This window comes from Schistocerca serialis, chromosome 7 (assembly GCF_023864345.2).
Source record: "Schistocerca serialis cubense isolate TAMUIC-IGC-003099 chromosome 7, iqSchSeri2.2, whole genome shotgun sequence".
Classification (NCBI taxonomy): domain Eukaryota; kingdom Metazoa; phylum Arthropoda; class Insecta; order Orthoptera; family Acrididae; genus Schistocerca; species Schistocerca serialis.
Window position 1 is genome coordinate 486,887,950 of NC_064644.1, and position 144,179 is coordinate 487,032,128.

Genomic DNA, 144,179 nt, shown 5'->3' on the forward strand with positions numbered 1-144,179 from the left:
AGCCTGAACAGCCGCCTGAATCTGTGATTGATATCGATTATCATGTATGTGAATTTCACCGTTATAGTGCAACATATTTGTTTTTTTGCTATTTCCAAAGCTCCCCTTTCATACCACTGTTGCTATCCAGGAGCGTGATAAGCCTGTCTTTGGTTTGTTGACAGGGTAAGATTTGGAGGTCTTTCTTCACTCACGTCAACTATCTGATTGTGTCTGGAGTGTTGCGGTTACCAACCTAGAGGTGGTTAAAATAATAGACAGGCCGATCTGGGTTTTGATTCCTATCCTGTATGGGTGGTGATCGATGGTGAAAGTTAGGCTGCCACTGACGTCCAGTGTCAGGAGATGTCCAATATTCCTGCGGTGATCCTTTCCTACTTGTTTTATACTCCGAGTGGTATCGATTGTGATTATTCTTATTCAGTCGGAAAAACCGAACTATTTCGACTGGTAGATTTGCTGTCTACGTTTCCATGTCCACGTGGAGGTGGGAAGCAGTTGCCGCAAGTGACGTGACAGCGGCTATTGTTAGGACAATTTGCGGCACACTGATTCGTCGCACCAGCTTTGTCAATAAAATGTTTGGCGCGCTCCTGAATTATGTCAGGTAAATCAACGACGGAGACTATATTTTCCACAGTGTTTCCTGGTGTATGAAATAATTTTTGACGAGTACTGATACGCAGCGTGCCCTTCAGTCTTCCAATCACATCTCTGTGTGCTATAGGGTTGTCGCAGTAGCATGTGCTTCTTAAATACGTCTCCACACTTCCTAAGACTATCCTAGGAATTTCCCCGACTAGCACTTCACAAGAAAAGTCTGTTCGAATTGACCGCAAGCTGAACATATTAAGGAGGTTGCCACAGCCCACAGCGAGGATTCCACTTGCATGGATCATACTGCAATCTCTGCATTTTGTCGCTCACTCCATGTTTTAGAGAGGATCCCAGAAACGTCAGATGAAAGTGGGGGGATGTGGATACTTTTTTGAGGCGTGAAAAATTGACACTCCCGGTGATTGGAAAAAAAAGCTCAAATGGCTCTGAGCACTATGAGACTTAACTTCTGAGGTCATCAGTCCCCTAGAACTTAGAACTACTAAAACCTAACTAACCTAAGGACATCACACACATCCATGCCCGAGGCAGGATTCGAACCTGCGACCGTAGCAGTCGCGCGTTTCCGGACTGAAGCGCCTAGAACCGCTTGGCCACCGCGGCTGGCTGCTTGGGAAAAAGCATGACTGCTAACGTGGATATTGCCCATATCGTATCACATGAATATTCTGCACAAAGGCTGCTTTGGGCCTGATGGCACCTGAAGGACTGGTAATAGTCCGCGGGTTCCGGTAAAGGCATTGTCTCAAGGGGTCAGTTTTTATCATCTCGGCTTCTGCTTTAGGTCAGGGGCCTGTGTATTAAATTTTGACGCAATTCACATGTCAATATCCGTTTTATCTGACAGACGTCGGCTTGTATTGGTTCACATGAGTCCTCAGTATAGACAAGATTTCCGTACCAACGGACTGCACCGCTGCACAAATTTCCTTTTCACCTTCTTCTAATGTATCAGTGTCTCTCTCAGAAATTCACTCATTAAATGATTTGGTAAATCGTTCTCTATAACAGCGAAGTTTTGGTTTACTTTCTCATCCTGATCAAGTTTCAAATCGTTGCTGAATTTTGACATATCAGTTTCGTATGTAGTTTTAACACTGTCAAGCAGTTGGTTGACAATACACGATATGTCAAGATGTATCTCGGTAAGACTCAATATCTCGGTTTTTACCGTATCTAAAGTCGTGCTTATTAATTTTTTATATTTTAACTACTTCATCGACCTTTATGTCCGGCCTAAAGGATTGTTCTGTCACAATGAAGAAAAAGTTTTCTTTCATTCTATTGTTGTAATCCATCCAATAGTGGATCCTATATCTTCCAATTTCTCTCCAAAGTTAGCTAATGAATAGGTGCCAGAAAAATACAACTTTTAATTACAAAAAAAAAAAAAGGTTCAAATGGCTCTGAGCACTATGCGACTTAACTCCTGAGGTCATCAGTCGCCTAGAACTTATAACTAATTAAACCTAACTAACTTAAGGACATCACACACATCCATGCCCGAGGCAGGATTCGAACCTACGACCGTATCGGTCGCTCGGCTCCAGACTGCAGCGCCTAGAACTGCACGGTCACTCCAGCCGGCCTTTCTATTGGACTGTTCTTTTAATGCATTATTTATTTTACAACGTTGTCACTTCCCAGTGCGAGAAGTTTTTTTTCTTTTACTTTTCGTTAGTTGGTATATTGTGGAGCTAATTCTTTCTTTAATTCAGCATCCTGAGAAAACATTTCAACAAATTTTTCAAATAAATCATCGAACTTCCTCGGTATTTGGCGGTTGTAAGACAGTCTCCTCAAAAACATCACTTACATTAGTAATTTGGGCGCTAAAGCATTTTCACCAGATTCCACCTTTTCTTTTGTTCGAACGGCATTGTCGCTGGCATCGACACGAATTTGAATTTCACTCTCTGAATTCATCTCCATCATTGTCAATTTACAGATTTTTGCATGATGCAATTTACAGAACATCATAGAATTTAAATGCTAGTCGCAGTGGCTCATTTGATAGTTGCACTAACTAACCGCTCCAGTAGTTACTACATATAACAGACGAACAAGGTGAAAGTTGGTGAAACAAAACTTTAGACGGGCTAGCATTACATACTGCCGGCGTTCAGCGTAAAAGAGGCAAAGTATGACAGTTTTAACAATGTGCAGAACTATTTCACGATTCATTAAATTTTCTATTCAAAATGTAAAATTCATCATGAATTATCAAACTAAATACTTGAGAAAGTTGTCGAACATGTAAAGCAAGCGAGTAACGTTGGTATCCCTCACCTTTTCTTCATAATGCTTCGTTGCAATCAAAATTCTATTTTCCTCCGGTAATGTAGTTCTGTCTTTTACAGGATTTACAGCTGCCTGATATTCTCCTTCGTTTTTTCAGGATTTTTACTCTAAAAGATAGTTCAAATAAAGAACATGAAACAGAGAAAGACGAACATATAATACATGTAAAAATATTTTTGTTGGGCCCACGTTGCGAGCCAAACAATTATGCGCCACCACTTTTTACTTTATTTGCCTTTACTTCATGAGAGGATAACACTTCATTTTAAGACGATGGACAATTTAATTATTATAACTGTGGCCAGCGTATGACATGGGCAAACACCGAAAGCATCATTGTTCGATTCATTCGTAACATCACAAATTAAATGCAAGATACATTAAGACCATCAGCATCTAATCTCAGGTCTGCTGATTGCTATGAACAATGACAAATCATTGACTGATCGCAATAAACTGTGGTTGATTAATACGCCTCTACACAATTATCTGCCGACTTCGTTGGTTCCCATCTGGACCATATTACACATTAGCAAAACTCATGTAAGGCCGGCCGGGGTGGCCGAGCGGTTCTAGGCGCTACAGTTTGGAACCGCGCGACCGCTACGGTCGCAGGTTCGAATCCTGCCTCGGGTATGGATGTGTGTGATGTCCTTAGGTTAGTTAGGTTTAAGTACTAAGTTCTAGGGGACTGATGACCTCAGAAGTTAAGTCCCATAGTGCTCAGAGCCATTTGAACCATTTTTTGAAAACTCATGTAATTACCCACACTAGGAGTCAGTAATTTAAAATAATTGTAATAGTTCTAAACAGATACCGCATTTCTTTACTTCAAGCAAGTAAACAATGAAATTTAAACCAAACTTACAAGGTATATCTATTCGCTGACACACACTAGCGAAGAAAGACAAAACAAGTGTGAGGGAAGGCGCAATCTCACAAAAAAAGAGAATTTTTTTTATACGTTCGTCTGTTTTAGCTGTAGATCATTTCAACATCGGTGACAATGGATGTATTTCCACTACGGAGTCAGAGAACACATTTGTTATTACGTTACACTGGACAACTACGAAGTGACTCTAAACGAAAAGTAAAGACACAGGAGACAGGCTCTTTACAATCATTAACGAAAATACATTCTTCCTACAAAAAGAAAAACTTCAAAGAGATGTGTATAAGTAAATAACGTCATTGCGTATTCCGCAAACTGGTTGTGAATAATAACGTAAGGTAATAAGTTAATGGTGGATTTCGCGATTAGCGAGTGACGGATTTTCAAATGGCGATATGTAGACTGTGCCGCTGGCGGTGTAGTCGATGACAATATTCCCCCCAGGTTTTAATGTAGCACATCTGTGTGGCATTTACCAGAATCAGAATAGCTTATGAAAGCTGTATGCAGATAGAATATAATTGACTGTTAACCTGTACGACAGTAGACAAACAGCAGAAATGTTATAATAACGTAGACTTTCGCGGCCGGTGTCATAATGATTAAAATTCTTCTGGGTATTATGGCCGCGTCATTGCTAAAAACTAACAACAATATTAAACTAAAATCGACGTTTCGGCCGAATCGCAACGGCCTTCCTCAGGGCACGATTGGTTTTGCATGAGGATATGTGCTTCTGTTTATTACATACTATCGATGTCTGACGTCTGCACAAACAGCTGTAGAGCAACTGTCAGTCCACTTCTGCGCACACCAGGACGAAAACTTGCCGACCTGAAGCCGAGCGCTGATTGGTGGACAGCTACCAATCGTTGACGACATGGACATCCACGAATAGCCTCTTTCCTTCCATCTTCCCTTATGTCATGACTAGCCAATCATTTTAGAGGGCCAATTAAAAGTTCTACAACAGTGACGTTTGACATCGATAGTCTGTAATAAATAGAAGCACCTGTCCCCATGCAAAACCAGTCGTGCCCTGAGGAAGGCCGTTGCAATTCGGCCGAAACGTTGGTTTTAGTTTATTATTGTTGTTAGTTCTCAGCAATGACGCGGCATAATACCCAGAAGAATTTTAATCAGCAGAAATGTTATTGAACACAACACAACGGCTGCTGCGTGTGTTATGGAAGAAACTGGAAAGGAAAGAGCGCCGCAGGTCGTAAATACTGTTCGATAATGTTTAATACATTTACGGAGTTCTGCATAGGATCAAAACACGTGATCCATATTGTTCAGAGCTACATGAGTCTATTGTACCCTTTATCTGCATTTTGATTTCTGTTTTATCCTTACCTGCCTACGACCCGTCAGTGAAGTTTTGGTGATAACAGATAACAACCATTTGCAGGACTCAAAACTGATGGAGTAACAGATTGCTCCATACGTCTACTTGTTGCTACAAAACTGTAGCATTACACCTCACATAAAAGTGAGTACATGCTATTGTAAATTCCGCCCGGCCAGTGTGGCCGTGTGGTTCTAGGCGCTTCAGTTTGGAACCGCGTGACCGCTACGGTCGCAAGTTCGAATCCTGCCTCGGGCATGGATGTGTGTGATGTCCTTAGGTTAGTTAGTTTTAAGTAGTTCTAAGTTCTAGGGGACTGATGACCACAGATGTTAAGTCCCATGGTGCTCAGAGCCATTTGAACCATTTTGTAAATTCCGGCGTAGACAGTTTGCTTCCGTAGTTCTATAAAGTTCCTTAGATAGGGCGTAATGTTTACTTTACATCTCGGATGTAAAGACACAACTAAGGTTATACCTTAGTAATTATCTGGACCTTCTTTATGCTGTAGCTACTACTTATTTGTGCGAGAATATGAAACATGGGGTTTGGTCCTGTTTTGTAGTGTTTACAGTCAATACATCGATTAGATTCTTGTCTACGCTATATACTCCACTCCCAGGGACGTTTCCGGGGGGGGGGGGGGGGGGGGGGTGAGGGGGTGAGGGTCAAATCAAAATGGCTCTGAGCACTATGGGACTTAACATCTGAGGTCATCATCAGTCCCCTAAAACTGAGAACTACTTAAAGCTAACTAAGCTAAGGACATCACACACATCCATGCCCGAGGCAGGATTCGAACCTCCGACCGTAGCGGTCGCGCGATTCCAAACTGAAGCGCCTAGAACCGCTCGGCCACACCGGCCGGCTGGGGAGTGGGGGTGTGGGGAGGGTCCGGTTAGTCCACAGTCTCCCTACCACCCCTACCACCTAAACGAAATTACAAACGATCGAACTGGCATTTAGTGGAACTGAAAGACATACGGTGCGATCAGAAAATTTCCGTTTGCCGTTTGAGGGCGTTGCTGCAGATAATATGCAACGTAGTCCGATTTCGAAGGGGGAATATAAGCGACAACATGTAGGCAAGGGATTGGCGTGGCGTTCGTACCTTTCCTGCGTGAGTACAGCAAATGCGAAAACATGAACTACGGCGACCTTATTAGCAAATGCGTCCGTACAGCCCCAACATGATGTTGTTTTCTTGTCATCCACCGGAGAATGAAGATTTAGGATCTGTCTAAAACTACCATTGTCGAATGGAGTTACAACGAATGCCGATAATTCATGATAACACATGTCCCAGTATCCCATACGTCGTATCGCAGAAGTTGCGCGAACTCAAGTGGGAGACACCGGAGCACCCACACTGTACTTCCGATCTCTCCCCATGCGATTGTCCCGCCTTTGGTCTCTTAAATAAGGGCTTAAAAGTCGACGATTCCCGTTAGAAGATGATGCGTAGCAGGCAGTTACGCAATTCTTCACGTAGCGGGACATTCTGTTTTACCAAACGGGTATCTCCAACCTGTTGCGTCATTGGGGTCATAACGTCAGTGCCTAGGTGCCCGAATGGATTACTAATTCTGGACTGTATGGCTTCGAAAGGAAACTTTTTTTATCATCCGTTTACTTTGATTCGTACGACGAAAAAAAAGAAACGCACTATCGATAGTTTCAGGGCCATCGATAGACAAATTGTCGATATATAGAAAGCACTACCAGTTGTCGCGTCTCTGCCTGTTGAGGCGCTAAGCTTCCGGTCCCTAGATTCAGGAGGAGAGGTGGTTCGAATACATCTGCCGGCAATCTTGAAAATGTTTTTCTGTCGTTTCCCATTTTCAGATTAGACAAATGCCAGGGATGGTCCCTTAGTATAGGCCACAGTCTATTCCTTCCGAATTCCTGTCTTTCCTGCTAGATTTCATTAACTTTAAAGGTGTAGCCTCTCTGCTCAAAGGAAAATAGCTGCAGTGAAAGCAAGTCGAACGTCTCTACGGGGACTCTCGGCCCATATTTACAGTGAAAGGTGGGTAACAATCGTCATTTTCGACTGTGTATCTGCACGCAAGGATAACTCACTTGTGAAATTGTGATAAGTCATGTCTTCAATGAAATGTCTTATTCGTAATATCCTTGGAAAAGTTAGTCCAACTGTCCCAACTCCAACGTAAGTGTAAATTAACGTTCTATAAACGACAAGGCATATTGTACATCATAGAGGATTTTATTAACCTCAAACACTGTGTTACTGCATTATCATGGACAAACAGAAACTGATTTATGACGTTTCATACATTACAGTCCAGTTGCAATTAACATATGAATCAACTTTAAGATCCTAAAAATATAGTTCATGGTATCTGTGAGTTCGATTTTCTTTTGTAAATAAATATAGTTGCTAGAGTTTCATGTTAGCTGTTGAAATAATAATGTAAAGGAATTTCTTGATCAGTAAGGAAATTGAAGCATTTTAAGAAAATGAAAGATATTTAATAAAATTTGAGATTAAACTGAGGAACGTAAGATGCTTTGATGTGTTGAAAAAGTTCTGACCTGGTTGCGGATAAGTTGCAAATTGAAACTGAAGATTGTATTAGGATTAGGAGAAAGACAGCTATTGTCAAATGAGATCTGAATCCGATTAATTACATATGTAGAGTTCAGAATATCTGTTATGACGTTATTCTTTTTAATGAAACAAGAACACAGAATAAGTAAATGAGTTTTAGAATAAATGAAATCTGACTTCCATCCCTTTTGATAAAGTCCTGGCTACGTCCCTGATAGTTCTCTTTTCGTTTCTTGACTTTGTTTTCGTATGTATAATATATTAGCCGTGCTTAGAGGCCTGTTACTACTGTGTACGAACTGGAAAATGCGATACACAGATTAGCATATTTCTGTGCTCAGAGAGGCTACCCGTTGGAATATGACAGCAAGCTGCCATGGAGCCCAGTTCTCTTTCTCATAAGTAGTTTTTGTAAACCGATGACATAATTTGGTTGCGCTGCCCCTCCAAATACTGACAGTCACCCTCTATCCCATACTTAATGTCACGGAGTAAAGTCAAGCGCCGACACACCCGTCACAAACCATAGAACAGACAGGGCGTTGAAGAAGTAGTCAGCCAATTCCCCGCTGACCGACCCCTCTCCAGGAAGACAACGCGATGGCAGCGGCATCTATGCGAAGAGGACATAAGCGCCACGCCGGTCCAGTTCTACAGCAGCATCGAGATTATGCATTTCAAAACGAGAGACTTAAGAATTGTAAATACTGGAGAACATTGTTTATTTTGTCTGTTGCCTTTTGCTTGCGACACATCTGTTTAACACAAAGTTATGTATTGACATGTACGTTTCTTAATAAAACTTCAGTTGTTGTCTAGCGATCCGATAAGCTGGTTTCCTAGACACCCCATGTTTGACAACTAGGCAGGATTCAACACTTAGAATTTCTGTAAACGGTAGATCCTGCTTATAACGATTATTGATGGACCAACATGCAGACATGATCTTATTTGTAGAGTAATACGCCTGCTGCAATTAGGCCACTGTCTACATGCACCTTAGACGTATGGCTCTTGACTGTCCAAAACGTCTAACATATTGGTTGTTGGTATTTCATAGCCAAATTCTTCGTAGGACTTTAACATACCACCAATCATATATAGGGTGGATTGCACTTCTGTGTCTCGTGATTAGCCGGCGATAAGTGAATTCAAACACGTTTACTACTGTTAGAAAAAAGTATATGTTCCCTAAACCTTAAGTACAACTTTCCAGTCTTTGGACAACGATACTTCTGAGTCCGTTTCCACAACGCCAAAAGTTGTGTAACTGTTACGGTAAAAATGTGTTTTTCGATTACTCCATACATCGTTTTTTTAGAATGAAATTCTAGTATAGCAACATTCACTATAATGACAGCATAGTACGATGAATTGGGGTGTAAACAGTTTGCTCCGGTAGTTCTATGGTTATAGTTTCGTAAGAGGGGCGCAATGTTTGCTGAGAGGTGACATCTCGCATATAAGACACACCTGTGCAAGGCTGCAGAAAACGGTTAGTACCATAGTTTTCTAGTGTTTAGAGACAACGAATTGGCTGGAGTCTTGTCTGAGCTAAACACATCAAAAAATGTTTTCAATCACTTCGGTGCCGAGAGTTCCGGAACCTGTACAGAAAATTGGAGTAGAGATCAACATAAACATATTTCTGCCCTTTTTATTTCTCATGAAAACCACACATTGCATGTTGTACCACCATACAGTGAGACCTTCAGAGGTGGTGCTCCAGATCGCTGTACATATCGATACCTCTAATACCCAATAGCACGTCCTCTTGCATTCCATGCTTCTATTCGTCGTGGCATACTATCCACAAGTTCACGAAGTCACTGTTGGTCCAGACTGATCCACTCCTCAACGACGATTCGGCGTAGATCCCTCAGAGTGGTTCGTGGGTCACGTCGTCCATAAACAGACATTTTCAACCTATCCCAGGCATGTTCGATATGTTCATGTCTGGAGGACCTGCTGGCCACTCTAGTCGACCGATGTCTTTATCCTGGAGGAAGTCATTCACAAGATGTGCACGATTGAGGCGCAAATTGTCGTCCATGAAGACGAATGCCTAGCTAATATGCTGCCGATATGGTTGCACTATCGGTCGGAGGAGGCATTCATGTATCGTACATCCAATACGGCGCCTTCCATGGCTACCAGTGGCGTACGTCGACGCCACATAATACCACCCTAAAACAGCAGGGAACCTCCACCTTGCTTCACTCACTGGACAGTGTGTCTAGTTCAGCCTGACCATGTTGCCTCAAAACACGTCTCCGGCGATTGTCTGGTTGGAGGCATATGCGACACTCGTCGGTGAAGAGAATGTGATGCCAATCCTGAGCTGTCAATTCGGCATGTTTTTTGGGCCCTGCATGGTGTCGTGGTTGCAAAGGTGTATCTCGCGATGGACATCGGAAATGAAGTTGCCCATCATGCAGCGCATTGTGCACAGTTTGAGTCGTAACACGACGTCCTGTGGCGGCACGAAAAGCATTATTCAACATGGTGGCGTTGCTGTCACGGTTTCTGGGAGCCATGATCCGTAGGTAGCGGCCATCCACTGCAGTAGTAGCCCTTGAGCGGCCTGAGCGAGGAATGTCATCGACGGTTCCTGTCTATCTGTATCTCCTCCTTGTCTGAACAACATCGCTTTGGTTCACTCCGAGACGCATGGACACTTCCCTTCTTGAGAGCCCTTTCTGGGACGAAGTAACAACGCGGACGCGATTGTACCGTGGTACTGACCGTCATGGTTGAACTACAGACAAGATGAGCTGTGTATCTTCTTCCTGGTGGAATGACTGGAACTGATCGTCTGTCGGACCCGTCTGTCTAATAGGCGCTGCTCATCCATGATTGTTTACATCAGTGACATCTCTGAACAGTCAAAGGAACTGTGCCTATGATACAACATCCACAGTCAACGTCTATCTTCAGTTTTGGGAACCAGGGTGATGCAAAACTTTTTATGATGTACGTATATGATCCAGTTTTAGTTTCTTGACTTCACGGTCTTATAATCCTGGTAGCTTTCCTTTCGTATACATCAAAAATTAGGTGTGCTTAGGCTCATTACTCCAGTATATGAAATGCAGAATACCACTGACAGATTGGCATTTCATTTTTCTGTATGCAGAGAGCCTTTCCTCCCACTCCCCACCCACTTAATCGCTTATAACAACAGGAGCCGGTTGTTATGGAACACTGCAGAAATATCGTGATGCAAAACTTTTTATGATGTACATATATGATCCAGTTTTAGTTTCTTGACTTCACGGTCTTATAATCCTGGTAGCTTTCCTTTCGTATACATCAAAAATTAGGTGTGCTTAGGCTCATTACTCCAGTATATGAAATGCAGAATACCACTGACAGATTGGCATTTTTCTGTATGCAGAGAGCCTTTCCTCCCACTCCCCACCAACTTAATCGCTTATAACAACAGGAGCCGGTTGTTATGGAACACTGCAGAAATATCGTTACAAGCTGTTATTCCATCCGTGTTATGATGGCGCCACCAGACCTTTACTTGCAGTTCGCTTATATTGGAATAGAATGCCACAACATTCTGAATCCAAAGAGAGGTACGACAGAATCTCATGTCTGAGAAGAAAATGGACTTTGTGTCTTGATACTGTACAAGACTTATTTAGTGTCTTAAACACAATGAAACATTATTCACGTTGCGCTCCTCTCTACTTCAACGAACAACTTACAGAACAACCGTAGTGTAGCGTTCAACTACGTTTCTGCTGTCCGCATACTTGGATACAGGGAAACCATTAAGTATATTCTATCTGCATATAGCTTCGACGAACTAATTACAGGACAACTGTAGTGTAGTTTAGTTATTTTTACATTTTTTTCCAATGTTGTGGTAAGGTAAGGTATCCACTGAACAAAGCATATAACACTGCATACACAAAGACTTTTCGTATTCTCCTCATTTGTGCAAATGATATACATTTCAATGTTCTGCATCATCTGGTTTCATAGAAAGTATTCCATGTATTAGCTTATGTTTTAGGATGAAATGTATGACATTAAGTACTTCAATAGTAGTGAAGACTCATTTGAAATACCTATGATAGCGTAAAGAAACTACAAACACGGTGGTCACACAGGTGAACTACCTCTACTGCTGAAAGGAATGAAGTAATAAGCTGAAAGATGTTTCTTTTCTTCATAACAAACGTTTTATCTTATGTAACATAAAAAATGTCAAAATCCAATTGTCCAAAAGTCTATAATCGTTATCGTAATAGAGTTTCAGAGTTGACAGCTGCTATTTCAGCAGAATGGAGGTTTCTGTTGAATGTAAAAGCCATCTGCAGCTTAATTTACTGAGATTAATACAATTAGGAAGTGAGGCACACATAGTCAGCTGTTTCATTTGATAGACTTTTCTAGAAATCCTTTTCAGTAATACGAAGATACTGTATTTTCATTTCTGGAGACCATAACACAAAGAAATGTATTTCTGGTACCGCGCCGCGGAATTTGAATCCGCGCCAGACATCATGGACGTCGACGACCTATAGAGGTCTCTGCACCATCGCGCCGTAAGCTGTGGCGCCGCGCGCCTCCTGGCCTGCTTTTAGTGTGAGGGCGCCACAGTGGAACACGTGGTCCCAGCGGCCAATAGCGGCGCCCCCGATAGCGTACTTAAGCGCCTGCCTCGCGCTCAGCAGTTTCCCCACCTATCCTCTCCCTGCCCCCCTTCTCTCCCCCGAGTCCTTTTGCTTTTCCCTCCTCTGCCTTTTCCCGTTCCCTCTCGCGTCTGCCCTGCCCTTCCCCCCGTACCCCCTCATGAGTCCTCTCCCTCCTTCTGTCCCCCCCCCCTTTCGTTTTTCCTCTCCTCCCTCCTTGTTTTCCCCCCTCATTTGTCCAGATCCAACCCCCCCCCCCCCCCCATCTGCCCTAGTCTATGGTGTGTCCTCTTTGTGCCGACATTTTAGTGCAGTGTTTACAGTGAGTGTTCAGTGTTGTGTGTCTTTTCCAAAGTCTTGTGAATGGCCATCATACTGTCACTGGGTGTGATTTTATATCTCTTGCGAACAGAAACCAGACTGTCACCATGTTTTTTAATTGCCTGTCTACTATGTTACCTGTCTGCTTCCTGTGTATTTTATTCGCTTTGCCAACCCTTTGCTTTATGTTTTAACTTTCCACTATTTTCCGCCGTTTTACAGTTTAAGTCCCGGTTTTATCGCTTGTTTTTATTGTTTCTCAACTTCTTATCACGTTTTAAAAAGTCTGTAGGCTGCAGAGCAGCGTAATAAGCTGCTGCCAGCCCGCCCCCTTCGGGGAGAATCGAAATACAATAAAGGAAAAAAAAATCTCAGCCAGTCAGTCTAATCTCGCTTACATCTGTTGACTCCCCGCCTCGCGTTAAACAGCTTACTTCCTTGTTCTGCGTACGAATGAGCGTGTTTCTTTCCTTGTGACTCCGTTGTTCGGTCTTGTCGTACTCGTTCTGCCCTTCGTTGGTCGTTTCCGTCCTCTCCCGTTGTGTTGTTGTTGGCGGGCCTCTCCGTGGGTCCCGCCGCGCTTTCCGTCATTGCTACCCCGCAACCGTCCCGGTCGCAGTTACGACAGTGTGGGCTAGGAATAATTCTTTAAAGTACATATGTATCGCTCCTTCTCTTTCTCATTATGATAAACTTCAAGCACGACACTATTATTTTGTTGATACCAATCTTTTACTTTTTAATGGACTTTCAGAATGTTCGGAAATTAAATGTTAGAGATCTGTATGGAATTTTCATAAGGTTTCCTCTGATCCATGGTATCTATGACTAAAGCAACAAGAAATTCATGAAGTACTGCGGTTTCAGTCTGCCAAACACTTTGACAAAATCACTGCTGCACATTTTCATAAGATCAGTGTTATAAACAGTGTTTGCCTCTTTTATTAACCGATATTCAGAAAAAGTTAGCCTATGGCTAACAATTTAATAGGCCTCTGCCATAAAAAGAACAAACATCGAATAAGTTATAAGACTGACCTCTACATTGCTATACAGGGTGTTCACATCTCAACGACCGTACAGTGTGCCTGTTTGCGCTTAAAATAACTTACTAATAAATATACTTTCTTGTCTGTGGTCACTTATATGTGATGGATAAGTACTGGTCACTTATTGACAGAAGGCGAGCGACAATCTGCTGCTAGTGCGCTGGGAGCATCATGAGGTGGAGATGCTGCAACAGTTCTGCAGATACTTCGCAAACAACGCGTTTGTAGATGTGACGCTTTGGTGTCAGGGCCGCAGCTTCAAGGCTCATCGGATCCTGCTGTCTGCATGCAGTGAATATCTAGAGGTGAGTGTAACGTCCATGTCTCCGGTCTGCAGATGTGAAAGGAATTAAAGGAGATGTCATAGGGCAAAGGCCTTGCCACAGTGGGTACACCGGTTCCCGTCAGATCACCGAAGTGAAGCGCTTTCGGGCGTGGCCGGCATTTGGATGGGACCACCTGGGCCGCCATGCGCTGTTGCCATTTTTCGTGATGCACTCAGCCTCGTGATGCCAATGGAGGAGCTACTCGACCGAATAGTAGCGGCTCCGGTCAAAGAAAACCATCATAACGACTGGGAGAGGGGTGTGCTGACCATATGCCCCTCCTATCCGTATCCTCAACTGAGGATGATACGACGGTCGGATGGTCCCGATGGGCCACTTGTGGCCTGAAGACGGAGTGCTCACCTGTAAACATAACTTTACGCAAAAGATCACTGTTTTCTCAGATGTCGAAAAATGATTTAGAAAATACATTATTGACCATATTACGAATACGATAATGAATAGAAAACTGAAGGAATATGTATGTCTTCCGTAAATCAACTAAGGAGGTAGTTGCGACACCACGCAAGGAGAAATATGTTATCGGAAGGAACAAGTAGTAGAGAGGGACCGAGCGGATGACGCCTCTGGACGTTGTCGGAAATTGTCTGGAAGCGATCTTGGCGCTAAGAAAACATGATTATTCAGTAAATCGTTGATTGTGACAACTTTACGAAGGGTGGTGCACTGTTGACAGTAGTTGCCTCCGACCCTGTCACGGATGGGCCCTCAGTGTCGGACGCTGCGTCTGTCCTTGTACTTGTACCTGTGTTCTAGCGAGACGTCGTTCCACCTGCGCCGATACGGATGCGTAGCCCAGCCTGGTATAGCATGGATAGCTGATACTGGTTGAGAGAGTTAACTCGATCTTACTCCGTGCCTCTTCTTCCATGGACTGCTCCTTGCATGGTACGGTCTAGGCGGCAGGCGTTGTACCCTGTACTGCCGGCCTGGTCGTCGTATTCCGTCCCACGCCTGGTGCTTCACTGTTGCTGGTAGTGCTTCAGCTCTCCCATCAGTAGAGGGTGGTGTGATACAGTATGATGTTCGTCAGTGGAGTTCAGCTCTACTGGACTCCATGACTGGTTGGTACTGCGCTGGTTGATCTGAGGAAAGGCTTACTAACGCAACATGATCATGGAACGGAATGTCGTCGATACGTACTCCATCGTTCCCATTGACCCTTACCGTTCTCTCTACTTGGAGCTGTGGCTCTGGTATTTAAAGAGCTTCCGTAGTTCTGTGACGAGCGGTTAACTAGCGACGACCAAATGTGACCTCATTATTCTGATACCTTCTCTCTTATCACCTAGTTAAATTTGTCTGTGAGTGTTTTCACTAGTCGTGGCTATTGCTTCTTGCGGCATTCCTCCGCGTGAACGAGCTTGTGTGTTATTTTGTTTAGTCCTCGTCCTTTTCCGTTTTCCCGCTGCGTGTGCTCTCTCTCACTCAGCTACTGCAGAGGTGCGGACTGTGCTGACAGTCTGTCTTGCATCACCGTGCTTCCTGGTCCGTGGCGTAACCAGCCTGTCTTACGTCAAGGTGGTTGAACTCCGTTAAAAATTTTATAACTTGGAACCTTGTATTACTCTGCGCCGTAATACATGCCTCCCGTTTGTTAAAATTCGTCCTGAATTTTCAGGTTCACTTGATCTTAGTTAGCCTATATTTTCTTAAATATTAATTTAGATTTCTCCGTGTGCTAAGTTACAATGGAATGTTGAATCTTAGTTGCTTCTGCTAAGCTTATCTAGTGACAGTATTGTGTTTTCTGCTTCCGTCTTATAACTACGTTGTATCCATTTCACTGGGATTAGGTGGTTTGCTATTTCACTTGAGTGTACCATCTTACGTCGCAGACAGAAGTAGATTGCACAAATAAATATCAGCACCAAGATTACGCTCGTGTTTGACCAACTGTAAATAATTGTCTTCTGCCTATGCTTCCCATAACACCGTTTAACATGCAGCAGTATTTGGTTTACTGAAATTTGTCGGTTTTCGGAATTTATCAGGTTGTTTATCAACTGTAATTAAGTTGAATCCAACGAGTTGTTGACAAATGTTAGGTTTAGGTGGGACAGAATAGGTGTGTGTGTGGGGGGGTGGGGGGGGGGGTGGAGGGGGGGTGTCTGGCCAATACGTTAATTAGTGTTGTACCCGTAATGATAGCTGGAAGTTGAAATTGTCTTCGTGCTACCTCACAACTAGTCCAATTTATTAACAATTCGTTACCCTGTAATTCTAATCGCATAATTCCCGTAGGTTTTCCATTATCGTAACAAGTAATGGTTATCGTTTGTGACGTGACCATATAATGAAGTCAGTGGCCTCCGACTTTCTGGAGTTACGTTTGTGGCACTAAAACCTTTTTCTCACAGTCTCCCGCTTTAGCTTCCCTGAAAACAATTGCATTTCACATGACTTTTGGTTGGTTTCTATCGCCCTTGCTGGACAAATAATAATTCTTTCCTGAACGCTATCGTTGAAATCCGCAACGAACTTGACAACGTGAGCATCTCTCTTCTTAAAAACTAATAATATTTCTAGTGTTTGTAATTGTACGTATTTCTGAACTGTACTCCACTCTATTGGACATGGATGTGCTGTGCATTCATTCCTACGACTGGAAATACAACTCTAACATGTGGCCTAGCTTGAACAGTGGTTACTTCTACAGTAAACATACAATAAAATAAAAATAAGCTATTGGTAAGATATGCCGCTACCTTTCGGAGAAGTCTCTTTGTGCTTGTTGTAAAATGAAAATGTCGTGTGGCTAGGGCCTCCCGTCGGGTAGACCGTTCGCCTGGTGCAGATCTTTCGATTTGACACCACTTCGGCGACCGATGGGGATGAAATGATGATGATTAGGACAACACAACACCCAGTCCCTGAGCGGACAAAATTTGCGACCCAGCCAGGAATCGAACCTGGGCTCTTAGGATTGACAGTCTGTCACGCTGTCCACTCAGCTACCGGTAATGCTACGAGAATTTACTGTGGGCTTACTACTGTTGAACTCAACTGCCCATTAGTAGCATGGTGCATTGCCTCACGTAATGTCTCTACCTCTACTATGAGGTCTGACGTGTTCACTAGAGTGCTTGTTGAACGGCTACTAGCATTTTATCATCTAAACTACTCAAATTAGTTTGAATCTTCTCTAAATCAATATTCAAATCATTTCTGGTTCCACGTGCATGGTGCTCTAATTCTGCTTTTAAATTTCTTACTTTTTTAGTCACATTGAGTATTCCTTGCTCCATATTCCCTACTTGTGTCGTGTGCCATTTCACTTTTGTTCTCGTATCCTCCTCTAATTCTTGTAGACTCAGAATCTTACTGTGGATGTTCTCAATATCCTCATTATCTGCTGTCTCAAATAGCTTTCCTCGTGCATCTAATCAACCTCGCTTCTTTTGTACTGATGCTCGCGGTAAATTTCGGTTATCTGTTGCAACTGAGTTCTCAGTTTTTCATACGAGAGTTTCAACTCCTCGTACTCACTTTTCATATCCTCCAACAGTCCTCCTCCATCCACCTCTTTCTGTAATGCTACAAAACTGTCTCGTAGTCTTCTTACTTCATTTCTCGCTTCCCAAGTATCAAATGCAAACTCATTTACCAATTGTGGCTTTTTAGTAGGACATCTGCTTTCTAACGAACAGGATAGCACTGTGCAGTGGTTGATTCTGCGTTATATCTCCCTTGCAACAATATAGCAGTGCTACACACGGAATATTATTTCTGGCCAGCATCTCGGCACGTAACCTGAGAGAAATGTAAGCATCACCACTTCCCTCCCTCCTTTAGAGAACTAACTTAAGACAAAACAGTATAATAGAAGAAGGGGTACCCGTGGTCTAGGGGTAGCGTCTTTGATTCATAATCAAAACGTCTTCGGTCCCGGGTTCGATCCCCGCCACTGCCTAAATTTTGATAAATAATCAGCATTGGCGGCCGAAGACTTCCGGCATAAGAAGTCAGCCTCATTCTGCCAACGGCCTTGTCAAAAGAGGGAGGAGAAACGGATAGAGGTTCAGGGCACTCTCTTGTCCTAGGGGTGGGAAATTGCCCCTAAAGGCGGAAGAATCAGCAATGATCAACGACATGAGGATGCAGAAGGCAATGGAAAGACACGTAACGTGTATCCACAGGACATGTGGTCTGTAATTGAAGAAGTGTCATTATGATCTCTCCATTGGCAAAAGATTCCGGAATAGTCCCCCATTCGGATCTCCGGGAGGGGACTGCCAAGGGGGAGGTTACCATGAGAAAAAGAGTGAATAATCAACGAAAGGATAACGTTCTACGAGTCAGGGCGTGGAATGTCAGAAGCTTGAACGTGGTAGGGAAATTAGAAAGTCTGAAAAGGGAAATGCAAAGGTTCAATCTAGATATAGTTTGGGTTAGTGAAGTGAAGTGGAAGGAAGACAAGGATTTCTGGTCAGATGAGTATCGGGTAATATCAACAGCAGCAGAAAATCTTTTGGGAATCTTTTGGGATTCGTTGAAGAGATTTGTGGCAATGTGTCAACTACACCCTTCAAATAGTTTTACGTTGACCAGTGAAGTCATTTCAACAACTTGGTATTGTCTTTGATACTTGGTCAATTGTTAAAGTTTTTCCTATCAGAGTATAAGTTAACACTATCCATTGTCCTATTCTCTACTGTGGTAGTTTACTTACTCTTTGCCCAATACACTCTTGTTTTTCTAACGCTTTTATGTCGACGTGTTTCACTATTTTCCTAAATTCTTTTAACTTTTTTGCGTATTATTTCACTGCTTCACCTTGAAGACCCAATTACATTGGAGCACATCGAAAGGTGATGGGATTTTCCTACCATATACAACTTCGTATAGCGAGAGACCCTTTCCAGAATGAACTTCCGCATTGTAGTCACAGACGAGTAGGTTCAGACAGACATCTCAGTTTAAGCACTGTGAGTAAATGTAGTTTCTCAGCATCTTAGATAACGTAAGGTGAACTCGTTCAATTCGCCCGTTTGCTTGAGGATGAAACGGACTGGTACGTAACTTCTTAATTTTTAATAACTAACGTAGTTGTTACAGTAGTTCAGGTAAAATATTTTTCCCTGGTCTGTAATAATAGTTTCAGTTATACTGTACTTCAGCAGCCAGTTGTTCACCATTGCTTGTGCTACTGTATTAGCCTTCTGTACAGGAATAGCTACCATAACCAAATAATGGTCCAGAATTGTTAAAACATATTTGTTCCCAGCAGGTGTTTTGTTAAAAAGTCCCAGTAGGTCTAGTCCTAAAAACAAAATGGTTATCTGCTTCAGATAGTTGTTGTAACTCAATCTTTTGATGAATTAAATCCGATCGTTGCACACACGGAACACAGTTATTTCATACTGCACATCATCATTACGATGTGTCTTATACCAGAGTCTTTCAACTTCTCGTCGATCTGTTGTACGTTTAGGCTACCTCCGTGACCTGATAAAACATGGTCATGAGCTTGACATAAATCTTCCTGTCTCAGCACTGCAGGAACGACAACGCGTGACACTATGTAGTCCTGCATAGCAAAAAGCACTCCACCTTCAGGCCACAAGTGGCCCATCGGGACCATCCTACCACCGTGTCATCCTCAGCTGAGGATGCGGATAGAAAGAGCGTGTGATCAGCACACCGCTCTCCCTGTCATTATGATGGATTTCTTTGACCGGAGCCGCTACTATTTGCTCGAGTAGCTGCTCAACTGGCATCACGAGGTTGAGTGCACTCCGAAAAATGGCAACAGCGCATGGCGGCCCGGTTGGTCACCCATCCAAGTGCCGGCAACCCCCCGACAGCGCTTAACTTTGATGATCTAACGGGAACTCTGCATAGCAAGCCTTCTTGTATTTCAAATTGTGGCTGCATGCGAAACAATGAGCACTCTCTGTGAGCTAGTTGTGCCTTTATCCAGTCCATCCAGTCAAAACCTATGACTTGTAAAGCTGCAGCCTTTCTGCTTAATGCGTCAGCATTTTCATTTGAAGGTCCAGATTTATGAATAACTTCATAATTCTGTTCACTTAATTTCAGTTCCCATCTCTCCAACCGGCTTGATGGATCCTTTAACCCTAGTAACTGAGAGAGGCATGGTCCGTGACGACTTTGAATTTCCGACCATACGAATATCAACGAAAGTATGAAATTCGGTATATGACGGCTAGCATTTCCTTCTCTGTTGTGGAATAATTTCTTTGTTTTGTTAAACTCCTGGGGAAGCAAACGCCACTGGATGTTCCGTTTCATCTGTATTTTGACTTAATACACAATTCAACGTGATATTAGATGCGCTAGACGCCAATATGAATTCACACTGAAATTCAGGAAACACTGATACAGGATCTGACGCTAAAATTTTCTTATGTTTCTTGAATGCCTCTTGACGCTGTGGTGACCACTGGAAACCAACTGCTTTCGTAAGCAACCTGGTTAATGGTCATGTGATTTTAGCAAAACCTTTTTATAAATTTACGGTAGTAATTACATAAACCAAGATAAAATTGCCACTGCTTAGTGGCTTCTGGCGCTGGAAAATTATGTACGGCTGATGTAAGTATAGGATCCGTTTTGATAAGTTACTTGTGCTTGCACAAAAAGACATTTCTGTACACTTAAATTAAGACGGGCTGCTCCTAACCTACTAAACACTTCATTTAAACTTTTAATGTGTTTTCATTGTTTCTGAATGTACTAATAGGTCATCCAGGTAGACCAAAAAAATTTTGGGTTTTAAATCACGAAGGACACCATCTAGTAACCTTTGAAAAGTAGCAGGAGAGTTCTTCAAACCAAACTACACTCTCTGATATTGGTAATGTCAAGAATTCGCTAGTGAATGCAGTCTTATGTCTATCATATGGAAACACATCTACTTGGTGGTAACCGCTTCGAAGGTCTATCGTTGAAAAATACTAACTTATCTGTAATGTTTGAAATTGGATATGCACCCGTTGTAGTTCGTGAATTTAAAAACCGATAGTCGCAATAAAATCTATATTTTTTTCTACCATCAACTGATTTTTTGGGGACGACTATTTTGCTGGAAAAAGCACTATCGCAATGTTCTACGATACCTTCATGCCACTGTTGGCCAATGAACTCGTCTACTAGTGGTTGTAGGTGCTTTGCAGTCTTATATGGCTTCTTATGCACTGGCGAATTATCCGCTGTTGGTACACGATGCTGTGTGATCGGTGTTGTTGGTAGTGAACCATTCGAATCAGGTTGACCTATATACTGCAACAATAAAGCTTCCATGCCTTCCCGTTGTGCATCCTTCAAGTGACTAACCTTGTTCCACAGTACATTTGCATTAACGGATTGCCTGTTGCCACGATCACCTGGTGATCCGTCGATATCCTCTTCGTCGAGTACTTATAAGCTAGCTACAAGTAAGCCCTTGGGGAGATCCACTTCATGTCCCCCGAAATTATCCACGCTAAACGGAAACTTCAGTTCCCCATTAATATCTGACATGCGCGCAAGACTCCTCCTTATATAACAATGCATTTAATCCCATGTATCATTGTTCTGCAGTGGCTCAACCAAACACAATCTTTCCTGTGGAACATCGGTGTCTACCGCTACCCAAACTAACTTCCCTGTACCAGCAGGTACTTTGTCATGCATAACTATCCTTAATGAATGTGTACGCAGTTCATTTGGTAACACCTTAGCTCACGGTACACCTTTCGACCTTGTAACATTTACAGCTGTCGTGTCCATTGGAAACAAGTTTTCGCCAAGTTCCACTGTGCGCTGCGAAAAATTAATTACAGAATGACGACTATCCAGGAAGTAAAGTCCAAGAATCAGAGAATAACCTTGTCCCACAGACGGTAATACTTCCATTTGCTCACAGAATTCAGTATTTCCGATATGAAAAACGAGTCATGTTGTCCTTAATGGCACCACGTGGTTGTCTCCTACTCTTCGTAAATTATACCTTGGAGACGCCCATGAGGTCTAGATTAGCCACAGAAATATTTGTCCCTGTATCGACCAAAAACTTATACTTCTTAATAGGAATTGCGCGACTGCTACGGTCGCAGGTTCGAATCCTGCCTCGGGCATGGATGTGTGTGATGTCCTTAGGTTAGTTAGGTTTAAGTAGTTCTAAATTCTAGGGGACTGATGACCAGAGATGTTAAGTCCCATAGTGCTCAGAGCCATTTGAACCATTTTTACTTCTTAATAGTTATAATGCCCATGAAACAACAATCCGTCTCTGCCTTAAATTCTACAATATTCTGATTTACTGGGAATGCTTTCCGACGGACAAAACCTTCCCGGTGCGGTTTAACATGTCCTGCCGTTTGCTTCCGCAATTCCGCTTTCTACTCCTACATTATCGCTTATTGGCCAAAATGGCAACACCCGTAGCGTTGTACCTCGTTGCATTGTGCTCTGACATGTCCCTTGTTTCTACAACGATAGCAAGTTTTCGCTGTAACAAACAACCGTTTCTCTGTGCGTCCTCGCGTTGCACTATCTACTGCCTGCAAATGCGTGGTAATACGCAATGCTGCAACTGAATCATCCGGATCTCCCATCCTAACTCGTCATGAAAACTCCGCAGGAATTCTCCTCATCAGCACTTCTGAAGTTATGTTCTCAGGTTCGCACAGGGTAACACATTCGGAGGCTGCTCGTGTTCGTGCCATATCTCATTTGACATCCCGTATTTACTGTACTACCACCTCGTTATGTTTATTTCAATTACTGGTGTCACTGAGTCGGCGCCTTGCCTGTCCATGAGCGGCAGCAGAGGCGTTTATCGATATAAGCCCTGGTGTATTATCTTTCCTGACTGCTATTACTTCCCGGTTGTCGTGTGTTCGGAGTTAGTTCGGATCTGCCAGTGATGTGGGAGGCACTAGCAGTGCAGTTCGGACCTATCAGTGTTTGACTTAGGACGTGGCAGAAGTTCGGTCGGGGAGCGGCATTGATCAGCCAGGAAATCTCCCCACGGCGCAGTGGGCTGGGACCGCTGGCGGTCTCTAGGCAGTGTCTAAGTGTGTGGGAGCTGTTCCGATTGCTACGAGGTTCGTGGCTCACCGACGCACAACATCAAAGTTGGCTGGTGATTTAATTACCGAAGCCAGTCTGTTCACAATGTGCTGTTGGTATTCATGGTTGGCTGTTGGGAGTATTCCCGTGAACAACAGCGAGTGTTCGAGTTGGCGAAAGTTAACTGTAATTTGATTATTTGAAGTCCTAGTGTACCAGCGGAATTTTCTGCCTTGTGGTCGTTAGAGTTCCGGTTACCTGCCTTGGCCGCTGACGTGAAGTTCAAGCAGTGTCCTTTCCTCACCGTGTTGTCTCTGTCCAACACGTGTGTGAAGTTTCGACAGCTTATGCACACTTGGTTGTGGGCGGCTACGCCTTTTACCTTTTGGCTTTGGATTTCCTTGTGTACTGGTCATGTGGAAAGCAAGTTGTCAGTGGGTCCGTTGACTGTCTCTTGGTTGGGTTGCCGGGGGTTGGGTTGCTTTGGAGGGAAGAGACCAAACAGCGAGGTCATCGGTCTCATCGGATTAGGGAAGGATGGGAAGGACGTCGGCCGTGCCCTTTCAAAGGAACCATCCCGGTATTTGCCTGGAGCGATTTAGCGAAATCACGGAAAACCTAAATGAGGATGCCCGGACGCGGGATTGAACCGTCGTCCTCCCGAATGCGAATCCATTGTGCTAAGGTTGCCGGCGGATCGGATATAGTTGGGCCGACTACCTGTCTCCCCTAAGCGAACGTTAATATTTTAAGTGGCGGCCGACCCCCGGAAACTTCTGAGCTTCGCTGGCTGTACTGCCTTTTATTATTGGTGTTTGATTGTGTCTTTTAATGGCTCATAGCCGATGGTTTGAATTTGTGTGCTTGGGTTTTAAATAATGGGCCTTCAGCCGTCTCAAAATTTAAGTTCCATACTTGTTAAATCTTAGATAGTTTGGGCCTTCAGCCTCATTTTAAAAAAATAATCAAAGATAAAGCCTTGGGCTTTCTGCCTTGTAAAAATTTGATGTATTTTTGTTTTAAATCATGGGCCTTCAGCCGTTTTAAAAATTAAAGGGGTTGAGCCCTTAAGTCATAAATTTGTGTGATATATTCAGTCCATAGTTAGGCTCGGAATTTGCGCTGTAATGATTGGGCAACTAAATAAAGTTGTATGTGTTCGAGTGTCACTGACAGTCGCTCATTTTTGGCCCCTTTCCACAATTATAACTACCCGTTCTGTCATGCTGATTTAACCAGGCGTTTCACATGTGTCTGAGCGTTCACCCTACGTATTCGGTTCGAAAAAGTTTCTACTGTTTCATTTGCTTTCTGAGTTAACTCACTCAATTGTTCTCTAAAGAACGTGGCACTATTCTGTTTACGGTACCTCTGCCGCAAACCTTCAGCTAATTGCTTAAATGAAGTTGCTTTACCAAATCTTTCATGATGTTCGTCTTCGCTTCACCCACAACTCGTACATTAGCCTTCCATAACATAACCTCACGTCACCAATTACACATTCTCGCTGTAGCCAAGACATCGCTAATAAATACCGTGACATCCTCAGTTGTCTTCCCAGAGAAAGGTGTAATCAAGTGAGCTACTGCAAAGTGACACTGCCCTACTGAAGATTTTGTTTCATCCGAAGCTGGCTGTGAATTTTGTGCAGCTAGCAAAGTCTCTAATTGTGCCATTAATTCATCATGACGCCCTCTCTGCTGTGCATTTTATTCTAGCAAATGTGATACTTGATCTGTTAATTTGTCTATTGCCTCACTGACAGAAACCGACCTTGAGTCTGGCATTCTTGTGCCGGCCGAAGTGGCCGTGCGGTTAAAGGCGCTGCAGTCTGGAACCGCAAGACCGCTACGGTCGCAGGTTCGAATCCTGCCTCGGGCATGGATGTTTGTGATGTCCTTAGGTTAGTTAGGTTTAACTAGTTCTAAGTTCTAGGGGACTAATGACCTCAGCAGTTAAGTCCCATAGTGCTCAGAGCCATTTGAACCTTTTTTTTTTTTCTGGCATTCTTGTGAAATTTACTACTATCTTCTCAGCCACAATATGTAACAGAAACGTGTGAGAGTAGACCAGAGCAGACAACAAAACTCAATGCTATAATACGTGAGTGACAATGAATTACGGTGCACCCTACCCTTTAACCACACTAGACCAAATTCCTTGCACACCTTAACGCTAACACATACAAGTGATCCAGTCACTGACAAAACAACTCATATGGCTTAAACCAGCTTGACACGTGCTAATGAAAACTACTTACAAGTACTATACGTAGAATTACTATTTCCTCCATCCCACATAAAAATACACTACTGGCCATTAAAATTGCTACACCACGAAGATGACGCGAAGTTTAACCGACAGGAAGAAGATGCTGTGATGTGCAAACGATAAGCTTTTCAGAGCATTCACACAAGGTTGGCGCTGGTGGCGACACCTAGAACGTGCTGACATGAGGAAAGTTTCCAGCCGATTTCTCATAGACGAACAGCATTTGACCAGCGTTGCCTGGTGAAACGTTGTTGTGATCCCTCGTGTAAGGAGGAGAAATGCGTACCATCACGTTTCCGACTTTGATAAAGGTCGGATTGTAGCCTATCGCGATTGCGGTTTATCGTATCGCGACATTGCTGCTCGCGTTGGTCGAGATCCAAAGACTGTTAGCCGAATATAGGATCGGTGGGTTCAGGAGGGTAATACGGAATGCCGTGCTGGATCCCAACGGCCTCGTATCACTAGCAGTCGAGATAACAGGAATCTTATCCGCATGGCTGTAACGGACCGTGGAGCCACGTCTCGATCCCTGAGTCAACGGATGGGGACGTTTGCAAGACAACAACCATCTGCACGAACAGTCCTACGATGTTTGGAGCAACATGGACTATCAGCTCGGAGACCATGGCTACGGTTACCCTTGACGCTGCATCACAAACAGGAGCGCCTGCGATGGTATACTCAACGACAAACCTGGGTGCACGAATGGCAAAACGTCATTTATTCGGATGAATCGAGGTTCTGTTTTCAGCACCATGATGGTCGCATCCGTGTTTGGCGACATCGCGGTGAACGCACATTGGAAGCGTGTATTCGTCATTGCCATACTGGCGTATCACCCAGCGTGATGGTAGGGGGTACCATTGGTTACACGTCTCGGTCACTTCTTGTTCGCATTGGCGGCACTTTGATCAGTGGACGTTACATTTCAAATGTGTTACGACCCGTGGCTCTACCCTTCATTCGATCCCTGCGAAACCCTACATTTGAGCAGGGTAATGGCTCTGAGCACTATGGGACTTAACATCTATGGTCATCAGTCCCCTAGAACTTAGAACTACTTAAACCTAACTAATCAGCAGGATAATGCACGAGCGAATGTTGCAGGTCCTGTAGGGGCCTTTCAGGATACAGAAAATGTTCGACTGCTGCCCTGGCCAGCACATTCACCAGATCTCTTACCAATTGAAAACATCTGGTCAATGGTGGCCGAGCAACTGGCTCGTTACAATACGCAAGTTACTACTCTTGACGAACTGTGGTGTCGTGTTGAAGCTGCATGGGCAACTGAACCCGTACAAACCATCCAAGCTCTGTTTGACTCAATGCCCAGGCGTATCAAGGCCGTTATTACGGCCAGAGGTGGTTGTTCTGGGTACAGATTTCTCAGGATCTATGCACCCAAACTGCGTGAAAATGTAATCACATGTCAGTTATAGTATAATATATTTGTCCAATGAATACCCGTTTACCATCTGCATTTCTTCTTAGTGTAGCAATATTAATGGCCAGTAGTGTGTTACTAAAATAATGACAACATATGTCTTCCATAAAATAAACCCGAGACATAGACACCACAACAGGAAAAGTATTTCTATGATGCTCACCCCGTTACAGTTGCTGTCGCGAAGTCTGGATTATCGCTACAGTGATCTAGTGCAAGCGCTGAGGACGATCACCTCCGAAGCCCAACCTCCAGATGAAAATAGCCGAGCCGACACTTTTGCACCAATTCACAGAGGAACCGAGTGTATGACGCCTCTGTACGATATTAGGAATCGTCTGTAAGCGCTAGTGGCGCTAAGAAAACATGATTATTCAGTGAATCGTTTACTGTGACAACTTTACGAATGGTGGTGCGCTGGTGGCCGTAGTTGCCTCCTGCCCTGGTCACGGACAGACTCTCGCTGTACGACACTGCGCCGGTCCTTACGCTTGCATCCTAGCGAGACATCGTTCCTCTTGCGTCGATACGGATGCTTAGCCGAGCCGGGTACAGCAGGACCACCCCGTCAGCGATGTGGTGTAGGCGGCAGGCGTTGAACCAAGTACTGCCGACCTGATCGTCGTATTCCGTCCCAAACTCAGTGAGTACAGCACCTGGTACTGCACTGCTGCTGGTGGTGCACCAGCTCTCCCATAAGTAGTGGTTGGTGTGACACAGCATGAAGTTCGTCAGTGGAGTTCAGCTCTGCGCCACTCCACGACTGGTTGGTACTGCGCTGTTTGATCTGAGGCATGACTTACTAAAGCGATATGGTCATGGAACGGAATGTCGTCGATACGGACTCCATCGTTCCCATTGATCCGAACCGTTCTCTCTACTTGGAGCTGAGGCTCCGGTATTTAAAAGAGCTCTCCGTACTGTGGCGTGCCTTTTACTAGCGATGACTGAATGTGCCCTCATTCTGCTATCCTCGCTTTTATTCTCTCTTAGCAGCTAGTTAAATTGATCTATGACTTCCCTACCCGTGGCCATTGCTTCTTGCGACATTCCGCTGCGAGAACGAGTTTGCGTGTTATTTTGCAGTCTTTGCTGCCCCTCTGTCTTGCATCACTGCACTAATAGTGGCGTAACCAGCCTATCTTACATCAAGGTGGTTGAAAAATGGTTCAAATGGCATTGAGCACTATGGGACTTAACATCTGAGGTCATCAGTCTCCTAGAACTTAGAAGTACTTAAACCTAACTAACCTAAAGACATCACACATATCCATGCCTGAGGCAGGATTCGAACCTGCGACCGTAGCAGTCGCTCGGTTCCGGACTGAAGCGCCTAGAACCGCTCGGCCACCACGGCCGGCGGTGGTTGAACTCCGTTAAAAATTTTTAAAGTTGGAACCCTTATTACTCTGTGCCGTTACAGTAGTGTAATAATGTGCATCTCACAGAGCTATGCGGGGATGAACTACACAGGTATAGTGGAACATGTAGAATAGATTATTCAGGACATTTAGTGTAGTAGGTACCATGAGTACAAAATGCTGCTTGAAAATTGGAAGTAATTGAAGAACATCAGTTAAATCAGTTCAAAATTTGGAGGACAATATGCAAACAACCATTATCCACGAAGCCTTTGTAGTAGAAATTCTAGGAATGAAATCAGTCACACTTTGACAGAGATTAGCGTCCACTTCGTTATACGCCTAACCAACTGAAACAACTACTATAGATTAAAATACATGCCACCTGGGTCCGGTCTTTAATACATAACTCTTGGGAAATGTCCATTTTTAAAAAATGCAATAAACTGAAATGAAAATGTTGGATTGTAATAAAACTTTGAAGAAACTAAAAACGATAGCAGTAACCTCTTGTTAAATAGCTGGTAACAAAATACCCCAATAAAGTGATGTTTAATAGTGTAATATCTATTAATATGATCCATCACCTATATTTACTTCATGAAGATATTTTATAAATTAAAAACTTAATGTTACAGTGAACTCTGCCATCCTATGATTTAAGTGATGTTGGATCGATGTGACATGGATGTATGTAAATATTTACGGTCGATTCCTTACTTATTGTAAGTCTCAAACATTAATCAAGACTGTATGTAGCTACGTCTTACAGTGAGCACTCACGGAAATCATATCATTGTTAGATTGAATATATGTTTAGTCTGAGACAGCGAGAAACAGAGACATGAAACTCCTGTAAACATTGAACTTCTCATGACTTCTATTGTATTTAAAATCCGGGAATAATCCAAACAAACGATTAAATTCGCAGCTAAGACATGCTTACGATTGAGATTGGCAGTACCTTAGTTCTAAAAACAGGGCTATTGAAACTTAACAGCAGGGTATTTTCCTAACCTGGAGGAAAAGAGGGAAAATTAAATCGACGTGAATGAATTCAATTCGATAAGCTGCGAAAAACATGGTCTACAAGACTTGTGAGTTGTGAGTTGTCATGTTCATCTACTTGTAAAAACACTCGAACTGGAGACTGAAATTAGAGGTTTTAGAAATTTGGTCTAAAATTACCGGTTTATCGAACAAAACATCTTCAAGTTACACATACTAGTCTACTGTACTAAGAGACTTGTGAAAATCACAAGTAGAGTTTGAATAACGTTTGAAATAAACAATAAATACATTAGGAATAATATACTTGTCACAGTAATTAAATAAATACGAGGGCGTGGTCAGAAGTAACGCCTCCAAATTCTTTCTCTGACTACTCTTTAAGCTATTTAAATGAAAGAACATTATTACCTCTTCACCTTTATTCTTCGTGTCTACATACAGAGTGACAATTATTAGACTATATGAAATAAAATCATCACAACTTCTGACACAGTTCGCGTTAGGATGTTCAAAATGCATGGTTGGCTGTGCACCATGATGGAAATTAGTATGCGCTGCACGATTTGGTTTATCGACGAACCCCCTTTCATTTGGATGGGTTTGTCATCAAGCAAAACTGGCGCATTTGGGGAACTGAGAATCCGCGTTTCGCCATCGAGATGTCTTTTTACGCTCGATGGGTGATTGTGTGATGTGAAGTGTCCAGTCATGGAATAATCAGTGCGATATTCCTTGATGGCACGGTGACTACAGATGGGTGGGTCTGTATTAATTGCTAAAAGTTCCTGAGGTTCATCACAATTCAAAAGTTTACTAGACGCTTTTGCCATGATTTAGGAATTCTCCTTGTCATTATGTGCCATTTTTCCATCTTCCCTTTTCAGCATTAACTTAGGAGGGGCAAATTTTGTATTTGTCTTCCAAATATTTTGTAAACGTCTGTGGAGTTAGTTTTATGGTAATTTTCTACTGTTGAGTCGATTAGATCTTTATGTGATTGTTTCTTGGTTTGCCTGATAATTTGTGTGAACCTTTCCCTGCTATTTTTGAGGTTGGCTGCATCTTCTCCTGTTCAAAATTCGTCATGAATTTTGTCACTTTGTGAGTTCCAGCAGACATGTCCTTTACGTGGGTGCCATGGCGCTAAATTTTCTGCTTGTTGCCTGAGAATTTGAACCAGTTCTTCTAAATTATGTCAGTTTTATGTTTTGTGTGACTTCTCTATATTTATCATTCCTAATTAATTTACTTGGTTTATTGTTTGGTCAAGGAGATCCCAAAACTTTTCCACTTCTTTCCTAGTCTTTGTTAGAAAATTCTTTTCATTAGTAGGGGATGGGCGTTAATCATGGTATAAATTTTGTTGGATGTTTTTAAACTCAAATTTTGAATTCTATGGGAGATGGCTTGAAAATCGAGAATCGAATCTATTGTTTTCACATGGTCTATAAATCCAGTTCCAAATTGGGGACATTCTTCCATAACCCACATTCCAAGTTTCCCATTGTAAATTCTGTAGCCTTGTGATTCGAATGGTTCTTCTGCAGTATTTATCATTTCCTGGAGTCGTGCTGCTAAAATTTTCTGTTTGTCTAATTCATCCAACAAATTCCTTAGTTTTCCTGCTTTAAGTAAAGAATTAATATTATGAGTTGCAATGTAGTTGATCTGGTCTTGTTTGATCCTGTTCTTATGAACTGGCATAAGCATGGGTGATTGTCAGTGCTCCGACTCATTGATGCCTTCTAGGTGGCTACCGACCGAATCCGATGTAGCCTTTTCCTGCATTCTTGGACAGGATGGTGGAAATTTTTTCCTAAAAGACCTTTCCATGATTGACTTTCGGAGGTAGTTAACCTTGGGTGGACCAGGCTCCGATTTACAACCATGGTTGTTAACTGCAGAGGCCCAACTCTAGATTTCGGGGTTTTGTATTTAAGAATCTTTCTGAATTTTCAAGTTAAGAAATTCGAAGGCCTTACTTTTCGGTACTTCCTTCTAGATAATTCCAGTGAACTGACAGATCGAGGTTTTAATGTAAGTCTTTTCAGTAATGGTTGTGTAAGATAATCCATTTCAGACTGATAGGGTTTAGGTAAGAAAGGGTTGTGGCAAAGGAAACACTTGTAAGTGAACCAATATAGATACTTATGAATATAACATGGTAACAAAACAGATTTGCAACATTATAGATGGGATGCAGTACGGATCAGTCATTGCAAAGCTCCATATGCAGTGACTATGTTGGGTGTTAAGGCAGCCTACGCATGGTGCGCTAATTTGCTACTCCACCTGTTGCTGATCACTGACCAATAGTAGGGGACGACACAGAATGCACCAGGGACTCAAATGCTGCTCTTGGATGACAGTTTCTGATGTGAAGCAGTTACGATGTGCCTGGTGCACATTGTGTGTGAACTCCCTCGTGGTTGTCTCACTTCGTTTGCTGGAACGACCAGTACACCTGCCCTCACGTTCCTGTTCAGTGCAACATCGGACGACCGTCACATCCCCCTTCCCCATAGATAATATCCCTTGGATATTAGACGATGCTTGTTCTGTTGTTTCACAAGAGTGCACGTAATCTCCATGTCCTTCAGTTATCATCCAACATCGGATACTGTCCAAGCCCCAGATATAGCCTATGAAGTCTGGTAACATCACGCAACACAAAAGAGCTCCAATGCACTCAGGTGGCTACTCTACATGTTGCAGAGAATTGCAGTTCTAATGATTTATGCATTCGGCAGAGGCGTGTATATGTATTACTAATTATGCTACATTGCCTCATGGGTGCTACACGCTGTTAGGCAGTATCTATGTGAGATATAGATGGGGCAGTGTTAATAAAAAAATTTCCGTTTACAAGCACTATCAGTCTGAACAAAACAGCGGTTTCTGCCATCGCCATCTGGGATTATAATCACTGACTGTCGATATTGGCACTGTGATCCCTTTATGTAGGTGTGACATCACTGTCAGTAACCTTCCAGAGAGGCCTCTAGTGACAAGCACAGCCCGTAGTAGCTCCTGCCCGCCGTAGTAACGAATGATGTCAGGCGGCGTGAAGAGCCAGCGCCACGTTTTAAACAGTTGATCTTGTCTCCCTAGAATCCACAAGCATCCAACTTTCCTTTCCGCTCGATATCCAGAGCCAGCCACCACGACCTACATAGTGTGTACCCTGTTAAAATTGTTGCTGTGATTTCGGACGCTTCCTTTATAACAGAATTTCAGTATTGTGATGGATGATCCAATATTCTCGTCTTTTCACATAGTCTTTTATACCCGTATTCTAAGCAATGTTCAGCCATGCATTGTGTGTGCTTAACCCTACACTCTTAATAGTGTGAATACCTTGTCTTATGTAAATGCTACCCCATTCACAGGGGACACCATACAGGCCAGGAAATCAGCTCCTCATCAACTAGTAAACCACATTCATGGTAAGACAAAGTAACCTATCCGACTACAGACCTACTCTGCCCAATGGACCACAACGAAAAATTTGCTGTGCAAGAGACATTAACAGCAGAAAATAAGAAAAAAAAAATAATCCGCTTCTTATCAGTTCATCGCAACTCTTAATCAGTAAGCCATATACACTCCCATCATCTTCACATTGGGAGAATGAATAAAAATACAAACAACTTTTACAAAAGTATACACTGACCTGAAAAAAGGCATGGGATACGTCTTAACATCGTATGGGATCTACGTTTGCTTTGCGTACTGCAGCATCTCGACGTGGGATGGACTCACGTCGGAGGCCCCTGCCGAAATACTGAATCATGCTGCCGCTTCAGCTGTCCAGAACTGTGAAAGTGCAGGATGTTGTGCACGAACTGACCTCTCTACTCTGTTATTTAAATATTAGTTGGAATTTGTGTCGGGCTATCTGGGTGACCAGATCATTCCCTCGAAATGTCCAGAATTTTCTTCCAATCAATTCCTAACAGTTGTGGCTCAGTGATATTGCACTTTGACATCTATCAAAACACCATCGGTGATTGGCTGGAAATTGTCTGCAGGTATCCGAGCATAACCACTTCTGTCAATGGTCGAATAAGTTGTAGCAGAGGCCCCAGTCCATTCCCTGTAAACACCAGCTTGCTCAGTGCCTTCTTAACAGCTTGGGTCCATGTTTTTATGTGGCCTGAGCCACACTCGAACCATACCATCAAGTCTTACCAACTGCATTCGGGCCTAATGTGACCAGTCGTCTAGGGTCAAACCGATATAATGACGAGCCCAGGAGAGGCGCTGCAGGCCATGTCTAGCTGTTAGCAAAGGCAGTCGCGTTGGTTGTCCGCTGCCAACGCCCATTAGCGCCGTTGTTGAGTGGTACTTAAGTAAATAAATTAATGAAATCAAAGTGAAGTATATATTAGAATATAAATGAAAAACTTGGTTTAGTTTAGAGAGTTACATACTGGTAAACAGCGGACAGAACAGAAGAGACAATGACCATGAAGTCAGCAAGTTCCACATAAGCGGGCGCTGTCGATTCAGCCGTCAGGGCACCGCCCGAACGGCTCACGTGTTTCTCAGTTGTCGCATGTGAGCCGTCTCGCCCAGCTGAGACTGCTGCTTGCTATTCCATTACAGCGGCGGACTTGGTGCGTCTGTCCATGATGTAGTCTCTTCTTGCATGACGGTCTTCAGCACCGAAACTGACTGAAAACAACTGCTACTCTTCTCTTCTTCCTTCTTTGTCTCTCGTCTTCGTCTCTGTCCCCGTCTGTCGGGCCCACCGCGTCTCGCGTATTTATTTACTTCAGTTCACTGGAGGTGAACGACTTCACGGCCATTGCCTCTTCTGTCACGTTGAAAAGCTTCTCGAAGAATCTTCTTAACGTCGGTCATTGGCTCTTGGGATGTAGGCGAGGGCCTTTGCTCACATGTGACAACTGAGAAACACGTGAGCCGGTCATTGCCTCTTCTGTCACGTTGAAAAGCTTCTCGAAGAATCTTCTTAACGTCGGTCATTGGCTCTTGGGATGTAGGCGAGGGCCTTTGCTCACATGCGACAACTGAGAAACACGTGAGCCGTTCGGGCGATGCCCTGACGACTGAATCGACAGCGCCCGCTTATGTGGAACTTGCTGACTTCATGGTCATTGTCTCTTCTGTTCTGTCCGCTGTTTGCCAGTATGTAACTCTCTAAACTAAACCAAGTTTTTCATTTATATTCTAATTTATACTTCACTTTGATTTCACTAATTTATTTACTTAAGTACCACTCAACACCGTATTTTGGGGCACTGTCCTAATGGATACGTTCGCCGATCGTCTCACATTGATTTCTGCGGTTATTTCACCCACTTCTGCTTGTCTATTAGCACTGAAAGCTCTATGCAAACGCCACAGCACTCTGTCTGTAAGTGAAGGCTGTCGGACACTGCGTTCTCCGCTGTGAGAGGTAATACCTGAAATTTGGTATTATCGGAGACACTCTTGACACTGTGGATCTCGGAATATTGAATTCCTTAACGATATCCGAAACAATGTCCCATGTGTCTAGCTCAACTAACATTCCACGTTTAAGTCTGTTAACTTCCGTCGTGCGGACATAATCACGTCAGAAATATTTTCATATGAAACACCTGAGTACAAACGACACCTCCGAAAATGCACAGTCCTTTTTTAACGTGTGTACGTGATACTACCGCAATCTGCACATGTGCATAACGCTCTCCCATGACTAGTGTACTAGATGATTGTTTACTAAAATGCCTCCTCGAACTGCTAAGACCACTTTGTTAATAATGTTGGAAGAGCCATTCAACTGCACTGATCAGCCAGAACACGACCACCGACCTACTATCGATATAAATCCCTCGAGACGATTGCAGCGTCACCTGTCGGGGAATGACTGCTGGTCTGCCACACCTACGGTGGATGTGGTACCAGTGAGCGTGCTGTCCATCTGTACAATGAGAAAGGATCGCATTCTATCTGAATTTGAACGAGGACAGATTATGATGGCCCCGCTGGATTAGCCGAGCGGTCTGTGGCGCTGCAGTCATGGACTGTGCGGCTGGTCCCGGTGGAGGTTCGAGTCCTCTCTCGGGCATGGGTTTGTTTGCCCTTAGGATAATTTAGGTCAAGTAGTGTGTAAGCTTAGGATGACCTTAGCAGTTGAGTCCCACAAGATTTCACACACATTTGAACATTGATATTATGATGGCCAGAGGCTCGGCACGTGCGGTTTGGAAACGGCATGACTTGGTGGATATTCGACGGGTGCTGTGGTTAGTATCTTCAACACTTGGCAAAACCATGATGAAACCCCGTCCATATGTCGTGGAATCAGGCGGGCAACCCTCATTACAGATTTCGGACGTCGTAGCTGAGCATACTGGTGAAACAGGACATATGGCGAACTGTGGATTTACTAACATCAGATTTTAGTGCTGGGCTGAGTGAAACTGTGTCTGAACACGCAGTGCATACAACACTCCTAATGGTGGGACTCGTCAGCCGACAACGCATTTTTGCGCCAATGGTAACACAGGGCTCTCTGGACTTTGGTGCTATGGCAGAGCGTTGGATGGTCTGATGAATTCCGGTACCTTTTTTCTCATGGCGGAGAGAGGGCACGATTCAGACGTCTTATACGGAATTGCTCCTTAGCACCTGTACTGCATGACGGAGACAAGCTGGCGGCGGCTTCATTATGCTCTGGAGAACATTCATGTGCGCATCCATGGGTGCAGTGGAGATCGTGCAAGGCACCATGACGGACAAGGAGTATCGTACATTAGTTACAAACCACGTACACCCATGCATAACGATCAAGTTTCCCTCCAGCAATGACACTTTTCAACAAGATAATGCGCCTTGTCACAAAACCAGAGCGATATCGACTGGTTCGAGGAACAAAGGCGCGAGTTCATATTCATGTAATGGCCCCCCTACTCGCCAGATCTGAACATTTCGAACGGATCTGCAACTTGACTGAACTTGGCGTCAAAGCTCATCGCCCAGTCCCCGGAATTTTAGGGGAATTAGGTGACGTGCGTGCATACGTAATGCCAACGCCTTCCAGCGGACTACCAAAACCTTATTGCTTTCATGACACTACGCGTCACGACTGTTATCCGTGCCAGAAGGTGCACATACTGGCTATTAAGTAGGTCGTCAGAATATTTTTGTTGATCAGTGTACACATCTCTGAGGGTAACACTAGTCAAAAATATTGTGTGCGTGGTGCAAAACGTCAGAGTTAACAATGGCATTCTTCGTTACATAAATTTTTTCGCGGTCACTGGTCCACACCCACAGTGCATTTTTCTTGCATAAACTTAATAGAATGGTTCTATTTGAAAGATGAGTACGCACAAAGTTTCGAAAAAATGAACACAAGCCGATACACTGTTATAGCTGATTTTTCATACTAAGATAAAGAAAATACTTTATTTAATTAATTCTGTTCATATCTGGTGTGACACCTGTAGACCAATTTATGTGTTCAAAAAACTTAATGCAGTCCCTTACAAATTTCGACATATTCAGGATTCCATTAGCCCCTCGCTCTGAGAATTTACGTAGCGTTGTTTCTAAGATCTACATGTTCTACTGAGGTGTTGCTGGCTATTAATAAATCACTGTATAAGGCAGCTGGGTCTCACAGTTTTTGGCGTAGTACATTATGTAAGGCAGTAATAAACATCCGTGAATTCACAATTAAACCAAACGGTAGCATCCAGTATCGGTAACTATATCCTCTGAATAAAAAGGCAGTATATTTTCTAGATACCTTACAGAGATGCATGAGCTAATATAAACTTCTCAAAACTAAGCTAGTGACGTACTTAATTCTATGGAACTATTCAAGTTCACATGTCAAGTTCTTACTGGAAAAATTATTAATTGCTCTCACCTCCAAAACAGAATGAACACTTCCATCTTGTTTCTCCACAGATAAGAGTGCACTACAATAAGGTGACATTGAGGGCTCAGTTATTCCCAGTGAAGCATCTCATTTGTGACAGTTACCCTCTTGGTCCCTGGGAAACATGTTGTGACAATATATCTCATTTGGGCGAACTTCCATTCAATATTTTCAATCTGACCACAATATGAGGGTCTGCTTCTGACGCATGTTGTTCTTGACTTAAGTAACTTTACCTTTAATCCCTAGTATTATTTACCAATCTCTAATTTTCTCTTTATTAAATCTGCTACAGTTTTCTGCAGTTTACATTTACTTGACGAGTACACAATTATTGTACATTTCTCTCTGAGGAAACCAATGCATTCTACTAAAAGTCCATTTGTAACTAAGAACAGATATTATGCCTTTCCATTTTCTATCTCAATCTACTCCTGAATGTACATATTGACAATAGCTCTGAAACGTTTACAGCTTTTTATAATATATGTGTGTACTTTTGTGGCTTCGTTAATCTTATTGAACAAACTGGACAATGGAATACTCACCTTAGAATCCATGTTCATTACAAACATGATGGATATCTTTTCAACTACAGAATGTACTGTGGTATGTAGAATCACTTCACTGTGAACATGGCATTTAAATAGTCTAAACGTAGATGTTGTATGATGTCCTCAGCATCATTATAGCATAATAGATTTACACTATTATCTTTTTTACCCTCAATCCACACCAAGATCAACATTTGAGGGTGTAATGTGGCCAGACTTAGTTGGTTGACCCCGTATTATTGGGTTGTGACACTTTCACCACATCAGTGACGTTTGCAGCAGGTTCTGAGGCCACCAATCAGTTTCAACTGTTGGATTTTGTAACGTAATATCATGCATGGGCAGATGGTTCTGATTTCCCCACAGGAACTTTCACCTATAGTTGTTGTAGTTGTTTTTGAGTGGCCTAGTGCCAATTACTATTACCATAATAACATGGATAATATCGTTTGTCATTTCACCTTTTTTCATGTGGGATCAGTGTACCGCGATCTGTCTGTTGTGGATTTTGCATGGGAGGTGGACACAGGGGCGTGAGATAATTTACACGAATCTGTCTTGTCCTACTAAGGGTGTATCACAAGTGTGTGGCCGAGAGGACAGTACCGTACTGTTAATGTTGTAACTACTCCTCCTGCATGAGGTGAAATGAGCCCAGTGCGGATGTTAAAGATCAATGTCGTTTTCAGGCACAAGCAACAACTTGTTCATGATATCCAGTGGCAGTTTAGCCTTTAATATCATAACAACTTGCCGATTAGATATGGTCTCGCCCCATTATCTTGCAGTATAGTGTTTTATGCAAACGAAAACATCGTGTAATATTTCAGTAACTCAATGAAGATGCATTTAAGCAAGACAAAACAAGTCTGTGTGCACACGTTTAATAAAAAGGACTTAATGTGCAGAATGCAGGAGGCGTTTTCCTTCTGAAGGAGTGCAGGAGCTAAGCATTTACCGGCGTCCCACAGTTTTCAAAGACTAGGGGCTTTCTTTTCATTTGCTCGACAGCAACCTCGGGTGTCTGTCACAAAGGTTTTCTCTACGTGCAGCAGTCAAAAGCGTTTTCTGCTAAGGTCATTCCTCACTCCCTCTCATAAAACGTTTTCTCAAGTGGTTCCTACAAGAAGCCCCCCCCCCCCCCCCCTCCCTGTCGCGAGTTCGGCCTATGGCCCCGCAGCCCCGTGCCGGCTCTTAGCCATTGTGTGAGCGCCTTACATCGGTTTTCTTTCTAGGAAGCATAGTGGAGTGCCTGCCCATCCTGGAATACAGTTCACTGACCATATCATCCAATTTGCTTCCAAATGTTTCCTTCCTTCCTAATAGCACGGACGTCCATTTTTATCCTATTGCAAGTAACAATCACTCGTACATAGATTTTAGACGCAATATGCAGGCTAGGTGGTGTGCCTGTTGTCAAAGCGCTTAGTGTCAGCGAGTGACATGGCCAGCATGCAGCACGTGCTTGTTTCAGCTGCATCCTGTCCTCCAGTGGCAGCAAAAGCGGTTGTGGGCAGACCATGGCTTGATGGTGGTCTGTTGCGCCCTACACCAAACCGTCGTTAACATGGCGGCGGATACATGCCACCGGATCCTGCCTGGTCCACTCCCGAACCATGTGTCCTCCATTTCCGTGTTCTCCAAAGCCCGTCCAGTGAATTACTTCCTCTGCGAGTTCTCTCGTGTTTTCTGGCCCTCGAGTGGCTGGTGCAACCACGGAAAGCTCAGTATTAATTGGTTACACGACTTATACAGGACAATTATATGTTATTAATGTCATCCAACAGTGTACAGCTCGCATACCAATTTCTGTGTTTCAAATTCTTTATAGAACTATCTCGTTGAATTCCCTGTTTCTTTCTTACAAGATTTCTGTACAACAAAATGAAACTACACAAATTCAAAGAATTTACTCAGAGAAATCAAAAAAATGGTTCAAGTGCCTCTGAGCACTATGGGACGTAACTTCTGAGGTCATCAGTTCCCTAGAACTTAGAACTACTTAAACCTAACTAACCTAAGGACATCACCTACATCCATGCCCGACGTAGGATTCGAACCTGCGACGGTAGCGGTCGCGCGGCTCCAGACTGTAGCGCCTAGAACCGCTCGGCCACCGCAGCCGGCTCAGAGAAATCCTTGTGTCTTGCTTTTAAGTTACTCTTTAATAAAATGAACTGCTTCATTTCACTTACATTTACGTTTCTTGTTTCAGAATTACCTTTTATAAACCCAAAATGCTCATCTCGTAAATTAAAAGTTATCACGAAGTTGGGCTAAATCGTTTAAATTTCATTACTTACTGGTTTCATGTTCATTCTTCTACTTTACATTCATTTCATTTCTTGTGGAATTCAGTTGGTGTGGAAGTGGGATAAGAGTGAGTTTCTTTTTAGTTTATATGCACTACGTTAGACCTGCAAATCCACCGACAGTTCTTGATTCCCTTCCTATCACCCGTGCCAACTGCAATTACATCACCTCTAGAAGAGTCCCGAAATCTGCATATCATCAGTTTCCTAACCTGTATGGTATACGGAACAGCAGACAAATTCTCAATTGCTATTACACAACATGTAACAGCTTTGTATTACTGAATGGTTTACAACATCACAGAAAACTGGAAAATGACCACGTGTAGAAACTGTAGTCCCAATAAATAACCGTTTAACAGCTTAAAACGAAATGATTTCATTCACACATTTCACTAAGGCTGAGGAAATCATGAAACTTCTACTTTTCTTCTCCTGTCTCAGCTAATAATAACTTCCTGATATCCGCAAAATCTACAGTACCGGCGATTAAAATTGCTACACCAAGAAGAAATACAGATGATAAACGGGTATTCATTGGAGATATATATTATACTAGAACTGACATGTGATTACATTTTCACGCAATTTGGGGCATAGATTCTGAGAAATCAGTACCCAGAACAACCACCTCTGGCCGTAATAACGGCCTTGATACGCCTGGGCATTGAGTCAAACATAGCTTGGATGGCATGTACAGGTACAGCTGCCCATTCAGCTTCAACACGATAGCACAGTTCATCAAGAGTAGTGACTGCCGTATTGTGACGAGCCAGTTGCTCGGCCACCACTGACCAGACATTTCCAATTGGTGAGAGATCTGGAGAATGTGCTGGCCAGGGCAGCAGTCGAACATTTTCTGTATCCAGAAAGGCCCGTACAAGACCTGCAACATGCGGTCGTGCATTATCCTGCTGACATGTAGGGTTTGGCAGGGATCGAATTAAGGGTAGAGCCACGGGTCGTAACACATCTGAAATGTAACGTCCACTGTTCAAAGTGCCGTCAGTGCGAATAAGAGGTGACCGAGACGTGTAACCAATGGCACCCCATACCGTAACGCCGGGTAATAAGCCAGTATGGGGATGACGAATACACGCTTGCAATGTGCGTTCACCGCGATGTCGCCAAACACGGATGCGACCATCATGATGCTGTAAGCAGAACCTGGATTCATCCGAAAAAATTACGTTTTGCCATTCGTCCACCCAGGTTCGTCGTTGAGTACACCTTCTCAGGCGTTCCTGTCTGTGATGCAGCGTCAAGTGTAACCGCAGCCATGGTCTCCGAGCTGATAGTCCATGCTGCTGCAAACGTCGTCGAACTGTTCGTACAGATGGTTGTTCTCTTGCAAACGTCCCCATCTGTTGACTCAGGGATCGAGACGTGGCTGCGCGATCCGTTACAGCCATGCGGATAAGATGCCTGTCATCTCGACTGCTAGTGAAACGAGACCGTTGGGATCCAGCACAGCGTTCCGTATTACCCTCCTGAACCCACCGATTCCATATTCTGGTAACAGTCGTTGGATCTCGACCAACGCGAGCAGCAATGTCGCGATACGATAAACCTCAATCGCGATAGGCTACAATCCGACCTTTATCAAAGTCGGAAACGTGATGGTACGCATTTCTCCTCCCTACACGAGGCATCACAACAACGTTTCACCAGGCAACGCCGGCCAACTGCTGTTTGTGTATGAGAAATCGGTTGGAAACTTTCGGCATCTTCGCACGTTGTACGTGTCACCACTGGCGCCAACCTTGTGTGAATGCTCTGAAAAGCTAATCATTTGCATATCACAGCATCTTCTTCCTGTCGGTTAAATTTCACGTATGTAGTACGTCATCTTCGTGGTGTAGCAATTTTAATGGCCAATAGTGTATACACTCATGGAAATGGAAAAAAGAACACATTGACACCGGTGTGTCAGACCCACCATACTTGCTCCGGACACTGCGAGAGGGCTGTACAAGCAATGATCACACGCACGGCACAGCGGACACACCAGGAACCGCGGTGTTGGCCGTCGAATGGCGCTAGCTGCGCAGCATTTGTGCACCGCCGCCGTCAGTGTCAGCCAGTTTGCCGTGGCATACGGAGCTCCATCGCAGTCTTTAACACTGGTAGCATGCCGCGACAGCGTGGACGTGAACCGTATGTGCAGTTGACGGACTTTGAGCGAGGGCGTATAGTGGGCATGCGGGCGGCCGGGTGGACGTACCGCCGAATTGCTCAACACGTGGGGCGTGAGGTCTCCACAGTACATCGATGTTGTCGCCAGTGGTCGGCGGAAGGTGCACGTGCCCGTCGACCTGGGACCGGACCGCAGCGACGCACGGATGCACGCCAAGACTGTAGGATCCTACGCAGTGCCGTAGGGGACCGCACCGCCAGTTCCCAGCAAATTAGGGACACTGTTGCTCCTGGGGAATCGGCGAGGACCATTCGCAACCGTCTCCATGAAGCTGGGCTACGGTCCCGCACACCGTTAGGCCGTCTTCCGCTCACACCCCAACATCGTGCAGCCCGCCTCCAGTGGTGTCGCGACAGGCGTGAATGGAGGGACGAATGGAGACGTGTCGTCTTCAGCGATGAGAGTCGCTTCTGCCTTGGTGCCAATGATGGTCGTATGCGTGTTTGGCGCCGTGCAGGTGAGCGCCACAATCAGGACTGCATACGACCGAGGCACACAGGGCCAACACCCGGCATCATGGTGTGGGGAGCGATCTCCTACACTGGCCGTACACCACTGGTGATCGTCGAGGGGACACTGAATAGTGGACGGTACATCCAAACCGTCATCGAACCCATCGTTCTACCATTCCTAGACCGGCAAGGGAACTTGCTGTTCCAACAGGACAAAGCACGTCCGCATGTATCCCGTGCCACCCAACGTGCTCCAGAAGGTGTAAGTCAACTACCCTGGCCAACAATATCTCCGGATCTGTCCCCCATTGAGCATGTTTGGGACTGGATGAAGCGTCGTCTCACGCGGTCTGCACGTCCAGCACGAACGCTGGTCCAACTGAGGCGCCAGGTGGAAATGGCATGGCTAGCCGTTCCACAGGACTACATGCAGCATCTCTACGATCGTCTCCATGGGAGAATAGCAGCCTGCATTGCTGCGAAAGGTGGATATACACTGTACTAGTGCCGACATTGTGCGTGCTCTGTTGCCTGTGTCTATGTGCCTGTGGTTCTGTCAGTGTGATCATGTGATGTATGTGACCCCAGGAATGTGTCAATAAAGTTTCCCCTTCCTGGGACAATGAATTCACGGTGTTCTTATTTCAATTTCCAGGAGTGTAGTTGGTACCGTCCTTCACTTCGCGGCTCATCAATCCTTGGGCTGTGCCGCGAGTCAGGCCCTCTGTCTTCAATTATTTCGGCCTGTCCTGCCGGTCTTGTTTCTCCAGGCGCCTCTGTTGGCTACGTTTCCTCTTCCTTCCTTTCTACCAATGTCCCGTTGGTCAAGTGCCCTATCGTTTCTCCGATAATCATATGTTCTGTTAGGCCTCCTATCATCCCGTCGGTCGTTCGTCTCTAGCGTCGGTAGTCGTTTTTCGTCGCCCACCCGTTCCCTTGCCTCTGTGGCGACCGTCTCACTCCAAGTGTTTCCTTGCAGCTGCACAGGTTGGAAACTAGTTTGTTCAGCGGGTACCGGTGCACTGACTTCACCGCTCCTGCCGTACTCCAGAACTCGTAATAATTTATTGAATCTTTTAGTGTCATGTAGATGTCTATCGGCGATCTGTAACTGTTTAATCGGATTCGGTAATCTGCTTATGCAAATCCGTATTAGTTCGGGAGGAGGATACGGCACATCTGAAATATTATTTCTCTCTGTCGTGTATCTGAAATGTTGCAATGGGTCGGGCCGGCATGATCCAATATACCATGCTGTAAAAAAATAAAAATAGTACATCTGGAAAATTGTCCGCCCCCGGTAGGTGAGTGGTCAGCGCGACGGAATGTCGCCGGCACGATAGCTCAGCGTGTAAGGGGAGAGGGTTAGCTGCCGTCTGTAATAAAAAAAAGCTGAGTTAATCGATCAACGACGAACTGAAATGGGTGTCTTGCGACGTCCGCCCCGAGCACATACAACAAACAGAAACGAACAAGACGAGATTTTAAAAAAAAGTCAATCCTAAGGGCCCGAGTTCGATTCCCGGCTGGGTCGGAGATTTTCTTCGCTCAGGGAATGGGCGTTGTGATGTCCTCATCATCATTATTTCATCCCCATCGACGCGCAAGTAGCCGAAGTGGCGTCAAATCGAAAGACTTGCACCCGTCGAACGGTCTACCCGACGGGAGGCCCTAGTTACACGACATTATTTTTTTATCTGGATAGATGACGTCGATTTCAATCCTATATGCCACCTGGGGACAGTAGATGTATTGATAATAGTTTCAACGTCGTCCGTCAACAGCGTAGTGGTACAGCTACCACAGCGCCATCTGTGCCCACAGGCAGAAGGCACCGTTTGGCGCAACGTGTAAAGCAACCAGGCAATCATGGCACGGACACACACCCGTGTTGCCTATAGCCAACTCAGCGAGTTTGAAAGGGGTTAAATTGTGGCCTTCTGAGTGGCGGGGATGTCCTTTCGGAGAATTTCCGCACAAGGTGGACGTTCTCTGTTACTTGTACAACGATACTGATATCAAGTATCTCTCACGCTCGCACGCACCGTTCTGGACGTCCACGTGGCATGGACGTCTGGCGGAACCGATGTAAAGAGAGCAGCAGTGGTAAATGGTACAGATAAGCGGGCTTGTGAGTCCAGACGCTTCAACACGGTTGCGAACCGATTATCAGCAGTGGGACTAGAGCACGTAAACGTCTAGTCCATCTTCCACCCATGTCACAAGGTTAACTTGCACAGCTCGAATGGTGCCGTCAGAGGATCACTTGGAAGATGGAATGACGTTCCGTAGTGTTCAGCGATGAAAGCAAATTCTGCCTGCAAGCAAGTGGTGGTCGTTTGCTTGTTCGACGTAGACTTGGTGAGTGATGTCTCGTATAATGTAGTCCTCTGCCTCCAACCCAGGCTTCATGGTCTGGGGGTGCGATAAGCTGTAACTCTCGTTCACCTTTGGTGTTCTAGGAGGGACGCTAACCAGAGCTCAATACATGCAGAATGTTATTAGAACCGTTCCTTTGCCTCTCTTGCAACAGGAAGGCAATGTGTAGTTCCAACAGGATTGTGCTCGCCCACACACTACCAGTGAAACTCAATGAGCTCTGCCAAAAACGCAACAACTTCTCTGAATAGCGCGATCTCCGGACTTGAATCCAATTGAGCACATGTGGGATATGACAGGACGGGAATTACATGAAAGGATCGAGCAGACATGGCATAACGTATCCCAGGACAGTATTAGCCATCCTTACGATCCACTTGATGCCAGACTCAGTGCCTTCATTGCCCTCCGTGGATGCTACACCACATATTAACATGGGTATCTCAGCATGAGCCGATACGCTTGCGCTACTGCTTGTAAGTGTAATTGTTTCATGTACTCAATATGCACTGTTGCAACAATAAATCTGTAGCGACTTGGATACCTCTAAAATGGTGTACCAATTTTTTCCCGGCAATGTAGTTTTAGGTCATTTTCAGTTATTGCTATGCCTATTATCACTTCTTTCTGTTTTTCCCTTGACTAGTACGCTTTCAGTAAGGAGCACGTAAACTCTTCAAACGTTCTGCACTATTTCGCGATTGCTCTGATGCTCGTGGCGGCTTCTCTGCAGAAATGTCTGCACACGGAATTAATTTTTATGTTATGTGATTAAGTTGTCCGCTCGTTTGACGAAGGTCTTCTATACATCAATTGGGTCGTAAATGATTCTTTGTACTGGAGCAGTGGAAATTACTGAATCGTCATAAGCTTGGGCCTAAGCGCATCCTCGTCTGTATCACATGACGTGGTGTCCGTTGGTATACAATTAATTTTTGACAGATCTTAACGTGGCGGTTCTCCTCTAATTCGGCACAATCTTTCCTCTAGTTCACGAAATTCTTGATGTGGACTTTTCTCTGTTCTTTTCTGTTATTTGTAGAATTTCGGCCACTCTTTTTCTTCTACTATCGAGTCCGACGTTTCCCTGCTCCTGCAATTGATCATTTCTTTTCTCTTCAAAAATTTCGCTACATCTTAGATCTCCACGTGTTCGCTAATGTCGGTCGGTACTACCCGGTCTGATACGGTCTCGTAATTATTTTCTAATTGTTCCACGGTGATGTTCAATACTACTTCTTGATATACAATCTTTTCCACGGTCTTCGAGATCCTGTCTACCTTTATGAATTTGCGTGCTCTTCGTTACCGTAGGTAACTTCTTTCGCCTCTCCGCATTCCGTAAAGTGGTCACTGTGTGTCTTGTTCACGATTCCTATCTGATCACCCACCTTACTATCCAAGTGGTCAAACTGTGCTTTGAGTTTTTGCGTTTTTCCCTTTTTTTCAGCAGATCCTCGGTTTTTTCTTCAGTACGCTTAAACGTTGCAGCTTTCGTCTCCTAACCTTTCTTAAATAAATCTTCGCTATGTTTACGTAACTTTCTTGTGATGGCCAGAATTAGACGATGTATAAGGTTCCAATTTTATTATAAAAACTTCAATGAACAGTTTTAAATCTATAACCTGTATGTGCACACTATAACCTACACTCCTGGAAATTGAAATAAGAACACCGTGAATTCATTGTCCCAGGAAGGGGAAACTTTATTGACACATTCCTGGGGTCAGATACATCACATGATCACACTGACAGAACCACAGGCACATAGACACAGGCAACAGAGCATGCACAATGTCGGCACTAGTACAGTGTATATCCACCTTTCGCAGCAATGCAGGCTGCTATTCTCCCATGGAGACGATCGTAGAGATGCTGGATGTAGTCCTGTGGAATGGCTTGCCATGCCATTTCCACCTGGCGCCTCAGTTGGACCAGCGTTCGTGCTGGACGTGCAGACCGCGTGAGACGACGCTTCATCCAGTCCCAAACATGCTCAATGGGGGACAGATCCGGAGATCTTGCTGGCCAGGGTAGTTTACTTACACCTTCTAGAGCACGTTGGGTGGCACGGGATACATGCGGACGTGCTTTGTCCTGTTGGAACAGCAAGTTCCCTTGCCGGTCTAGGAATGGTAGAACGATGGGTTCGATGACGGTTTGGATGTACCGTCCACTATTCAGTGTCCCCTCGACGATCACCAGTGGTGTACGGCCAGTGTAGGAGATCGCTCCCCACACCATGATGCCGGGTGTTGGCCCTGTGTGCCTCGGTCGTATGCAGTCCTGATTGTGGCGCTCACCTGCACGGCGCCAAACACGCATACGACCATCATTGGCACCAAGGCAGAAGCGACTCTCATCGCTGAAGACGACACGTCTCCATTCGTCCCTCCATTCACGCCTGTCGCGACACCACTGGAGGCGGGCTGCACGATGTTGGGGCGTGAGCGGAAGACGGCCTAACGGTGTGCGGGACCGTAGCCCAGCTTCATGGAGACGGTTGCGAATGGTCCTCGCCGATACCCCAGGAGCAACAGTGTCCCTAATTTGCTGGGAAGTGGCGGTGCGGTCCCCTACGGCACTGCGTAGGATCCTACGGTCTTGGCGTGCATCCTTGCGTCGCTGCGGTCCGGTCCCAGGTCGACGGGCACGTGCACCTTCCGCCGACCACTGGCGACAACATCGATGTACTGTGGAGACCTCACGCCCCACGCGTTGAGCAATTCGGCGGTACGTCCACCTGGCCTCCCGCATGCCCACTATACGCCCTCGCTCAAAGTCCGTCAACTGCACATACGGTTCACGTCCACGCTGTCGCGGCATGCTACCAGTGTTAAAGACTCCGATGGAGCTCCGTATACCACGGCAAACTAGCTGACACTGACGGCGGCGGTGCACAAATGCTGCGCAGCTAGCGCCATTCGACGGCCAACACGGCGGTTCCTGGTGTGTCCGCTGTGCCGTGCGTGTGATCATTGCTTGTACAGCCCTCTCGCAGTGTCCGGAGCAAGTATGGTGGGTCTGACACACCGGTGTCAATGTGTTCTTTTTTCCATTTCCAGGAGTGTATTTGCGCAAACGAAAAAATGGTTTAGTACTGGGTGGTTATAATTAAACTTTCCCTATTTAACACATTATAAGATGGAAACTAATTATCGTACGAGTACTAAACTCGGTAGCATTAATGTCAAGGGCATGGAGAAGAGACATAATGCAATATCAATTCAGTTTAAACAATGTGTCGCTGCGGCACATCATACCATTACATACACGTACCATTAATATTACAAGTGGGGTTCAATATGGTGCTCATCAGTATCCAGAAGAGGCTGAAAGAGCAGGACTGCACTCTGCACAGCAGAAGGAAGCATGTCCGTAAGTATGCTGACTATCTCAGGTATGCTGCGCTTCAGATCAGCATATGAGTGAATGTTCCCTTGTAAATCATGTCCTTCAGATAGCCCCTCAACCATAAATCACAGGGGTTGAGTTCAGCTGATAATTCGATCGTTTCCAAATGTGTTTCGGAGAATCAGGTGAAGAGAAGCAGGTGAACTTCAAGAACGATTTGCGGTGGGACCTCATCTTGGATGGAAACTGTTGAGTTCAATGCGTGTCACTCCAATATGGCGAGTATGAATGCTATCGAGGCATCTCACAGTAACGCTGGCCGTTCACACTGCAGGTCTTTGATCTATAGGTGCCAACCTGTTCAAAAAAAAGTGGGCCAATGATAAATGTAGCCGTGAAGCCACACCATACGGTGACACGTTCACTATACAGAGGAACTTCATGCACAATGACTGAAGGTGAAGATCCCCACATTCGGCAATTCTGTATGTTCACAGCACCCGACAGAGAAAAATGTGCTTCGTCTGTTCGTAGGATGGTCGGTGACCAGTCCTCGTGAACTTCAGGTCTTTCTGAAACTGGAGAACAAAGTCAACACGTCGTTTTGCGTAGTGTGGTGCAATCTGCTGTTCGATATGGATCTTGTACGGATACCATTTGAGAAAGGTTCGAAGCACCTTCCGTACAGCAGACCACGGGATTAACTATTATGACACAGCACGCACACTGCCTGATGGTCGGGAATTGCGCGCAGCGTTGTCTGCCACAGCCACAGCGATCTCATCACCACCCGTGGTGCAACCGGTCGTCGGTCTCTCCCTAGAGCGACGCCCAGTTCTCCAGCTGATTAGAACTACTTCATCATGCTCCGAACACTTACGTTTCTTGTTTCAAAATTACCTTTTATAAACCCAAAATGCTCATCTCGTAAATTAAAAATTATCACGAAGTTGGGCTAAACCATTTAAATTTTATTACTTACTGGTTTCATGTTCATTCTTCTACTTTACATTCGTTTAACGTCTTGTGGAATTCACTTAGTGTGGAAATGGAATAACAGTGAGTTTCTTTTTCGTTTATATGCACTACGTTAGACCTGAATATTCCACCGACAGTGACTGGTTCCCTTCCTATCACCCGTGCCAACTGCAATTACATCACCTCTAGAAGAATCCTGAAATTTGCGTATCATCAGTTTTCTAACCTGTATGGCATACGGAACAGCAGACAATTCCGCAATTGCTATTACTCAGATTTGTATTACTGAATGGTTTACAACATCACACAAAACTGGAAAATAATGCCGCCACCGCATTCCTGTCTACAAACATATTATCAGTCTCGAGAATAAACCTGGAGGAAATGGAACAGCCCAAGCAGTTATACTGAATAGTCCTATATTCTTCCGTGGCTGCTGGGTTAATTTTACCCTGGATGTCGCTACTGGCAATTCTGGTAGTGGTTGGTTTACACTCGCCATGGTTCGTTGTGAAAATGCTTCGCTTCCTGGACTTGAATCATTCGCCGGCCGAGATGTCATCGCTTACAAAACATGGCATTGTGGTGTCGACCCGAAGACCCAAGTAGACCTAGTTATGTGTATAGTAATATGCCATTTACATTGTATACACGCTCTTGTAGAAAAGTTAGTAATGATGAGAAAATTCATGTATGGATGAAAGGACTTGGTGTATTTGCTGAAAATGTAACTGCAACTGGAAATATTACTTTGTACTATAATTATTAATAAAGTGTTGCCGAGTTGACGCTGGACTGAATTATCAAAAGTATTGGTCAATGACTTTTACTCTCTGTGCCGCAAGTACGACTGGGAGCTACAGAAGATACTAGTAACACTGTTGCACTAATTGCAAGCTGAAAATCATAAATCAAAAGCCGTTACAGTTGTCATTGTATGAAAATATAGCGTGGTAAAACAGTTAAAAAGAATCTGCTCACCAAGACGTGGCAATGTTACACATATATAAAGGTATTAAAATTTACAAGCTTTCGTACTCAGTGGGACCTTCTGCCGCCAGACGGACTGAAGAGGAAGGAAGAGGTGTGAAGGAAAATACGGGTGAGGTATAGAAAATGGGGAGAGTTCTGACAAGCTCTCCCAGGTCAGGAGAGGCTTATTGGGCAGGATGAAAAGGAAGAAAATGTTCAATGAATTATTGGTGTTTGTCTTTAAGTGTACTGCTAACTGTAAACTAATCCACCACACGTCATTCATTTCTTTTTTATGTTCTGTGATGTGTATAGTGTATATATTGTGCGTATTTAACACATAGACTTAAGAATGTACCTCTTCAGAACACTGTCATTGGCGTTACCCCAATACAGAGGAACGCAAATGAGAAGACAGAGCATTTGCAAAACGAGGACATCCTCAGCGAAATTACGTAAGTTGCTAGTAATATGAACCCTGAGACCAGTGAAATGAACCGTACAAAGAAACTGTGTTCCATTACCTAAATCAAGCTGCAAAGGCATCAAGAAATTAAAACGGAGTGTCGAAAGGAGCACAATACGCCAACAGTACTGTCTGTAACATTTCATTCTACAGTTAAACTGTCATTCAGCTTCTAACAGTCAGAAGAACAAAAGTTACTCCTACCTATAATGTTTCCAAACAATCATTGCTGATGCTTAATAAATAGCTAAAATTTTCTGACGAGTAAGCTCTTCTATTTGCAGGTACGGTCGTGACAGACGGATAGCTGTAGCGGTAAGGGTTCATCCAGCTGAGCGTGGGGCACATTTACAAAGCAATGCCTTATAGCCAGTGGAGTTTTTTCTTAATTTGTCGGTTGATGGTTTCATATTAAAAGTTTATCTAGCCTATGAGAATATTTAATGAGAAAAGCGATGAATAAGTGTTTCGAACAGACCGCTGCTTTGTGTGACGAATTGCTAAATAGGATAGCGCTCATTGTTTTATATCAACTTTTGAAGCGTTCAGCATGTTTCGAAACTGTCATGAAAGCCTTATATTACTGTATGGTCTTACGAATGTGTTCAAGACAGCTTTTGAGCACATTTACTTGCCTACAGATATTACTGCTCATTAAACGTTTATAAACTGAAAAGTTTGGATAGGCCACTAGTACAAAACCAGAAGACATAAAAACTAAAGCACTCCAGGCGAGACAGCCATCGAGAAACATGAGACATTTGGTAATCGAAAAATGAAACAGAAGAATAAATTGCTTGACTCTCAATTAGCATCCTTCGATATCACCAGGAATTTCAACAAAACAGAAAAGAGAAACAAATTTCCATGGTTTATTCCCACGTTAACGAGCCTATTTCCGACCATTCACCCCCATTGTTAGCTGTTTGCTCTATAAGGCTGTCTTCGCTTAGTTACACTATTACGTAAATTGGAGTGCGGGAGAAAGGAAATTAAAGAGACTAATGGCAGCTACGTCCGACGTCTTGCGGAATTGGCGACAACGAGTGAAATTTTATGCAGAACCGGGGCTCGAACATGGGTTGGTTCAAATGGCTCTGAGCACTATAGGACTTAATTCATCAGTCCCCTAGAACTTAGAACTACTTAAATCTAACTAACCTAAGGACATCACACACATCCATGCCCGAAGCAGGATTCGAACCTGCTATCGTAGCGGTCGAGCGGTTCCAGACTGTAGCGCCTAGAACCGCTCGGCCATCGAACATGGGATCTCTTGCTTACCAGGCAGCTGCGTTTATCATTGTGCCACCAGGAAAAAGTGTTTGTCGCAAATGTGCGGACTGTCTCTCACGCTCCCCGGCCGACTGCCATCACCACCCAGCATCACCTATCCGCTAGCGGTCGAGCGGTTCCAGACTGTAGCGCCTAGAACCGCTCGGCCATCAAACATGGGATCTCTTGCTTACCAGGCAGCTGCGTTTATCATTGTGCCACCAGGAAAAAGTGTTTGTCGCAAATGTGCGGACTGTCTCTCACGCTCCCCGGCCGACTGCCATCACCACCCAGCATCACCTATCCGCAGCCCCAGTCCATGTTGTGTAGAGTTAGATTCCCGCTGGGGTAGTCGAAAATAAATGTGATTTTCCATCGAAGGTTGTGGATTCATTCCCGCCGAGGTGAATCAATTATATGAATGCATGGTGCTTGCTTTTTTGGACATGTGCGGAAGAAGAGCTGCGGATTCCGCGTAATGTCTTCTTACGGACATGATCGAAAGAACAGACACCACTGAGCTGTGTTACTGATCAAGTTCTGTGCTAGAGAAACCGAAATTGCAATTAAAGCACAGCTCCTCAAAGCAGGTAGGAAGCTAGGTATCTTTGCTGACGGAAAACTTGTGGTTAGTACATACGGGAGTGAGTCAAATGAAAACCTTAATTATTTTTTTAAATAAGCAATCGACGTCGCTTTGATTTGATTGCAGGCCGCAGATGATTTTTTAGGAGATCTGTGTATGATGCACTATTGACAGTGGTCCCTCTAGGTATGTAATGATCCAAAATGACGCCTTTTTCGTCCCAAAAGAGTCAGCCTAACCTTCCCTGCCGATGGTTCTGTTCGAAACTTCTTTGGTTTTGGTGATGAGGAATGGCGCCATTCCTTGCTCGCTATCTTCGTTTTCGGTTGGTGGAAGTGATCCCAGGTTTCGTCCCCAGTAACGATTCTTGCAAGGATGCCATCACCTTCTCGTTCAAGTTCTTCACAAGCATCAACATGTCGTTCTTTCATTTCAGGAATCAGCTACCGTGGCACCAATCTTGCACACACTTTGTGAAACTGGAGCACAAAATGAACAATGTGGTGTGCTGACCTTTGACTAATCTATAAACATGCTGCAATGTCATTCAGTGTCACTCGACGGTTTTCCTTCACTATGGCTTCAACTGCTGCAATGTTCTGTGGAGTCACAACTCGTTGTGCCTTACCTGGACGAGGAGCATCTTCCACTGAAGTCACACCATTTGTGAACTTCCTACTCCATACGCAGACTGGCTGCTATGACGAACATGCATCACTGTACTGAACCTTCATTCGTCGATGAATTTCAATAGGTTTCAGACCTTCACTACGCAAAAACCGAATAACAGAACGCTGTTCTTCACTGGTGCAAGTCGCAAGTGGGGCTGCCTCTTTATACTGATACTGCGACGGTATGTGTGCATCTCCACTATGCTGCCACCTACAGGTCATTCTGCACGCTGTTTGTAGCACGCTTACCAACTTACAGGATAACGGCGCGAAATTTCGATTTGTTATTACAAATTTAAGGTTTTTATTTGATTCACCCTCGTAACTTTATTTTCAACTGATGAACAAATTTCATTATTACAGAATTACAGAATCAGAATAACAATATAAAAATTTAGTTCGGACCTTTGTCCTCTTGAGAAAATATACAACTGACCTTAACCGTCTACCCCCTTTAAAAAAATACAGATGGAATTACCAAAGATCAAGTCTTTAAATTTCGGACACTTGTCCTTCACCAACCTTAGAAAAACTATGTGATTGGAAGATGAATTAATATAACAAACAGTATTTTAAAGATAATAATTAGATCAGATTGCAAAAGATCTCGTCCGTACCGGCAGACAGACCGGATATTTAAAGCATAGGAGCACGGTGTATACACGGTGGTACTCCGAACAAACGAATAGAAAGCAACCGCGAAGAAATTTGAAAGATGAGCAGGCTGCAAGCCAGGGCAGAAAACACTCCAAAAACACACACGATCTCAGCCTGCCCGCCAAGGCGACAAACCCCATTTGCCCCACATATCAGACCATTTCTGCAACAGCAAATAATTCACGCGGCAGACAAATTCAACTCCTGATTTACCTTTCTCAATACCACGCAAGGCTATCTGTAACATAACTTAAAACCAAACTGAGACATTTACCGAATAAAAGAACAATTAAAATTACACTGACTTAAAGCTCTGCCTTTCATATTAAAATAAAGTCTAAAACCAAAACTGGGTGAAGAACACCCTAATTAACATACCACATCAAATAAACACTGCAAGGAACCTTTAAAACAAGCAGTAAAATTACTCCCTTTTACATTTGCCGAAATACACTCCTGGAAATGGAAAAAAGAACACATTGACACCGGTGTGTCAGACCCACCATACTTGCTCCGGACACTGCGAGAGGGCTGTACAAGCAATGATCACACGCACGGCACAGCGGACACACCAGGAACCGCGGTGTTGGCCGTCGAATGGCGCTAGCTGCGCAGCATTTGTGCACCGCCGCCGTCAGTGTCAGCCAGTTTGCCGTGGCATACGGAGCTCCATCGCAGTCTTTAACACTGGTAGCATGCCGCGACAGCGTGGACGTGAACCGTATGTGCAGTTGACGGACTTTGAGCGAGGGCGTATAGTGGGCATGCGGGAGGCCGGGTGGACGTACCGCCGAATTGCTCAACACGTGGGGCGTGAGGTCTCCACAGTACATCGATGTTGTCGCCAGTGGTCGGAGGAAGGTGCACGTGCCCGTCGACCTGGGACCAGACCGCAGCGACGCACGGATGCACGCCAAGACCGTAGGATCCTACGCAGTGCCGTAGGGGACCGCACCGCCACTTCCCAGCAAATTAGGGACACTGTTGCTCCTGGGGTATCGGCGAGGACCATTCGCAACCGTCTCCATGAAGCTGGGCTACGGTCCCGCACACCGTTAGGCCGTCTTCCGCTCACGCCCCAACATCGTGCAGCCCGCCTCCAGTGGTGTCGCGACAGGCGTGAATGGAGGGACGAATGGAGACGTGTCGTCTTCAGCTATGAGAGTCGCTTCTGTCTTGGTGCCAATGATGGTCGTATGAGTGTTTGGCGCCGTGCAGGTGAGCGCCACAATCAGGACTGCATACGACCGAGGCACACAGGACCAACACCTGGCATCATGGTGTGGGGAGCGATCTCCTACACTGGCCGTACACCACTGGTGATCGTCGAGGGGACACTGAATAGTGCACGGTACATCCAAACCGTCATCGAACCCATCGTTCTACCATTCCTAGACCGGCAAGGGAACTTGCTGTTCCAACAGGACAATGCACGTCCGCATGTATCCCGTGTCACCCAACGTGCTCTAGAAGGTGTAAGTCAACTACCCTGGCCAGCAAGATCTCCGGATCTGTCCCCCATTGAGCATGTTTGGGACTGGATGAAGCGTCGTCTCACGCGGTCTGCACGTCCAGCACGAACGCTGGTCCAACTGAGGCGCCAGGTGGAAATGGCATGGCAAGCCGTTCCACAGGACTACATCCAGCATCTCTACGATCGTCTCCATGGGAGAATAGCAGCCTGCATTGCTGCGATAGGTGGATATACACTGTACTAGTGCCGACATTGTGCATGCTCTGTTGCCTGTGTCTATGTGCCTGTGGTTCTGTCAGTGTGATCATGTGATGTATCTGACCCCAGGAATGTGTCAATAAAGTTTCCCCTTCCTGGGACAATGAATTCACGGTGTTCTTATTTCAATTTCCAGGAGTGTAGATTCCGCTCCGCGGAAACAACACTTCGAAGCCTTAGACTTCGTAAGTTCAGTACAACACTCTCTTATTCAGAATCACCCTTAACTGATCTCCGACAGATACAATGTGCCACATAAGTTTCACAGATCTCCACAGGTTAACAGCAGAATATGAATCATACGTAACTTAATGCTTCCAGTTACGCGATAAGAAGAAGTCCAGCATGATACGACGGACCCGCCACCGTTTCGCACGCAAACGCGTCGACTAATCAGCACCGTACACACGGCGCGCGGCAAAACGGCGAGTGCGGCGAGGCCCAGGCACTGCGGATAGAGACGAGGGCCTGCCTTCCAAACATGTTGCCTCGTTGAACGTCGCCCGGAGAGAGCCCTCGGCCACACGCCAAGCCGGAAACCCAAAGGCGGAACAGTCAGAGATACAAGTCCACACGAGTGTCGATACCAGGGACGCAAGTGGAGCATAACTAGCGACAGTCACCAAGGCTCAACCACGCATTCACATAACAGTTACACTACCTTCTTCTATGTCCATGTATCATACTTTGGAGAACAACCTTGCTGATCACGAATCAACATCGGAATCTCCCGCCGTCACGTCAAGTGCTTGTGCGATAAAAAAACTACACCCACCTTGAGGTATCTAATACTGACGAAGAAACTCAACGCCCACACACACACCAGGAAACAAAACTTAAGGTCGTCATTCTCAATGAATAGAGGTCTTCCGAAGTAAGAGTGATTTCAGGCGTGCCGCAGGGGAGTTTCGTATGACCGCTGCTATTCACAAAATACATAAATGGTGACCTTGTGGATGACATCGGAAGTTCACTGAGGTTTTTTGCGGATGATGCTGTGGTATATCGACAGGTTGTAACAATGAAAAATTGTACTGAAATGCAGGAGGATCTGCAGCTAATTGACGCATGGTGCAGGGAATGGCAATTGAATCTCAATGTAGACACGTGTAATATGCTGCGAACACGTAGAAAGAAAGATCCTTTATCATTTAGCTACAATACAGCAGGTCAGCAACTGGAAGCAGTTAATACCATAAATTATCTGGGAGTAGGCGTTAGAAGTGATTTAAAATGGAATGATCATATAAAGTTGATCGTCGGTAAAGCAGATGCCAGACTGAGATTCATTGGAAGAATCCTAAGGAAATGCAATCCTGAAAACAAAGGAAGTAGGTTACAGTACACTTGTTCGCCCACTGCTTGAATTCTGCTCACCAGTGTGGGATCTGTACCAGATAGGGTTGATACAAGAGATAGAGATGATCCAACGGAGAGCAGCGGGCCTCGTTACGGAGATGACAGATAAACTCCAGTGGAAGACTCTGCAGGAGAGACGGTCAGTAGCTCGGTACGGGCTTTTGTTAAAGTTTCGAGAACATACCTAGGCCAAGGAGTCAAGCAGTAAATTGCTCCCTCTTACATATATCTCGCGAAGAGACCATGAGGATAAAATCAGAGAGATTAGAGCCCACACAGAGGCATACCGACAATCTTTCCTTCCACGAACAATACGAGACTGGAATAGAAGGGAGAACCGATACAGGTACTCAAGGTACCCTCCGCCGCACACCGTCAGGTGCCTTGCGGAGTATGGATGTAGATGCGTCAATTTCGCTGCTAGAGCCTCTCTTCTGTCCGAGACAAGAGACAACAACCGAATCGTCCATTCCACGACTTCCTAGCGGCCCTGAAATGTTTCACGATTTAGGGCTTTCCGCTAATCGGCGCTGTAGGTTCAATTCGTTTGGCAGCAGTCACTTCTGGTGTCCACTGCCATAATGTCTCTCATTAAAGCACTTACTCACAACACTGATTCAAAAGTCGGAAACTGCTGGTTAACGTCCACGCCTAGGCACAAGGAAATAACTCGTAGTTCGTTCTCTCCTTCCGTACTCGAAATGCAGCTTGTCCAAATTCCGTAAGTCCCGACATTCAAACCGAAATAAAGCCGTCTAGGCTAGGCCAGTGCATAAGAGCGCTGTATACTGGCAGCATTCATGTAGCAACACTATCTGCCAATAGCTGACTCGTGAGCCAATTTTGGGTAGAATTTTCACACCGTGAGACATATGCAGTAGTTAATCTAAACTCTCAGGTCGATTTGCTTCCTGAACCATGACAGTACTTATCTGCCTTGACTCCTCATCCATCCTGACAGAAGGATTTCGCTCTGGCACTATCAAGAGAGTATTATTATACGCTCTCACAGCTATTACGCCTTGCTCTGTCATCTCCTGATTTTCGTTATTCACTATCGCCTTTTATGCCGAGTGTATTTTGTATCGTCCCACAAAAACCTTCTAGTGCTGCCTTACACCAAACTTAAACACATAATCCTTTATTGCACCAGGAGCTTCAGAAACACTGCAGCATTTTCGTATAACACACCACATAATTCCGTTTAGTCAGATTCCGAAGAATCCTCAGCAGTGTCATTCCGTCCTGGATTAGATAATGGGGGACTCGATTTACTCAGATGATTTCCAGTTTTGGTAGCAACCCATATCGGGCATCAAATCTTAGGCAACGTGCCTTTGACTCTTCCTTTGAAAGGCAATCTTACTTCACAGGAACCCCATCAACACTCGGAGACAATACTCCTCTTGGAGTTCACGAAATCAGTCCCAAATAACGCTACTTCACTCAGACAGGGTGAATTGATAAATTTGCTTTAAACTCATTCCCCCGACACTTTAATACAACTTGAGTTAGTTTTTTAACATCCACGCTTTTTCCAAATATAGCATCCTTTTCCTCGAAATGACAAAACCGCCACGGCCACATTTCCTCACATTTTCGAGAATCTGCCTCACTGAATACGCCGGTAGGACTGTCCCTGTCCAGAATGTTTATCGAAGATTGTTGTTGTTGGGGTGGTCTTCAGTCCTGAGACTGGGTTGATGCAGCTCTCCATGCTACTCTATACTGTGCAAGCTTCTTCATCTGCCAGTACCCTCTGCAACCTACATCCTTCAGAATCTGCTTAGTGTATTCATCTCTTGGTCTCCCTCCACGATTTTTACCCTCCACGCTGCCCTCCAATACTAAATTGGTGATCCTTTGATGCCTCAGAATATGCCCTATCAACCGATCCCTTCTTCTAGTCGTGGCCGGCCGCGGTGGCTTAGCGGTTATAGGCGCTACAATCAGGAACTGCGCGACCGCTACGGTTGCAGGTTCGAATCCTGACTCGGGCATGGATGTTTGTGATGTCCTTAGGTTAGTTACGTTTAAGTAGTTCTAAGTTCTAGGGGACTGATGACCTCAGAAGTTGAGTCCCATAGTGCTTATAGCCATTTTTCTAGTCGTGTCACAAATTTCTCCTGTCCCCAATTCTGTTAAATACCTTCTCATTAGTTATGTGATCCACCCATCTAATCTTCAGCATTCTTCTGTAGCGCCACATTTCGAAAGCTTCTATTCTCTTCTTCTCTAAACTATTTATCATCCACGTTTCACCTCCACACAAATACTTTCAGAAACGACTTCCTGACACTTCAATCTATACTCGATGTAAACAAACTACTTCTCGTCAGAAACGCTTTCCTTGCCATTGCCAGTCTACATTTTATATCCTCTCTACTTCGACCATCGTGAGTTATTGTGCTCCCCAAACAGCAAAACTCACTCACTACTTTAAGCGTCTCATTCCCTTATCTAATTCCCGCAGCATCACCCATTTAATTCGACTACATTCCATGATCCTCGTTTTGATTTTGTTGATGTTCATCTTATATCCTCCTTTCAAGACACTGTCCATTCCGTTCAGCTGGTCTTCCAGGTCCTCTGCCGTCTCTAACAGAATTACAATGTCATCGGCGAACCTCAAAGTTTTTATTTCTTCTCCATGGATTTTGATTCCTACTTCGAATTTTGCTTTTGTTTCCTTTACTGCTTGCTCAGTATACGGATTGAATAACATCGGGGAGAGGCTACAACCCTGTCTCACTCCCTTCCCGACCATTGCTTCCCTTTCATGCCCCTCGACTCTTATAACTGCCATCTGGTTTCTGTTCAAATTGTAAACAGCCTATCGCTTCCTATATTTTACCCCTGCCACCTTCATAATATGAAAGAGGGTATTCCAATTAACATTGTCAAGATCTTTCTCTACGTCTACAAATGCTAGAAACGTAAGCTTGTCTTTCCTTAATCTATTCTCGAAGATACTGCCCCAATAAAAGTTATTACTGGGCTGATACTTCGGTCTTCGCTGCCCACCACTTCTTGTAATAATCCTTTTCTTACGTCTTCTCAACCAGTATAGTTAACCCTACAAGTGCTTGCACCGTCCAGTGCATGAAAATGTCTTCCGTTGTTGTCACTTGTCAGTGCAGAGGAAGTGCCTGTGTTTAGCTGACTGACATATGGGTTGGCATAATCCTGATATTTTCGCTTCTTCCGTGTGTTAGTTCATATTTCGCCCATGCCGGTTGCTAAAGGCGATTGGCCGATATGCGTTGTGTCCATGATGAAACTGGTCATGCCTGCATGTCCTATCACGCCTACTGCTCTACTCCACCTGCATATCCTCTTTTGCACTAGTGGTACATATTAGGTGTATTAGCATGCCCTCTCCTGCGTCATATTCCTACTCCTGAAGCAGCGTCTTCAACACCTCGACATTTTTTCTTTTTTTCAACGCCCAGAAATAATGACTGGTTGAACGTGTACCAGCAGTTTCGTTACACATGTGTGGATCAGTAATGCAGGGCTACATGGGTCATACAGGAACTGATTATGGTGAATCATATGCTCGAAAAACCTTGCAGGACTGAAATAATGTTATTGGTTGTAGTTATAAATCATTACTGTGCCATACTTGACGCTATCCCGAGCCATCTCTGACCCATATGCAAAAAGAAAGACTCTACAAAACTGTGTGAATGTTGCACACCCATGAGTCATAGGTTACATTCTCAGTGCCGGTTCCCCTTCAAAGCACTTACGTGACATTTCACTTCTGAAACTACATGGTCATGTGGGTGGTAATGAGTACTGGAACTGATACAACCAGACGCCAGTGTGGATTACATAAGAACAGAAAATGCCTGTGGCCAGAACAGTCGGGTGCTGCCGGCGAGAATTTCTGCGAAGGTACGTCCATTTTGACCAGCTGTGATATTCAAATAATTTGGTCCATCATTCCAGTCCTTCTCATCTCTCTAACCATTTTCAAAGTCCTTTTTATATCAGTACCCATACATGGAAAGTTCGCCTTTCTCTGTCTCACATAGTTGTTGTTTGATCTGAAGAGCAATAACCTGGAATCGTCGTTAAACCCCCTGTGTCGTCTGTTGGTTCGAAACTGACCTTCACTGCATTTAAAGACAAACCAGACCTCGTCAGTAACAGCCACTAGCATCGGTGCAGTCGGATCCTCACTCTTGCCCATGTCTTATCACTCTCTGCGAGTTTAGCAACTGACCCTTCCTGATTAAGATCCTTTAAGCGTCTACTAATTTAGAGCTTCGAATTTTTCATCCAACTTTTGTATTTCAAAGCTATTTACCGTGATATTCCCACTTAGTGAGCCTCTATTTTCGTGCTCTGCTCTACCGATTTGGTTCACGAGGTTCTTTTTATCTTTCTGGCACTTCTCTCTAAGCTCAACTGTATATTTTGTATTTTATTTTCGAGAGACTTTCATTCTTCTTGAATCTTGTCTGTTATATTTACATACTACTCAATCCAGTCCCAACCTTCTCAGACTTTGAATCAATTCCAGGAGTTAAGTATTCCCAAATTTACATCCTCAAATTCCGAAACTCCATTACCTAGACCACTTCACTCTGTACCTCTTCAGTTTTGTCAAAATAATGAAAAGCCGCTCATTGTATTAAGTACAAACGACTCGTCTTGGCCTTTAGATTAGATAATTGTAAACTGTATCTGAAACTGCCCAATGTTGATACATAATATAAGGGATACACAAGTATTATTTTATAATAGGAGATGAGAGATAATGCTTATATAGAGTAATTATGTGCTGTACAAATGCAGTGAGAAGATATATCTTACTTTATGCTGTGGAGAAGCAACATCAAATGAAAAATAGTAAAAGTAAAGTCTATGTATAAATGATTCGCGCCCAGTGATGTAGTTAGAAAAAAGAGTGGTTCGTAATTATAAAAACTCTACAGTCTCTTACATTAAAACCGTTACCATGCTTTAGTTACCAAGAATTTTTTTTTTTTTTTTTTTAGATTTTGATAAAATCTCAGATCCACTACCCACATACGTTAACAATCATATTATGAATGTTAATTTATGGTGGTGGCCTTAAATTCATAATATTTTTACATATGATATATCATACAGTGAGCAGTAAGGGGTAAAATTATTGAGGTATGATATATCATACAATGGGCAATGCACAATTTTATCACAAGCAATATGTTGGGATTTTTCATGATTATCATTCATTACACGTATAAATGAAGAAAAAGTACAATAATAATTTCCAGGTATTGTGATGTCCGTTTTGTTTATATTTTAATGTTATATTATTTATTTATACATTAAGTATACATGGCAAATTCATATAGTAGAACCAACAAAATAACTGCACTGCATTACACAAATAAAGTAAGACTGCAATAATAAAGGACAAATGACAAAAATAATAGTTAATTAGACAACTTAGTCTTCTTAGAGCTGTTGACACAAAATGAAACATCGCTTTGGATGGTGTCATACATTGATTTTTACACAGCGAAATTGTGGGCATTTACCACACTGTCCACATCTTCTTTGAGTGCTGTGCCCTTTAATTATGTGTCCAGCATTATCAAATCTTATGTCTTCTTGCTCCTGTGACAGTAATCTTGGTCTCACACCTCTTGGCTTTCCAATGGTGGGCGAAATCAGAACTGAAAGTAAATTCCAGTAGGCTTACATTGTTATTTATCTGCCGCAATAGGATCCACTATTCACAACAGTACCGTTTAGGCAGAACATGATCATTCGCCACTACCATTTCCTTGATCTTATTCGAATGCGGTTTAGACTTTGTAGATTGTCAAAAAGATCTACCTCTCCCATGTGGCCCATTATACTCCTGTACAAGGGAAGACTGTGGTATGGAAATCCTCTTTCTTGATTCTCTATTCCACCTCAAGCATGTACTTTCGCCTAATACGCTTTCGTCCAGTACATTTGCCCCCAGAGTCATTTGACTATTGTTGTTCCACCTTACAAGTGTGATAGAATTCTCTGTATCATATGCGTAGTAGTTCGTGGTGCCTTCTTTATATCTGGCATGGGTGCCTTCTCCAAGCGGTCATTTCTCAGGGTTCTTGTGTATACGATTCCATTTGAAGTAAGAGATTTAAGTAGGGGTAAATAGTTAATGTAATTATCAATATACACTCTGCTGTTCTGAGGCATATATCCCACACAGAGCTTTACAACTACAGAATGTGCCAGGGGCTTTGACTTGCTCAAATTTGATGAGATAGCCATTACATGTAGCTAAACACCACTATTTGAAACCATAGCGAATTGGCTTGCCTCTTATAAACTGTTTTATAAAGTAGTGGCCATAATAAGGCTCCATGGCCTCAACCAAGGAGAAGTTTGGCACTAGAGGCTGTATGATGTTTCGAAATTTCTTATTTAGATTTGTAATTAATGGCCAAACCTTATAAACTTTATGTTCTTTTCCAATGCTGTCATTATCATTGACATGGAAGAATCCGAATTTTTTGAAAAGTATTTCTGGTGATAGAATTCGAAATGAGGGCATTGTTTGTGTTAGGTCTGGTTTCCCAGTACATACGTCTATGCATGATCTAAAATATCCAGATAACTGCAAAACAACAATATATTTGTAGATGTCATTATGACTTACTTGTATGCTTTGCCCTTTTTGAGCAGTATATTTTATTGTCTCTCTCTTCAGAACCTCAAATTAATGAGCATCAAAAACTTTATGAAAAAAGATTTATTGGATTTCAGCCGGATGTGCGGAGATGTTCTATTATATCACGTGTAGGATCACGATATACCTTACATAGTTGTGAAGAGGCTTGTCTTTCTTCTACCCAGTGTCTTGTTTTCCTAACTCGGGTCCGCGATTTGGAACAACAGGTATTTTCATTTTCAGTTTACGGCCGTCAGTATTTACCACCCTTATTTCTACAGTTTGCCCCAGAACCTTCTTCCCTAAACCAGGAACAGTGGCGAGTTGTATCAAATATGTCAGACAAAGTTTCACCAAAAACGTCTTTCAAGAACAGAATATGTAGAAATCGTCAAAGTCCCTCTCCTTCTCCAAATTATATCTGAAATGAATCTGACCAACTGCAAGAAAAGGATCCCTTACTGCCCACTGTACATATAAGCCAGTACCACAACAAAGTAACTTGTGCTTATATATTGCATTTAAGTATTCAAATTTCTAATCCGTAATAATAAGAACGGAATTATGAAGCTGCACATCGTAATTGTATTAACTTACCGCCTGTCTATGACGAGAAGCAGCAGAGTCAATAGCATATTGATCTCCTCCACTGCTACTCTTAGTTTCAACAATGGACTTTTAAACTGACAATAAAACATAAATGAAATATTTAAGTTGTTAACTAAGAGCTTCTGAAAAAAAATGCATGAGAAGAGCAAGCGTATCATAAATGATACGATGAGATACAATGGGTTAAACAGAGTTACATTCTGACGCATTTCAGAAATACATTTCCAAATTTGGTAGATAAAAGCAGAATGTTGTTATTTGGAATTAATAAATGTGTAAAATTTTTGCAAAGAAAGACGCGTCCACGTCGAATGTACAGGTACGGCTTCTAACACCTAATGTTTGAATTGCCGCGAACTGTTGAGCGCTGCAGCATAGCTCTGACGCATCGTTCATTGCTTACAAAAGTACGTCTAGGAACAATTAAGTACAGCTGCGAATTTGCCGAATATCTTCAAAGGAATTTGTCAATAAAGGGACGGCAAATATCCCAGAAATTGGTCTTCGTTAATGGGCATTGCACACTAAGCCTCTTTGTCTTAGCTTTTTAAGGTGAGTATAAAGTAACCGTCCATAAAGTAGGCCATATTCATTGCATTTGAAATTACAAGGTTGTCTTCGATATCGTATATCTTTTGACTACGTTTTGTAAGGTGAGCTGCGAATGTGGACTTGCTTCGGTTTCTTTCTTTTATTTCCTTTTTTTATGTCTTGTGTTCCTAACGTCGTATTTAGAAACTTGCTCTGATTTACGCAATTTAACTTTCCTAATAGCTAGAACAGTAAATTTCGTATAGGACAGTGTTTTGACCTACGTCAGGTGTTGCTTAATGTCGAGTATTAAAAGGCGTAAAAGTGACAGTTGAGATTTATAGGCTATCTGTGCTTTACATTTTTTTTAAAGATGGCTTAGTCAGTGTGATGTCTTGCCAATGAAAGGTAACAATACAAACTATATTGTATTTAGTACTTCATTTTGTTTCAACTATTTCGTTTTAGACTTCGACAGTTGTAAATTTCATAGATAACCATGACAGACTGCATTCAATGCAATATTTCTCAACCAGCGAAGTTGCTGCTCAACTTCCTTAGAATGTTGTGCCAGTTTAAGGAGCCTGTCTATCGCTGGACGAAAAACAGTTCTTTTTATACTGAACAGGATGACATGGCGCGGCAGGAATAATGACGTGGGGAGATGTAAAATTATGATAAATTACAAACATATGCCTACGTTCATTCTTGCTTTTCTACAGTCTAAAGTAAGTTGTATTTTCTTTCTTGACCCGTACTTTAATATATAAGCATTTCTCTTCTTTCTTATTATAAAAATATCTGCATACCAATCATATTAACATTTGCAGTTTCAAATACGCTTGATAATAGCTGTTACTAACCCTGAAACTGGTCCTGTGGACTTACAGTTTTCATTGAGTAACTAGTGTGGATTTTCATTAACTGAATAACTGCAGCATCAGCATATACAAACAACGAGAAACTAATCTTCAGTTTTGCCCAGGAATTTCTCAACAGCTCCGGGCAGTCCTTCGCTGTGAAGCTTCCGCTTAGTTCGTCGAGATTCCTTTGCCTTCTGATGACAATCCTCTGCCGTCTCACGACATTCCCTTGTCATCGCTTCGATATGTCTCTATGGTTTCTTGCACACTCTCTGACCCTGTTTCTGCATATTATCGATAATTGCAGTGGTACTGCTCATTCCCGCCTTTATAGATTTATATCAAATAGAACGATTAGCTTCCTACTGCGTCTCTAGAGCGAAGACATCGATAATCGGAAACCTAGACATGTTAATTCAATTTTCGGTGATTGAATGTGGAGCGGATTGAGAGCGGCTTCAAAATGACACCACACGAGCGCTGCCGAAATCGGTCTCAGGACTTCTAAACATCGTCCCCTGCACGACAGCGGAATGAGGTGCTCGCTGTTCTGTATTTATGTTGGAAAATGTGACTGTAACATTCTCCTTTGGGTCCATTCGCCTTCAGAACCGTTACCTCACGCTTCTACTGTCGCTGATTTACGTCTGAAATGCTTTTATTTCCTTACAACCTAATAAACTACATTCTCATTGTTTAATTTTACAGCAATATTATTAACAGCCAATTGCATGTGATTAACTTGTAACAACATAGCTTTCCCAACGGTATTGTGGTGTAAAAGTTTCAACGTTCATTAGCATAAGGAGTTAGCTATTGACATTTTAATCTACTCTTCTTTCCACGATTGCAAACCACGAAAGTGTATTCAATCAAAAACGTACAGAAACGAAGATTCAAAGAATCAGTATCACATAGGTAAAGCTATTTTCGTAAAATTGTTTTTTCATTAGGGTTACTCATAGTCATTTTTCAATTTCCTATCTTTGTAAAATTACAACAATTACAGTCCTCTGTCGCGAAAATGAAGTCTTTTTGACCTAGGTCCCGGCCACTTCTAAGAGTGCCTTCATAAGAAATAAAACATTTAAAACTGGTATGTCACATATAATACAAATACGAAGCGATACCACTTCAGTCACAAAATATTAAAATAGAAAACATAGAGGCAGGCCACTAAGGGCTGCACCACATGTCGAGCAGCGGTAGCATCAGACTGAGGCGCCCGCGTTAGCAATTGCGGACAGGTGAACGCTATACTAAAAGTGCCATCTGGTAGTCGCAAATACAAACCGGCTGCTTAACATTCCAAATAGAGGTGAAACGTGTCATGCATGAATCAAGAGGCAATATTTTATCTGACAGCAGCAGAAATGGTAAAAATTGGTGTCCATAAGAGCTTAGAAGTACAGTTTAAAGGCTGAAAAACGCCATTACAGAAATACAAAAAGAGCTAAATAACTCAGCTAATAGAAAAACGTTGTAACATGAAATGTAGTTAATATAATGAACAAACACTTATGAATCGACTTAGATAGAAAAAATATTTCGGTAAGTGCACGAGGGAAAACGAAATCATATTCCAGTAACGGCTTTAGAACGTTGAAGAAGCTTTTATTACGTAATTGTAGCTGCTCATTAAGAAAGAGGCCATCATTTCGAGGAATATGTTTAAAAATTTCTAATTCTGCGAGAACATCTAATGTACGCCCTTTCTTCTCAGTGTGCAAAATGTTGATATCGTGAACAGATGTAGTCGCGTTACCTGTAATTAGAAGACGGTCAGCAAAAGACAAATTTTGTGCGTTAGTACCATATTTTCTTAAAAGATGTCCTTATATCTGACTGGCATGTCTTGTTTGTCCTATAAGTAAGAAGAGCTGATGCCACAAAGAATCTTATAGACTCCAGAGGTTTTCAAAGGGGAACGGGTCGATTTTAAATTATGAATAAAATTTTTTTTTCAAACTATCATTGGTTGAAAAATCGAAATTACAGTTGCATTTATTGCGAGGATGGCGCTGGATCTGATACGAGATGGGATCCAAGGAAAGAATAGAAAAAGCTGCATCTTCAGGCTGGACTCAGTGTTAGAGGTAACGAGTGTAGTAACTCTTTACAGTTTTCATTTTAAGGATGTTATCCACTATGTCAGGTTCGTATTCGTTATTAACTGCTACCGTTTTGATTATATTAATTTCTTCCTCGAATTTTTCTTTCGAGATTGGAATAGAAGGAGCTTTGTCAACAGTAGAGTGAAAGAAAGCGTTCTTATGAGATTGTGAGCGCATATAAGACGCAAATACGATATGATCGGTATACGTTTCTTTACGAAAAACGTTAAATGAGTTCTTATTTTCTTCTGCTGTAAGTGTCAAATCAAGAAAATTCAATTGACGGGCTAAGGATATTCTCTCTTGAAGTTCACTGAAGAGATTGAAAATACGGCCAATGCCATCAACAGGTCCTTTGTAGATGACTAGAATATCATCGACAAATCTGAAATAGCGCTATAGCTGAGAAACAGTTGAACTTTTCTTCTAGAGAGCTAATGAAAACGTTAGCAAGGATGCCAGCTAACGGATTTCCCATAGCGAGACCGTCTGATTGATGATATAATTGTTCATTAAATTCAAAATAGTTGTATTTGACTACGACTGTAATGAGATTCATAAAGTAAGTGATTTTTTCTTCCGAAAGTTCTTTTTTGAAATGACGTAAATTTTTTTTGACGACAGTAAGCGTTTCTTGTACGGAAACGTTTGCATAAATTTTTGATGTCTAGTGAAAACAACTTGGTATGTGGGCTGCATTCTCAATCTTTTATATTTATGGACTAAGGAATGGCTATTGGGAATGGAATAACTGTTCTCGAAAACGAACGATTTTTTCAGAGTTTCATGAAGAAATACGGCTAAATCATGGTTCACATTATTCATACTATTAGAGATCAAGCGTATTGGATGGTCAGGTTTGTGAATTTTGAATTGAGAACGAAATTTTGGGGGCTGACGATTCATGTTGATAAGGATTTCCTTATGGAAAGCTTTGATTAAAAATTTAGCATCACCGATAGCTGACCTCACTTCTGTTTGTAATTCCGGAGTCGGATCCTCATGCAGTTCTGAAATATTTTCATTAAAAAAATCTAATGCTTCAGAAATATATTCAGAATTGTAGGCAATAGCCAAAGAGCAAACTTTGTCAGAGTTGGTTATTAAAGCGTCAACTTCTTTAAGCTTCTTTATTAATAGATTTAAGCAATTTCCTATTGTGAAGTGTAACATTTTGAAAACAGGCCGTGCTTTCACTAAGAATGTTAGCTACGTCAAATTCAATTGTAGTTTGACATAAATTATTCATTTTCGTACAATCAGGACCAGTTTTTAGGTCTATATGTATACTCTCTATTACATTTTTATCTGCTAATTTGGGCATGTCATTGTACTTTAGGCATTTTGTGAGTAAGATAGTTTCATTCTGTGAAATTAATGTTGGCCTTATTTAAAATTCTTTTATAGAATACATGGATCCTTTTCTTAAAAGTACTTTGAGGACATTTTTCAGCAGGATACAGACAAAAAAGATTACTAGGTTTTTTTCGTGCTTACGCAATATACCTTGTTTACAAATTTAGAAATTTTCGTTAATCTGTATCCATAAATCGTCAACATTAAAATTATAATTAATAAGGAAGATATTTGTGAGCTCTAAGTACTATTAATATGCCTCTTCGCTGAGAATATCTATTTTAGCGTATAGCTCTTTAATAAGATCAGGCATAAGATTTTTAACTACACGTCTAAAAAACTTGGGATCTTTTCTACAGTTTGCAAAATTAATATAGGCTTTCACATAATTAGGGAATAGCTCCACTTTGATGATTTACCGTTTCTCTGCGTCAATAATGTTCCTTGCTGCCTCTCTTACATTTCTGCATTCTGGCTCCTTCAGGCCGCTCGTCATTTCTCAGTCATAGATGGGCAACGAGCTCCACATCAGAGCACAGTGAAGTGTGCAGTACGGCCTGGATGGCAGCTACATATATAACAGGAAAACCTGACTCATAAAATACTTCCTGTGTGCCTAACGTTAGCATAGAAACGATAGTTTATCAAAGTCTTGGGAAATTGAGATAATTTATCAGGTGGTTTGCGCAGTACCAGCTCGTCAATATCTGCGCCAGGTTGTGAGCATGTTGGAAATACTTATTAGCTCATAACCCAGGCAGCAGTTGTCTCAACGTCGTGTTACAACGAGGCAGATAGGGTACTGGAAACGACGTACATTATTTTGCCGCTTTGACAGCTCTCCCATTATCGTGTATTTTATGTGTATCAGCGCATGAGTTTATACACACCAGACTGCCTTGATGCCAGCTTGTCCGCATATCTCCAGGCGCCTGCTGCCACTTCCACTCTGTGGTTCAGGTGGCACGGCTGCACAAAGTGTCGCCATCGGTAGTCAAATTGTCGTAGAGGATTCCCGCCCTGCCGACAAGTCGCATAGTCATCCTAACTGCAGGAGACAAGAGAAGTTACCACGTTGTCTACATCTCCCCTGTCTCACGGTGTCTTTTTTTATTTACAGTTTCTCGTGAGAGGTGAATAAAATCACACGGCAAGAAGATCAGCTTGACTAAATACACTACTGGCCATTAAAATTGCTGCACCACGAAGATGACGTGCTACAGACGCGAAATTTAACCGACAGGAAGAAGATGCCGTGATATGCAAATGATTAGCTTTTCACACAATAATTACTTTAAGTCAGCAAACAATCAGTTTAACTGAAACTTACATAGCATTTCAGTTCTCTACGACAGACTAAAGAGGAAGACTAACGATAATGAGAGTGATGACGTGCTCTTACAGAAACAAGTGTCGCCAAATGTCGCTGTGTGCTTCCATCTTTGTGTGTGTGTGTGTGTGTGTGTGTGTGTGTGTGTGTGTGTGTGTGTGGGAAAGAGAGAGAGAGAGAGAGGGAGACAGGGGGAGAGGAAGATTTATTAATTATTTATTCTGGTTAGGTCCCACATCTCTGGCTGTTATTGCTTCAGTGGCTAACACGATCAGAGAGTTATTACTTGTATGTATGTAGTTATTAAGTGTTGTCTTTTTCATTGCAAGGGCTCTTTGTAGGTGAATGTTTTCTTTTAATGTCAGGAGCTTTTTATTGTGATTATTCACTCTAATAACTGTCATGTCTTGTTCTATGTTTTATCAGTCGTTCAGAGAAGGTAGAAGGGCTATTTTCATACTTCCAGTTTCTTGCATGTTCTTTATACCTAGTTTTGAAGCCCCATAGATATACCGATTCACAGTCTTGGCACTCAAATTGATATATACCGCTTCCTTGGTTACTCTGTTGTTTGTAAAAGTGATTGGATTCTGTTTCTTGTTTTGTAAACGATGTGTAGTCCCTGTTTCTTTAATTTATTTGCTATCCTGTGTGTTGCTTTGTGGCTGTATGTTATAATTTTTTCTATTAGTCATGTCCTGAGTGTTACTGTTTTTTGCTTCTGTGTATGTTCTAGTGCCTGTGGGGCTCTTAGGTGTTTGTGTTCTCTGCTTGTTCACATTTTTCCTTACTTGTGTTTCTTTGTGAATGAGTTTTTGTACTACATGGATATTTTGATACATTATTTAGCCTGTTTAACATGTGTCATAGGACCGCTACTATTGGATTTTGTGGGTGATCAGATGTTTGTTTATTGTTGTCTCTCTTTATTCTTATATTCAAGATATGTACTTGTTGCCATGTTTCTTTTTCCATGGTGAAATGAATCTTTTTATGTATATTATTTTGTCTGTATGAAGTTTATCAGTTTTCTCTGTCAGTTTGTCTACCACACAGGTTATGTCGTCCACATATCTGTACAGCAATTTTGTATCCTTTCTATGTCATAGCTGTATCACATTGCGTTTTCTATATGGTTCATGAATATGTTTTTGAATGTTCCTGACATTGGGAATCCCATTGGAAGCCCATTTTCTTGTAAGTAAAATTCCGTTTCAAATTGCAAGTAATTGTGGGATGTTATCGCATTGATGATTTTAGTTACTTCATTAATACTGTCTGCAGTTTGTTTGTTATACGCCAGAAACTCTTTTTCAACTAGTTTTAATGTGTCTGGGGTAAGTGCTGAGTGTACATGTTCTCTGTGTCAAAAGAGATGATTGATGCTATTTGTGGGATGTGTAAGTCCTCTATTTTTCTTATAAGATGATTTGTGTTTTTCACTGTTCTTTTATTTTATAATACTGCATTACGATTTTCTTCAGGTGTTTTTCTATGTGGTATGATGGTGCATTCATGAAATTGATAACAGGCCTCAATGAAATAAGGCGTTTGTGAACCTTGGGTTTCCTCTGAGCGTTGGTGCTTTCGGGTTATTCTGTGTGATGTGTTTGTATGTGTTTGATGCCTTGGAGGTTTTTTTTATGTATGTCTGGAAATATGCTGTTAGACCAGATTTTAGTTTTGTGATGTTGTTAGAGGAGATGGAATCTTCAGGTTTTTATGTATATTGTTATTTATTGATCAGTACTGTGCTGTTTCCTTTACAGCTCCTGAGACAATAATGTTGCTATTGTAGTTTTTCTTTTAATTTCTTAGTGGTGTTGTTTTGTTCTCTGTTTCAAGTTTCCTGTTTTCTTCTTTCTTTGATATGGTGATAATACTGTTTATTTTTTCTCCACTAGTTCTTGTGTTAGCCCAATACTTATAGCGTTATTTTCTTGTTCCTCTTCCTCTGTCAGAATCTTTCTGTTTCTGCTACTCCTATCTTCTACGCACTGGTTATCTACTTCAGTACTGATGTTGTGTTTGAGCCCTTTCTCCAATAGCTATACTTCTTTGTCTGTTAATTCTATACGTGTTAGGTTTATTATTTTTGGATGAAATTTGTGGTGATGAGTGTGTTGTACTTTGCCTTGCTTGCTTTCTATTTATTTTTGCTATTGAGTGTTTTGATTTTTCGTTTGTGTTCGTTCTGTGTATCTTGCAGCTACAGTACTTAATGACTAGATATGTATAAGTGAGAACTCTGTGATCATGTTATCCACGAAACATTAACAGCCAGAGATGTGGAACACAACCAGAATGAATAATTAGTAAATCTTCCTCTCCCCATTTTCTCTCTCTCTCTCTCTCTCTCTCTCTCTCTCTCTCTCTCTCATACACACTCACGTGCACACACACAAACACACACACACACACACACACACACACACACACACACACACACACACACACGCACACAAACAGTGGGAGAGAAGAGAGATATCCATTAAGAAAACTATACTTTTGTGCGTAACAAAATACGCACACACACAAAACAAATGAGAAATAACGAACCACACACGCGGAACACAAACAAAAGAGAAAACATTAATGTACAGCGACAGTTGGCAACACTACACATCGTAAAAACATACATATTGATCGTAAAATGAAAAGTTCAAGTGATATAAGTGATGTGTTGTAGTAAATGTGGGTGAAAGAACGTCGGAACACCGAACGATACTTTCATCTCATAAAATTACTACAGTTGGTTGTAATCTGAAGAACAAGAGAGAAACATGACAAAGTGCAACATAGTAACATATTGTAACTACTACATGATACATTAATTATATATATAAATAGAAACATGTATTACAGGCCACTGAAGGTGCTACACAAACCAAAGAAGCGAAACGCGTTTGGCAATAAACAAACTGTCTTCATTTACTTGCATTGATGAATCATACCTCTGTGAATTTTGTTATTGTATTTTTTACAAAAACCTCAAATACAAGTTAAACTGTAGCAAGTGTTGACTAAGTTTAAGGATGTTCCTTTCCTTGCTGATTATATTTACCAAATTAATTTGCATCTCAAATGAATAATGTTTACTGCTAGAGCATTTGTCTTTGGTGATACTTGTTGATTTTCCATATTTGATGCTACAAATTTAGCATACAGTCCCTTTTTTTAGATTTAAGTATCTTTAAGAAGGTTTCTCAGTTCTTTATGTTACTCTTTGTGAGACGCAAGGCGCGATCTGTGATAATACCTTAGAGAATATATCCACAATTGTCGGTAACCTTTTTTGGATATGTTACTATTAGGAATCTAGGGAAAGAAGGTTATCTTCTCTAATGTTTTTTCAGTTAGTTATGAAGAATTTAAATTTAGATTTTATACAAAAATAAGTAGTCTAGATTTGTTTCAGTATATGGACGACAGAAGATGAATGGAGCAAAATTTTGCTGAATTCAGTGGAAACACGATATCCTCATATGTATGGCCTACGGTAGATGAACTGCGAATATTTTTAATGAATACAATATGAAGTACATTCGTTGTCCTCATCTAATCAGTATCATCGGGATCACCGTGATAGAGGACGCTGCCGCCCCCCTCCCCTCCCCCGCCGTCCCGTCACTTTCACTTGAGCAAGTGGTATGACGTGATCTCTTTCTTTCCAGCCTATCACCGCTAAATGAAATTTGTAGTTAGTTAACACGGTCACGATCCGCTGTAGGGATTTTTGTCGTTCACTGATTTTTAGATGGTCCTAGTATTTGTGTTTGCTTACCTTAGCAATTACTTATACTAAAAGTAAACTCGTTTGTTTTGCTCCTACTGGAGACCATAGTTCACTGTTTTCTTGCTAATAAAAATAACTCCAGTGCACGCACTAGAAGTGTCTCTTTTAAATTTCAACAAGCACTCGACACTGCATGATAACCATTAAGTTAGTAGCAGGCTCAATATTGTCGGCGTCCGTTTCTACAGCCGACTCTTTCTGGGAATACTGCTTACGGGAACCACGCCTTTGGTTTTCAAAAAGTGTGTGTGTGTTATTAGTGTCCTGCAGATTCATAGGATTTTATACATTCTTCAAATTCATCATTCCTTCCCATCCTACTTGCAGCTGGGAAGGGGTAAGTAGCTCCTCAATGTGCTCATTCGTATTGTTCACCGACACTTTGTTGTTTCGTCAGTGAGACAGTTTCTCGCATACAAGTGTCCTTTGATGTCCGCCTGATTCACCGAAAGTGTTAATTTAAAATATATTGTTCGTGTGTTTGCGCACTAGACGTTTGTCTTTGACAAGAACTGATATCTTATTCGTTCTGCTCCCCGGATTTTGATAAATACTTTTTACATAGTATTTTTAGGTTACTCATGTTTTCTTTACAATGTATAATGATAGGTTTTTCATAAATTCCTCACTCTTAATATCTTTCCTTCCAGCCATTTACATTCTGGCACACTAATCTAGTCACTAGGAATTGGATTATCGAAAAGGTTAAGACAACTATTTTTTACACCTGCGCATGGCATGATTGTAGTTACCTAACGTTTCGTAACATTACAGCAAATGACGAGTATGCGAGGGACACATGCTTTAATGCAAGAAAGAATATCTACCTAACACTTAGATTTCTTAAAAAAGGTACATAAACAACTCGTGGGTCACTTTTCGTCTCGTAAGCATGACAAGACAAGGACACAGGGAAGACGTTTCGGACAAAATTATTCATAAGAAACATATATCATACACATAATTTTAATAGTGGATTAAGAAACACATAAGACAGTGACCTAATTAGTATGTAACCATTTCTTACGGCATGTACAAATTTCTCTTACAAGCCTCTGGTCTTCCGTTTGGACATTTAAGTTTTGAGCGTGCAGTGTGACGGGACTCACTGTCCTCCCTGTGTTTCCACTCTCAATAATTAGACAGAAGACAACCCTTTTGATGTATAAACACTTTATTCCATGTTACTTTACAGGAGCTATTCAGCAATATCTAACAAGTGCACAAGGTGTACGCTAGCTGTGGCCCTTGACCGGGCGAGACATACGTCTGCTCGTTGCGTAGTCTCCAGGCTACCTGCTGGCCGCTAACAGCAGCCGGCCAGCTTACCTACGTGCACAAAGAACCGGGGAAGTCCACTTCCGCACGCACAGTTACAATGTATCCCGAAAAGAAGCAGATTATACCAGACAGCAGGACCTGCCCCATTTTCAGACTGCCGCTAGATGGCTCTTACAGTGGCAAGTAAGTTACGGAACTCAGCATACTCCCACTCAAAAATGAGTCTCCTCATTTTACAAATAGACATAAATTTAACAAACAACAAGGTCCAAAACAAGGAAAACAACAAAAATTATACTAGACAGAAAATCAGGACACATAAATACGAAATTCACTAAACATCAAACATTACTGTCCCGCTAGTGAGAGACATGAAAGATACTGACATTAAACGCAAAGCAACAAAATATTACCATGACACTGCACATGAATTGCATGAAGTCATACTGGCAACAGTCACTTCACAAAAGAACCATGCACAGCTTCTCAAGCTGATATAATGAATTCAGGATTTTTTCTTGTAAACAGCAATTTGGCAGTGGGTCTTTATCGTATACACCACACAAATCTGAGGATCAGTTAACTGATTCACTTCTTATAGAGGGGACACAATTTTGCTGTAGCACTCTTAACCTGGCCGTTAGCAGTTTTCACAATCAGCACATGTACACGATTATCAGGTCCACGAAACACTTCCTCGACGACACCCAGCCTCCACACCAAGGGAGGCAAATTATCTCCCTTGACCAGGACATGATCGACTGTCCTTCGATTGTGTTCTTGCAATTGAGGTGGGTCCTCAGTGGACCACCTCCTTCAAAAGGACTGATGCAGCTGCTGTACAAGTTGGCACCTGTGCAACCTGTTGGCAGGAATCTCAAGGATAGAAAGTTCGAGATGGTTACAAAGTGGCTGTGAGGTGAAGAAATGCCCAGGGGGAGGACAGATGGAGTATCTATGTCGTCATAGGGAGCACACAACGGCCTTGAATTTAGTCATATTTCTTAGTTAATACTGTAGTTAGTTCTTCGAAAAATCAGTACTGTACTGCCATTGATACGTTTGAGTTGTGACTTCATACATTTGGCTCCTGCTTCCCACAATACACCAAAGAGAAGGGCATGAGGTGGAGTAAAATTCCAGTTGATACCCTCTGAGGTCGAAACGTTCACCACATCTTTAACTGTAACATCATCGCAGAAATAACCTTTAAGTCCATTCTGTGCACCTACAAATGTAATACCATTATCACGATACATGTGAGAAGGTTTTCCTCTTCACGCAAAGAATCTCCTGAGGATATCCCAAATGAACTGGTTACTAAGTCACCAACTAACTCTAGATGGTTGGCTTTGGTTGCCATGCAAAAGAATAGGCCAATATAGGGCTTGGTAGTAACGTTACTCTATCTTCCACCATGCTTCGCAGTGACAGAGCCTGCATAATCCACTGAAAGGACGAGACTGGTTTACTCTACATGCTGGCAGTTGACCAATAAGCAGAAGTGCAGTTTGTGACTTGAACCTAAAGCACTTCAGACATTTCTCTTTATTTCCTTTGACTGTGTTGCGGCCATTGGGAATTCAAAACCTCCTACGCAATATGTTCCACAAAGCTGTGACCCAGCATGCGACAGATCTTCATGTTCATAAATGATGAGAATTTCTGTTATATGATGCTGAGGTGGTATCATAATAGGTTGCCGCTCATCGTATGGTACATCAGCATTCATTGACCACCCTCCACTCGTAGAATACCTTCTGTATCAAGGAACAGTTGCTAATCTCGTATAAGAAATGGCCATAAAGAGAGCGTTCTCACCACCACACGATCTCACTACTACACTCATCGTGTTGATCTACGCCAGAGGTTCTTTTGATAGTGTTTTGGCATTCTTGTGGGGTTAGTGGAGCAGTTATCCTGTTTGCATCCTGCAATCTAATGTTGTTAGCAAACCTCAGTGTATCAGCGAAAACCCTGTAGGTTTTCTTGAATGAGGTACATTTATACAGCAATTCAGACTCTGTAGTGTAACGACGTACGTTTTTGTATAAATGATTTTCTTTTGACATATAACCATGTGCAGACTTCGTCACCTACGTCAGTTACAAAACACTTCAAAATTATTTAAATTCTTTTTAAAGTTGTCTCTGAATGGTCCTTGAACGAAACTGTAATTAAAACATCATCATTTGAGTCGTATGCGCAGAATTACGTCACTCAGTCCAATTGGTTTGCGCAAACTTTTTTTCAATTTAGATGTCGTTTGTTTCTTCTCAGAAATTATATTAATGCAAGTTATCTGCTTTAATAAATATCAGTAATCCTTCTTCCTTAATATAATTCTTCATAAATAAATTCTCTGAACACGTATTTAAACTTTTGTAGAATACACTAGTTTGTTATCTTCATATGTACTACATATAGACGTGACCCTGAGCCTTGACAAGATAGGACTGAACATTTACAACATGATTAAACTTTCTATGACGTCATTGTTGTAGGAACATTACAAATTCTTATTTTTTCAGTTTTTGAAAGCACGACACAACAACTCGGTTTCAGGATCTTCTGTTGCTTTTTGGCTGTCGACCCGCGACGTTTAGTGGCCAGCAATTTTCTCTCTGGTCCCGGCAGTGAAGATGCTGTATCCGTTCGTTGCGCCGCCCTCTCCGTACATGAAACATAAAAATAAATGCAAAACTTTAGATAATTCACAAACATTAAAATATTACAAAATACATAAACAAAACACTAAATTAAACTTATATTCACCCGCAAACTGGGCTGACACTGGTGGATTGGTGACGCTTCAAATCCGCGTCCCACTACAACTCAAGCTTAATAACGGACACCAAAGATACTTGCACACACCTGCTTTTAGGAGCATCTTCTACCAATAGTGAAGGACAAGTGCGTCAGTTCAGTACACAGTTGGATAGCCATGAAAGGCCAGACCACCACTGCACAAGTGACCTTAGATGTGCTGAACTAATGCCTCGTGATTAGTGATCAGCAGGTTTTTTTCTGATTTGACATGCCTCCAGTTGTCAACTCAACTCAGTTCTTGAATTTGAGGGACTCTATTGGCAACAAAAGTTTTCCAGTGACTAAGAATACGTTACAGCCAGCAGAGAACTGTTGTGGAATCTGTCCACAAGTAGATATTACTATTGTTTACGACGTCTAAGGTATTGGTCACCTTATGAATGAGTCGAGCAAGAAACCGAGCACCACACAATTACACCCGTCGAAAAGATTGAAGTTTGACAGGAGCTATACGAGATTTGGTTGCAGCCAATGAAACTACAACTTTATTGTTGGAAAGAACACATCTGATGCATACACAAACACCATATGCCAACTGTGAGGTACTAAAAGAACCCGAATTTCGAGTTTAACGTATTGAGGTTAGAGAACGATCTCTCTTTCGATCGAAATATCATTTAGGGAAGGTAATGGCATTTAGAAGACATTCCATTCATCAATTAGGCTGGATGGCAGAACTTCATCCCACTCAAGGGTTATTTGCCACAAGCGCTGCAAGAATATCTTGCATCTTATGACTGCTGCACACAAAAGCCCTAGTGGGTCAAAAATAGATGCTATTGAAGACAGGTCATTGGGCTTGGTACACTTTGAGCACCAATGACTTTTCAGCTGTGCGTGGAACTGGAATGTGTCAGAGCCAAGATGCCGTAATATTCCTACTGTTTTTATAGTTTCTCCACCAGTAAGATTACAAGGCAAAGAGGTTTCTCCGTTCTGCAGTGGAATTTTTTCCATAATTTTGTGACTATTGGAACATCATTTCATCAGTGTAATCCCGCGCCCAGAAGCAACTAGTAGTCAGCTGGGTTTGAAGTTCCTAAGCTTCAGCTTCTGTAGCTCACCCACCTCAGAAGTCATCGACATAAAAGCTAGACAACAGCGCTTGGGATGGAAACCTGTCTTGATTTTCCAAGGCCAACAGTTGAAGACATCTAGTCGCAAAAAAAGCAGCGGTTACATAAGTGAATGTAGACAATATGTATTCTTGCATCGGTTCAGATGGTGATTTCTGCCACAGAATTCTCTGGAAGTTCCTATCATAAGGATGGAGAGACACTTGACGATACATTTTCGTTATATCATCTGACAGGACCACATTAAAGGATCAAAATTTTATGATAACGGAAAAAATTTGGCTGGACGGTGGCATAAACCCTCAAGATATCATTGAGAGACATTCCTCTAGAAATGGCAGGAGAGCCATCAAGCACTACTCTCTACTTAGTAGTAGAGTGGTTTTCTTTGAACACAGCATGATGTGGAAGGTAAAACCTTGGAACAACAATATCCTGAGAATTAGTCACCTCCATGTGCCCTAGTTCAATATGCATGAATACAGCGCATTCCCCTTCAAGTTCGGTTCTCTCTTAAATCTTCTCACAAGATTCTCTAGCCTCCGAGACACCTGTTCTCGTGATTCATCTAAGGGTTTGCAGTCAGGTTTCACCGGCAGTCGCACCACAAATCTCCCATGTTCATCTCGAGCTGTGCGGTGCTGAATGTGAGTCTCACACATTTTATCCTACTTATCGTTTTGGTAGACAGTTCCTCTACCTCCAAAAACCTTTGCAGTTTGGCATTAAATTCTCACCATAACAAAGAATGAGGCTACTGTAAAACTATCGTGTTGCATGAAGCTGAAGGAATCATGCCGGACAAAATCCAGCCAAATTTAGTTTCAATCAGTGATGGATGAGTTGGTTTCTCCAGCCTTCCCCTATAAACTACATCGAAGAAAACCTCAGCATCAAGAATTAAATCTACTGTGGTAGGCTTGTTGAACTCAGGATCAGCAAATGGTAGCTCATGTGGCACATTCCAAATTCATATGTCTATACAGCTTGCTGTAGGTTACTGGTGACTTTAGCGACAATAGCACAAGTGATTCTGATATGAAAGTCGCTAAGCGTAGGCAACTGTTCTACATTGGGTATAAAGCACAAAGATTGCAAAGGCAATGTTTATACCGTTCACAAGAAATGAATGTATGTTTCTTTTCAGTTTTGATTTATCTGTCGTACCCTTGCATTTGCTAATAGCATGAGATTTATTACAAAACTGATATGTCCCTTCAGCATCAGCATCAGCCCAATGCTTAGTTTGATTTGAATTACTGATATTCCCTTTAGGTGAAGTCCCAGAATGTGACCAAGAGCCTGACATTTTGTTTCCAAGAACTCTACCAGTTGATTCAATGAGGTGAACATGGACCCACACCTTTTTTCCTCCAACTCATGCCAGTCGTTGGGTCACCAAACAGCCAAAATTGCTTGAGAAACATTCACTTCATGAAGAGGGACATCAGGTTTAAGAGATTCTAAGGCCTTCAAATGATTACACATGTCAATAATTAATTACATATAATCGGTTTCCGTGTCACGGACGACTGTAGGCAGAGCTAAAAAGCCCTTACATGCAAGCAGTTGATAGATTTCCTGATGTTACAGATATATATTGCAAACGTTTCCTTGCTTCCTTGCAGAGAGTAGTTTAGGTAATAAAATATCTGTATATAATCAATTGAATTATTATTCGTAATGAGAAAGGCATTTCTGTAGGATGACCACTTAAAGGTAATCCCCTTCGATATTTGGCAAATTAATGGCAGGTAGTTTTAAAGTATTGGCATTGCTTGTCTGATTCGATTCCATAGGCTGTGTGATACAGTCTGGAGCCGCGCGACCGCTACGATGGCAGGTTCGAATCCTGCCTCGGGCATGGATGTGTGTGATGTCCTTAGGTTAGTTAGGTTTAAATAGTTCTAAGTTCTAGGGGACTGATGACCTCAGATGTTAAGTCCCATAGTGCTCAAAGCCATTTCTTCCCTCCCTATGTCCCTGCTGTGATCTGCGGATTTGTCTTCAATTTCCAGTCGATCTTGAGACGACTCGAAATCAGCCTGAAATCGCGACAGTCTGCTTAATTTTGTCTCTAATATTTCAATGCTAGCACTATCTGCATGCTACAAAAAGGTTCCTATGCGTGCTAGAGCGGCCTTTGCAACCCCTCTCTGTTTGGCTAATTTTTTTCTCTCACAGAAATCCATTTTGGGAACAGACAGATGATAACAGGAAGCCAACAGTTCTACTCACCACGTTGCAGCGGCAGTACAGGACAGTACGAATTGGAACACACGCGGTTAACTTCTCGCAGTTTTTTATGCGTTCACAAACACGCCCTTGAAAGTTTCTGTTCCTCTTGCTGACTGTATCCGGCCTGGAGAACCAAAAAATGCATGTAGTTCTCTTGCAGGGCCTCTGGTCTTCATTTAGTGAATTAGGTTTTGAACGTGTAATGCTAGAAGACTCACTGTCTTCCCCTTGTTTCCAGTCACAGTAATTAGACAGAAGACAACCCTTTTGATCTATAAACACTTTATTCCATATTACTTTACAGGTGCTATTCAGCAATATCTAACAAGTACACAAGGTTCCCGCAGGCTGTGGCCTTTGTCTGGACGGGACATACTTCTGATCGCTGCTGAGTCTCCAGGTTACCAGCTGTCCGCTTACAACAGCCGACCAGGTTACCTGCTTGCACAAAGTACCTGGGTAGTCCACTTCCGCACACACAGATACAATATTTCCCGAAAGGGAGCAGATTATACCGGACCGTCTGACCTGCCCAGTTCTCAAACTGTCGCTAGATGGCTCTTACAGTGACAACATGGCATGACATTTAATTTAATGTATGTTAGCACATACATTGTTTGCACCGTCATTTCGGAGTATAATTCCTTGCTGAACAGTCATTTCTTCATCTAATAGTGAGGTAAAAGAAATTTTTTGATATTTTTCGGCAAATTAAACCACTCCAACAAGATCGACTAGCTTTGACACTCAAAATCTAACATGGATTTACATCATATGAAACCTATTAAATCAGTACCATGTAGTCAACCAGATTTGTAAGTCTTTTTCTTGAATAAATAACAGATCTTTGAATAGAACATAATCAGCTCACATTTATTAGGGGATAATAAGGTAAACAGATAGTTAAACTGTTCAATCATATTGTAACATGACACAATTACGTACGCTTCATTTGCATTTATCTGTTAGGTTGCCTCGCTGGGAACTAAAATTTCATTGTTCCTTAAACATTAAAAAGAAGCAGGCATACGCATACATTCATACAATAGAACCACCAGAATTTCATCTTCTATATAAATGTAGAATTAGTATAAGATAAAAGGAACCATTCTTTATGACGAATCCTCACAATTTTGAAAGGGCCAGTATACGGAGGTTGCCACGTTTTGTTTCTACGTTTTGAAAGACAAATTTTGGGAAGGCAGTTTAGAAAATTCTTTTTAGAAAAAGTTTTTATGCGGCAGAGCCGACTACGTACACATACTTTCGGAACTTTACCGAAGTGTTCAACGATGTGATCTCTAGACGAATCCTTATTCCCCAGGCAACATTTTTCCATAGTTTAGAAGAAGAGGGTCTACCTAATCCTTTCCTCTTCCTTACCTAGCATATTCTCCTCAGGTGAGTACCCGGTGGAGAGTTGTGGCCAATTGTTCACGATTTATACAAAAGGAGTAATAAACCCGACCTACTGAGTTTGGTGGTTGTGTATGTAAATCAGATGAAACAGCTAAATTCACAGAATATCCTCAAGGTGGGTTTTGTAATGCCACGAAGGACTTAAATTAAAATTTGTCTGCTGTTGAAATATTTCAAAAATGTGTGCCAAATTTTCCCTGTAAAAGACGAAGAGTTGTCAGAGAGCACAACTCTTGGTTTTCCTAAGCGGGGAAATAGTGTTCTTCAATATGTCCATTACAGGCGCTGCTTTCATGGACCTTGAGATATACAATCGAAGATATTTGGAAAACAAATAATCGATAGCTACAAGATATTTAATACCTCCTCTAGCTCGGGGGCCTGCAACACAAATAGATACTATTTCTCTGGGTTCTGGAATAAGGAGTAGGTGTATGGGAGTCTTTTTAGAGAGATTTAGTGACTTAACTCTCTGGCAGACGTGAATGGGTGAATGTGAAGGTGATTTATTAGTCTCATTACATACATTGTACAGGTCATATGATCTATTGCACAGGAGACACTTCAAGTTTACCGAGCGAGGTGGCGCAGTGGTTAGACACTGGACTCGCATTCGGAAGGACGACGGTTCAATCCCGCGTCCGCCCATCCTGATTTAGGTTTTCCGTGATTTCCCTAAATCACACCAGGCAAATGCCGGGATGGTTCCTCTGAAAGGGCACGGCCGACTTCCTTCCCCATCCTTCCCTAATCCGATGAGATCGATGACCACGCTGTCTGGTCTCCTTCCCCAAACCAACCAACCAACCAACTTCAAGTTTAGCAAAAATATAATGTATAATGATTTACGGAAATTCTTTATACACTATTTTAAAAATAATGCCAATAAATACAACACTGCAGTTTTTACTGTAAATTAAGTTTACCAATTTCCTTTGTTGTAAACAGACAACACTGCACTATTGGCTATAGATTTTTATTGATCAAAGTGTCAGACTGTCTTCCATGAATTCTTCAATGGTGTAGCAACATTTCTCTATTAATATATTTTGGAGTAAACTTTTCAGCGAACCAAGGTCCATTGTTAATATATTTCTTCCTTTTAATTTTTTAGCCCCATGTACAGTGGTGTCTGAGCATAAAACTATAAGCGATGTGAAGGAAAGAAGTCCCTAATAAATGGTGCACACAATCTGTGCAAATTAGGTAAATAACAATAAGCACTTTTACACCCGCACATGCCACCTTGGCGTGAGTGTGTACCAAACCAGGTTACCTTTATGGGCATCATAACTCAGTCTAAGGTTTGTTCCAATGCGACAACAATCCCATACAACATTGTGCAACTTACAGAACTTTGTCAGTCTACGAGATAACTGTTGTTCTACAATTTCATTCACCTTTTGCCACATGGAATTTGCATCTTCCCAGGCTCTCATTTCCTTATATATCTCAAGAGACTACCGACTATGGGAATGATCTTTCATAACCAAAATTTTGTAATCAGCTACCTCCACAATTAGCTCCCTGATTTCAGAATATCCTAGGGGCAACCTGTAAGTTGCATCCATAACTATGTTCTCAATGCCTTGGATATGGAAGATCTTAAAAGTCTATTCTTGTAAGAACAGACACCACATCTCTAGTCTCACAGTAATTTAGAAGTAAGAAGGAAAGTCAGTGCTTTACAGTCACAATAAACTTTAATATCCCAACCACACATGTTGTAATTAAATTTTCTATGGACCAGGAGCAACCCAAGCCTGAGATACAAAGTGAGAAAATTAATCTGCTCTTTGGCGAAGTTTGAATTTTCTTCAGTGACACACAAATCCCAGAATTTTTTAAATATTATTTGCCACAACATAAACGTTCCCGCCACTTAGGCATCAGAATTAGTAGACTGTTCATGTGAGCTGTCACTTTTGCCTAATAACACTGGCCCAAGAACGGTATCAAAGGCAATGAGGAATACTTTTGGTCTGGTCCTAACAGGTACAATGATCTCATTTTTATATTGGGCGTCAAGAAAAAGGCACGCACCTTCTCCTGCCTCAGAAAGTGCTAAAACGGATGGCTGTCGTTTCATACGAATGTTTCAATAATTTTCGAAGCCAGCATTTTCTACATTTCTTGGTCACAGCTTTACATTTAGCTGGTGGGATTAAGTAGGTCTAATGAGAATAGGTATAAAGTGGAACTACATTCATATCATACACATAAACATTAATCACTGTGCGTCTTCCACAGAATGCTTCAACAAATGTTAATAACAGATCTGTCAGTGCAACAGACTGATGACTGGTAAGGCAGTCAGCCACCTGAACGCTAGTAATGGGGCAACAGGGGCATCATTGCGCATTGCAGGTTGCCTACATCAGCCATCAGCACACATTCAGGGTAACTATTTTCAGCCATGAATGTAGTAATTAAATGTTCTATGGACCAGACGACAGCAGGGGATTCAAATTCTGTTGCTGAGAACACTGTTACACAATTACATAAAACTCTAGAGGCAAAACTAGTAATGCAAATTTCGGTTCTATTTCTATTGTTCTGCTAAGGGGATTATGACGCCATGGAGATGATCTATTATTTTGAATGACCGGTCCTTAAACTATTAATTGAGTAAGTGGTTTCCTATGTCACCCCTACTCCTCCTCACCCTTTTGGAAATCTGACATCATTCTCATATCAAACTAATTAATTAGTTGATTGAAAAAATTGGCAGAAATCAGCTCAATTGTACCACTTTCAGTATTCACAAGCTGCTTCAGGTTCTCCAAATAATCCCTTATGCACTGTATCAAATTCATGAATGAATTAATTAATTAAATAGATATCCTTCCCTCTCCCCATCCTGGAACTACTGATTGATCGATCACAGTGCATGGAATATTTTTTAAAAATTTGGACAATGTGTGGAACACTGTTTATTTAAACAATTTACAGGATACAAGTATACAGAATGTATTTTATTTAAGGAATTTGTCAGAAAATCAATTGCAGTGTGTGGACTATTTTAAAAAAAAGTGGCCCCTTCTTCATTCTGATCGCATAAGGAAACATGTAATTACATTGTCACACATTGTTTAAACATATACAAAAAAACATTCTTATCGTGCCATCCATCCTGGCTGCCCAAGCCATCCACCCCAGGGCCCACGATGGCTGCCTCACTGTGCAGGCCCAAGAGTGGCAGCGTGTTATTGCTTAAGCGCCAGGGACTTGGAACCGCCAGTGTCCACCGCAGCTGCTACAAGTAGCAGCAAGCTAAGCCCTCCCCAAACAAAAACACACTTCCTGTCAGTGTCCACCACCAAGTGGTTTGTATGGATAAACCAGCCTCTCAGATACCTGTGCAGTAAGACACCTACCTTCCAAAGCAAATGCCTAAGAGGGAATCGATCCAAAAATACTGCTGTTAATAAATAATTGATTTGTCACATGATTGTGATACAGGCGATGTAAGGCAGATGCAGTAACTATTTCATGCACACAAATTGCCGTTGTCACATAGGTAGTAGCAGGCTGTCTCGAAATACACTTAAAAAAAGAGACCTATAGTTAGTTTTGTAAATGCCATAGTAACTAACAAGAGATATTTCATTCCGCCATAGACTCTAAACTGCCTAAGCCTTTCTGGTACACTTTTCTTGCAGTAAACTTCACGAAATGCCTCAGGTGTTACTAAATCTGGTGTGGAATATCGCATTTTGAAGGTGTCATTAATCTTGCTTCAGAAGATGTTCCACAGAAAATGTTAATTAAATCGTTAATATAGGTGTTCAAGCAACTGCCTTCACACATTTTAAAACTACTAGAAGCTAAAACAGTAGTTTCCATGCATAAACAATGGTGTTACGATTTTTGATGGGAAATTTCACTAAATAATCCAGTATTATTATTTGACGTCATGATTGGAAGTGGTGATGTATGAAATCGTAATTGGAATTTCAAATTTCATCTGGAATTTATACCGTCATGATTACTGAGTTCCCACTGCAGGTCTTCTAAGTATATTTTCTATTTTAAAAGAAAATTCCAAAGTTGACTTGTTCTCTCAGCCACATTCGGAAGGAGGGAGGAAAGGTTCTACTGTGTCATAGGATAGTAACAAATATAAATACTGCTGTGGTCCATTTGGAAACATGATCCATTGACAGCTAGCTGACAGTGATTGCTGAAAACACTTTTACATCCCACATACCCACCTTCTGGACGTCCACACGCAGAGCTCCGGTGCAGCAATACAGCACAAATGCTCAAAGATGTGGAGAACTACCGCTGTAAACGTTTCCAACGGTCGCAGAAGCCAGGGAGGAGCCCTCCAGTCATGCTGTCTCTCCACCCCAGGAGTGCTAGAGTGATAAGAGTTCGAATGCTATCATTACTCCCAGCACAGATGCCCATCATGTTGAACATTCCCAAATGTCCATGAAGTGCACTTACAACGCACATAGTCCCACAGGCAACTCATTGCAAACTGGGTCTTAGTCCACTATTCACCCACCCAAGCCAAGCCACAAGCCAAATTGTCATAAGCCACAGCAGACCGGAAGTTTTCTGGACTCTCCAAAATGGTGTGCAACGATGGACAAGCCGGGAACAAAAACATCCGCTGTGATACTGTTTCCAGTCGCAACCTGTTTGCTTGCAGCTATGCTTCGTATGGCCATCTCCAGACTAACAATAATATCAGGAACCAGGAACATATATCAGTGTAACTACAATTAAACATGACGGTTGCTGTTGCAGTCTGACACTGAGTGATGTCTCCTCCTGACGGCTGCAGTTGTTGAACGAATCTCAATATCTATAAAGCACGTAATTTTCCGTCTAAAGTATCTGTAACAGTCTTACGGCCATCGATGTGTTGAATCTACACATCTCTTGCGATCGGAAAAAGCATTTTTCTTTGCGCACGCTGCAACATTAGCCACAGTAACTTTACAGTTCAACATACACACATTTGAGACAAGCAGTGGATATATAATTTGTATGTGTACAGCACCTGAACAAATTATGGTGTGCCCACACTAACACCGGCTAAGTGTTTCTATTCTCCTCAGTTCCAGCATATTACACACATCAGAAAAAGCTTTGCATCACCTCAGCTCCGAGAGTTCCGGAACCTATACAGAATTGGAATAGAGATTAACATAAGCATTATTTCCGCCCTTTTTATTTCTCATGAAAACCACACACTGCATGTTCTACCAACATACAACGAGACCTTTAGAGGTGGTGGTCCAGATTGTTGCACACACTGGTACCTCTAATACCCACTAACACGTCCTCAAGCATTGATCGTAGCTGTATGCGTTGTGAGGTACTATTCAGAAGTTTATCAAGGTACTATTGGTCCAGATTAACCCACACCTCAACGGCGATTCGGCTTAGGTCCCTCAGAGTGGTTGGTGGATCACGTCGTCCATAAACAGCCCTTTTCAATCCATCCCAGTCATGTTCGATAGTGTTCATGTCTGGAGAACATGCTGGACACTCTAGTCGAGTGATGTCGTTATCCTGAAGGAAGTCATTCACAAGATGTGCACGAATTGTCGTCCATGAGGAAGGTTGCTTCGCCAATATGCTCCCGATATGGTCGCACTATCGGTCGGAGGATGGCTTTCACGTATCGTACAGCCGTTACGGCGCCTTACATGACCACAAGCGGCGTACATCGGTCCACACAATGCCACCCCAAAACATCAGGGAACCTCCTCCTCGCTGCACTCGCTGGACAGTGTGTCTGAGGTGCTCAGCCTGACCGAGTTGCCTCCGATCACGTCTCCGACGGTTGTCTGGTTGAAGGCATATGGGACACTCATCGGTGAAGAGAACATGATACCAATCCTGAATGGACCATTTGGCATGTTGTTGGGCCCATCTGTACCGCGCTGCATGGTATCGTTGCAAAGATGGGCCTCGTCATGGACGTCGGGAGTGAAGTTGCCCATCATGCATCCTATTGCGCACAGTATGAGTCGTAACACGACGTCCTATGGCTGCACGGAAAGCATTATTCAACATGGTGGCGTTGCTGTTAGGGTTCCTCCGAACCATAGTCCGTAGATCGCGGTCGTCCACTGCAGTAGTAGCCCTTGGGCGACCTCAGCGAGGCACGTCATCGACAGTTCCTGTCTCCCTGTATCTCCTTCATGTCCAAATATCATCGCTTTGGTTCACTCCGAGACTCCTGGACACTTACCTTGCTGAGAGCCCTTCCTGGCACCAAGTAACAATTCGGACGCGATCGAATCGCGGTATTGATCGTCTATGCATGGTTGAAATACAGACAACAAGAGCCGTGTACCTCCTTCCAGATGGAATGACGAACTGATCGGCTGTTGGACCCCCTCCGTGTAATAGGCGCTGCTCACGTGTAGTTGCTTTCATCTTTGGGCAGGTTTAGTAACATCTCTGAACAGTCCAAAGAACTGTGTCTGTGATACAATATCCACAGTCAATCCTCAGGATTTCTGGGAACCGGGGTGATGCAAAACTTTTTTTTTATGTGTGTATTTGCCATTGAAGTCTTCCAGTCAGCGCTTCTGGAAGGTGTTGCGTCCTGTCAAGATTCTCTCAAAGAAGTATTGTAAAACAAAGGCGTCCGGCTCTAAGTGATAATCATCGGGGCAACCGCGGACCAAAGGGTTTGAAAGACATCAGCAGCATGGGTTGGAGTATAATCAACATCGTAGTCGATAGTGCAACAAGGAAAACGTGAGGATCTGCTCAGGGGAGCCTATTAGGGGACGTTCTGTGTATTCATTTTATTACAGCCATGTTGCCGTCCTGTTTGTACACTATAGAAGATCCAGTTCAACCCTCGCATTACTATATTGTGCAGCAGTTTACAAAATGAATGTATCATTCCTTACGTTTGAATATACTCCTCAATGCATTCAAATCACAATTCACTACATCAAATGTACCCTCACCTTACATCTAGTCGTGTGTAATTTTCTTTTACAAGTATAGTAATGATTACTTCCCACAAACGTCTGGTGATAAGTCGGAACATACACCACACTACCTGTAAGCTCAAGCAGCAGCAGCATAACATATCTGAAATCAATCTATATGTGTATAAAAAGAATTATGACCGTTCACACTTGCATCAGCTGGGTGTCGTTTTCTCCCTACCCAGTAGAAAAAACTCTCCAACCATCACATATTTGTCGATAAATAAAGGGTGTAATTACAATTTTAAAAAGCCCTAGCGTCTTTTATTTTATCCATTTCACCACTTCCACGAAACCTTTTCGTATTTTTGATATTTGTAAATCCAGCCAACAGACAGTGGTGTTTTATATACATATTGAGTCACTACCTATTGCCACCTGGAATAGCTCCGCAAGTATGTTAGTAGCTGAAACGTTTGTGGGACAAATGTTGCATGGGAAAACTGGGGCCATAATATGACGTTGGTTTTTGTTGCTAGGTGGCGTCACGTCAGAGATATGAAGGTCAGCTTTGTCTTCTTATATGGGAAGTTATAATTTGGTACTTACTTTCTGATAGCGGCTGGCGAGACGAATCCAATGATGTGTTACAGTAAGGCCTTTCAAGGTCAACGAAGGTCACAAAGTTGGCATGAACGTCCATTTACAGAAGGTATTCGAAGTGATGATCATTGGTATCTGTGCAGTGTTTCAGTCTTCTTATCATGAATTGAATGGTATTCTTATCACTTCGACACTTATCGGAGCACATGCTTTGACAATTCTCTCTCGTATATCTTGCAAATCGTAGATATTCACCGAATACGGCATATCCATCCAACGTGCCATTGACATGTGAACACCATTCGACGGTTTCGCAATGCAACACTAATAGGAACGATAAGACCAGTATCGACGAATCAAGCGACTGTGAATGATGTATTCCTTCGAAGAACAAGTCGATATGCTTCTCGTTTACGGAGAATGCCAACAAAATTCAGCGATAGCACACTGAAAGGTATCCTCAACGTGCTAACCCGACACGTCGTACATTTAAATATGTGTATGATAAACTGAGAACAACTGGATCTTTAACGCATCGTAAACATATCAGGCAAAGGGAAGTTACTAATGAGGACACAGAAATCGATTCTCTTGCCACTGTGGATCGAGATCCTTGTGTTAGTTCGCATCAAATATCAAGGGAATCAAGCATGAGCCAGAGTAGTGTTGTTCGCGTTCTGCATCGCCATAAATATCGTCCTTACCATATCAGTTTCCACCATAATTAACTGGTACGGATTGTATGCATCGCATTAAATTCTGCCGTTGGGCTCAACTTCAGTTTCAGACGGATGACACATTTATAAATTTGATTTTATTTACTAACTAGGCTACATTCACGAACCATGGAAATGTTAAATTTCGTAACATGCATTATTGGACAATTGGAAATCCATGTTGGCTGCGGCAAGTTGCACACCAAAAACCATGGTCGTTGAATGTATGCTGTGGGATTCTGGACGGCAGAATTATCGACCCCTATTTCATCGAAGGAAATCTTACTGATAGGAAGTACACAACTTTCCTGCAAGTAACATCAGGTCTGTTATTGGAAGAAATACCTATAGGAACAACGAACAGAATGCGGTATCAAAACAAAGGGCGTCCAGCACATTTTTCGCTGAAGGCTACAAGTGAGTTGTAGAGACAATTCCCAAATCGTTGGTTTGGACTCGGAGGAGGTGTGTCGTGGACGCCTCTGGATTTTTTCTTGTGGAGATTCGAAAAAGACATTGTTTCTAAAGACGATCCAGCTACACCTCAAGATATATGAGAGAGAATTATCAGAGCATGTGCTTCGATAAGGGCCGATGTGATAAGGAATGCCACTCAATCCATGCTAAGGAGATTGCAGCACTGCATTGATACCAATGGTCATCACTTCGAACACCCTCTGCAAACGATCCAGTATCTTACCAATCATCACATGACTTCCGTATTGTTTAAATTGCTTCACCTTATAGGCGATACATGTACAATGAACGTGTAAGGTTCACAATTGTAGTTTAAACACATTTCTACAAAGATACTGGAAATAAATAACAGGTGACTAGTGAGCTGATCATGGTTTGCTACTCAAAAGATCTCGATGCAGGCATACCTACTGGAACCTGAAGGGCCCCGTACGAATAACGCTGTTAATGACCTTGACTGAGTGAGTGAGGTTTGTGCTAAACAATTGTCACTGAATAAATATTGCCACAGAAAACAAATAATGACGGTATGGTTCCTAATACTGAATAACTTATAAGTCCATGACGGCATAGCTTCTTGAAAGGAATCGTTATATAAATGCTCTCAGTTTGACAATGAGATGGAGCATGAATGTTTCCAGAATTATTCGGTAAAAGTTATTGCTTATTTCTGCTGCAAATGTAACTCATGTTCTGTGAACATGGTTAAAGTTACGTGAATCATATGGCTACTTGTAGCAGTACATAACAAAGCCTTCGTCCACATAATACTCACGAAACCAACGGAAATGCAAGAATAGTTAAATGAATGAGTAAAGGATTTTTATAGCACACCTAAAATTCAAATGCACAAAATAACGAAACCTGACGAAGAAAATATGAAAGAAAACGTTATAAATAAATAGAAAGCAACCTAACAAAAACTAGACTGGCCCGTAGGAAACAATAGATACGGTAAGTAGATGAAGACACCTGAATAACAGTATCCAAGAAGTAACATGCAAAGTGACAAGAAAAAAAAAAGATCTAACAAAGTTTGATTTAACATAAAGTGCCAAGACAAAGCGCTACAGTAACACGTGAAGAAGAGGCTGATTTCAAGCATCACAAAGCAAGGAAAATTAATAGAAATTTAAAAAAATCATTTGGTAACTTCTCTAAAAGAGAACAGTTTACTAACGAGCTTCATGGGGATATACTGGCAAAAAAGAGTGGATCCTCAAAAGATGGCAGACATACTTTCCACTACTACTCTGCTGTAATGATCCACTGTCTTGTTTTATATCTGAAAAACCAGATACTGTTGCTGCACCAATCAATGACCCATCAGTAAAGGAAATTGAAGACTAACAAGGCGTACAGTGAAGACGATACACAGGGTGATCGGAAACACTCAGAAAAATTTAAAGGATGTTACTGGGTATGTTGCGCTGAGAGATAACTGTTAAGAAAGGATTCGCTATTTTGCGCCGTAACCTCGTTAACTGGCATTGAATTTTGCCAATGAGGTCATTGTGCAAATACAAACGGCCCCTCAGACAGAATTAGTGTCAGTTGTTCTCACAGCGTAGATGTTAGTGCACGTAACTGCCCAGCCTTTGGCTCGTCCAACTCTGTCTCGCTCTCTTGTTCGGTTTTAGGAAACCAAACAAGAACACGTCGGACGACATCGTCTCCAACGGGCCACTGCAATATGCGGGCACAGCTTCCTGATAGTCTGACTTCAGTGCTAATTATGTAGGAAATGGTTCAAATGTAGCAACGCACCCATTTTTTAAATTATTTCTTAGCCCAACCTACACTGAAAAACACTTAGAAGCTTTTCAGACTGTTTCTGACTACCCCGTACCAGCTTAGTTATTAATAATTGAGGACCACAACAGGAATTACGTCTACCTTCATCAACAGAAAGCACTGCGGATATGGGAACCATTCCTATGGACTGGAAAACAAAAATTATATGCCCTATACTTAAGAAGAATGATCCGCTAGTGCGTGACAAATACAGAAGAATTTATTTAATACATGTTACTTACAAAATCCTATAGATTTGTCTCTTAAACAGGCTGATCTCCATAACTGCAGAAACAATTTAGGACAACCAATACGGTATCCGCAGAAATAGATCCACACTAGACCAGATATTTGCTCTTAATGGAGAAGACCTGACAATTAAATGGAAACGTCCACATATTACATATAAATTTCGAAAACACCTATGACTGCAGGGAGACCTGTAAGAGAAGTTGAAAATTGAAAGTTCAGTGTTAACTCACACCAGGGGCATCATTGTCTCTATTTAATTCCGTCTTAGAAAAGATCGCTAGGGATTTACTATAACTCTTTCACAAGGATTCCAACTGCAGGGGGTGAACATTACTAGACTCGCTTACGCAGATGGTGTAGTATTGCAAAGTAATTCCAAAACAGAATCACTCAGAATGACGCAACATTGTTACAAAATCCCTGACAATATTAGGGTTACATGTACGTGAGGAAAAGACAGAATGTCCTGCCTTAAGTAAGAAAATACGAATGCTCCTTTGCTTGTGGATGGATTAATTTTCGAGAGAGTTGACCGTTTCAAGTACTTAGGGAATTTTTTACTATCAGCAGAAATGATATAGAAACCTGTCTAGCATAAGCTTACAAAATTCCTTTCGGTTTTGTCAGTATCGTAAGATAAAGATCACATACGACAAACACCAGTTTCGTTTGTTCCAATTGACTATTATACCGGTAAGATTACATAGATAGTAAGAATAGATATTTAGAGAGCAAGATGAGGATTAACCGTTTATATTAGATAGAAAAATACTAAGGGAAATTTGTGGACTTGTATGTCATCCAAAGAAGAGAAGGTAGAAATAGCCTGGCGGAACAGCAGCAGTGACGTAGAATAGACTACTTATAATATCACTCTGCAGGACAATTGATGGAACGAGAGGAAGAGAAAGACTCAGAAGTGAGTGGTGAAACAACACACAGTAGGACACAGCTAGGGTGAACACCGATACAAAGTGGACACACATTGAAATCGCCAGCAGGAATAGAAGTGTGGCACAGCAGGCGTATGGTCGATAAGGCCCTTGCAATACGTAAAGAAATACAATGCCAGTCCATTGGTGACTTTGGCTACATCGATAGTATCACTGTGGCCAAAGAAAAATTATGGTTACTTGTCGATAAACCTAGAAACTATCGTATTCTATGTTTGCGTTATCGTCTTCTCATACATTGCACTCCTTAATTTTTCTTCAGTCATTACACTACCATCTGATCAGCACAGAAGAAATACTTGTTCTCCACAGAGAAAAATCCTTTAAACACCGTCACATAACCCTCTCGTGTTCTTTAAATAGTTTTCTATATCAGGAGCCTGGCTTTGGGAGAATATTACTCAAAATATCGTAGAAATTAAACTTCTAAACTTTGGTATAGAAAGCTAATTACCTATCTTTAATTACAACAGCCATCTGTCTGCAGTTTAATCTCGTCAGTCTCCCATCCCCACAATTCTTCACTCCTGCCTGTCAGCAGCGTTCTTTATTATAGTTCTGATCGTTCATAATGCCACTGCCACTGTCATTTCAATCCTCTCCTCTTCCTTTATCCCTCCCACTTTTGGTACTACTAAACTTGCCTTCAAATGTGATAACGTATTCTTAATTCCGTTTACTGCAATTATTACTAAAATGCCAATTAATATTAATAGTACTGTTACTGTTGTGAATGTTTTTGTAACATCTTTGGTATGAGTTTGTATGGGTCAGTCGTAAGGGAGGGCCTTAACCCTTGCAATATCGACATATTTTTCTAACGCGTATTACCAAGGGAACGCAAGAGTACATTATGTTCTCACTAATAAACTCTAAAAGAAACGAAATTTCTTAATTGTTGTTAACTTATATGAACAAGTGACTTTTTAAACGCGTACTGCTGTGGAAGTAGGATTTGTAATTTGAAAATATCTTTTAGTGCACTCTTAGAAATACCAGCGCTCTTGCAGTTTTGTATACCACAAAAGTGAGGGAGGGGGGTGGGAGGGCTACATACTTTTTAAAAAGTAATTGATGTGTAAGTAGAGTCTGGAACCTGAACATTCTGATTATATCATTCACTGTGAAAAGTCCAATCCACTAATGTGACTTAAATTTGTGGGTTAAGTTTATTTGAAAAATTAAGACACGTATGGAATCTTGTAGTTATTTCATTAAAAACAAATTTTTATTTCCAATTTTTTATATATAGAAATCCCTCATTTAATTACGTTACCTTCAAAAGGTAGACACAAAACCCCCTATCCCTTCTTGGGATTGCGAGGCTTAAGGCCATAACTTGGGCAGTCTAAATAAGCTACAGTTGTTTTATAAAATTTTTTTAAAAATTTATTAAGACTTTTAGGAAATATTTTATCTTTACATTGTAATTTTATTCCACCAAACATTATTTTATGACTGACTATCTGTTTTAGAATTTTTGCTTATATGCTTTTAGACTGCATATTGCTAATTCACATCCTTTTGTTTTTGACACTATGGCTCATAATTTCATAATTTTTAATTCCTTCCTTTTTCATTATTTTTATTTGCTTATAAGACTGGCATATAACTTGAGGAATAGCAATGTCTTTAAAAATTGTCACATGTAATCTACATACTAACTTCATAGACAATATTTCATATATACAGACAACTACTTCATATCGTATTTGTGCAGCATGTAGTATACATGTCAGCTACAGATTATTGCAGCTTACTCATTGAAAATCGTTTCAATAAAGACATGTTGCTGCTCAATAATACATTGTCTGACGCGACAGTCTTCGCCATTCAACTTTCGCAACAACTTCGTTGGAAAGAAGCCTGCTGCCACATCTTTGCACTGGCGTTTGTCCTCACCATGGCAACCACTACTTCGACTATCGACTTTACAACAACTGCAGTGGAAAGAAGCCCGCTGCCGCATCTTTGCAACGGCGTCCAACTTCACCATGGCAACCAGTGGTTCCAAATGGTTCACTAACAGGCCTTGAAAGGGCAACCCATGTACTGCAAAACCGGTCCATTTTCCCTACATATTTAAATATTTTTAACGCTTCTTAATTGACAGTAGCTGTTTAATAAGCTACGTTTAGTGTATATTTATTTTTAATTCTTGACAATGTTCTTTTAACTAAGAAATTTTAAATTGTAATTCGACTTATAACTCATTGGTTAGTAATGACATCATGCAGTCAGAAGAGGGTAGAGCCTCCATTATATATAGTAAGACGTGCACTGGTTTCTCCAGTAGTGATTCAGTGATTCTCCAAGAGAAAGAGGTTGCTACTCAATGGTAATTCATTGTTTTATAGCTTTATAACTTTATGCATCTTCTTTAATGTATGTAGCCTTCTAATTAAAGCTTTGTATACAACTTGTAGGTCTGAAGATGACCACAGTAGTGGTCGAAACCGGTCACCTTGATAAATAAATCGTGATCGAGACTTTTTAATAGTAAATATTAAATAAGTATATAACTTGGTAAAACAGTGTTTAATTTCTAAATTTTAGGTGCCAGAACGCATATATTCAACAACACAACATCCATTCATCTACGCTGTACACCCCTCCCCCCCCCCCCCCAAAAAAAACCACAAAAATCTTGGTATGCTATGCGCGCGCGCGCACACACACACACATACACACACACACACACACACACACACACACACACACACATACACACGTACACACATACACACGTACACACACACACACACACACACACACACACACACACACACACACACACACGCACACCATACATCGCCATGCGTCTGTGGTACATTACGAATTGTCACTTGTAACCACAGAATGCTGGACGTGGTTCTCATTGTAAGATTTCACATACAGATCCATGTTGTACCCACCAACTGAGATCTGCCTCTACGTACATCAAAGGAGTCACAGCCACAGCTCTACACAGAGCACACCACGCAACAGAGCAGAAACGATGTTTCGCTACGAATTCAAGCACCTACCACGCTTCTCAGCACTGGCTGAGCTCTTTTCCTATTGGCCGAGCAATACCGCTCAGCCGGCTGGAGTGGGCGTGCGGTTCTAGGCGCTGCAGTCTGGAACCGCGAGACCACTACGGTCGCAGGTTCGAATCCTGCCTCGGGCATGGATGTGTGTGATGTCGTTAGGATAAGTAGTTCCATGCATACGTTATCCCACACTACTGCCTGTCAACATCGAGTCCTTTACAGCTTGTTATATCTTTTCTAGTACAGTTCCGATCTTGATGGAGTAAACACTGAATATGCAGAAAGAATTATAATCTTTCAGATTTCCGTCACACTGTTCCAACAATTCAAAAAATGCACCAAACATAGATATTCGTGACTAAATTTCGTGTAAGTCAACTTATGTAAGTTAGCTATATACTGATAATTAATTCGACAGTAGGATAATGAAGTATTTGGCACGTCGGCGACGAAGAGCTTCATTGACATACTGCATGAAATGTGTCGTGTTACTTGGCAGCTTCGGTATAGTCATTTCTCAGTAGGAGCAAGCCCATGAAGGAATGGATAGTTCCGTATCTGGGTTCGTATCTGCAAAGCCATCTAGTGAGACTCGTGTCCTGTCAAAGCGATATTAAATTTTAAGTTAATAACTTCAACAGACGTAAGCGATTCCTGGTTTTCGTCCAGACATCTAATTTGGTGATGACATGATACTATTGCATACAGATAATACTTCCACTTCTTAAAATAGAGGCCTCACCGTAAGTTACCGAGAATTACTTGCAATGTTGTAGACAAAAATCAGTCTTCTATCCATACAGGAAGCCAAGTTAGAATTCCTGCCTAATTCGAGTTCGTTAGAGGAGATTTCACTATCTTAGTTGTGCGAGAATATCGAGGAAAGTAGCCATGGTCGTGTTGAGCGATAAAATCCAACTTTTTCCAAAGCTGTTCTAGGATAACTGAAGTAAACCTAAATCACAGTAGTAGGACGTGAATACAGATTTTTGAGAATGTTTTGCTAGCATATAAACGCGGGAAATATCTAACTCCGACGATTTAAGACGAGAAGAGTAATCTTGAGAACCTGAGTACAATAATATTTATTCATAAGTAATGGAGCGGTTTATGAGATGAGATAAATCAAATAATACAGTGAATTTATTCGAACACCTACGTATTACCTAAGCTTCTTCATCGTATAATTGCACAACTTATTAGTATTTGTTAAATCTTAATGATATTAAACACTGCTGCAGCTGAAATGAGTATTACACCACGTATCAAATACAAAGCGAAGCAGTAAAGATCTGAATTATTGTGCAGTATGCTACGCCTGAATTTCAGAAGTAGTTGTTATGCAAATTACTGACGTGGTCTAAACGCCATGGCGTGAAGCAGAAAACGACTTGGATATGTTTTTGGGTTGTTTCCTCCTCGTCGTTTGAGTGGGAGTCTACAAACAAATAACTGTCGTTGCTTGAGGACCATGACAGACAAGTTATTGCGCCAGGTATTTTACTTGGGCTACACTTCAGGTGAACGAACATATCAGTTATTTTATGCTGAAACATGGCATGTGCAATCAGGACATAGACTGGGCTCTAAACCTCTGTGATACAATGGCTGGTGTCTAGAGTACCTCAGATGTAATTTAGATGTTGTATCCAGCTGTGACTGAAAACACCACATTTTTCATTTCTCCCATGTCCGCCCCCGGTAGCTGAGTGGTCAGCGCGACAAAATGTCAATCCTAAGGGCTCGGGTTCGATTCCCGGCTGGGACGGAGATTTTCTCCGCTCAGGGACTGCGTGTTGTGTTGTTCCAATCATCATCATTTCATCCCCACGGAAGCACACGTCGCCGAAGTGGCGTCAAATCGAGAGACTTGCACCCGGCGAACGGTCTACCCCACGGAAGGCCCTAGTCACACGTCATTTATTATTATTTCTCCCATTTTTCGTTTGATAATAGTCATTACAGTTGACACGGTAGACCGGTACATGTATAGCAAGAGTGCTATGTAGGTTCAGGTGCAGTCTCACATGACTATTACTCTAGAGGAACAATGCAGGTGGTCTACATGCCAGGGGCAATTATGTCATCAAGGACCTCCTTGAAAGGATAATGTCGTCATGAAGTCGGCGGACTGGAAATTTAAAAGCCTGCAAGATGGTGATGGGCAGGAAATTTCAAAATATGCGCGGTAGTAGCAAGATGGAGTTTAATAAATGGAAGAAGGCTCTGTTGGATAATTTTAAAAATGCAAGATGCTGCTTGCACTAAAATTAAAATCTTTTAGCGTTCATGAAAATAATACAGCAAATGAAAGGACAGTTTATTTTTCACTGAAATTTAACAGGCTAATAATTATGTGACCAGGCGTATTCAAATGCATTAGTCATAACGAAGTGTTCCACATCAAAAAGTCATTTAAATTTCTTGACCTGAGTTGTATAAACTTGTGCTATTTATCACACATACACACACACACACACACACAGACACACAAAGCGTAAAAATTAGTGTATTAGCATGTCTGAACTATTTACCGAAATACGTAAGCATATAAAATTCAGCCTGTTCACTGTACTGCATCATGAGCAACAAAAAATAAAGAAAGAAAGAAGGAATAAATAAAGAAATAAATAGAAAGAATTACATACATATTAAGTCACATTTTAACTCTCTCCACCTCCCCTCCCTCACATTCTCTGTGTTCCTCGGTAAGTAATAGTCACCTGAGTGTGGGATAAATCAAATAATATATTACAAAGCAGGATGGGAAGAGTAAAATGAACAATAATACTATACACTTGAATTTTATTACATTTTTTTCATATTTTCACACATCCATCAAATCGTAGTTAACACTGAGTTGCTATTCAAATCATTTGTCTTCTTCACCTATTACACCGTGGACACACATGAATTTTATCACCTTCAATACTTTTTGACAATTCTATCAGCTAAGTATGTTTTGGCAGATATATCTACTTAAACAAAATCAAAATGACACTGAAGTGTGTTTCATGGGCAGACGGTATACAGTATGAACACACAGACGTCAGCTAAGCTTCCTTCTCCTGTGATGACCAGCAAGTGGTATCAACATTATAATTGTGCCTATATGTTAATTCCTCCTTTGAAATTAAATATGATCCCAGACCATCTTTTACCAAGATCTAAAGCATGCAGTTCGACATACGAAATTGCATGCTATAATTACATGAACTACTCCGAAATCAATCTGTTTTGTGAAATGCATCTTTTTTGGATGTCCTTCAACTGACAGGAAGTGCTCACACACAACTTCCCCTTCAGCCGTTGAGACTTCCACTTTATTTTGAAAACCATTACAAACTTCAAGCAATAATCGATGCTTCTCAGATTTCATTTGTGAAGCACTGCCTACTACTTTCAAAGATAGGCGCAGTACTAATCGCTCTTCCAATTTAGTCGGATCATTCCAGTGGACATAGTCGAATATTTTCTGGTGGTTCGTTGAAGACCAGCTTTGACTCGTGAAGAAAATCTTCCTTACCGTAATCATCCTCTTCGTCACCTCCTTGACCTTCGTTACCGTCATCATCATTTTCTTCATCACAATCATGGTCTTCTTCTTGTTCTGCTTCTTCACCGTCTTCCTCATCATAACCATTTATTTCTTCTTCACCTCCAATATCTCCATCATCTGCTTTTTAGAATACATTGATTTCTTTAGTTTTAATGGCTTCACCTTCTTCACTTTGGTTTATCTTCTTCTTGAAGGTCTTACTATCTTTTCGAGGGGCTGACTTTCTTCAGTCCATCTCTGTAGCTGCCGACTGAGTACTGTGATGCAGTGTCTAGCATACTGGACTCACATTCAGGTGGACAGCAGTTCAAATAGCAATCCAGCCATTCAGATTAATTTTTTTCTTATTTCTGCAGACGCAGGTCATTTCTAGCCAGCCAGGGGAAGCTACATTATCAGTAACCAGCTGGTGTAAGACATGCTGTCAACACTGGTGAGAAGGGAGAATTCTATGATGTTATTGTTCTAGTATTTAAGTGATGTGGGGCATGGAATGGCTCGTATTGATAAATTGCAAGTGCATTAGAAACATTGCTACTCAGTCTGCAGCGACCAGCATTGGGCACAAGAGGAACTGGAGAAGTAAATTTAATGTCGAGCTATCTCTCATCGTGTACTCGTGGTGGTTGTTATTTTCTCTCATCTTTTAAGTAGTAGACACTGCTTTGGATGGCTTCAATTAGTGTTTATGCTGCAAGGGACATGGGGCGATTTATTCAGAGTTCACATGAGTAGAATTATTGGCTACAGTGATGTGAAATGCCGTTTGGCAGTAATCATTCCCTGTGTGTGCACTGCATGGCCATGGCCAGTAGACAAAAATTTACTAACATTTGAGACTCAAACCGCATCATACAAATCTCAATGACACATTGGACTTCTGTTGAAACTGGTGAGCCTGTGTATTATTAAACATTAACTAGTTGTAGTTGACTTGCCAAAGAAAGTTTTCTTGTAATGCTACTGGTCGAGTTTTGGAGATGGCGTTAAAAATAAACTGAAGTAAATGTTATGTTACGTGGAAATGGTGTGGTCCGTAACACTACGTGCCACCAAGTCAGATAAATTGAAATTCTGAGTGTGATGATACTAGAGGCCGTTAACGTGTTTTGCACCTCATTAACATGTTTTCACATGTGTCTGACACGCTGGGAGTAATCCTGTGATTTTTATGTAAGCTGTTCCTAATTGTACTTCTTTAGAAGCTAATGAATTTTCTGTAATGGTTGTGGGCCAAGTGCTGCGATTGTTTTTCGCACAAATTTTGACTTGAATCATTTCGATATGTACCTTTTAATATTCAGAGAACTTTACATGTCCGCAATGTACTGAGTACTGCTTGTTAATCTGTGTACGTGAGCATCAGGTTTGTACATCGAGTGCGGGTGTAGCTTCAAGCTTGTGATGGTTTTCAATGCAAATTTCTTTGTCACTAGCACTAAGTATATGTATAATCTGTATGTGGCCCCATTTGGTAATTATTTATATTACATGTTTGTAACGCTGCACTCTTATGTTGTAGTAATTGGGGCTTGTAGGTTGGGCTACTTCCGTAACTGAATTGGATCAGTCTGTTTATTCCAGGAGAATGTAAAAAATGATAAAAGTAAAACTTGAAATTAGTGTCTGAAATCCATGTTAAATGTTGATTTTACTTCAGATTAACCTGCTATTGATATTTATTCTAATTACTTGAAATTAATTTTCTCCAGATTTAACTGAATTGCGCGTAGATTGTTCGTCAGAAATCAAAGATATATGAGAAAGTATTTTAAATTTATGGCCTAACCCACCATCTTCCATCCAGAGCTCCCTGCACGGCTATAACTTTATAACTTCACTGGTAGCAAGATTATGGTTGCATGAAACGGGAGAGGTGTTATACAAGGGAACATAACAGCCATGATTTTGTCACTTGTGGACTTTATCTTAATAAGATTTTACGCTTGGTACTGTTCCTCGTGTTGTCTTATAGGTTATTCCAGCGGAAAACATGTGCATCCAAGTAGTGACTGGCATCTAGTAACTTACAAAAATTTCTTGCGATAGAAAATTCGTATGAGAGGAGAGAGAGTGTGTGTGTGTGCGTGTGGCACGTTAGGATATCCGGTAGCAACAGAGAGCTACAAATAAAATAGTGGCAACCGATAAATAAACCCATAGCCACCGGAATACCAAGATGCAAAATAAAAACGCTACGAATTTGTGCAGCAACCGATTATATAATGCCAATCACCTCGCAATTACGACGTACATGATAAATGGCATCCTAGTATTGACGATTGCTGTTATATCATCATTTCTATTACATTTTACTAGTTGTAAACTTAAACGAAAACCATGTGGAGAAAATTTCATTGTCATAACATTGTGCTATTACCATATAGTTCGTCAGGTGGGTAAGAACGGAACTACATACGAGTATTATGATGGTCGATACATTAAGCTCCAGTTTTCTGCCTGCAATTTTGATGTCAACGAACTGCCCTCACAGGGAATTCTGATAATGTTTGCCAACATAATTACAATTTAAGATCGAAAGTAGTGAAAATTAATAAAATTTACGTAAACATAAAATGAATGAGAAGAGAAGATCTTAAGGAAAAAGAGGGAGTGCGGTAGGAGGCTGGATGAGAGAGTCAAATTTTAATAATCCTGGGCAGTAAGAGTATATAGTGGACAGGTAATATTCACGCTATGACTATATTAAGCACATATAATGTAAACCTTTACATTTTAACAGTGATGAAGATCTATATTATACTACATTGGTTTACTTCTGTACGTCACACACGTGTACTGAATTATAATTTAAAGGATATTCCATACTAAATACAGAGTGTATTGTCTGATTCTTCGTCAGTCAAATGTCGACAATTTGAACTAATCGGTAGCACCTCTTCACTGTTCTTGTATATATGGTACAGAATGACCATACGTCGCGCGTATTTTGCGATAATGCATGTTATCGGGAAATATACGGACACAGTCTTGGATGCATGCAGATATCTGCACTATGGACGTGAAAGCAAAGTTTGAACCCGGTTAATTAACTTGTAAGAGACGGCCTTCCTCCAACACGCGAAGCTCAGCCGTGTGAATAGATGAGATAGAAATGGAACAATAGAACTAGTAACGATAACCAGGAAAGACTACTGGACGTAACGGAATACCAGTTCGATTCTACACAATGTGCGAGAAAGATCTTGCCCCTTTTTTAGCAGCAGTGTGCCGTGGTCTCTAGCGGGGCGAAGCATTAATGATGATTGGAGAAAGGCACAGGCAGCTCCCACTTTCAATCAGGGTAGTCGAACGCACGTATCACTAGGCGTCGATGTGTTGTAGACTTCTGGAATAAGTTCTATGTTCTATGTAATCTTACAACGGAATTCCTTCCCTATAAAACAAGGCAGTGACCGTAGAAACTTCGGAGACCATATACAAAATGGCCGAGAACCTAGAAATTGAAAACTGGTCCTGTCATACTTCCTGTCAAAAAATAACGTATGCACCAGACTCATGTCTCATCTCTCGCAACGAGGGAGGCCGGAGTTCAGAACCACTTCTGTTAATATTCAATGTGAGAAAAGTACATGCTTGCATACACAATTGAAGTGGAACAAAAACTACAACATTACAAAACCATCATGTGACGGAGCTCTGTACCTGTATCCATGACAGAATCAAGAGACGAAACGGAGGGAGAAGTAATGTGAACTTTTCCCCCCATCTTCAAGCTGTTTTTCCCTCTTCGGTGGTACGACTCTCTCAGGCTGAATACGTTTTATTACTGCGGCTCCTCGGAACTGCCACTACCTCATGCAGTTTTGTGGGGGTCATACAGAAAGTCCTCTTGTGACGGACCGGGAGAGACATCTGCACCCCACTCGTCGACAGACACCACGTAAGGATATTTTTTTAGTAAAGACGAGGTCCTCCTGGCATTCAGAGTCAATCAAGTTATGTGTATCAGGAAGTTGTGACACGGAGGCCGCGACAGAAGAAGCAAAAGTGCTTTGGGAGAGGTATCCGACAGAGCTGCGGGAGGCAAATGGGATGCTGAAACAGATGCCTTGGCAGGTGGCTTGGCCTGGGCGGCCTCGATGACGGGAGAATCGCCAAGCGAGTTACCAGTAACCTATTGATGTGGTGCAGTAGCATCATGGCGTCTGAGGGCGAAGAAGACGGTCCTTCAATGGAGGGCTGTCCGAAAAGCAGGCCAAGGTAAAGGGCTCCTCAACTGCATCCGTGTCTGCGACGCTCGTTTTCGTGACCGGGGCTAGCACCGTGGCTGTGACGGCGTGATGTCCCTACGCGTCACCAGCGGGAGAAATTATTCCTCAAAGGTCCACTTTTACAATAAATTAACAGGTGTGGCTCAGTTACAGGGTCCGTGGGAGAAAGTCGGAAAAGTCTGTCTGAAAGCGGCTTTTACTGCCGCCAAACAATCCAGACAACTGAAACTTCTGCATTCGCCAAAAGTACCAAGCAGTGGAACCACCACGATGAGTAGAGCGGAGCGGATAACGGTGACGTAACAGTATCCTGCCAACCTGAAGCGGGTCAATAAATTTAACAGGAACCATATATGACCTCAAATCGAACTGTACAGTACCCACCTGATATGTACTGTCTTTAATCCTGTCTACCACGTCAGGAAGGGCTGCACAAACACCAGACACCAGACGACACAGTTCCACGCGCATAAGAACTCACGTGAGACTGAAAGGACAACAAGGAACACACGTGGTGATATAGTAGAGACAGATCTAAATCAACCCACTCGCCCAAGGCGCGAAGCGAAAATGAGTTCCCAGCTGCAGAGGCGGACGGACAGTCTACATCGGACGTACCCCAAGGGTATGTTAAAGGACACTTATCTTTCAAAATTTGAATCAATGACGAAGTAGATAAATACGGAAGTTCAATGAGGCTTTTCGCGGATGGTGCGTTTGTATACGGAGAGGTCGCAACGTTAGAAATTTAGAAAATTGTAGCGATAGGCAGCAAGACCTGCAAAGGATTGACGTTTGGTACAGGGAGTGGCAAATGACTCTCAGAATAAACAAATGTCGTATACTTCCAATAAACCGACCGATTTAGCCTTTACTCGACGGTCAGACAATAGCAGAACAGTTACTAGAAGCAGTTACTTCCTTAAAGTATATAGAAGAAAAAAATTGTGTGTGAAATCTGATGGCACTTATCTGCTAAGGTTATCATTCCCTAAGCTTGCACACAACTTAACCTAAATTATCCTAAAGGACAAACACACACACCCATGACCGAGGGAGGACCCGAACCTCCGCCGTATGTAGAAGTTAGGTGTGACAATTATTGAATTATGAGAAAAAAAAACGTAAATTAGCTACAAACTACGGCGTGGACACACTTTATTTAAAATGTAAACGTCTCTACAAATATTCGGATTTAGGTTATGACAGGTTCAATACGCCTACCATCATTGGCGATGACGAGTCGCAGACGAATAGCAAAATTCTGCATGAGCCGCTGACGTGTCAGAACATCGATGCTGTTGATGACCTCCTGAATAGCTGTTTTCAGCTCATAAATGGTTTCGGGGTTATTGATGTACACCTTCTCTTTAATATAGCAACACAAAAAGGAGTCGCATGTTTACAAATCCGGAGAAGACCAATCGAGGCCCATGCCAGTGGCCTCTGGGAGCACCAGAGCCAGAATACGGTGCCCAAAGTTCCCCGTCGAAAACATCAGGCACACTCCTGCCTCGATGGGGTCGAGCTCCATCTCGCAAGAACCTTATCTTGTAGAAATCAAGGCCACCTTCAATAATGGGGGTAAAATCATCTTCCAAAACATTCACGGACCGTTCGGTAGTCACCGTGCCATCAAGGAATATCGCACCGATTATTCGGTGGCTGGACACCGCACACCACACAGACAACCATTGAGGGTGGAGAGGTTTCTCGATCGCGAAATGCGGATTCTTAGTCCCCAAAATGCGCCAATTTTGCTTATTGACGAACCCATCCAAAGGAAAGTGTGCTTCGTCGCTAAACCAAACCATACAGCACATACTAATTCCCATCATGTCCCGCGGCCAGCCGTGTAGTTTGAACGTCCTAACGCAAACTGTTCAGATGTTATGACGATTTTATTTCGTACAGTTCAATAATTGTCACCCTGTATGTATCTCGAGTGATCTGACGTGGAACGGCCACTTAAAATTAATCTTGGGTAATGAAGATTCCAGACTGAGGTTGCTTGGAAGGATCCTCAGGAATGAAGTCCATCAACAAAGGAAGTAGCTTACAAAAGACTCGTTCGACATTTGAATATTGCGCGCCAGTCTGGGATTAATACCTGGTAGAATTAGTAGGGATACACAGAAGATCAAATGACGAGCAGCACGTATCGTTACAGGTTCATTTAGTAAGTTTGGAAGCGTTATGGAGACGCTCAGTCAGCTCCTCAGGCAGGTGCTGCAACACAGGTGTTCCACATTCTGAGAATGTACGTTCCTAGAAGAGTCAACCAATAAATTGCATCCACGAACTTATATCTTGCGAATAGACTATGAAGATAATATTGGAGGGATTCAAGCCCACACTGAGGGTTACCAGCAACCTTTCTTCCCGTGAAACACTAGCAACTGGAACAGGAAGGTGGGGAGGTGACAGTGGTACACGAAGTACTCTCCGCCACACCATTTAACGTGGCTTGCAAGCTATAGATGTAACTGTAGAACCATTGTGGTACATTTATGGCGAGGTGCTATTGAATTATATTGAGGAACAGTGATCAAAGGAACACTGTAGGTGAAGTCAATATACTTATAATTATTTCTTGCGCCCCCGACTTGCCTAGTAATCAGACCCAGTCGGGCACACGACAGTAACTACATTTAGTCTCGATTTCTGGTTGTCTCGATCTCCCTATTGCAGAAATCCAAATCATATTACGAGCATTAACTGATCAGTTTAGCAGCCTATTATATAGGTGTGTAGACAGTTTGACCTATTACAGTCTGGATAGGTCCATGAGAGTTTTCGCATAGCTAAAGTGGCTGAGGCGACCTTTTCGCAATAAGGAGGAAATTCTTGTTGGAGTCCTAGTCCGGCTCAAATTTCTATGTCACTGTTGGGTAGTAGATTTATAATTAATACACGCGATATCCAGGAGTTCACATACAGCGAATAAATTTCGAAAATATATTTTACTTATTTGTTATAGTAGTGATGACTAATTGCTGCTGCTAAGTATACAAGTTGAAATACCTCAGAAGCGAAAATGAAGTGAATTTGCGCCGTTTATAAATCACGATACCTGGTAGATAAAGTATGTTGACAACAGAAATTATACGTATCTGAACACTAACTCCATAGATATTCTTTCAGACCAAAAGCATCCGGACACCCATATGTACTGACGAACTGATCACAATATCTAGAGAGAGAGGTGGCCCCGCCAGTAGAAAAGGAACCTGGGTGTCAGTAGACAAGCGGTAAGAGCAGAATGGGTCAGTCAGGTGTTGTTATTGACTTCGAAAGAGGCTAGTCGTAGGATATGACATGGGGAAAAAATCCAAGGCGGGGTGGGGGGGGGGGGGGAGGGAGACACACCTCAACCCATCTAAAGCAGCCCAAGTCGAGTACTGCTGATGTGACTGTAAAGAAGAAACGGGAAGGCACAATCACAGCTAAAGCAAGAACAAGTAAACGATACGTACTGACGGATAGGGACCATCGAGCATTGCAGAGGATGCTTGTAAAAAATCGCATGAGATCAGCGAAGGAATCACTCTTCGGTTTCATAGAGCTACCAGCAATAAAGCTACCACAATTATTGTGCGTACGGAATAAAAAAAAGTTGGCTACAATGATTGAGCATTTCCTCATGAGCCACACATTTCTGGATCCAGTGCAAAACGCCACTGGAGGTGATCTAAAGAGCGACGCCACTCGACAGAGGCTGACTACGAAGGCGTGATTTGGAGTGATGAAACACGCTGTTCTCTGTGGCAATCCGATGCCGGGATTAGGGTTGGTCGGTGCCTGGAGAACGTTACCTGCCATCAGATGTAGTCCAGCAATGAGGTTTGGAGGACATGCAGTTACAGAATGTTTCTGTTCTCGTGGTCACGATGTCGTCCATTCATTGAGCTGAAGGAATCGCTAAATGAGGAAGGATATGTACACATTCTGCAGCATTGTGCACAGTGTGCAACAGAGGGACAGTTCGGGGACGATGAGCGTTCGTACCAGCACGGCAGTATAATATGTTATAGTCACCCTTTATAAGGCAGTAGTTTGTCTACAATACCATTCCGTAACTGTACTAGCTTGCCCAGAGTCCCGACCTTGACTAAACGGAATACATTTGAGATGAGTAAGAACTTCGATTTGCTTATACATGTAATGCCCATATCATTAACGTCGATAGGCAGTAGGATTTTGAAACATGTATTATGTTCGAACATCAACAATAAGTTCGAAGAGATCGGCCTATTGACACATGGTCAACACGAATTTAGAAAACATCGTTCATGAGAAACACAACTAGCTCTTTACCACAGGAAGCATTGAGTACTGCCAACAAAGGTTTTCAAATTGATTGCTTATTACTAGATTTCCAGAAGGCTTTTGGCACCATACCTCACAAGCAGATTGAATTCAAATTGCGTGCTTATAGATTAACGTCTCAGTTATGCGACTCTCGGAGAGGTCACAGTTCGCAGTAACTTTCGGAAAGTCATCGAGTAAAACAAAAGTGATTTCTGGCGTTGCCCAAGGTAGTGTTACAAGCCCTCTGTTGTTCCTTATTTGTGTAAACGACAATTTGAACGGACATCTTTGTTTGCAGATGATGCTGTCGTTTACTGTCTCGTAAACTCAACAGAAGATCAAAACCAACCACAAAACAATTTAGATAAATATCTGTATGGTGCGGAAATAGCTGACCCAAATAATGAAAGTTCGACGTCATCCACATGAGTGCTATAAAGAATTCGTTAAAATTTGTTGTACAGTAAATAAAATCGAATGGTCCTAAATTCAACTAAATACATAAGCGTTACAATTACGAACAGTTAGAAAGAACACTCAGAAAATGTTGTAGGGCAAGCGGACCAAAGAGTGCGTCTTATTGGCAGAACACTTCGAAGATGCAACATATCTACTTAAAGAGACTGCCCATACTACGCTTGTCCGCCCTCTTTTGGTGTATTGCTGCGCGGTGTGGGATTGTTACTAGTTAGTATTAATGGAGTAGAGCGAGAAACTTCAAAGAAGGGCAGCACGTTTTGTACTATCGCGAAATAGGGGAGATAATGTTAGGGACAAGATACAGGATTTTTAGTGTACGTCACTAAAACAAAGGCGTTTCTGATTTCAGCGGGATCTTCTCCTGAAATTTCGATCACCAACTTTCCCCTTCGAATGCTGAAATATTTTGTTGACGGGCATTCTAATACAATAAGAGAAATAAGACCTCGTGCGGAGAAATACATGTGTTTAGTTTTCCTCACACTGTTCGAGAGTGGAATAACAGAAGTACTGTGAAGACGGTTCGACGAACCCTCTGCCAGGCACATACGTGTTATTTGCAGAATAGCCAGGTAGATGTAGATGAACGTAACTACACATTCTGGGTTTGGTTCCTGAGTAAGAATGGTCTGCCATTATTCGGCAGACAATCAGAAGTCTCATAGAGTTCAAGCCTTCATGAATTCGAAGGGTACACACGCCACATATTAATGTCCACATTTTGGTGTCTAGATATATTCGACCGGACAATACAGGGTGGTCCATTGATCGTGACCGGGCCAAATGTCTCACGAAATAAGTGTCAAACGAAAAAAAAACTACAAAGAACGAAACTTGTCTAGCTTGAAGGGGGAAACCAGATGGCGCTATGGTTGGCCCGCTAGATGGCGCTGCCATAGGTCAAACGGATATCAACTGCGTTTTTTTTTTTTTTTTAAATAGGAACCCCCATTTTTATTACATATTCGTGTAGTACGTAAAGAAGTATGAATGTTTTAGTTGGACCACTTTTTTCACTTTGTGATAGATGGCGCTGTAATAGTCACAAACATATGGCTCACAATTTTAGGCGAACAGTTGGTAACAGGTAGGTTTTTTAAATTAAAATACAGAACGTAAGTACGTATTTCGGTTGTTCGAATTGGATACATGTACCTTTGTGAACTTATCATTTCTGAGAATGCATGCTGTTACAGCGTGATTACCTGTAAATACCACATTAATGCAATAAATGCTCAAAAGTACTGTACCTCAATGCATTTGGCAATACGTGTAACGACATTCCTCTCAACAGCGAGTAGTTCGCCTTCCGTAATGTTCGCACATGCATTGACAATGCGCTGACGCATGTTGTCAGGTGTTGTCGGTAATCACGATAGCAAATATCCTTCAACTTTCTCCACAGAAAGAAATCCGGGGACGTCAGATCCTGTGAACGTTTTTGAGATTCCCGATTCTCGCGCGATTTGTCTGCTATTCATGTGCGGATTAGCCGCGACAGCAACTAAAACACCTACTTGGGCATTGTTGCAGGTCGTGGTTGACGTTTCACATGTGGCTGAACACTTCCTGTTTCCTTAAATAACGTAACTGTCCGGCAAACGGTCCGGGCACTTGGATGATGTCGTCCAAGATACCGAGGAGCATACATAGCACACGCCCGTTGGGCATTTTGATCGCAATAGCCATATGGTTCAAATGGCTCTGAGCACTATGGGACTTAACTTCTGAGTCATCAGTCCCCTAGAACTTAGAACTACTTAAACCTAACTAACCTAAGGACATCACACACATCCATGCCCTAGGCAGGATTCGAACCTGCGACCGTAGCAGTCGCGCGGTTCCAGACAGTAGCACCAGAACCACTAGACCACTCCGGCCAGCACAATAGCCATACATCAATACGATATCGACCTTTTCCGCAGTTGGTAAACTGTCCATTTTAACACGGGTAATGTATCACGAAGCAAATACCGTCCGCACTGGAGGAATGTTACATGATACCGCGTACTTATACGTTTGTGATTATTACAGCACCATCTATCAGAAATCGAAAAAAGTGGTTCAACTAAAACATTAATATTTCTTTACGTACTACACGAATATCTAATAAAAAAATGGGGGTTCCTATTTTAAAAAAACGCAGTTGATATCCGTTTGACCTATGGCAGCGCCATCTAGCGGGACAACCATAGCGCCACCTGGTTTCCCCCTTCAAGTTAGACGAATTTCGTTCTTTGTAGTTTTTTCGTTTGATGCTTATTTCGTGAGGTATTTGGCCCGGTCACTATCAATGAACCACCCTGTATATTCCTACTCTATCGAATATTAGAGCACTTAATGGACTTATATCATCCCCTTCAATTATCGACCTTAATGACAGTAAAAATTAAACCGCGTGTACCTAATGGAAATTTGGGAAAAGCAATCGTCACCGAAGTTAATCTGTCGGTAAAGAGGGAGGAAAGGGTTATATCTAAATGAAAGGAAAAATGCAAAAGAAACTGGTGGAAATTAGTTTTGAAAAACGGTAAAGTTAATAAATAAAGTAAATGTGCGGTCGTTACGTTAACAATTAACTGGCGTTAATTAGATATTTTAGATTTAGGGGAAATTACGGTCGCCAGTCCTATGGGCAACTACTATAATAACTGAAAGAGAAAGATTATTGCACTTATAATTAGCACTAAAAGCGTGGCAACTTAAGGTTGACACATGTTGTGTGAAAACTGAATGTTTGTCAGAAGTAATAAATTTCGCTACACTCTGACTTAATTTAGCAAAAGAATTAATAAAACCGGAAAATTGAAAATTAATTTAGTGACTGAAATTAATAGTGAACTTTTTTTCTGAAGCACTACGAAATTCAATAAAATAAGGTTAGTCTTGGGCTACTTCAACAATCATTTAAAAAAAAACTTGAATCTACACAATTTAGAAAAATAGATTTAACTTTGAACTTGAATTAAATGATTCTGAACAATTAACAATAATAAAATTTCGTACGTACCAAGCTGAACTGCAGTCACAGGTAAGCTAAAATACGGTAACAAAATTCGCACTCTTAATTTGTGCTTGTGTAATCTAAATATTGTAGCCAGGTATGAATACTTTAACTGAACTTTGAAATTAAAGCAGTGAAACGGAATGATATTATTTTAATGCTGGCGTTTGAATTTCAACTACACACGGGTTCATTTTGGAAAAGGAAGGGACCCTGCTTGGTAATGCAATTGGGACAATGAGCAACAAAGGTTCATGCTAAGTTGCTGTAATTTTATGATGCAAATAGAAGGGTTTGAAAAGCTGAGGTCTGCCATACAGTTCTAAAACTTTACGTGCTTTCAGTCTTGCTTGTTGGTTGATTGAAGGTTTGAAACCGTTGTTCGAGGAGGTGGCGACAATCACTTATTGTCAGCCGTAGCTGTTGCAGAAGCTGGATGTTGGCGCGCCTTCTTCTCGACACGGTCACCAGGCGAAACGGGCTCTTGATGTGTGCCAGCTAATGTTTCCCGTCCGTGACACTGTGCCAGAAACTACCATAGCAAGTCGAGCGCAATTACATGCTGCCAAACCCCGAAAGCGCGGCGACACGCAGGAGCGTCACTCAACACAGCTGCTCCACCGCCCCTACTCCAGCCAGACTCCGCTCTGCCCGCGCTCCACGCGGCAGAGTTTACACTACCAAAGATCCTAAACATTTTGGTTCTCCACACGACCTATCGATGTAATCGTTCGATAGCATAGTTTTCCCTAGGCAAGACCCAGCGTAAAAATACAAATAGTATTTACAAAACAAACCAATTATACATCGACATATATATATATATATATATATATATATATATATATATATATATATACACACTCCTGGAAATGGAAAAAAGAACACATTGACACCGGTGTGTCAGACCCACCATACTTGCTCCGGACACTGCGAGAGGGCTGTACAAGCAATGATCACATGCACGGCACAGCGGACACACCAGGAACCGCGGTGTTGGCCGTCGAATGGCGCTAGCTGCGCAGCATTTGTGCACCGCCGCCGTCAGTGTCAGCCAGTTTGCCGTGGCATACGGAGCTCCATCGCAGTCTTTAACACTGGTAGCATGCCGCGACAGCGTGGACGTGAACCGTATGTGCAGTTGACGGACTTTGAGCGAGGGCGTATAGTGGGCATGCGGGAGGCCGGGTGGACGTACCGCCGAATTGCTCAACACGTGGGGCGTGAGGTCTCCACAGTACATCGATGTTGTCGCCAGTGGTCGGCGGAAGGTGCACGTGCCCGTCGACCTGAGACCGGACCGCAGCGACGCACGGATGCACGCCAAGACCGTAGGATCCTACGCAGTGCCGTAGGGGACCGCACCGCCACTTCCCAGCAAATTAGGGACACTGTTGCTCCTGGGGTATCGGCGAGGACCATTCGCAACCGTCTCCATGAAGCTGGGCTACGGTCCCGCACACTGTTAGGCCGTCTTCCGCTCACGCCCCAACATCGTGCAGCCCGCCTCCAGTGGTGTCGCGACAGGCGTGAATGGAGGGACGAATGGAGACGTGTCGTCTTCAGCGATGAGAATCGCTTCTGCCTTGGTGCCAATGATGGTCGTATGGGTGTTTGGCGCCGTGCAGGTGAGCGCCACAATCAGGACTGCATACGACCGAGGCACACAGGGCCAACACCCGGCATCATGGTGTGGGGAGCGATCTCCTACACTGGCCGTACACCACTGGTGATCGTCGAGAGGACACTGAATAGTGCACGGTACATCCAAACCGTCATCGAACCCATCGTTCTACCATTCCTAGACCGGCTAGGGAACTTGCTGTTCCAACAGGACAATGCACATCCGCATGTATCCCGTGAGACCCAAGTGCTTTAGAAGGTGTAAGTCAACTACCCTGGCCAGCAAGATCTCCGGATCTGTCCCCCATTGAGCATGTTTGGGACTGGATGAAGCGTCGTCTCACGCGGTCTGCACGTCCAGCACGAACGCTGGTCCAACTGAGGCGTCAGGTGGAAATGGCATGGCAAGCCGTTCCACAGGACTACATCCAGCATCTCTACGATCGTCTCCATGGGAGAATAGCAGCCTGCATTGCTGCGAAAGGTGGATATACACTGTACTAGTGCCGACATTGTGCATGCTCTGTTGCCTGTGTCTATGTGCCTGTGGTTCTGTCAGTGTGATCATGTGATGTATCTGACCCCAGGAATGTGTCAATAAAGTTTCCCCTTCCTGGGACAATGAATTCACGGTGTTCTTATTTCAATTTCCAGGAGTGTATATACAAATAGTAAAACAATTACAATATATAAAGACACAGAAATGTCATATCTTCAGGTAACAAAATAAGGAAAAATTTTTTTAGTATAATAGATAGAAGGATATGCATTTCCGGCGTTACAGACTGTTGGAAGTAATCTCCTTCAAATTATCCATATTGTCAATATACACAGCTTGGAGATGTCAGACGACGAGATTACTTTTATCCAAACGAACATGTTCCGTTCTAACCTAGTGATTCTGCCCCACATAACGCATGACGTAGGTAACAGTTGACGGTGGTTGCAGCGCGTGCTGCTGGAGCAGCCGCGCAGCAGCGTGGACCCCGTGATGGTGGTGGTGCACGGCGTCGAGCTGGGCCACCTGCTCGACCTCATCTACAGGGGCGAGGTGCGCGTCTCGGCGGGCGAGCTGCCGCGCTTTCTCGAGTGCGCCAGAATACTTGGCGTACGCATGCTGCAATCGACCGCACTGCGCATCTGCGCCGCCCTGGCCGACACAGAAGCTGACCCTGCCGAAGGACAACTCGTGAGGAGCTCCACAACCGAAAAGCAGGTTTGACACTCCAGTCCAGGATTCTTCCAATCTCCTTCATTTTTACTATCCTTATTCTAGAACAGATCTGGATTTCTACAGTTTAGGAAATGTTGCACCGCAAAACTCGTCGTCATTCGGGAAACGTCAGCCACATGGTGATTCCATGTGAGGTAAAAGTTACAGGAGTACTACTTTTATGACGACTTTGATCCATAATTCAAGCCTCTGCCGCTAGTTTGAGGTTCTGCCACTGCGCTGCCGTCACTAATGATGGCGGAAAACAAAAAATTCAAGGTCAGAGCCATAGTTACCTATCACGTCATGTACCCCTTATATATTAAACACACAATCACCATTTATCACTTAACGAGTCGTACCTCCCAAATCTTTCCTCCTCCCGTTTCTCCTTCCTCTTCCTACTCTAGCCAATATCACCACTGTACTAAATCTCGACAATCACAACGTAATTTTTTTAGTGGGTATCAAAATGAAATCAGTGTAGCTCCACATCAGGCACCTTCGCTATGCTGAACAGTATCTGAATGAAACTTCCTGGCAGATTAAAACTGTGTGCCGGACCGAGACTCGAACTCGGGACCTTTGCCTTTCGCGGGAAAGGCTGTGAGGATGGGGCGTGAGTCGTGCTTGGGTGGCTCAGAAGGTAGAGCACTTGCCCGCGAAAGGCAAAGGTCCCGAGTTCGAGTCTCGGTCCGGCACACAGTTTTAATCTGCCAAGAAGTTTCATATCAGCGCACACTCCGCTGCAGAGTGAAAATCTCATTCAGGAAACATCCCCCAGGCAGTGGCTAGGCAAAGTCTCCGCAATTTCCTTTCTTTCAGGAGTACTAGTTCTGCAAGGTTCGCAGGAGAGCTTCTGTAAAGTTTGGAAGGTAGGAGACGAGGTACTGGCAGAATTAAAGCTGTGAGGATGGGGCGTGAGTCGTGGTTGGGCAGCTCAGATGGTAGAGCACTTGCCGGCGAAAAGCAAAGGACCCGAGTTCGAGTCTCGGTCCGGTACACAGTTTTAATCTGCCAGGAAGTTTCATGTCAGCGCACATTCTGCTGCAGAGTGAAAATCTCATTCTCGAAGTATTTGAATGATCTGAATTATTTTCACATGTTCAAAAGTATTTAATTAAGACGCACTAGTGAATATTCAGTTCGATGTGTGCACAGTACGTGGCTTAAACCTCAACGGAGCCCCAGTCCAAGAATTTTTCTCATGGATACTCTTGTACTATGTCTGTCAAGTGTTACGTTATTAATTCAGCCTTTAAAGCACACAACCCTGTCAAAATGATGATTCTAAAATCTTATACGTGTACTTAATTGCTGTTTCCATGCCTGAATAGTTGCATGAGATAAACTGTAATTTCCTGGCGTTTTTACAAGTTTTCTGTAATGTGTATCCTCAGGAATCACCACTGCATGCGTCAGAAGGCAGTATAATGGGGCAAAATGGCTTGTAGATAAAACTTTCATGATAAGCAACACTTATTAGTGATCTAAGAACCATTACTCTAAGCAAAACACCCTATTATACATTTTCTGGAATTTATGGTATCCCCTATACTTACAGCTAAAATTTATTTTTCTTATCTCTGATAAATAAAGCTTCTGACAACGTTGACTCGAATACTCTTTCACTATCTAAAGATAGCAGGGGTAAAATAAAGGGAGCGAAAGGCAGTTTACAATATTTATAGAAACCAAGTAGCACGAATGGGAAGTAGTGCTTTACAAGAGAGTGAAACATTATTGTAACCTATCCCCTATGTTATTCAATCTGTGTATTGAGCCAGAAGTAAAGGAAACAAAAGAAAAATTGGGAATAGGAATTAATCCACGGACAATAAATGAAAACTTTGAGTTTTGTCGATGACGTCGTAGTTCTGTCAGAGACAGAAAAGGACTTGGAAGAGCAGCTGAACGGAATTGACAGTGTCTTTTAATGAGGATATTAGATGAACAACAATAAAACCGAAACGAGGATAATGGAATGTAGTCTATGAGTTTTGCTATTTGGACTGCAAAATAACTGATGATTGTCGAAGTACGGAGGATATAAAACGAAGGCTGGCAATGACAAGAAAAGTGTTTCTGAAGAAGAGAAATTTGTTAACATCGAACTTAAATTTAGGGGTCAGGAAGTATTTCTTCAAAGCGTATGGAGTGTTGTCCTATATGGAAGCGAAACATGGACGTTGAACAGTTTAGACAAGAAAAGAATAGAGGCTTTTGAAATGGGGTTGCACAGAAGAATGCTGAAAACTAGATAAGTAGCTCATATAACTAATGAGGAGGCACTAAAAAAAATTGGGGAGAAGAGAAACCTGTGGCACAACCTGACGAGACGAAGGGATCGGTTGGCTGGACACGTTCCAAGGCATCAAGGGATCAGCATATCAGTAATAGTGGGAAGCTTGGGGAGAGGGTCAAAAAGCTGTAGCGGGAGACCAAGAGATGAAGACAGTAAGCAGATTCAGAAGAATGTAGATCGCAGCAGTTATTCAGAGATGAGGATGCTTGCACAGGATACAGCAGCATGGAGAGTGCATCAAACCAGTCTTCGCACTAAAGACAACAACAACCACAACAACAACAACAGTAATGGTTATTACCAAATCAATATTGGTAAGAATGCGACAGCACGTGCTACCCATGTTCGAGAACGCCGAGACTAAAACCGGGATTTTTCGGGGCAGTTACCTCGGTTCTATTGGTAATAGCAAGGTAATGTGAAGTGCTTCGGATAGCCTTCGGCCTATGGAACACTCATATACCCAACAGAAGGATGGTCTTACTGCAACTATCTTAAAGTACAGAGTCAAAAACGGAATAGTACATATTTCCTCCAGCCTACGCAAATGGAGCCAATCGGTTGGCTCTTTTTTTCATTATTGGTGGTCTGTGGTGCGCCTTACGGAGCGACGGAGGTACTATTTATTGCATGCGCGTTTCCTGACAAAACCCGTAAAACATGGATTTTGAGTATCAACACCGAGCCGCGACTCCAAGATGGCTATGCGCGTGAAATGGCTGACATTTTTATGGTATATAAGGGGCGTTCAAAAAGAAATGAGCCAGAGGCATAATTACACAAACCAGTACATGTATGTTAGAAGTATTGGCCCTGGTTGTTGGGACACTCATCCCACTGTGACACGAGGCGGTGAATGACTGTCTCATAAAATTCCCAGGGCTGCGAAGTTAACCAGTTCCTCACACAACTGGACGTCGTCGTTCGAGTTGAATCGTTTGCCTCTCACAGCCTTTTTAAGATGATAAAAAATGGCGTAATCACAGGGAGAGAGGTCCGGATTGTATGGAGGTTGGCTGCGAACTTCCCATTTGAATTTCTGCAGGACGCGACTGTGTTGGCCGTTTTCTCATATTAAAAATATCAAATATATCATATGTACAAGATTAGTAACATACTGTTGGTCAAAAGCAAAAATTGTCCTCTCAGTCCCTAATGACAGTCCTAATCATTCATCAGAAGAGTAGTCTATGACAGTTTTATGCACAAAGTCTAAGCAATAAAAGAAAATGCGCACGGAATTAGAGGATCTCCATGACGTCTTGAAGAGGTAGAGTTATCCTCCCAACGGAAACACAGTGCTGTCTCTTGACATGAAGACTGGTAATGGGCCACAACAGAGCAAACCCACAGCAGAGTCAGTCGAAGTCTTGAAGAATATTGGTGACTGTGCGGGTGCACAATCGCAATTGAAGAGTCTTGAGGACAATATAGCAAGTCCATAAACCACTACTTGTGCACTCACAAACTTTTTGCAATATCCTTAGAACCAGCAACGTTGTTAACCAGTCCCTTGCTGAATTATCAACACACGTGTAAGCATTAACACAGTGATATAACCTTTCACATTATATATATATATACAGGGTGTCCCAGCTATCTTGTCCACCCAAAATATCTCTGGAACAATAACAGCTATTGGAAAACGACTTTCACCGGTATCAATGTAGGGCTGGGGCCCATGAATGTACATATTTGGAAACATTCTAAAACGAAAGCATATGTGTTTTTTAACACAAACTCATGTTTTTTTTTTAAATGGACCTCCTATATTTTTCCTAACTTAACAAAGCAAATACAACTTTGCAACTAATATAAGGCAATATGCAGCAAACAAAAAAAATCAGCAGCAAAACAGGCTTATCAGAGTAATACAAAGTAAAATTCAGTAGGACACTGCTGGACAAATAGCAGCAGCAAATGCAATAACTTATACCTAAATATGAGAAAGCACAAGCAGAAAAAAATATTGCAGTAAAGAATACAATGCAGATAAGGGAAATGTCTATTCACATCTTAATTTCTATGTCACATCTTAACACTAGAGTGATGATGCACCACAACAACTTATTCTACCAAAAAATTATCAAGTCCTTGAAAAGAAAATTATATATGCAATTCCATTTACAAGTCACTTCTCCTTCTTATTATTATTTTTCTTTCCAAGTGCCCCCTTTTCTTAAGAATATGGATCATAAAATTATTATTTAACGGATCTGTAGACAGAAAGTGTTTACATTAGCATATGTATTGAATTCTACTTTATAAATCCATTGCTACAGCGTAGTTAGAAACCAAATATCAAATAAAATAAACAAATATACACAAAGCAAAGCATAAAAACACCATTCAGCAGCCATATGGCATTTCATAAGTCAGTAAAAATTCTCTATATTCTCGTAGAAAGACACATGTCATAATCAGGTGTGTAGACATAAAAATATTTATCATCACTTCATAAGCATTTCAGTAAGTAGCACAAAGTATGCGCTCCAAAGTGTACTCATAGGTTTCCAAGTAATAATGTGTCATGTTTGTGGTGTGTTCTGCAAAGAAATGTCAATAGCGAGGCCAACAGCCTCTTTTTTCTGGAGCTATGCAAGCACTTGTGGGAGTGCGGCTAGCTTCAAAGTTGCTGAAGCGGCACGAGGAAAGTTGAAAGTCCACACACCAGTGGGTATATTTCAAAGCGGTTAGCGCGAAGCCCAGCGCAGCGTAGTGTCAAGATCACATACACTTTTATGACAGCAATTTCAGCTACAATGACAGTTTGATACAGAATAAAAAATTTCACAGGTTGAAAATTTACGTTAGAAGTGTATAGAAACGAAATCTCATGAATAACAGTGTCCAAAAATTTATTTTGGCATTGTGGTAATCACATTCACATATATACTCATATCTCATAACTCTTAAAGTACGCTTCTTGGTTTCCAACACTCTTTTTCACAAACTAGAGTACCTAACCATTATTCATTGTTCATATACATATACGTTGATACTTCTTCAATACTGTGCTACGCTGACGTCTGGAACCCCTTTTATGGGTAGTGGAGTCCCCGAGAGCCCACTGGTAACAGCAGCGACACTCAGCATGTACACTGTGCCCAACATGTGCAGAAACCTGTCGATACGTACATTCCGAGACTCGCAGGCGTACATTGCGATCCTCTTCAAATGGCTGAGATTATTTAACAGGAGCACGTACATGTCATCAGGACATGGCAGTACTCTAGAGTCAATACTGCACATACTGTTTGTTTCTAAACTCAGCACAGGCAATGCCTGCAGAGGGCGCACAGACAAGTGTCCAGGGTGCCTTCTGATCCCCAATGACTGTAACAAGTGAATTACTAACACTACATCCCAATATGTACGCGTTACACCCTCGTGCCACTGAACACAGTCTTTAAGCGTGTTTTTTTTTTTTTTCGGCAGTGTTTCAGGAATTCTTAGGAACGTAATTTTAACTCAATTTCTCATATTCCATATCTCCACCTGTGTTCACTAAAGAATTACATTACCGAATGTGTTACATTGCCAAATGTATTACATTGTGTAGTGGGACGAAATTAAGCGTCACCCATCCACCAAAGTCAGCCCAGTTTGCAGGTGACTATAAGTTTAATTTAGTTTTGTTTATGTGTTTTCTTATTATTTGTAATAGATGTGAATTATCTAAAAGTTTTGTATTTTTTTTATGTGTTTCATGTACGGAGAGGTCGGCGCAACGAACGGGGACAGCATCTTCGTTGCCGCGACCAGAGAGGAAATTGCTGGCCGCTATACGTCGCGGGTCGACAGCCAAGGAGCAACAGAAGATCCTGGAACCGAGTTGTTGCGTCGTGTTTCTAAAAATTAAAAATGAAGTTTTATACTCTTTTTGTACAACAATGACGTCATATAGAGCTTAATCTTATTGAAATGTCAGTCACTAACTCTCAACGCTCAAGTTCACATCTGTATGTGTAGGAAGCTAATAAAATAGTGTATGCTACTAAAGTTGAAACACGTGTCTTGAAGATTTATTTATGAAGAATTATGTCAACGGATTAATAATATATTTGACAAGATTCGTGATTCTTACGGCGTTCGCCGAAACTTTGAATCTAAAAAGTTTATTTAATGTGTGATTCTGATATCGATTAGATCAAGATAACGTGTGTCAATAGAATTTCTGAGGAGAAACAAACGAAATTTAAATTCGAAAAAGTTACAAAAACCAATTGGCCCAAGTGATGTAATTCTTTGCACACGACTCAACGGATGTTTTACAGTTTCGTTCAAGAACCATTCTATGACAATTTAAAAGAATATGAATCATTTTTGAAGTGGGTTGTAACTGACGTAGGTGACGAAGTCTGCACATGGTCATACATATATCAAACGAAAACTAATACGTCGTTACACTACAATTGCCGAATGTATTACATACATTAATACATTATCATATTCCTCATATGGCATCGCCTTATTGATCATAAACATATCTCAACATCATAATAAACATTGTCCCCGTAATAATATCATAACTCCTCAATAAAATTTCAGAATCGTCATAGCTTCCTTCAGTAATCTCAAAACCTCTAAAAAAAAAAAATTCTCTGCTCGTTTCAATAGTGTCATCTACCTCATACGTACTTCAAAGATCATGATCCCATACAAAATACACCTCTGAAAGTTCTCACAGTATCACAATGGTTCCGAAAATATATGAACAGTTCCCAGAACGCAGATAAAGTATAATTTCAAAAGTGTGAAGTAATCCAAGTGTGTAATTACCTAGATGTATGTCAGTGACATAGTAAAAAAAAAGTTTCTCTCTCTCAGTTAAATGATCAGGTAGCTGTGTAATTTTGTGTTGGAGAAACATGGTACCAATGTGTAAAATTGCATAAGCAAATATGATATTAGCTAGGGCTCCTTGCGCTTGCCACACGCATGGTACAAAGCAGGTGTACCCCATGAGGGATAATGTAATTATACCCTCAGATGTTACAGATTAAAACTGCTGAATGAAATGTATAGCCGAGAACCTTCTCTCTATCGTTGTAGTTCAAAAATATTTCTTAGAAATGTTCCAAGTACAAAAGGTAATCACTCAAATATGTGTCATGTAGCGCTAAACTATAGCTCTTGCTGTAAGATAATTTCCGTCACTGGCTAACGGTGAAAATGTACCAAGTGTCGTAGTTATCATCGTCCATAAGGAAAGTTCTCCAAAAATCAATGTACTTACCTTCGTCATATACAAAAGTAAAGAGCTATGCGTATCAGTGTCGCAGTTATTACGTTCATTGCCTTGACCTTGAAAAATCTATACTGTAATGTATTGTTGTGTTACGAAAAATATCTATGTCATTGTAGCTATCCCACAAATGTCATAACCAAAACATGTTTTACTTTCCATAAGAATGTAGAAAAACTGTGCAGACATAAAACAGATACAGCCCAAAAGCAATAATGAAGATTGTGTCACTTCTAAGTAGTGTCGTACTACAACCGTACAGCTGTCAAATAAACCAAATACTCTGTCACCTGTGACCTCTCAGAAACTACTTTATAAAAAAAGTCTTTTCAAGTAAACCAAAATGTTGCAGAAAAAACTCATTCTCAGTTTATGTTCCAAGAATGTGGACTTCATAGTGCTGAGGTAATCATGCAACTAATGAGCAAAATTGTACACACAGTAAAACTGTGTCACCTGTTCTTAATAAAAGTGAACTCGTAAAATCATTTTCTTAATATGTTCCATAGGTTCTTGACCGGATGGTTGACTTCAAAAACATCGCTGCATGCGAAATGTGTTCAAAGCGTAATAGTAACTTGAAGTGAAAAAAACTAAGTCAGAAAGTAAATTGTTTCTCAATAATCGGTTTTACACGAGAAATGTGGTGTAATCTTTTGTAAATTCACTTTTATACTTTAATGACTAATTAGGAGGAAAGCAATAAGAAAATTGATGAAGCCGAGCCTGTGGATGCATATCATTACTAGAATTCTTGAATGTTCTGAATTTACGCGTTGTAATTAAGAGCTTATAGTCAAAGTCATCGTGACGGCGAGACGCAAATCGGTCATTGTTGCGTCGTGTCGGCTGTTCCATCTCAAGATTCGCTCCATCTTGCCTACTTCTTTCAAAATCTCCAAAATAGCCTGTGTTATTACTATGCGACTTTTCCGTAGTTCTAAATCCCTCTTCCCGTGTCGGAACGCGAGTATCCTCTGAAATGCATAGTTCTTGTATCACGTGTGTCAACTGATGTTGTACTTCCCGCATTTCTCTTTTGTGTTGCGTATTAATTTTATTCTGATTTTTTTTTTAACTTTCCTAATTTCCTTGTACTCGTCTGTATCAGTGAAAGCTATCGGTTGGGTATCATTCAGATCATCCTCTACCTTCGTAGATACATTTGTTAACTGCTCCGAAAGTTTGACTACTTTTTCCGATAATGTGCTAATTTCCCGTGGTTTTCTGAACCCATGTTTTAGATTATCTACTGTGTGCTTTAAGTTTTCCTGACTTCGTACAAGTTGCGCGAGCGTGTCGGTAGTTGCAACAGGATCAATTTTAGCCTGCAAGGTATCGCGATTTTCGTACACAATGATCCACAGTTCTTTTATGGCTGCTTCATGATACTGTGATGCGTTTTCATATTGCAAAAAAATAGGTTGAAAATGCTCACAAATTTGTGATTTTACATCCTCAGAAACTTCGTAATGTTTCGGTTCGATTTCGCATGTCTCAGCGGTTAAATCCTGAAGTGTTTGTACAAGTGGTTGTTCAATTGTGTTAAATTTTTGGAGCTGTTGCAGTATTCGTTCCTCATTTTGTACCACTGTATCTAAATTATGAAGCTTTTGATCTATTATGTCTAGCTTTTGGAACTTTTGATCTACAGTGTCTGATTTTGTTCCATTTGTTGCATAAATTGCAATAACAGTGTATTAATGTCTGAAACATGTTTTGTTGTGCTTTCGGCAACACTGCATCGGCAACATTCACATTTTGAAAAGCAGAGAATGTATCTTGACTTAAGTGAGGTAAGTGTAACGACGCAAAACCTTAATCTACCGAATTTGCAAGATTTTGTTCTGTTATTTCTCATTCCTGAGGCGAATAGTTACTGTTAGATCGATCGACAATAATTCCGAGCTCACTGTTTCCATTTCTACATCGTTATTTACTGCCTGATCCATGTCCCTATACACAATTATCAAATTACTCTCTTGAATATTTATCACTTCGTTACAAGGTGATGATAACACGCTACTCTCATCTTCACTGTAATTTCTCAATTTGTTTTCAGCCTAGTACGAGGTTTTTCACACGCCATGATTGTCACTATTTTTCACAATATTACACAAAAAGCACAATTTGAAAAGCTAGAAATTGCAAAAGCGACTGCGAAATACCTGGTGCGAATCCGCATGCATGCCACATCTGCTTTGTTCATTACAATGCAGTACAACAATGAGAAACTACAACTGTAAAGGAAATTCTCTATACAATTATGCGCTAGCAGTAAACAATAACTAATTTCTAATCATGCACCAATTATTCAAACTACAAGAAAATCAGAAAATTCCAGTGAAGTATCCTCGGCTAAGTGTCAACAGGTGAAACTATTTAATTAAGAAAATATTTTTACTTAAATTGCAATAACTGGGAGAGGGTGAAACTTCTACATTATTTGATTCTGAAACTACTAAATGAAACTGAAAGCATTTAAACCTTCTTAAACTACTGAGTGAAGCTGAACGCACTGTCACTTTGCTTGTCTTTATCATTTCATATCTCACATACAGAATTATTCCTGATAAATACAACTCAAACGCAATCTGACTACTCAAATAACTAACACAGAGGAATGGCCCTGAATTTGAAGAAATCCTAACCCATACATTTCATAAGTCACTTACCTCACAAAAATCTTCATTACACGAAATACAGCAATGCTTCAAGCACCAGCTAAATAAGAGATTTTAACTACTGAAGGCTCCCACAACTAATACTTGTATCACTGCTGGCTGTTCACCTCCAACTGCTATCACTGCTGACTATTCCCCTGTAACAGCGAGTCCGACCAGTCACAATGTCTCTTACAGAGTGCACACAGAGCTGTCAGAGTTATTAATACAGAGCGCTACATAGCGCTGCCAACATACAAACACATAAACAGCCTACTTACAGATCGCCTGGTCGTTTTGAATTGGTCGCGTGGCGAAGGGTGGTCAAGGTTTACGAGAAACGCTGGGCATTCGCTGTTGTCCCATGCTGCAGGAAGTGAATCAGGTGGAGGCCACCTTGGTCAAAGAAGAACGTCAGCATAGGGGCAAACGATTCACCAACTGCTTAACATCACAGCCCCGGGAATTTTATGAGACAACCATTCACTGCCTTGTGACACAGTGGGACAAGTGTCTCACCAGCCAGGGTCAATACTTCTAATACACAGGTACTGGTTTCTGTAATTATGCCTCCGGCACGTTTCTTTTTGAACGCACCTTATATATTCAAGATTGCGATCTAGAAAAACCTTCAAACTATTCTTGATATCCTTACCTGTTTCCAGGATGAAGAGGCTCGCAGTTTCTGTATTGCTACATGTAAAATATGCACGTAAAATCCGGCATAAGCGAAATTTAAATAGCAAATAACTGAAGAAAATAGTTTTTATTTTAACGGTATATTCTGTAGGCATTTATCCAGAAGTGCCATTTTCCTGTTTCCAAGGTACTAAAAGCCAGCAGCGGATTTCAACAGTGCTATGAACACAAAATGGCTCTACTTTTTTACAATGATATTCCTAAGATCCCAATCACGAACACCGCAGAACATTTTTTTATATATATCCTTGTCCTTTTCCGATATACAAAGGTTCAAAACTATCCTACTTGTACATTTAAAAGACACATATAATACCCAGTTTGACGCGAAAACGTAGTTTATAAAATAACATAGCGTGGAGAAATAAGCTGTAAAGAGTCTCTGTTATTCTCAAAAGGGTCGTGGGAACCGTGTGTTGTAGTACTGGAGAACATGGAAAAAAAAAATCTGAAATTAAAATCCTGTGTGAGGCGTAGAGTAAGTTCCGAGTTACTTCACTGTCACTTAAGTAAACTATCACATTTTTACTGTCCCATACAGTTCCTTACGTTGTGTGAAACGCTCTGATGTAGCAGGGAAAAGAAGGAAGGCAGCAGAAAGATGCGCCTATCAGGCCACAAAAAAAGCTAGTATCTACATCTACATTTATACTCCGCAAGCCACCCAACGGTGTGTGGCGGAGGGCACTTTACGTGCCACTGTCATTACCTCCCTTTCCTGTTCCAGTCGCGTATGGTTCGCGGGAAGAACGACTGTCTGAAAGCCTCCGTGCGCGCTCTAATCTCTCTAATTTTACATTCGTGATCTCCTCGGGAGGTATAAGTAGGGGGAAGCAATATATTCGATACCTCATCGAGAAACGCACCCTCTCGAAACCTGGCGAGCAAGCTACACCGCGATGAAGAGCGCCTCTCTTGCAGAGTCTGCCACTTGAGTTTATTAAACATCTCCGTAACGCTATCACGGTTACCAAATAACCCTGTGACGAAACGCGCCGTTCTTCTTTCGATCTTCTCTATCTCCTCCGTCAGACCGATCTGGTACGGATCCCACACTGATGAGCAATACTCAAGTATAGGTCGAACGAGTGTTTTGTAAGCCACCTCCTTTGTTGATGGACTACATTTTCTAAGCACTCTCCAAATGAATCTCAACCTGGTACCCGCCTTACCAACAATTTCCGGTTTCAAAAGGCACGGACTGAAAACTGGGGTATCAGCTGCCACATTCTATTGTTCACAGCAAGTTTTGAAATTTTTCCAAAATTTTGGCATTCGAACACACTCGTGCTTTCTTATGCTGAGATATAAGGAGACAGTGATTGTAGGAAGGAAACTGTAGCGTCACCACCGTTTAAGATGGTAAAAGACTAGCTTGAGTGCAATATTTTGCAGCGCACTGTTTACGGCCAGGTGTGGGCCTGTTGACAGAAAGTTATGCTATCAGTGGTTGCGAAGTAGGAAAGAGGCCACAGGGGCGTAGACCCACTGAAAAGAGTAAACACAGCAGTTTGCATGGCGCAAGTTACGGGCAGAAGGGGCCCACTGGCCCAACCCAGGTGTTGGAGAAGCTCGTCAGCAAAACAGAGGCGCACAAGCTGGCTGTCGTGACCCAGCGGTTCTAGGCGCTTCAGACAAGAACCGCGCTGCTGCTATGGTCACCGGTTCGAATCCTGCCTCGGGCATGGATGTGTGTACTGTCCTTAGGTTAGTTTTAAGTAGTTCTAGGGAACTGATGACCTCAGGTATTAAGTCCCATAATGCCCAGACCCATTTGAACCATTTGAAGAGGTGCACAGCCAAGAATAAATAGGCGCTGGTTCACTAACAAGGCATTCAAGTGTGACAGCACTCCTGGATGGCGGGACGTATCACACCCCCGGCTACACGCAGCAGCAATTGGGACACCAGCTTTCCGGTCCAAGCAGGTCGCTGGGCCGACCCTCTTAGGCCAGCCAGCGGCAGGCTATGCCATGGCTTGTTACTGCGGGCAGGCTTGTTGGCTCCCAACACACGCCAGAGGCATCCCAAGGTGAGGGCCACATATTCGGACGCTGGATCGAGGGCGCTTGTTGTCGCCGCGATCTTAGCCACGCTGGTGAGGAAGCATGCTGTGGGCCAACTTACAGCTCCCAGCAGGCGGCGCTGAGGCAACCGCTGAGTTGATTGCGGGTGCATCCTGAGATCATCACAACTCAGCGGCTGTACAAGGCCGACACAAAGCAGGGTGTTGATGGGTCACTGAGGCAGCCATTCTATGCCAAGCCATTATGCAGACAGCAAAATGGTGTTCTCATCACTGCGGGACCTGGTGACGCATACGGAGAGGAATGGGGGCTCTGTAACTGGAAATAATAAATCACTTGGGAAACTCGGACGACTTTTAATACAGCACATTCTGACAGCCCATCCTTGTCCAACATACGTCTACATTTGGTGAGAACAGCGGGTGTCGTCTGTACAGTATGACGTTCGAGCCCACCGCCTGCATTACAGTCATAAAATGTGGTGGGTGTTGACCAGTTTTTCTTTTTGACTGTCGGACTTTTTTTTTTTTAGTATGGCTCCTGGCAGGCCATTTTAGATGTTTCGTGTAGGATCTTTTTTCAGAATAAGTGTTAGTGTGTTTGGGGCAGTAAGATGTTGTTTTTCGTGGCATTTGATTACTTCTGTATTGGTGTATGATGATACTGAGTATGATGATATGGAGCTATAGGAAGTCGGGCTATTCTTGTACTTAAATGTTTTGTTTTGGGACTAACTGGGAATGAAAGCAACATAGTGGCAGAGATGTAAGGTGTGTCAGGACCAGAAGCAGTACGGATTTTGTTGGGAAAGGTACACAATTGACAGAGGACAATACGTAGTTGAGAAGTGAATTAACAAGTAGAAGTGAGGGGGAAACTGCATAGGACAAGTCCTTTTTTGCCTAGGGTGCCGCAGCAGAAGATTGATACAGGCGCCGTGGGTTTATTATTCCCTTTTCTGGCAAGGCATCTGAGGTTGTGCGTTTGTTTGTGGAGTACTGGGAGACTTCAAGAATTGTATATGATGTGCCCAGAGAGCAGATTTGAGTCGGAAACAGATACAGCTATAACGATTGCTGGAAGTGACATGTCCATTTTCTATGTTGGGAATTGATGTCTTAGGACCTTTCAGTCGAACATCATGTGGGGACAGATTCGTTCTGACAATAATAGACCATTTTTAGAGGTATGTGGAGATGGTAACTACGCCAAATCAACAGGCAGCGATGGTTGTTCAAATGCTAATAAACAACTGGATTTTGAAGTTTGGTGTACCGTTTACAATAATTACTAACCAAGGGACCAACTTCATGTCAGATTCAATGAAGGAAATGTGTAAATTTTTGAATATAAAGAAGATGAGGAGGAGCACGTTTCATCCACAGGCAAACGAAAGGAGAGAATGGATACACAGAACAATCGGGAAGATGCCGAGTTCTTATGTGGATTCTCATCATGGTCAGTGGGACGAGTATTTGAAGCATATTGTATGTGCATACAATGCGAAAGTCCATACCAATACCAGTTTGTCTGTGTATGAGGTAGTGTACGGGCGAAAAATACCGTTACCGTTTGATTTACTGAAACTACAGAAAGGAAGGACTGGAGAATCTGTACATCAATTGGCGAGAACAATGTGATATGTTTGGAAAGGTGTTCAAAAGGCGAATACGAAGGCTTTGGAAAGGCAGGAATACGCAGTGATGCGGAAAGGAAGATTACCGCAGTTTAGAGTAGGGAAATGGGTAACGCTAAAAAAATGGCTCAGAGCACTATGGGACTTAAAATCTGTGGTCATCAGCCCTTAGAACTTAGAACTACTGAAACCTAACTAACATAAGGACATCACACACATCCATGTCCAAGGCAGGATTCGAACCTGCGACTGCAGAAGCCGCATGGCTCCGGACTGAAGCACCTAGAACCACTTGACCTTAGTGGCCGGCAGTTATAGTGACAGTGGCAGGAGACAGTGGCAATTTGGCAGAGTGAAGGAGACTGTGGCTTTGAAACAGGAGACAGTGACATTGAGATACAAAAAGATAATGACAATAAGTTGGACTGCTTGAGTGAGTTAGAATAGGCAAGTGACTGTGGAGGGTTATCAGACCTCAGCCCAAAGCAGGCCTCATCGTTGAGGACATTTCTACTCCAGTCAGTGAGGTCTATTGGCTGCCAAGACATATCTGGAGACGCCCCAGGTAGTGGTGCGATTACAGCTTGACCTGTTATCGCTCCATGCGGACTGACGACCATCAGTGATGATTAGGGGTGCCATTTCGTTTTGTGGCAAGACCCCAGTGGTTATCAACTGTGACACACTCACAGCACAACAGTATGTCGATGACAGTCTACACCCCATTTTCCTGTCCTTCATGGCAAGCCACCCTGGGCTTATGTTGCAACAACATAATGGCTGCTAGCACATGGCGAATATTTCTACTGCTTGATTCATGCTCCCCAAACCCTACCTTGGCCAGCAACGTATCTGGATCTCTGCCCCCTCCCCCCCCCCAAAAAAAAAGAAGAAAAAGCGTTTGGGGCATTACAGGCAAGACACTCAAAACATACTGATATTGACATATTATAGCGCGATATCCCTCAGGACGATATTCAACAACTATACCAATGAAAGCCAAGCTGAATAAGTCCCAGATGTGGACCAGTGCGTTATTGACTTGTCCAATTGGTGGAGCTCTGTTTCTCGAGTAAATCATACATATTTTTTTTCAAATTTTTCCTGAAATTGTAATCATTTGTTTGTCTGTACATGCACATCACATCTAACTCCTACCGATTTCCGTCCTATTCGGATATTACTTTTCTCTCTTATTGATGATTTGTCACACACACATGTGCACACACACACACACACACACACACACACACACACACACACACACACACACTGAAAAGACAAATAAGCTGGTCACCTGTGAGCATGCAGGAGTGCTGCAACACGACATGGCATGGAGGGTTGGGTTGGGTTGTTTTGTGGCAGGAGACCAGACAGCGAGGTCATCGGTCTCATAGGATTAGGAAAGGAATTCGGCCGTGCCCTTTCGAAGGAACCATCCCGGCATTTGTCTGGAGCGATTTGGGGAAATCACGGAAAACCTAAATCAGGATGGCCGGACACGGGATTGAACCATCGTCCTCCCGAATGCGAGTCCAGTGTGCTAGCTACCGCGCCACCTCGCTCGGTCATGGCAGGGACTCGACTAATGTCTGAAGTAGTGCTGGATGGACCTGACACATGAATCCTGCAAGGCTGTCCATAAATCCATAAGAATACGAGGGGGATGAGATTTCTTCTGAACATGCTCAACCATCTTCATGCCTGGAGAGTTTGGTGGCCAGCAGAAATGTTTAATCTCAAAAGACGGTTCCTGGTGCCTCTCCATATCAATTCTGGACGTGTGGGGTGTCGCGTTGTCCTGTTGGAATTGCCCAAGTCTGTCGGAAGGCACAATGGACATGAATCGATGCAGGTGATCAGACAGGATGCTTATGGTGTCTCACCTGTCAGAGTCGTATCTAGACGTATCAGGAATACCATATCAATCTAACGGTACACACTGCACACCATCTTTAACAGTCAGCTGCTGACATGCAGGGTCCATGGATTCATGAAGTTGTCTGATACTCATACACGTCGATCCACTTGATAAATTTGAAACGAGACTCTTCCGACCAGGCAATATCATTCCAGTCATCAACAGTCCAATGTCACTGTTGACAGGCCCAGGTGAGGTGTAAAGTAGTCATCACAGGTACACGAGTGGGCCTTTGGCTCCGAAAGCCCATATCGATGATGTTTAATTTAATGGTTCGCGCCGCAACATTTGTTGATGGAACAGCATTGAAATCTGCGGCAATTTGCGGAATGGTTGCACTTCTCTCATGTTGAAAGATTCTCTTCAGTCGTCGTTGGTCCCATTCTTGCAGTATCTTTTATCAACATCTTTGATAGGCAGTGGTGGCAAGTTTCTGTGGGACCGAACTGGTGAGGTCATCGATCCCTAAGCTTCCACACTACTTAATGTAACTTAAACTAACTTACGCAAACGACAACACCCATGTCGGAGGGAGGACTCGAACCTCGATGGGAGGAGCCGCGCGAACCGTGGCAAGGCGCCCAGACCGCTGGCTTCCCCGCCTGGCGCCGAAGTGAAGTCGGGGATTTGATGTTTCACCGGATTCCTGATATTCACGGTACGGTCGTGAAATGATCGTAAGGGAAAATCCCCACTTCATCACTACCTCGGAGATGCTGTATCCCATCGCTCATGCGCAGACTATTACAGCACGTTCAGACTCACTTAAATCTTGATAACCTGCCATTTTAGCAGCAGTAACTGTGCCGGACACTTGTTGTCTTGTATAGTCGTTGCCGACCACAGCGCCGTATTCTCAGCTAACCAAACAAACCACTCGTTGGGTAACACCGTCACTGTCAGACGGGCTAATGAGAGCGTACGACGTCCAGATTGGTTAATTTCAATTTCTCGGGAAAGGTGCAAGGTACAGAATCTTCTTCTTAATATTTCTGTCTCAGTAGAACCTGCCCTGCAACATCCCTACAAGCGTTTCAGAGATTTTCTGACCACACCGTGTATGCATACATATACAGTTGGTATCACACCACTATGTGAAATAGTGGTTGTTAATTACATGAAGTAAGTGAAACCAACGACATCAGCCGTATTTGGACTTAGAAATAAATCCAAAGAAGACCGGTGGATATTTATGTCAGATCAGGACTCAATTACAGATTTCCCACTTAACATGAGTAGTGGCCATAACTGCCTTACATATCCTGGCATGCTTCCCTTCTAACCAAAAATTCACATTCTGTCATATGCAAGTGGCATCCCCAGCCATTCTCCATGTGCTGGTAGCTCTCCCTGATTCTTACAGGAGTTCCCACATTATATGTATCCACGCTGAAAAAAGTGAAACAGCTGTTGCAGTCGAAGACATGAAGATATTAAAACACACTCTCTCTCTCTCTCTCTCTCTCTCTCTCTCTCTCTCTCTCTCTCTCTCTCTCTCTCACACACACACACACACACACACACACACACACACACACACACACACATGTGCACACAGACATATATGCATGCACACATACACACACATAGTTTTGATGGGCATGTGAGAAAGGCATCAATCGTAGCTGAATTTCCAGGGTTAATGACAAAGGGTTAAATTGAATATTTAGAAGTATTTCTTCAGGTAAAAGAAAAAGAGTAATGTTCTGTGCTGGATGGAGCCATGTGGGATGGTGTCATCGTGATAGAGGAGATAATGTGCTCCCTGCCACAGTGTGTGTTATTGAAGTACTTTTCTATGGGGTCAATCAATAAACTAGTCTCCCAACTAATTTCAATAACAAGCAGCAAACACCAGTTATCTTTAAAGGTAATGATATGGGAAAGGATTAATTGGCCCCAACGCTACACTTTAGATTTTGCATTTATTGTCACACCCTTCAGTGCAAACCACAGAACAAGCACGAGTAACAATGAGCGAATATTTGCACCCGTAATATTTGGTATATAACTTAAGAAGTACTTAATACACAATAGGAATCTATAACTATTCCTTTTAATAAACATGTAAACATGTATTTAAGACCATAAACGATAAAGATCAACGGTTCATAAAGTTCCATATAACTAGAGCAAGGATCACGTTTTCAGTCTCTGAATGAATGAAGTCAGTAGGTGACATATGAGACAATCAGACGTACGTTAAATGTGACACCGTTAAGGACGATCAATCATTCAGAATTATAACCACAGATTAAAGAAAATTCACTTACAGCAATTAACATCAATACCAAATAATTAAGTCACGTCTCAGCAAATGTATGAAAACCAAGTCTTTAAGTTCTATAACAATGTTGGATCGTCGAATGCGCCGGACTACCGACACAGAAAACTAAATTTTACCAAACAGCAATTTCTCCAGTGCACAATACTTAGGTTATCCAGAACTACTCTAATTCCCCTTTCTTGAACATAACGGTGGAGTAGATAATTAACCTCTTACTTCATTCTCCTGGAACATTGAACAGCAACAGACGCTAGGGCAACTCTTACCTCAGCGTGGCTCGGGAAAGAGGATGGCTCCACCAGGAGGAGCAAACATTTGCCCAAACTGAAAAGGGAACTCGTCTGACACCAGCCACTAAGTTGGACGAAGACCAGTTGACGATTTTTAATGATTACCCAAAGCTTACTGGTCAGCGGACGAAAATTACGGAGGCAAATAGCTTTATTTGTGCTCACAAGAATTGATAACTTCTGCATATGATATTCCGGCAGAACTACCGCCATAGTATCAATACCGGAATTCGGGTCTGAGGAGAGCAAGTCAGCAACGATCTCTACCCAACAGACCCAAAATTTCAGACAGACCGAGCAATAGACATGAGTCGTGGCTAGGAGAATTACCAAATAGAAACTCTAGCACTATCTTAAATATAATTAAATAGAGTACTTAAATGCCACGGAGACCAAACTCCTTAATACAAGAATACGCACACAATAACAGTGACTAAAGTTAAACATTCCTGCCTACTAAAACATAACAGATATTAGCGAACATTAACATAATCTGTAAATTCAGACATCCATAAATTAATTGGCTAAGGCTCACTCTGTCTCTCTGCCAGACAGTAGAAGGTTATTTAAACATTTTACTACGTGCTTATCCAAACAGTGACCTACGCCGTCCATGGGAAAAAAAATAGCTTGCAGAAGGTCCACAGAAAACTATTTTTTCTTACTTATTTATTTTATTTCTTTACGACACGTGTCTTCAGTAAGACAGCATGGCGTTCAAATGCACTATCATGCAAGGGGGCAGTAACACACATGCAAGGCAATTTCCGATCACAAACTCAAAGCAGAGAAACGTTGCCACACAGTTATTAATAGCTCCCACAACACCGGGAGATAGGCCCCTCCAGACGACGACCGTTGCACTAACTAGATGAAAAAATCTTACTTTCAGTGACGACACCACCTTCTGTAGGTTATTGGCAGCCGCAGGGGGATTTCATAGCTTCCGCAGCCCATGAACGGAAACCAAACGTTGTCCACGGAATTACAGCCCCATATATCCTCACGTCCCGGGTTTTTGGCCCCATACCGACTTAGCACAGAGGGACCGAGCGTCCCGCTGCAGAACTGTCGTCGGGGGCCAAACACTCGTCTCAACTGCCTCGTCCGCCCTCGGCACAGCACATACAGCCTCCTCCCACCGGGTGCGGTAGCACCGCGCTCTCGGAGGCTCCGCAACGCCCTCTAGGAAAGCGCGGAAATACACGGGAAAAACAGCAACCGTGGCAAACGACACGGTTCAGTGGTAGAGGGTGGGAGGTGGCACCAAGACGCTGCAGATCTCTCCCTTCCACTGAAGACACGACATTGCCTCATATAGTCACGGAGACGAAGGTGACGATTGTGGTTCAAATGGTTCAAATGGCTCTGAGCACTATGGGACTTAACATCTGTGGTCATCAGTCCCCTAGAACTTAGAACTACTTAAACCTAACTAACCTAAGGACGTCACACACATCCATGCCCGAGGCAGGATTCGAACCTGCGACCGTAGCGGTCCCGCGGTTCCTGGCTGTAGCGCCTAGAACCGCGCGGCTACATCGGCCGGAGACGATTGTAGCCTAGCACAATGGAACAAGTGTATCCTGCAGACATCGCATGACATGCGGCATGTCACTTGGGGCCTTACAGTATGGTGTTTGTGTACTGAAGTAAACTTTCTTGTCCCATATTATTCTACAACATGCGCACAGCAGTAGCTTAATTACTGAATGTCTCTTATTTACAGTAATGTACATGTGTCTTAGGACGAAGCTCGTGGCCTTGTCGCAGTGGTAACACCAGTTCCCGTCATGTCACGGAAGCTAAGCACTGTCGAATTGGGCTAGCACATGGATGGGTCACCGTTGACTGGGAAGTAGTGACACCAAAGTGACAACAGCTGGGAGAGTGGTGTCCTGACCACATGCCCCTCCGTATCTGCATCTGGTGACACCTAACTGCTGAGAATGATACAGCGGTCGGTAGGTACCGTTGGGCCTTCAAGGCTTGTTCAGATGGTGTTTATTTGTTTGCTCAAAAAATGGTTCTGAGCCCTATGGGACTCAACTTCTAAGGTCATCAGCCCCTAGAACTGAGAACTACTTAAACCTAACCTTCCTAAGGACATCACACTCATCCATGCCCGGGGTAGGATTCGAACCTGCGACCTTAGCGGTCGCATGGTTCCACACTGTAGCGCCTAGAACTATTTGTTTGTCTTTGGATGAAGAACTTGAACAGTAGATGGGTGATATTTAAAAGTAATTGAGAGTTGGGCTCTGGGTGACAGAAATGTAGTAGAAAGAACGTAACTGAAAGTATAATATCACTTATTTCTTACATGTAGGCTTAAAAAAGAGAGAAAAAGAAGGCCATAAAACATGCATGCTATCCGAATTGGATTTTCTTTAGTTGTCTGGCTTGCGACCACAAGCGTGTTTTAATATAACGTTGGTACATGTATCTCGGAATGGGTCCAATAATGTTCCTAAATTAGTATACTATGCAATGTGCAATCTCGCTTACGTGGATGTTTGACAATAACATCGTAGTATTGATCGTCTTGAGTCACAGATTATACTCTGTTATAAATATCAGCAATAAGGATAATATATTGTGTGATAAGGAAAAGGGGAGAAATAAATATCAGTAACAAGAATAATTTATAACAGTAAGTAAAAGGGTAATCCTAATAGGTTAATAAATTACGATCTATGACCTAAATACATACAGCTCAAGTGGGCTTCAGAGAAAGGGCGGGAGAGAGGCACAGAAAGGAATGTCTACACGTTCAAAGTTAGGAGCCCAACTAACAGCGTAACGATATCCACATGATACAGGAGGAGAGGGGCAGTGGTTTGGGACATGGACGGTGTCATAAATCCTTATATATCCATTCACCTCCTGTGCCAAGCAATTCATAGTTCCACTGTCATTATGCTCCTAAAAATAGTTTCAGCTAACATGTCGTTCATCAATATATCTTCCCATGCTCTAAATGCCTCTAGCATAGTAATATGATAACATTATGATCAACAGCAAATGCCTCTTAGACGTGTCAAATGGTGATTATCCAATAAAAACCACTGCATACGTGGAGCTGCAGGAACATAGTTGCTTACCGGTATCATCTTCTTACACCTTCGAACAGACTTGGTTCAACGTAACAAGTTCATCGTTATCAGTTTGAAACATGCACTGTCCTTCCACTGAAGAGTTTTTTCGTCTGGTTGCTCATGTATAAAACCCTTCACTTTCGTTAATATCATCTGGAGCTTGAACTGTTTCTTTTTAGTGCTCTTTCCTGACACTACCGGGAATGTAACCAGGGCCCTCTGCGTGACAGTCAGCAACGCAACTTCCTCAGCCGCAGACAGCTGAGTTCCAACTTCTTAGTTGCTTTTGTTTATTGGATAAATTGACAATTTTCTCAATTGAATCATAGTTTTCTTAGTCGAAGTCGTGATTAGACTTGCGATGTCTGCATGTTTATTGTATTACTCTTTTCCAGTAGGTAGCCAATACTTGTTCCAATACTTCAGTGTGCTCTACCAATATCTTGCAATAAGCAACACTCTATCGACATATATTAGAAGCTTTTGCAATAAACGTGAACACAAAGCCTAGTCCAGCAACTGCATAGAGCCTCTCACAGCCATATTTAGTCTATATGGAAAAACTGAAAATTGAAAAGAACGTCCCTCGATTAGAAAAGTAGTGATTGTGGGCTAGATCTATTGTGTAACAAAATTCGCCAATTTCTGGACGTCAGATTCATACAACTAATGCATCTTATTCCATCTAATGCTACTAAAATTTCTTCTACATGAATTGGTCTCTCCATTTCCGCTTATATATATCGATGAGGCATCCGACCATCGAAAACCACTCTAATATTACCACACGGTTTTCTCACCACAAGAAGATGATTATTGTATGGACTGTTCGATCGTTCACTTACATCTGGTTGTTACATTTTATTAATTTCTCTGCTGACAGGTTTTCTTAGTACTATTAGTATCACATCCAGCTTCACAAAGAAAGGATTCTCTTCTTTAATTGATATTTGTAACCTTTTCTACTACCAAGTTGAATTGATAATACACTTTTATTATCCCTCGTCGTTTTTAGTAGGTCATCCTTTTCCTGGATACTTGAAAGGTTACGGCTTTGTACCTACTCGATTAGTTTCCTTTCAGATTCGGTACCACTCATATCCTTAACTTCATCTTTATAATTACTTCTTACTATGTTACTCTTATTTGTGTATGAGGAAACATATGATTGTTTTCCTGTTGCCCTTTACATGATGTCTCAAAAATGGAATTACACCTTCCTGGACTGCATTTTTCGAAGTAAACTGCTTCCCTGAAAGATCCAAAATGGCATTATAATTGTTCAGCCAATAATTGTGGCACTACTCATATGCTATAGTTACACTTAAATGGGCCTATTAATATCGATAATATATGTCTTCTCTCATCGGCTTCCCTCGAATTTCAGTGATTCCGACAACATGAACATGTTTTATATGATAGTTTCGATACTCCCTGTTACACCTAATAAACTTTAAAAAATCTTTGTATAAAACTCTAATATCTCTCCCTGAGTTCAGAATCATGTTTACTGGACATTTCCACTCTATTCTTCACATTATCCGTTTCCTATTCTTTGATGTATTGTCATTAACCGTTCTTCCAATATTTTATCTTTTAAATTTCGTTCCTCTCTCCAAGATTGTTAACGTAACCTCTTTGGCCGACGATTCAAACTTCTTCGTCGCGAGGAATTGCCCCTATCTTAGTATCTACTTCGTTTTCCTCGAATTCAATTATTGCAGTATGTGGTGGTGAAAGGTGGCTACACTGAGCCACAGCGCCAGAGATTGCGCCAAAGAGTTTTATTCCGCCGCCTCCACTGGCAGCGCTTGTCGAGATGTGGCAGTAGTCAGTGCTTGTTGAGAAGTAGTAGTAGTCAAGTCGTTGTTGAGATGTCGTCGTAGTGAGTGTTTGTGCAGATCTTGCTGAGAGGATATTGATAGCTGTGCTATTTGAGCCCAAGTTGTATGCAGTTGTTTGATGGGCTAGACAGCAGATGTTGTTCGAATGGAGATATTGTAATGATCAGAGTGCTTTTCGTCAATATATATGAAGGTTAAAAAAAATCCTTTTTTTTCATTATTTCAATGTCTTAAACAATGCCTCGTCACAGGTTCAGTCAACAAAGCATCTGGCTCGTGTTCTTGTATTAGAGTGTAATTCTGGTTTTCTTGCGCATTTATATTATTTCTATTTTTTTTAATTACTTCAGTATAAATGGTATTTAAAATTTCTTGTCTGATTGAAGAAGAACCGTGCCAGATGTGTACGTTGAATCACACTTCCACACACAGAACAGTTACACTAGTGCTTTGGTTTCGTACGTTTTATAGTTGCTGTGGACTTAATTAATTAATTGTGTTAACGGAAATTTTCTTTCATTCTTTGTTGTTATTCTATGCAGTCATATTGCGTACTAATACCAGTCAGGGCCAACCGGTTACGAGAGTGCGTAACCGGACAGTCAGCTACAAAAATTAAAAATTATTTTCATTCATTTAATTAAGCCCCCATGCAGTGGTGATTTGTAGATGGGCTACTATCATGTTGCGCGTTATGGCTGCAATTACTCTCATCAATATTTCGAGGATTATTCTTAAATTTAGGTCGCTTTGTTTCACGGAGTTGACTGTTTACAATACCTGCTTTCCCTTTTGCATTTCCTCTGTCATTGGAAAAACCATTTTGACATCGACTCGTCAATTCTTCCTCTTCTTTCTCGTGTAGAACAGCTCAAGAGAACAGTTCACTTAATTATTTCACCCCTTGGAAGTAATTTAGAGTGTATTGAAATAGGTAGTATAAGAGGGTTATTTGTGTTGTTGCCACAGATGATAATTAGGCAAAATGTTTGTCAGGATTTGTAAGCAGTGGGTCCTTGAGGTACGGCATTACACGAACACAAGAAGTAAGTTTGAACAGTTTTATTAACAAAGGCTGATTACAAAACACGCACGCTACGTGCACACATCATCACTGTGTCTGACATCCTAATTACGGTCGTATCGAAAGGCTCCATGGTGAACTAAGAAAAGAGAGATATGCGCGCCCGAGGCCGTGCTAGTTAATACGGCGCGCTGCGGACGGCGGCCAGTGCTTCACTTCTGCGTCGCTCTGCGGCCAGACACACGTGTACTGACCAAGCAAATTGTCAGCATTCCAGATAGGTCAGCTGGTGAGCTCGTGTTACGTATCGTATGTCTGCGTACAACCCGTAGACCCTTACATCACTCTCCCCAGACAAAAAGAGCAACCATAGGTGGCTCAAAACGACCTCCTGGTTGTTATGAATCTATTTCGCCATTTGCGTCATGAGAAGTTATTGCAACATGTATTTCGTTTGCAGACACAGTATAGTTTGGTACAAAGAAGCGTGCCTTCAGGATGACAATTTCATACATGACAAATGCTGTTGACAAAAGACAAATTAATAAAAGCAGTAAAACACAATACTGACACTCAAGTATGCATCAGCATTACTGAATGAATCTAAGGACTTAATTCAATTCACTGCTTCACTGAAGTTTATCCCATTATTGGAAGAGATTACATTTTCATGGATGTCCTTAATTAGATTATTGTCTTCAGAAAAACTTGATAAGTAATGCTTTCCATGTGTTAATATGTTTGAATCATTGTAATAAACGGAGAACATTCTCGTTAATGGCAAATGTACAGTTGCATGAAATGTAGTTGGCAATACACTAGGCGTTCACATGATAAATCACAATTTGTGGCTTTGAAGATTAATTCACTATTATTCAAATTGAGTGTAAATGGTAGGTCAGGTGTATCATAGTTTTTACGTGTAAATGCGACATCAAGGGTGGAGTTAAATGCGAATATTATACCTTCAGAATGTCGTTTAAGAAATGGATGATAAAGATGTGTTGAAATTCTAGGGCATCGTCTCTTTGGGGATGATTTATAAACAATTCCTGGTCACAGCTGTACACTCTACTATCTAAGAATACTGCTGATTCAGGGCAAATTAACGTATGACTACATTTACACATATGCAAATCATTTTCATTTAGGGATACAAAATATATTCGATCCTTGTTGATTAGTAGATAATCATTCAGAACATACTTTACTGCCTGTCTTCATTTCACAGGGTAAGTATAAATCTTATACATTTCAAAATTAGGCTTTGATCTAGCAATGGGTATAGAAACAATAACAGTTAATTCATCCTCAATAATTAAAGAGTGTGTGGTGGTTGTAGTAATCGTATAAACTGTAAGAGTTAACAGGCTAAATCATAGTATAGGTTGCATCTAGCTTTGGCTCAATTAGTAGTAGTACGCTGCTCAAACAATCATTTGAACTACTTCCTAAGGTTGTTCTTAAGTTAAGGGCATCAATTCTAGCATTTGATAAACTATCAGTAATCCTTAATAATAGAGGTTTTAAATCTAACATAAGTGTGCACTCACAGCATTTAATCCTTGGAATAGTTCTTGGATATTTGCGTTCGTTTTATTACGAGTTACGTCTAAATGTGAAGTAAACTGCTTTAGAATCTGTTCAATGAAAACTGTGTTGTTAGTATAGTTTTTGCATATTCTTTAATACGATATTTTCATTAGAGAGGTTAGTTGAATCTGTATTGGACTGTCGTTCAAGAGCTAATATTTTACCTTTAACCTCCAGTAGACTGCGACTAGTTTAAGTACCAAATACAGAATGAAGGATACTCCCTCCAAAATCAAAGCAGGCACGTTTATGCCTAATTAAAGTTTTGTGTGGAAAAAGCTTTAAAAAGCAGTAACTCTCTTGTTCATAGTTAGCAAATGTAGACTCCACCTGCATTTTGGCTGTGATCCAGTTATTACACCAAGATGTAGCCATTTCCAAAATTCTATCATATCTCTTAACAGAACAAATTAGATCAATTCTCTTCTTTACAGAATAGAACTGTTGTTGGACTTCCCTCAGATTGTACCTGAGGACAAGTTTTGCAGTACTTGTTGAAACTACCATGTCTGATTGTGGTTCAAACAAAACACCTGTACTCTGTGGTACTATTACTACAGCATTAGTAGAATACGATATCATAGCAAACATTAGAATAAAAATGAACATGGTTAATTAGTTTTAAATACTAGAGTTAACAATGAACATAAAATAAATGAGTTTCTTGTGGTAACCTGTGGAATAAAAGGTTTAGTTTCACTGTGCCTTCGTACAATAGCTTCAATACTAAATTTTCACAACACATTCACATAAGCACATCGCTGAAATAAAAACACGCGTTTCACTCACACCACACACGTTTACGTAGATTTTAAGGGTGTCTGGAACAGGGTCGCTAGGAATGTAGCGATGCCTCGGTCTCGAAGTCTGGACAGCGACCTCGCGATTCTCGCTTCCTGGGTTTGAGAACAGAAGGTCTGCCTCTCTGTCGCTCCTCTTCGTCTTGCGATACTGCAGGGAATCTACCTAGAAATGGCTTTACACGATTGATATGAACGACAGCCGAACGAAAGGGTAGTTGGAGCCTAAGAGTGACTGGCGACAACACCTCCAAGATTGGATATGATCCTTTCCAAAACTTCTTAAACTTTTTGACTTACTCTTGTTTAACACCACGTTGCTCAGATACACAAGGTCTACAACTCGATACTGTGGCACTGCCGCTTCGCGGTAATCTTATCTTGCTTGCTGAAGAAAGGATTGATGATTTCGCTGTTTCACTTCCC

General features: G+C 42.2%; 1 protein-coding gene across 1 annotated transcript; it reads left to right on the forward strand.

Annotated features, from left to right (window-relative positions):
• The first annotated feature begins 1,311 nt into the window (after positions 1 to 1,311).
• LOC126413166 (longitudinals lacking protein-like) lies at positions 1,312 to 116,327 on the forward strand. The gene is made up of 3 exons (XM_050083061.1): positions 1,312 to 1,329; positions 13,882 to 14,055; positions 116,055 to 116,327. The coding sequence occupies exons 1-3, from the start codon at positions 1,312 to 1,314 to the stop codon at positions 116,325 to 116,327; spliced, it is 465 nt and encodes a 154-aa protein (XP_049939018.1).
• The last annotated feature ends 27,852 nt before the right edge of the window (positions 116,328 to 144,179 follow it).

Coding starts and splice junctions, on each gene's coding strand:
- LOC126413166 (XM_050083061.1), top strand. Junction 14,056..116,054: donor CATGCAGTGAATATCTAGAG/GTGAGTGTAACG, acceptor CGGTGGTTGCAG/CGCGTGCTGCTGGAGCAGCC.